The 119,200-nt window shown below is 32.8% G+C and overlaps 6 protein-coding genes across 7 annotated transcripts; 3 read left to right on the top strand and 3 right to left on the bottom strand.

Moving 5' to 3' along the window:
* Window positions 1-3,113: 3,113 nt before the first annotated feature.
* On the bottom strand, window positions 3,114-19,746 carry Etl1 (SWI/SNF-related, matrix-associated actin-dependent regulator of chromatin, subfamily a, containing DEAD/H box 1). Its single transcript, XM_068777191.1, has 15 exons — window positions 19,500-19,746; window positions 16,408-16,613; window positions 15,712-16,019; window positions 15,015-15,183; window positions 14,401-14,585; window positions 12,614-12,807; window positions 11,534-11,669; window positions 10,844-10,979; window positions 9,584-9,721; window positions 8,707-8,955; window positions 7,750-7,977; window positions 6,728-6,939; window positions 6,301-6,456; window positions 5,694-5,824; window positions 3,114-4,748 (listed from the first exon to the last, which is right to left on the bottom strand). Exons 1-15 carry the CDS (start codon window positions 19,618-19,620, stop codon window positions 4,672-4,674), a joined length of 2,646 nt encoding a protein of 881 aa, XP_068633292.1. The 5' UTR covers window positions 19,621-19,746; the 3' UTR covers window positions 3,114-4,671.
* Window positions 19,747-21,932: 2,186 nt separating this feature from the next.
* On the top strand, window positions 21,933-51,372 carry Zdhhc8 (zinc finger DHHC-type containing 8). The gene is made up of 9 exons (XM_068777135.1): window positions 21,933-22,110; window positions 24,075-24,193; window positions 27,935-28,092; window positions 28,949-29,118; window positions 29,630-29,824; window positions 30,426-30,606; window positions 36,215-36,402; window positions 38,426-38,578; window positions 48,263-51,372. The coding sequence occupies exons 1-9, from the start codon at window positions 22,019-22,021 to the stop codon at window positions 48,645-48,647; spliced, it is 1,641 nt and encodes a 546-aa protein (XP_068633236.1). The 5' UTR covers window positions 21,933-22,018; the 3' UTR covers window positions 48,648-51,372.
* A 2,791-nt stretch (window positions 51,373-54,163) lies between these two features.
* RpL27 (ribosomal protein L27) lies at window positions 54,164-56,969 on the top strand. 2 transcript variants are annotated; one of them, XM_068777039.1, is made up of 3 exons: window positions 54,164-54,225; window positions 54,569-54,798; window positions 56,742-56,969. In XM_068777039.1, exons 2-3 carry the CDS (start codon window positions 54,580-54,582, stop codon window positions 56,925-56,927), a joined length of 405 nt encoding a protein of 134 aa, XP_068633140.1. In that variant the 5' UTR covers window positions 54,164-54,225; window positions 54,569-54,579; the 3' UTR covers window positions 56,928-56,969. The 2 variants fall into 2 exon arrangements, with proteins under 2 accessions (XP_068633140.1, XP_068633141.1); XM_068777040.1 differs by lacking the exon at window positions 54,164-54,225 and adding an exon at window positions 54,324-54,403.
* Window positions 56,970-59,923: 2,954 nt separating this feature from the next.
* Window positions 59,924-67,547, bottom strand: DCTN2-p50 (dynactin subunit 2). Its single transcript, XM_068777291.1, has 9 exons — window positions 67,438-67,547; window positions 67,159-67,361; window positions 65,659-65,794; window positions 65,206-65,312; window positions 63,957-64,073; window positions 62,854-62,929; window positions 61,237-61,395; window positions 60,518-60,614; window positions 59,924-60,298 (listed from the first exon to the last, which is right to left on the bottom strand). The coding sequence occupies exons 1-9, from the start codon at window positions 67,471-67,473 to the stop codon at window positions 60,117-60,119; spliced, it is 1,113 nt and encodes a 370-aa protein (XP_068633392.1). The 5' UTR covers window positions 67,474-67,547; the 3' UTR covers window positions 59,924-60,116.
* Window positions 67,548-68,109: 562 nt separating this feature from the next.
* LOC137933206 (B-cell receptor-associated protein 31) lies at window positions 68,110-70,298 on the top strand. Its single transcript, XM_068777051.1, has one exon. It carries the CDS (start codon window positions 68,251-68,253, stop codon window positions 68,917-68,919), a length of 669 nt encoding a protein of 222 aa, XP_068633152.1. The 5' UTR covers window positions 68,110-68,250; the 3' UTR covers window positions 68,920-70,298.
* A 3,261-nt stretch (window positions 70,299-73,559) lies between these two features.
* LOC137933607 (carboxylic ester hydrolase-like) lies at window positions 73,560-100,346 on the bottom strand. The gene is made up of 11 exons (XM_068777629.1): window positions 100,118-100,346; window positions 94,359-94,455; window positions 93,173-93,358; window positions 92,267-92,452; window positions 89,803-89,993; window positions 87,328-87,496; window positions 84,744-84,928; window positions 82,875-83,025; window positions 81,673-81,793; window positions 80,403-80,594; window positions 73,560-73,680 (listed from the first exon to the last, which is right to left on the bottom strand). The coding sequence occupies exons 1-11, from the start codon at window positions 100,304-100,306 to the stop codon at window positions 73,671-73,673; spliced, it is 1,677 nt and encodes a 558-aa protein (XP_068633730.1). The 5' UTR covers window positions 100,307-100,346; the 3' UTR covers window positions 73,560-73,670.
* Between the last annotated feature and the right edge of the window lie 18,854 nt (window positions 100,347-119,200).

The raw sequence follows: 119,200 nt of genomic DNA, 5'->3' as shown, positions 1-119,200 counted from the left end.
CAAATTTTTGGGAGACCATATTCATATTAAAAACATAAACAAAAGTATATGTAAAACTTTTTACCGATCAGTACAGAGAAATGTTCGCCATGACTGACTAGAATTTAAATTCTATTACTACTTAAGGTTACGCTTTAAGTTTAAAGTTCACCGCTTCTTTACTTATAGCCCAACTGTTTATCTTACCTCATGTGAGACCAATTTCAAGTTCATTATGTTAACCTCATTGAAAGCAATAATGCACTTTTAAACATTATTTTTATAAAGTAGTAAAGAGGTGATGTTCTATTGTTCTTAATATGAATTGTTTAAACAATTGCCAAATCAAACTTATTTTAAATTGCGAACAATAAGCATACAATGAAAATGTAACGCGTAGATGAGTAAGGCATTCAATGACTGGCAATATATTTATCGAGTGCTTAAACAACTTGATCTATGTACAGGGTGATAGGTTAAAAGCTTTAGTAATGGAATTCATGTCTCATTTGTTAGCAAAAAGTTTTAAACCTTATACGCCTATTTCTAATTTTCTTCTTTTCAACCGATGGACGCCCATTGCAAGATATAGGCCACGTTTCAAACGACTTCCCGTGACTATATCTATGTCGTGGGTTTGGTATAGTGGGAGACATACCCACGTCACGTCTACCTGCTCGTTGTCGCCACTAAAAAACCTTTAAGCACTAACTGCCGTCTGTTGCACCCGTGCATTTTTTTTCCTTATTTCCCGAATTTCGAAATTTCCTTCGAATTCCGAAATTTCCGAATTCCCATATTTCCCGAAATGTGACCCATTCGCTGCCACTTCAACCGATCATTACTATCTCGCAGTAAAACTTGAAGCAAAGCCGTATTCATTGCTCTCTGGGTGATCTTGAGCCAACAGGCCCAACAAAAGCGACCATCTCTCGGATCCGTATGTCATCACTGGCAACATACGTTGGTCAGACCTTCGCCTCTAGACATTGCGATATTTCAAGGCTTCCCGAACGTTGCCCTATGTGATCTACTGTGATCTCTTTCTCGAAGTTGGACTTACCAAACTAAATGTTTTATCACAGGTATATAAAGTGCATAGATAATTAATTTCAATTTTATTTTAAAATAAATAAAATACTATTTTAACATAAGTTCTAATAACTATCTGTATATATGTCTTTATTAAATTTAAAGACATTTTATGATAATTATTAAGTAAATCAAAAACGACTTCTATATTAAACAAAGGATAGTGGTGGAATAAAATGTTTACTCTTTTACGAAAATGTTTATTGTAAATGTATATTAAGTTTTGAAGTATCAGAATGTCTTATTTACATATATGTAATAAATATCACGCACTTTGAGAAACTGTTACAATTCCATACGAAAGTACACGAACGATGGGCGAACTAGTTTACATTTTTTTTTACGTACAAAATACAAAGGCAACGAAATATTCAAACATGCAATCGATGTGCACAGATTAATTGTTTAATGGATGAATTGAGTAGAAAACAAGTCATCGCAGAAAATGTCAAATGCTCGCCTTTATATACATATATCTATTTTGCGGTGTAAAGTCAACACAAAATAACAAACCAAATGGATTAGTATAAAGAGGATTTAGCCATATTTCAGAATCGGTGTACCATATAAACATTATATTATTTTTTTAAAGCAAAGAAATAATCCACAGAACATAAAAATTATGTCAAAATAAACTTATAAATGGTTGGCTAAATTTGGACTTCTTGAATCTCGGGGTTGTCTAGACTAAATTTTTTTTTTTTTTATATTTTCGTGTTAAATTTTACTAAATAACATTCCAGATATTTCGGCGCTAGTACTTAAGTAACATAAGATGCAAATCACAATAATGCATCACATAATAATTAACTTATTCATTTTGAATAACAAAATTTTAGACAAATTAATAAAAAATTAAAATTGTAGGAAGGTTGTATTTTATCTGCGCAAAATACACGCACATTAACATACATGTGCTTCTATATAACTTAAATGCAAATATACTTAAAATTAAAATTCAATACTAACACGCCTCGATAACCCTGCGGAATGTCTACACTAAAACTCAATTTAACTACTTAAAAAAGGAATTCACCTAAAAAAATAAATAGCATTAATAACTTAAAAGAAATGAAATCACTTGGGACTGTAGCTTTGGTGGCTTCATTCAGAATTCACAAAATAAGTTGTTACATCTGTACAGGCAATGCAAGGTTGGTGACGGAAAAATAACTGTCAAATGAATTTGAGATTAAGAAATCGATTATTGGAGAACATCGATTATTTCACATTGTCTATGGTTATGTTGTTTTTCAGTAAAAATTATTTTTTGGATGCATACATTAGCAACATTATGAAATTTGGGGTTAATTTTTTGAATGTCATCGATTAGTGCTACCGACACTGACGAACCGCGCCAAAGGTGCAAGCGATAAGACAAGGAGGGTGGAGGAAGCTAATCGGCCGCTCCGTTTCGTCAGTCAATCAGGGATATAGGCAGTGCTCATGCAATTTCTCGATCCTCGCGCTTCCCTAAGCCGCAGTACAGAGATTTCGGTAGCACCATAGCAATAGTGAAACTCATTCAAACAATTTACCTGTATGAATCAAAATGCCCAGATAATATACTCGAATTTTAAAATTCGAATCAAAAAAAGGGAAATAAAAACGACGTCAAAACATTTTGAAAATTTTGATATCTTAACAAAACGAAAAGTAACGTAACCGACATAACAAAATGTATAAACTAAAGATATTTTCTAATTAACAAATAAATTTACACTAATCTGTGGGTAGATGAAAAAAATCCTAATAAATAAATCGTGAGCAGAGATCGGACAGTCATATGAATGCCCCCTCAACTTGAAGCGTTGGAAAAGGCTTTTTAATGGAAAAACACTGCAATTGGACAAGTGACATGCAATAACAATACTTGCTTATATGCAACTTCTTTACGAATCTTATTAAAGCCTACTCCATAATTTATTAGCTTCAGAATGCAGTGTATTTATCCAAACTCTGATCACCTTGGTTACATAGATATAAAAGAAGTAAAATTAAAGATTAGAATAATAGATTTTCTAATCTATTATATCCCGATACAAGCTAATACGCCAATAAGGTCCAAATTTGTAATTACATTCAAAGAAAAATAGCAGAAAAATAAGCAGTGTATAAAAATGTTTTCTTTCTTAAGTAATTTTCGAACAAAACAAATGTTGAATTTTATACATATTGTGACAAATCCTATTCATATAATGATGTTAATTAATTTTGTGTACACTAGTACTAACCTTATTTTGAATCCAGCACACCACACTTGTGCAAGTCGTCTTTTGCTAAATAACTACACATGGAAATTTTGCAAAAATTAACTGTTCCAAACACAGATTTACAGGATTGTAATTAAAAAAATATTTGAAGTGGCAATAAGTACAATGATAAATAAAATCCTTGGTCAATACATGCATGTTCAGTTAAATATTAACTATTTATTATCTGTTAGGCATATAGTAGCGACACCTAGCGAGTCCTTGGTCTTTTCAAAGGGACACTATGAATTAGCTTTATTTGTAAGGTTTCGTAACATCTTTGCGATGCAGAGGGTAGTCCAAAAACTAAGAATATATGTGTTAGAGAATTATCTGAGAATATAGGGTATACTGCGCGTAAAAACGAATAGAACCTGTTTTAATTCCTAGATGCTGCAAATTGCTTCAGTTCAAGAATCAATTGAACCCTTAGGTGACAATGTTTTGACTAATTCTGTTTTTTATTTGTCTGTGTAAAATAGTTGAATTATTTACATTGAATAATTTTCTTAAAGCTCTGGATATTTCAGATCCTGAAGAGAAAAGTCTGTTAATATCAGTGTATGCATTTTTTATTTCAATTTTCTTTTTATAATAAAAACTTCTCCCAATTTATGTTAAATTAATTTTTACTCGCTACCATTTTTTTTATAAATTTGTGCTTATTTATAGCAAATTAAACATGTTTGAATTCATTTAAACTATATTTTGGGAATTATGTACCAATTATTTAATTTTAAAATGCAATTGTATATTTAACATGCAAATACATGAGATTTCTATTAAAAATGAAAAAAAGCAAACAAAAATCTCTTTGAAAACCTATAATGAACAAATTCATTCATCCTAGAGGAAAAATTATGTAATAACGCTGAAAAATTCAGTTTCATGTTTTTAATACACACATCACCCTGAAAATTTAGCTGTTGTAAATAACATGAAAGGTTTGTAAACAAACATTTAATGAACAGATATTCAAAATGAATTTTTACAATTTATCATTCAGCCGTAGCAAATATATACTCTGTTTTCATTACTACCATATTTAAAATGTACACAAATATTTATGTTATTTACTTAACACTTGCAAAGCTGTACATCGGGTATGTTGCAGTGCGGCAGTGAAGGTCGCGCGGGAGTCGTTTCACGGGTGGCATCTCGTTGTGGGCTAACCACGCTGAGTGGCATCTCGAGCGACACCCGCATCGACACAGCACGCGAGATCTACGCGCAACAACATATTTATCACAAATAATCACTTAGTTTTGTCGCGTTAGTCATTGCGGAACTAATCGATGACGATGACGTCGGCATCGATGACCTTGGCGTCGCGGTCGGTGGGCAACAGTCATTTACTGGGCGAGGTGAGGCCAAGTGCAGCGGAGAGCAGTCTCACAACATTCTTCTGTTCGGTCGATTCATTTTCTAAAAAAAGATCACATTAATATAGTCAATACAAATAGCATCAGCATACATTATGTGATTATTATAAAAAAGTGCTGCAGTTCAGACTATAAACAACTTAAAAGACTTCACTAAGAGATGTTTTTAAAGAAATTGGTATTGTATATGGTCAATAAATATTTAATAATTTCACCAAAATCTTGTATAATATAATAATAATAGTGACAGACACATAATAAATAAAACAAATAAAAATAAACTCGTAACGCCTAAATTTCATCTTCAAAAAGTGAACAAAACCGTCACAGGTCTGAGTATATGTATATATTTAATAAAGTTTCACAAGATATCTTAGTCCTCATCTTAGTTTTAAATGTGATTCATAAGAGCATTAATCATTAGAGCATTTATATTGTTAAATAAATCTGATAATAAAATTCAAGAATTTTGGTTGATCAAAAGGCATGCAACTTGGTTTGTAGACTCATTTACATGGTTGATATAATGTAGCAACAAATAAAGCAATTGTTGAGTTTCTGGCAAGATCTTCCGAATGGTATAGTATATAAATGTAAATAATATAAATGCCAGTGGTAACTTATTACTTATAATGTTAAAATAATAGACAATTCAAACTGCATGAAAGCAACTTTAGTTGAACCAAAAAAATTACATCCCCCATAGTAAAAGCTGCTACCTGCTTGGCTGTATTTTAAATCTACTGTTTCTTATTGATTTTCTAGATTAAGTATAAAATGAACACATTCGGACATTTTAATCTCAACTACCACAAAATTGGACGAAATTAGATCTGCATCATAGTGGCATTGGTAAAACACCAACTTGTGTAATTACTTGATACAATTCTATAAAATGTTTATCCAGCATTATATTATTATATTTATGGTTTTAATTAAATATATGTGTTTTTAATTTATTGTAAAATTAATGATTAAATGTTCTCACCGTCAGCACCGGTAACATGCTTCTCCAAGTTGAGCTTCTCCTGCGCTACCTGATAGATTCCCTCCTCTATAGTGCCCAAACTGAGCAGCCGGTATATGGTCACGGGACGTGTTTGACCCATTCTATGACATCTGCAAGATAATTCAGAATTAACCTCGCACTCCTTTTCCGGTCCCGTATAGCGGTTTCGGAAGCACTATAGTCTTACACTAAATAATTAAAAAACCATGCCAACACTGGATTGTAGTGAAGCTTCAAGGATGTAATCTCCTTTGGTATATTATCTATTTTTTAGAGTAATTTCAGCAATTATTAAGTGAAAGCCGAGAAATTTTATCTGCTTTCAATAGTGAAGAATCCATCAATTCTCACTATTTTATTTCGAAAACTATTAATTCGTGGTTAGAACTCATCCCCTATGCACATTTTAATGGTTAAATCTAATTTTCGCATTTTTTTGGGGATATTGTAGAAATATAGCAGTATGGGGTTCACCAGAACCAGCTAAATTTTGATAGTGGTCTAAATTAAAAAACTCTGGAACTCTATGGTTTATAAGGAAGGGCACCTGCCTCCTTCTAAATGTAGAACTATTGATAAATATCACCTGTCCTCGGCCTGCTTGTCGTTGTAGGGGTTGAAATCGATGTCATGTATGATGACGGTGTCTGCGGCGGTCAAGTTGATACCCAGCCCGCCGGCGCGCGTCGACAGCAAGAACACGAAGATGTCCTCCGTGTTGTACTGGTCTATTAATTCTTGTCTGCCAAATATACAGACAAATTAAGTCAAAAGTGTCACTTTTAAAATACAGTCAAAGATCAATTTTAAGGTGGTAAAATGAGTATATTATATCTAATAGATTGACTGAATTAGTGTCTCAGATCACTACCAACCGGACTTGTTGTAAATCTATGAAACAGACTAATGTTTAAATGTCCCATGTCTCTAGCTGAAAAGGTGATGATCATGAATCAATGCTATAAATTCAGAAGGCACGAATGTACATATGCAACAAACAAATGTGCATTTACCTATCTGTGACGGCGGTACTGCCGTCCAACCTCAGGTAGCGGTACCGCCTGAGTGTGAGGTAGGGCTCCAGGATATCCAGCATCATTGTGAACTGGCTGAACACGAGCACGCGGTGCCCGTCCGCCTTCAGTCGCGGCAACATTTCGTCCAACTTTTGGAACTTTCCAGAGTCCAATATCAAATGATCAGGAACAGAATATGACCTTATACTCTGCAAGTCACAAAATTCTACATTATTACATTACAGAACAAATGGTAAATGATAAATACTTAGCACATTTCATCTACTAAGGTAAAAGAAAAATTTTATTACTATTTTATATTAACTATGATGTGAATTTGCATTTAACAGTTCTTACTGAAATTTTGTAGCATTGCACTATTCAATTTTTATACAATTAATAGATAATTTCAAACACAATTTCCACAGGGAAAAATTATTAAAAGACAACTCTGCATTCATGGATTCATCACGCGTATGGAGAGTACATCGCGTTGTACGAAAAAGGGCCTTTTTCGGTGCTCGGGGCTGACGACCCGTAGAGCAATGCAGTGGTGTTTACCTTTATTAACCAGACTTCTCTCCGTACCTAATTTTAAATAATCCAACTAATACTGAATTGGAAGATAGTTTCAGAAATTAATTGATGTTTTATCTTGGCGGGTATAAATCCTTCAGCAGATTTATATATTGTTAAAATAGACATGATACAATACATATATAAGAATGAAATCTGAATGACCAACCATGCACATTTTTTTTCTTATTTTGGACCAGACTCCGTTGCTGCTTAAAATGCTTTTCAAGATCTGATTATTCGAGAAGAGAGCTCCCGTGGGAGCTCTGATTCGGGTCCCTTAATACTATTGTTGCAGAGTGAGCGGCCACCAAACTTTCAGATTGCCTCAATTAACACTTCAAGGAGGGAGTAAGCTCAAGGTAGGCCCCCACAAGAAGTCTTGGGCTTGAGCTGTCACTAGTCTATTTTGCACACTACTAAGCAACCAAGCAAACACTTACATGGTATTCCAAGGTGAGCTGATGTATCTGAAAGTCTGACATGCAAAGGAGGTCTTCAAAGGCGTATTGTTCGTTCTTCTCCTTGTATCCATGTTCCCTTACGAGGCGAGAGGCTATTTTCTTCACCACAGCCTCGTCGTAATGATACCTCAGCAGTAGAGGATGATTGGCAAGCTTTCGCATATCCATCATCATAGATATACCACTCTGTTCCGTTGTCGCATGGATCTGAAATGATAATTCAATTGTATCAGAATATTTTCCAGAATATAATGTAGCTGAGAAACCTATACAGTAATACTTTCTACTATCATCATCATAACAGCTTATAGGCGCCCATTACATAGCATAAAACGCTCACAAAAATCGCCACGTTGACCGAGTGGGGGCCTACCCAGGCCTGCCCCGTCTACAGGCTCTTGGACAATTCTCGAGAACCATGAGGCCCCAAAGGCTGTCCTTATTAGACGAGTTACTTTTTTTTTACATTGAGCTACTTTAGTGGCCTTGGTTCTGGGCACTCTCATGTACATTTATATGTTTATAATGCATTAACATATTACTTGATTACATGTTTCTTATTCATATATATATTATATATAAAGTGGAAAATCCCCAAGAATTACAAAAATTTCCAAAGTTATATGTCTATGCAGTTCATAATCAATTTCTAATATTTCTGCACATTGCATACATTATGTTTATACGACTACATATATATAAGTATTATATGAAAAATGTACATGATTTAATATTAATATTGTCATTTATGCACTAACTTTAAATTTAATCCTTCTTAACTTTTTTACACTTAAATTTTCCTACACTGCAAAACAAATCCACCAAAATACAGGTGGGATAACTGTATTGTATAGTTATTTTTGTAATATTAGAAATACATTTTCTGATTGATCCTATTTAAGACAAGATAGGTTATCTGAAAATTAATATGTTTACCGTTCCATCTTTAGCCGAGAAGCCAGCAATCAAATTCTTATACAGCATGTTCTGCCTTTCAGACATTGGACATAACTCTGTGTGATTGGTTTTCTTCGGCAAGTCCTGTAACACATCCCTCTTCAACCTCCGCAGTACAAACGGCTTCATTATCCTTTTGGCCTGTGTGATCTGACTTTGCTCGAATGCCGGTACGTCGTCTTCTGGGCCATTGGTTGTGCCATTCGTCTTTTTAGTTGTTTTTGCTTTCTAAAACAAAAAAAAAAGCATAAATGCCATTAACCCTTCTATAGTCTTTACATTGTTATTTTACAACATTTACTCTATTTAAAACATATTGTCACTTTCTATGTAATTTCTGGCTTTTATGTTGACTACAAATAGCCATGGGATTGACATCATCCAGTGATCTAGGTTTCTATGATATCATTGTATTAGATTTATAATATCAAGCTAACAAGTGCTAGCGAAAAAACTGCCTGCAGGAACTTTCTGATACTGATGTAATCAATATTGATACAATAGATATATTTGCTGGAAAATTTTGCTGTTTTTTGGTGAGGTTGCATTTAGAACTCTGAAAGCTTAAGTTGAATGATGCCTTTTTTGTATGATAAATTCTTTCATTACTGTAAATCCTATGTTAATAATATTAAAAAAAAAAGAATTAATAGATATGACTGAATTTGCAGTTTGCCTTCTTTACTAGCTACTATTTAACTTATTTATTTTAAATAATTTTTTTTCTTTTCGATGAAAACACTTCTGACTATGTGATTAGTGGCTTTTAAATTAATAAAATGTTTAGTAAAAAATCAAATCGCGAAATATCTGAAACTGTGTAGAAGTAATTTTGCTTATAAAACAATCGACTTACAGCATTTTTTTGGAACAAACTCTTGAGGTCGTCAGTCTTTCCGGAAAACATGTGTGGCATCACGAAACACAGCAAGGACATTAGCTCTAACAAGTTATTTTGTAACGGCGTCCCAGTCAGAAGCAATCTGTGTTTAGACTGAAATCAAGAGTACAAATGATTATGCAACAAGTTCGTTAATATATTATTATGATATGTAGACTATAGATAGATATTTATATAGATTATAATATATTAAAATAATATATGCCCCAAATAACTACTCCTCAAATGTTACAGTGAAAAATATATAATTTCAATTAAAAGAGCAACTGTTGAGTTTCTGGTTGGCTCTTTTCAACAGGTCAGCGTCCCAAATCAATGATAGCTAACTACTTATACTGTAAATAATAGACGGTTCAAAAGCGCATGTTGATGCCTACTTGAATAAACAATTTGAATTTGAGACAAAAAAAAATTACATGTACTATAGAGTGATCACGTCATTTGCTGACTATATTTCAATTCTAATAAATTATGGTACAAAATATTTGTTGCTCAATTACATTCTACATCTAACAGTTTATTTTTTAAATTGTTTGTCGTAAAATGTAATCTACTGAGGAGAAAAATTGCTTAAAATGATTTTCTTGTTTTTCATCTCAATAACTATTAGATATATTTGATGTATTTCATTAATACTCTACTAATTTAAAATATTCTATTAAGACGTCCATTTTTATTAAATTTCAATATTTTTTATACGCCCTACATAACAACATATTTTTCCCAAATATTGATCTGCTCAAAAAATACGGTGGCGACTTTAATAAGTTACTAATGGATAAAATTGAACAAAAGGAAGAATTTTCAGGGTCTCGATGCACATGCAGGTGTTGTTTATCGTCTCATTCACATAAACAGATATATCCATCTCACTCGCTCATTTACATCACGGATTTTTTTTTCTACACTAAAGTGTAATCTTTAATAATCCAACACTTCAAGTCTATGTAAATACATGGACACATACATTTTAGTCTATGTATGATATATGATATGGAATGTCTTATTAGATTAATAACTGCACATGCTATAGCTTCTTCATCCCAAAACATATAACGTTTACGCTACTATGTACTGTTTGGGAAGATATATAAACTAGGATATAGAAACCTAGATTAACTCAAATAAGAGAAACCTACCTAACTACTACTAATCTCGAATATTGTAGCTATATGTTAGTTTACAAGCATTAAAACGTCTAGTTTTTAATTTCACCTTTATTTTAAGTAAATTGTCATATCTCTGCGTCGACATGTTCTTAAGCATGTGGGCCTCGTCGTATATAACATAATGCATGGGGGTGATGCGGAACATCTTACGCTCTTCTGGACAGCTGCTAACCATTGTGTATCTGAAATGCATAATGAACCTACATTATTTTTTTTATTTAAATTTATTATTTTAATGTAAAATACGGGTTAATCTTTTGAAAAATGATACCTTCGTAACTTTATGACTTAAGAATAGGTATATTACATAGTTAGTAGTTATTTAAGTGTCAAAATACAACACTTTAAAATATTGTAAAGATGATATATTGATGACTTATTCTTGCCGAAAGTGTAAAGCACTTCTTCAACATATTATGTCTTGTCTATATAATAATATACATGATATGTATCAGACTCGTGATGTTTGGTAGGCAAAATATTAGAATGCGAATTCGCCACCAAAGGTTAGTTTAAAAATATAAAAACAAATGTTCAGCATATTCGTTTTTTTTTAAATGACACATTGTGACCATTCAGCTTAGACACGCCCCTTGACCAGTTAAATAGTGAATTATAAAGCTGTGTTTACATTGAGCAGTTCAAGTAAACACAGAACCTTCAGATATTATTATAAAGCTTGCCCCTCTTGCTTACTCTAAGTAATTTTAACTGAATGATTTTGTGGTAAACCTACGTGGTGAGGACAACATCGATTTCATCGAGACCTCGCGCATACTCCACACGCAGCATTCGCCTCTCCTCGGGATGACCGTAGTATTTGCTGACACGAAGAGATGGACACCAGCGCGCCAACTCACCGCTCCAATTGTCTATAAATGATTTCAATCATTTTTTTTAAATACCTGAATAGAGATCAGCTAATAAGGAATATTATAAATTTCCACCCGCAAAGAGGTTGAAAGGGCGTTCATTAAGTTCACTTGGGTAATTTTTTCACATATTCATTATTGTATGGAAAAATTCTAATGAAGAAAAAAATAAAGAAAACTTCAAAGAAAGTGATAAAAAGAAAATATTTTCTTTTTATCACTTTTTTAAGAAAAGTTATACCCTAGCTGCCAAATATTTGACATAAATCAACAATGTCAAATAATATCTAATGGGCGACGCAAATGCAGAGCAATAGAATATGAATCAAAATAATAAAAGACGTATTAGTAGTAGGAGTAGTATTTTCAGCCTATAGACGCCCACTTCAAGGGCTAGGCCTTCCCCAAAGATATCTAAAGGAGATATACCATAATCACCACTATTAGCAGGCTGGTAGATGATCACAAAGTGGTACTATAGTATGCAGAGGATGCCGATCGGCTGAAAACTTCTTGAGCAGTTGCAATCTTGTTTATTTGCACAAAGTGTAAATTATATAAGACTGTCCGGGAATCGAGCCCACAGCCTATAATCGCAAGTCTCTACCGCTGTTTGCATATAAACCTTGCTGTACCTGCTGCTATTAAGGTCTCTAAAGTGTGTGTTAAATAACTTCTTAATGAATTTCAGCATAGGCTCTGCCAAAAGGCATAATATATTCCTTTTCTTCTATGTTCACAATAAAGATGTTTGGAAATTAATTCTTCTATTTTAAACCATAATGTTAATTGTTGCAGTGTTACAAACTACCGTAAACTTAATATTAAGCTGTCAATTATAGATCGTTGTAATTATCTGATGTAATATATTTTTTGGACTTAGGCTTGACTTGAGATCATATCACATTTTTCATAACTTTAATTTATTGCTGCTTGTGACTTACCTAAAGTAGAAGCAGGAACCACAATCAAATGGGTGCCTCGTGCCTGCCCCGTCTCTTTAAGGTGGGCAAGGAATGCTATAACCTGCACAGTCTTGCCCAGTCCCATCTCATCTGCAAGTATACCGGAGACACCCTGTTTGTGCAGAACACCCAGCCAGTTGAGTCCCACCAGCTGGTATGGGGCCAGTTTCAAACTGAAATTACAATTTTCTATATTTCAATAATAAGATACAAATTCAAGTAGATATCATTTACTATAGATATTTTGTTTATATTCTCTCGTGCTTCTGTGTATCATGTACACCTTTCATTGTGTACAAGATTGTTTTAGCATATGACTGCTTCTATTTTGGGTTGATAATCAAATTAATGTAAGTTTAGTTGATGTTAATAGTTAAATAAATAAATGAAAATTATAATAATAAAAACTATGTTTTGGATTTACCCAAAAGGAACACACAATGTGAATAAAATTGAACTTATATCAATAAGTTTACCACCATATCTACAAGAGCAGTTATAATCTAATGGTAAAGATTGCTTATTATTCTTAGTTTGATTCTCACCAAGTGCATACCGAGTGAATTTAAAAACTTATAAAGGTCTTTTTTACTAGCTTGTCCTGCACTAGGTCATGTCAATGACAGAAACTTATTGCAGAAGAAGGAACATTACAAAAGTAACAGCAATAACTGAGCAAACATCTTCGAGTATCATGTGTTTAACTAATATATAATAACACATTCAATCATAGGAATTGCTTGATATAAATTCCACATACATTTTCTTCAGATTATAAATTTTAAATGTACAGAAAATTACCTTAGTGGGAATAGGTAACTTATCATCATTATCATCATGACAGAGGATAGTATCAAGGAATAGACCTCTCCTAAAAATTGCCACAATGACTGGTAGGGCTTACAACACTGAATACTGGAATCCCGGACTATTTTTGTCCGTTATTAAAAACCGGTATTTATGTAATAAATACCGGTATTTTGGTATTACATTAGTTGATGAAAATTGAATTTATGCAAAATATAAATCCAATTTAAAATAATATTAATTAATTACAAGAATTTTTTACAGCTATACAAACAATTTCTTTGTATTAAAATCTATGTCAGGCACATTTATTACACAAAAGGAGCTGAGTATGGCACCATCGAGAAGCGGCGGTGTCGGCACCATAAAGTGTTTGTTTATGTTTTATGTCTACTGCCCAATGAATAAGTCTCCTTTATACAAATACATAAAGTATGTAACACAAAAATTATTGTTTAGATTAGTTTGTTTCATTTTGCAAGTCAGCTGTAGTGTTTACAAGTTAAAATTGAAGGATTGATGGTTTATGTTTTTAAGAGCATACTTTAATAAGCAAAGGACAAGTTGTTAATATTATTTCATAAATACTTTCAATTTAATTATATTTTTGGCTTATTTAATTATATAATACCATACAAGCCTATTTTATAAGAAAAATGTAACAGAATTTAATATTGGATTTCAAATATTATTTCTTATTGAGTCAATACAGCAACTGAGGTAAGAATATAACTAGAATTTTTTATATAAATATCAAATACTGGTATTAAGATTTTAGTTTCGTATTGTAAGCCCTAATGACCAGTCTTGTGCTTATGAGTCCAGTTACTTTGATGAACTTTAACATTATGATATGATGACACTTGAGATTATGTTACTGGCAGTGTTTAATTTAAATTTATATGTGCAAATCTGAAGAACATTTTAACTCTATTACTTTACGATAAATTGCACCGTACCTGGGATCCAATATACTGGGTTGTTTAAGTCTACCAGCCCCAGCTGCTACTGCTGACTCCAACTGCTGCGCCAGACCAACACACTTCTTCATCAGCCTCTGAATATTGTTTCTGGTGCTCAATAACTCCTGAGTTGCATTTAATAATTCTGTGCTCAGTAGCTTATTGCTGTTGAACTTTTCTACCTGAAATTTTTATATTAAACATATTTATTATAGCCATTTCAAAAACACAAATGCAAGTTGAACAAAATTTGTGTTAATATATTGCATCTTTTTAATCATTGTAACATTATGGACAAAGCAGAAAAAAGTCTTATAAGATGTTCTTCTCAAGTGGGTTAGACCTTGATGCCCACCAAAAAACAAACAAGTGTTACCAGTTTTCTAGTTTGAAAGTAAAATATATGGTGAAAATGGTAAATGACCATAATTATATAGTATAATGAAAAGTTCCACTTATATATACTCATATACCATATTTCTTCAATACCTTGCCTGTATATGTTCAGAAAATAACAACACAATGGTGTGAAGAATTTTTTACAGAAGATTTTTTAAAACATTTGTCTTCCTAACTACAAGATTTTTTTTAATGATGTTGTGCAATCTTACCATATCGAGCCAGCCTTTAAATGGCCTCAATGCAATGATTGCATCGGCCTTCTTCTGAGAACATCCACTAAGCAATGACAGCTCGTTCATATTACTTGTGTTAAGAAATTCAAACACTTTCCTCTTATCACCAACAAGATCATCAGTTACTTCATTGTCAGAATCATCACTGGAATAAAATTTGCAATGTTGTTTAAATCAAAATCGGCTTATTTTTTGGAGTTAGCCATTGACAGATGGCTTTGGCAGAAAATTAAAAAGTAATGTCAATTTTTTGAAATTATTGCTTTTTAAAGAAAGAATATATTTTCAAGCACTCTGTCTTGTTTTATTACTATGGCTATCCTTATCCTAATGTCCTTTACATTACTAATAATAATAGCCTGATTTTGAGAGAAAATACTCCTAAACCAAACCATATAATGTCTATGCCAAACCATATATTTTACACAAAATTATATCTACAGTCAACAACTATGACATTTAATACATTATTAATTAATTTCCTGTGGTTAGGCATTACCTGCCTTATTAGCCGTCTTTAGCTTGACGTTGATTACAACTTATCCTTAATAGTCATATAAATTTCTGTTAATACTTCTTCCAAATAAATCCGAGTTGTTTTAATATTTATTGAAGTACATTTTTTATTATTATAATAAAGTAACATTATATGACTTAAATTATTCAAACATACCTGTCATAAACTCTGTCATCTTTTCCTTTCCTAACTCCATAGTCATCATCTTCACTGCCACTGCTTCCTCTTCGCGCCCTCCCGCCTTTAGCGGCTAAAGGTTTTCTTACTACTGTGGTCGGACCACTAGTTACCCTCACAATACCCATATTACCGTTAGAGCGTGCGAAATTGCCTGAGAAGCTTGGCAGTGGACTGACATATATAGATGATGTGGGCTTATCTTCATTTTCTGGGTCGTACACCAACAGTTCATCTCTTGTGCGCTCTTCATTCCAGCCTTGTTTAACTAGTGTTTTCTTTATAAACTATAAAAGATATTTTCAGTATTCAGAAAATTTTATTTGATATGACTATTTGATGTTTTTACCAAAGGAGAGAAATTATTAAACAAAAAAGTTATATTGTTAGGATTTGAAACAAGAGACTTTTGTAAAATATGACCAGCTAATAATAATACAGTATAAAATAAGTTACTCATTTGAACTAAATGAGGCAATTACTGTACCTTTTTTATAATTATTCTCTTCTTTATGTATCAAAAAATAACTATTGAAAAAACTATTTTCTATTTATACATAATAAAAGTAACAATAGGTATTTAAAGATATCAATATACAATATCCACCAACATAAAACATTACTCTTAGAATCTATTTCTAATTTAATAAAATTTTATAATTTTTATGTACATACCATAGGAGTAATCTCGGGAAACATTTCCAGCATGTTCCGAAACCTTCTCTCCTTGACAGCTGTTGTTATCTCCACTTGGTTGCCCACTGCCCTTTTAGCTGGTGATGCTGATTCATCAGAGTCAGAATCAAGGACTCTTATGCGTTTGTACACAACTGGCCCATTTCTGTTGGCCATATTGGGGGCAGGCATTCTAATGATTGATTCTGTGAACATTATGGTAAATTAGAAAATTTTCACTAAAGAAAAATGCACTGAAATTATTCTTTTTATCAAAATTAGCACTAAATAAAAATAATTTTGTATTGATTCTAAAAAATATATTCATTTGCATATCTTTTTTTTTAGCTTTTTGTCTATATTGGTCATAACTTTTAGTCATCAGATGAAATGATGCACCTACACAGTTGTGTTCCATTAAGAAGCATATTTACCTAAGTTATTAAAGTTAGTAATGTCCTAATATGATAAAGCAATTTTTAAAACATTTCTCTAATTGTCTTGTGATGTGCAAGTAACACCACGAACAACTATTGTTTGTGATGGTCCAGAAAAAGTTGCTTTTATTAATGTATATTTAAGCATTGAAGCTGGATCCATATGCAAAGTCTTGAATGCAAAACCACCCTACTGAGACAAGAGATACCACCTCCTTGATATCTAAGCAAGGTATTTTAGAAAAATATACATTATATGATCATTAAAAATTGTATGTTAAAATTCTATTACTTGTTTGCTTATTTTACTCTTGTGTATTTTACATAATGGCAGACTTAATACCAGTTCCTGTCAATCAACTTAAAGTGGTGATGGTGTAGAAAAATAATACAAAACATATAGAACAAGCTTAAACCTGTTTTTTATATGGTGTATAGGAACCACATAAAAATCACGTAAATTAAAATAAACTTCATAGCAGCTATGAATATAGTGTTTGCAATGCTTAAAAAAGTATGACTATTTTACTTGGCAAAATATACCTTAAATGCATGCCAAATAAATACATGGACTTTCTTGTGGTAAACTGGTTAAAATTCGCTTTTGTTACTTGAAGATACTACCTTATACTTTTCTAGACTTGATTTTGTAATGACTGTTATTTCATTATATTATACTTGTAAGGTTTTCAGTAGACCTTTCACATACTATTTTTTTTTTATTAACTATATTAGTTATGTGTCAATTTGATTCAAAATTTTGAGTATGGCACCAAAACATTTTTGGGCACACTGTATGACCAATCCAGGGATGGCCAATCTGTCACTAATGAGCCGCACACACACGGCTCTGAAGGACCATTTGTCGCTCACGCTATATGTACCAGAGTTCATTTTTCATTTTTGAATAACTTAATGTGTTAACATTATTTTTTAAGAAATAAGTGCAATTAAGTAAAAGAATACTTTTATGTATGTTTTCAATGAACATAATTTCCTTAAAAAAATAATACCTTTTTGCAGAATGTATTCAATTGCAAACTTTGAAACAACTAGTATTAACAAGAGCTCAGCCACTCCTTATATATATTTGTTAGTTCAGCAATTTGCTTGTTATTTTTTTTTATATTGTCATAATAAAAATTATATAAGTATTAGATTAAAATATGACTATAATAATAATCAAACACAAATTGACTTTTCTACTAATCATCATGACTTTCAATACATATTTTGGAAATTTCAAAACAATTAATTAGTAATTTAATAATCTTTGCTCAATGTTGTTTTTAGCAAAGAAATATACGGAGGTGGCTAACACTAAACCTAAAACAAGATATGAAATCATTTAATTAAATATTAGTAATGTTTAGATAAAGGTAGACATTGAAATTCAGGATCACATAAATATTTATATCTCCTTTACTCTAAAATTTTTAAGATGTTTATTAAGGTAGAAATTGTATGTAAAAGTATAAAATTTATTGGAGATGAATGTATAGCTTATTTGCAATCAGTTAATGGTTATATAGTAAGTAAAAACATTTTCAATATTTATGTCTAAAAATTATTTATTTTTTACCATCTTCCCTGCATTTTTTGTACTGACAGATGTTATTGGCTTGTCTTATTCCAAAAAGAGAAATAAATAAATTAATATTAAATGTTTCAGAGTGATCACTTCAGGGTAATTGGAACTATAAGTAAAAACTTTAAAGATTTTTACCCCTTAAAAGCTTTTACCATATATCTAATCACTGTATATGACTAAGTAAGGTATATAAGAAGAAGTGTGGGGGAAAATACATTAACCTATTTCATAACAGCTGATGCCTAAGCAATAAATATACTTTAAATCCTACAATAACAATATCAAATTCATCTGGAGATTTTATTAATAAATAACCTCTTTTTAAAATGAGCAACATTCTAACATCAGGTAAATAGCTTGCGAAAATTCAATCTGTGTAATAATATAGAAATTAAAACTAAAATTGCTTGTACTAATTTTACGACAAAATAAAAAAATTGTCACCTTTTAACAGTTTAATGTTTCATCAAAATTCGATCTATTGGTTAATTTCTGGATGATTAAAGTATGAAGAAATTAAGTAATTAGTAAGTAATTATACATCGCCTATGAACATAATAAAGGGTAAACAAAAACTGCAGCATTTTTATGGTGAAACAGATAAATCGTGGCATTTATTAAAGTTACAATTATATTTAACAAAAAGTTGTGAAACGTATTACCTCGAAACACGTCACTACATTCTTTGTGTATTAAATTTTTCGTCAAAATATCTTGGCAGAATTAAGAAAACGGAGTAAAGATGATATAAGAAAAAGATCATAAAAAGCTGAATATGCTTCACGTGGTAAAGAACCATATTTTAATTTGAATAAAATTCGGAATAAACAAGAATGATATATGCTATATCGTTATTATGATTAACTGATTATTTTACCATCCCAGTATAAAACTATATAATCAATTTAAAGAACATTATTTATTCCCGTTGTAAACTATTATAAATAAAAAAACCTTGAATTGAAAGTAGAGTTACACGATGTCAAAAAACGTGGTCAAAGACGTTGACGGTAGTTACATTACTAGTGTTCAGTTTTTTTTTACATAAAAATTAATCTACTCACGAGAGTTGGAAGACGTTGCCGCAATAGTCACAGAACCGCTAGCTCCTGGTACGTTAGGTTTTCTTTGAAACCTATACTGTCTTAGATAACTTAACACGCTAGGGCTAGTGCTTTCAGACATCTTGTTAATAAACTTAAACGACCTCACACTGTATCAGGATGATTTTATTCAGTTTTTATGTTAACCACAATTAAACTTACGATAATTTTGTATCACATCACCGAGCACAAGCATTCAGTCAACACTGCGGCCATTTTTATGCGCGAGACTACAAGGGAAAATTGAACCAATGACAGTCAAATAATATTGACACAAAATATTTTTAACCAATAGAAGTTTGTTGAAATACTAAAAGCCTATTTTAAAAACATTCAAACATTCGTTTGAGAAAAAAGATTGTGTTTTACGACATTTTTCGTTTAATAATGATTTTGTAAAAATGTCCTCTGGAGACAAACAGCCTTATTTGAGTAATTCTTCATTTCCCCTAATATATGTATGATAATAGCCAAAAAATTTTCGTATATGATACATTTTTCTTTCAGTAATGTTTTTATCAGCATAATCTAGTTTAGATATGACTAATTTTTATTTTCATAAAAAAATAATTATTGCTATTAATTATTTGTTCGTCTCTCCTTTTTTTCCACCTCTCCCACACAAATGAAGAATAATACTAAGGGATACGAAATTATCCATCGAAAGATAGTATTTTGTGCAGACAGTTGATATGAGAAATGAGTTCTTTTACTCTCTTCGTATAAAAAAGGAAATTTACATATTTTAATTAATTGTTCACTTCCCCTAAAATAAATATATGATGTATAATTTATAACGAATCTCACATATATTAAATTCAATTTTATGAATCCGAATAACTAAATACAATTTAGTAAAAAAAAATCCTATGTTAAATAGATATGAAAATATTAGGTTTTATAAAAGCTGCAGGTGAAACTTAAATATACCATTAATTCATAAAATAAAAACAAAATAATAAACGAAGAGTTAAGTATATTTAACAAACGTGGGATCAAACATCAATTTTGAATTACAGGGGCATTGCGTTAACAATATGAACGGTAATATTAATTCCTAAATTTCTTTGCGTATACATATGATTTGTACAAAACTTGGAACCTGAAAATCCGTAGAAAAAGAATTTCATTAGTTAAATAATAAGAGGAGGTAACCAATAAATTTATTACAGTATATATAGTTTTTTCAATAAACGGGCATAAATATAATTCACAGCTGTTTATCCACTATTGTTTTATTTAGATGTATTAATAATTACAGTTTATCGACTTTCGCGACGTCTAGAATATATTTAATAGTAAATAATAATAAAAAAAACTAAGTATATATTAAATTTGTCCAAAACATTACGAAATAAACAAGTAAAAATGAATTAAGAATACCTCTATTCATTCTGCCGTGCTGCAGCTCTGATACGCTTTTCGATCTTTTATTCTCTAAAGTTGCCATTACATTACATTACATTTATTTTGATTAATTGTTAATATTGATGCAGAAATTTAATATTCGTTTACAAATAAAATTTTATAATATTATTATTAAATAATTTGTAGTATAATAATTTATTTTCTTATAATAAAATTCTTAGGCATTAAAGTTGCCAATATATATTTTACGTTTAGGTAAAACATGTACATATATTTTTGTTAAGGCAAACAGAATAAGTACAATTTTTCTTGTCCATTATTTGTTTTAGCATTATCATCTTAATATAGTTTGTTCTTTTTTACTTTATAATAAAGATAAAGTAATTTAATTGATGTAGTTACTTCTATTGTCTCATTTTCAATGGTAGCAAAGTATATATATAAGCCAACAACTACATTATTACTAAAATGTTTAATTATTGAATAAAATTGAAATATTGAAAACATTATTAGTTATAAAAATGACATCGTATGAATCATACACATCAATTTTAATTTTTTTTATAATTTTTGTAATAATATATCGATTTCATATTTCTAAAAATCAGGTTATAGCTATGAACCCGTTACAATTATTATAGGACATTATTTCTATTGGTCATCAAGGTGACCGGTCTAGAAGTTTCAAATTGACCAGAATTTCTTTACTAAATGTAATCTGTAAAATTGTAATTTTGCTCCCTTACATCGCTAATCTATAATTTGTAATATTTTTATCCTTGAAATGTGTAATTAATGTAGGAGTGGTAACATTATGTTACTAGATATTAATGATGTAAAATAATTAATAGTCATTTAATATTGAAGTATTATTATTTTAAAAAAACATAGTTTTTTCTTGTTTATTGGAATTTGATATTGTTTGTAAATAACTAGAATAAAAATATTTTTAATCAAATCTAAATAATATTTATTTGAGATAATTAAAATCTGTCAAAGTGAGGATTATTGCCACACAGTTTCTGTCTGTCACACTAATAGGCGCGGCCATGTTGGTCTGTGGTGTATAAAATCGAGATAATTTGCTTTTAGAGACTTAAAATTGGCACAATATGCCCAAATGCGACCTCAAAACCAGATATATCCCCGCGACCTTCGCTTGGACACTACTTTTGGGAACGACATCCCTGTTTTTTTATTTTCCGTAAGTATACATCATGTCGATTGGATACGAATTTACACAGGTTGACAACTTTCATATAAAAATATAGAATTGTTACTATTAATATCTTTATTCTACCTTTGCCCCATCTGGCTCTGTAAAGCTTGATTTTCTTTATATATTCTTTTTGACGACTCTAAGCAGCCATTGAAGTCATTTCAAAGCAAGATTTTTATTTACATTAGGCTGCTTAAAATTCTTGCACGATTCATTTCCTCTGTGGAACCGTATTTGTGATGCCGGTGACTAAATCGATATAAACAGAGGTACACACGTATTCGGTCATGTTCGATGGTGTATATCCTACTCGATTTTAGGGCGCGTGCAGTTGCGATCAAAATAATATTTAAATTTTTCGCGGCTCACAAGTACACACTAAAGGTCGAGCGGTGTTGAACCAGTGCGTGTTAATTTAAGTATGAATATCGATTTAGATGATTATGGTGCATCTATTGTTGCCGAAAGGTTCAGGCCTGCACTCTGACTAACTGCAGAGCCATTGTCAAATAATGCATGAATCAGAAATTACTTCTTTGTAGTCTGTGAAGGTTGCACAATATTATTTTATCATTAGGACTGTAAGTAAACTTATATAAAATAATAATATTATTGGATATATTAAAAATATCTGCCATTAATCTCAAACATTGTTTTGAAGTTAATCTCTTGCCACTAATCATGGACATCATGTTATGACATTAATGAAATTAGTGTTATTTAATCAAATCTTATTATTATATATTGTAAGATTACAGACATGGATTATATTTACCTAGTGAATAGTGATCTTTTTTATTTTGCAAAAATGAAAATTATTTTGAGCAACATTAATATTAAAAATTTATTTAATGTATTAATTAGTTTAGAATGACCTTTATTGTAGTATACAAAACTTATTATTATGGTGCTTAGATTATCAAATATTAAAATTAATGTAAACAATATTTTGCATTTTCTTTTAAATTCATCAATCTCACAGCTACTAGTCAAACAGGTTTGGTGCTTTTAGGTAGCTTTAAATTGGAATGGTATGTATTTATTGAATGACAACCAGGGTCAAGGTTACTAATTGGACTCTTTGGCCTGAATACTTTTATGAGCCTGGAAGCTCCCTCATAGATTTCTAATTTTAATATTATTATCATTTGAAAAGGATATCTTACACCCTGTCAATTGCTTTTATTATTATGATTAGAAATTTTTACTTTGATGTTACCATATGTAATCCTTCTGTAAATGACAATGAAAATTAAATACTATTGGAATTGGATACGAAATGGAATTGAAAGATAGTTATTATATATAAATTGATTGCAATTGTGTCAAATCTATGTCCAATTTCTACCATAACATATATAGTTTTTGTAAGTAATTTTCTGGGGTTAGTCCCTACTTGCTTGATGATTTATAGGACACCAGATTGACAGTAGATGCAAAAAGCTTTAGATGCAAATAAGTCTAATTATGAATGCTTCTTAGAAAATGAACAATGACACAGACAGGCAAATTCATTAATGCAGGTAGTGTGGTTAAGCCTATTGTGTTGACTTGTTATTGCTACTTGCCTACACCATAAAGTTTTATACAGACAGGCTGTTTGTACTCGTGAATGCTAGAATATTTGGACATATTTTGCAAATTGCATTATTTAATTTTTTTTTCTTTTGTGTTTAACTTGTGTTCCAGGAAATGAGTTACATTAAAAGTAATGAAACCAAACATTCTGATCTCTATGTATAACCAGATATAATGATCTACTGATAGGTAGGAGAAACTACTTTTGAACTTTAACTGTAAAAAATATGTGCAGGTTGACATCTTTCTTATGCAAGCATATGTTGATATTCATGTTAACCATATGTAACAAGTTAATACTTTAACCAATTCCGAATTCAAATGTTACATGTTTATTGTTCTTTACAATGAGCAATGTTTTTTTCTTGCAGCTGCCAGTATTACCTCCATCGACACCCATGGGTTCCTGCATACCAAGGTGTCATAACCTTTTTTGTTTTGGCCAATTTTACATTGGCCACTTTCATGGACCCGGGAGTGATACCAAAAGGTCAGTTTAATAGTTATATCTACAAAACATTAGTTGTTACATTTGATACTGGATTAATTTTATTTAAAATAATACTTTAATTAAACTCAAATTCATTAAATGTGGATGTTACATATAGATTAGTGGTAAGATGAATTAAGAGAAGTTATTGTGATTACAAGTTATACATAATAAGTTAATTCAGTTTGGATCTCTGCTCACAAAGTATTTAGCAATGCATAATTTATTTATTTATTTATTAAAGATTTCCGTGTATGACTCATCACAATATTTTTGGAACCAAAAGGCTTAGAGATTTAAAATATGGTACAAATATTCCTTTCAATGTGTAGATTTCAGCTAATAATGGATTTTACAAATTTTCATCTGAAGTAAAGTTTTTAATAATTCAAACAAACTGATGGAGGGAAAGCTAGTAAATGATAATAGTAATTGGATTAGTTAGATGTATATTCTTAACATTTTTATTACTTGTTTATTTTATTATTGATAACTGACATTGGAAGTTAATTAAATAGGTAATATTTCCTTTTTGTATCTAAAATATAACTATATATTAAAATATTTTTTTTTGCTGTTAATGAGATAGTACATAGGGGCTCTAACAATAAGCCTATAATAATTTTATACACCTTGTGTATAAAATTATTATAGGGCAATAAAACACTAAACCTTGTTTATGGGTTATTGATGTTTTTTTCATTGTCAAAAACTGCATCTACAGCTCCATTGGGTTTTGGGTGGCAGTTGCTTAGAATTAAACCTTGTTTATAGTAACTTAGTTCAAAGACACTTGGGACCCTCGGTTTTGTCCATTATGTTGTACACTGGAGGCCACCAAGACACTTAGATTTTACTACCTTAAGCAGAAGCAGTAGCAGCTCCAAGGAGATATGGTGCATAGGACCCCATTAGACCTATGTTTGTTTTCTTGGCTAAGGTTGTCATAAAAAAAGAGAGCTGTTTGTGGTATATGTGGTATTGTTTATAGTAGTGAAACAAGGTCTTTTACTCCGGACCTCATTGGCATGCTCACGGTTGTAAGATGAGCCATGGCAAGGGCTGTGTTCAAGTGTTTCTTATGAAATCGAATCTATAATAGCCTAATGGATATGCAATTTGTAGAGTCAATTTTATTAGGCCATATGCACACAAAACAGTTGACCTTTATATTTATACCCATAAGATTCTAAAGTGGAGACTATAGACTGGCAAGTGTTCATAGGATGTCCACCCATGAGGTGAACACAATACTGTGTTAAGGTCCTCGAATGACACTGGATACATGCCTCCAGAAGGTCTTATTGGAAATCTAAAGGGGTAACCTATGTCCAGTGGATGATCCTATGGTTTTAATGATGATAATAATGGTGTGTCAGTGTGTACAGTATACAGTAGTACATGTGATGTGACCTTGACATGAATTCATAGTACATTGCAATTTTTTTGTGTTTTTGGTATTATTTCTGAAAAAGTACATATCTAAATGTTATTACAGAATGTAAAGTGCCGCAAACAATGTAGGTTAATTTAATAAATTGCATGGTAGCATTTACATAATGTTGTTAAACTGACATTTTGCTACTGACTACATAGTATGTTTTTTTTATTTGATAATTAAAGGGTGATTAATTATAATTGTTAAAACTGTAAAGGCAAATTACAAATGTATAGCACATTTGTAATTAATGTATATTTTGAATGAGAGTCAAGAGTTTCAGAAAAAATAATTAAGTAAGAAAAAGCATTTTCATTAATCAATTTTATTACGTATTAAAATTAATTGTTGTTTACTATTTTCCACTGTAGAGTGTACTGCCAAAAGTTATTGGCGTGCCATATTCCTATATAAAAATGTAACATATTTCAGTGATCGCTTTACATAGAGTGATCAGAAATAGATGTCATGGCTATAATACTTTTTGCTAATATATTTTTGCTTTTTGCATAACCAATCACCCTGTGAAGTCATGTAATTGTAAACGAAAATATGTAATATTATTGTATATACTCAAACAAGCATTTAATTTAACCTTTAACTTTATAATGTATTTCGTAAATGCTTTTTTTCTGGAGTTGTTGGTGTTCTGAGAATCGGTTTTAACTTGAATCTATACTTCATATAAATTTTCAATAACTATTAAAAAAAAAGAGTCTAAAGGTAGGAAGTGGTTAAGAATCGCGGGCTACTTTTAAGGGCAGAGCATCGAAGGCGGCTTAGCTTAACTTCGATTACGTAACTTAGCTCGAAGGCTCTTTCGGGAACCTCGACGTACAATGGAGTGTCCTGGCACAAGGGTCTCCTGGTTTGGACTGGCACTCAATACGCGTTTAGCATTCGGACTCAAGGTCATCCAAGGTCTGCCTGGACTTAGTCTCTTCGTATTACCTGGCTAATATATAGTGTTCCTCGTTCTAGAACCAAAATAACAGGAGGTTATTAATGTAATAATAAAAACCTTTATACAAAACTTATGCAACAATGTTTTTTACTTATTCATGTCATCAATGTTAATTCCCACACTATTCTAGTCCATGCCGTGGGAATCGGTACGCTTAACAAGCATCCGTTGACTAATGCTTTTAGTAGTTTATGTAGAAATCCTTCTGATAATCAAATACCGCTCGTGTCCTGTTTCGACGCATTTAAAAAGAAAATCTCTCTTAATTGTATGTGGCAGCCCTATATTTAGGGTTGTCAAAATGAACTTAACCTCTGTGTTAACAGAGTCCTATATCACATTAATTATAATAGTCTAAAGTAAAAATACGATATTCCCTTTTTGTTATAGATGTATAAAAAATATTTACGATTTTGATACCAAAACCGCTGTGGTACCTTAGGAAAATGCAGTGAAGTTAGGGACGAGGAAAAAACGGCCTAAGTATTGACGGCTGACTGACAGAATGAAACGGACACTCCCCCGTCTCGCCGCGCACACGCCCAAGGCGCGGTACAGCGGTTGCGGTAGCAATTGGTGACAAAATTTTAAATTGAAAGAGTTTACTAGTTACTCTATGGAGCGTATGCCTAATGTAAGAGTGTAAAAGCGCCTCTCCTGGTAGAATATGTATAGTAGGTGGCCCCAATCGAGGGTCCAGAAGTTATTAGTCTCTCGCATTTTAATAGAGAAACTAAACTAACCCCTTGGCCTGTACGAATCATAATTCTTTCGTCGCGCGCCGTGCCATTCATCTGTTCAATCTATCTGTACCTGAACTGGCGCAAAATGTGTATTTTGAATGACATATATATTTTAGCACAACGAAAGCAATTGTTAAATAGTAAACAGTGTTTAGGTACAAACAGTAATGTAAAGACGTCTGGGTTGCAATTTTATTCATTGGGTCGGTTAACAAAAAAATATTTATTATTAAATAGTAGATAATGAATAAATAGTAATTTATAAATTAATACTTAGTTAAACCTTTGGCCTTTAACCAAGAATAAGTCTCGTGGCTTTCGTTTATGGCACAATCTTTTAACACGAGTCAGACTTGTGTTTATAGGCTTAAGGATTAATGTAACATTTAGTGATCACTGTATAGAGGGTTATTGAAAATAGGTGTGAAAGCTATCATCAATTCACCCTGAATATATATAGACAACATCTTGCAATAATATCTTTTCTGCCGCTTTATCACCTCAAACTCAGTGAAGATGTACGCCACAGGGCAAAAGCTATTTGTAGTATTTTACGGTTTTATATGTTAAAATCACTTCTCTCTTAATGGAACCAGCTCCACCTGACGAGGACCGCGAGGATGACTTCCGCGCGCCTCTGTACCGCAGCGTGGAGATCAACGGTATCACGGTCCGCATGAAGTGGTGCGTAACGTGCAAGTTCTACAGGCCGCCGCGTTGCTCGCACTGTTCCGTCTGCAACCACTGCATAGAGGTGAATATTACTTTTTAACGGCAACGGTTCTAGCCTTTTGGCCAGTGTTTGTTGCTACGGATACAAAACTATTGGCCAGTCTCACTATATGACATATAAATAGAACTATTGCAATGTATCTGATACTCACACGAGACCATTTTAGCGACAGGATGCCTACTGCTGAACATTGTCCCATAGATTTCTAGTAGGTCCAGTTCAAAGTGGCTTGGATCCAGCGTCTTCATATAAGTAATGCCAGAAATTTTTATTAAATACGGCGTTTAACGGCGGTTAACCTTGTTAGGGAGAGATCACCAGTTTACACGATTAGCAGGCGGAGCTGAAATACCGGAACAATGTACTTGTTTCAAGTCAGCATGAAATGATAGCGGTCACATCACTAAAGGGTTTTGAGTTCAAATCGGCGTTCGAATTTCGCGCGCGATAATGATTTAAAACAAAAAGTAATGTAGTCGTTGTGGCCAGTAGTACGAAGCGTTCTAATGTTGTATAATTATTATTATAATTTTTAAAATTTAAATGATTAAAAATCTGGTATTAATTTTTATTTCAACCAGCACAGGCGCTTGTTAGATTAAAATATGGACACAAAGGGTGTTAAAATGGACAGGACTACGAGGTACCAGAGCGAGAGGCAGACCTAATGCCAGATGGGCTGACGAGATCGCGGATGCGTCAGGTCACTGGTGGCTCCAAGTTGCCAAAGATAAAGAAAAAATTGGAGGAGGCTTTTACCCTGAGGGGGTTCATACAAACTTAGTACAAAATTATTAAATCTAAAATTTAACTTTACTAATTTTAAATCATTTGTATGGAATAAAATAAAGCCTTTATTAATTTGTATTTGTTGCAGACTTTCGACCACCATTGTCCGTGGGTAAACAATTGCATCGGAAGAAGAAACTATCGATTTTTTTTCTTCTTCCTCATATCTCTGTCGATACACATGCTGAGTATATTCGGGCTCAGTTTGTACTTCGTTATGAACAACAAGACCCTCACGCAGGTCGAGCCTATTGTATCGTATCCTTTTAATTGTTTTCAAAATTATATTTACCTATTGGATAATGATCTTCCGGTATGGGTAAGTTCCTCTCCTAATAGACTGTCAACAAAGTTAAGAACGCGGTATGTCGTTGGAATCGGATCATGAAACCCTGGTTATTGTTGCGATCTGTGAAGGCTTATATCCTACAAGGTGCGCATATCGCCTGATATGATGAACAAATTTTGTGTCAATATCACTACGTGTTTTTACTTTTAAAATATTACAGTGTATTAGAGAGACCGGAAAGTAATGTCGTTTCTGTCGACATATTTTTTTTGTGGTGGGGAACCCTTATTTTAGTCCTTTTGTTTCTACCTATGGCCTGCTGTACCATTTAAAACTTTAGGTATATATATATAGAAGTGTTCAGATGTTCCTTTATAAGCTAAACTGGCCCCAAAGTTTAAAATTACAATTTAAGATAAGTTTCATGTAATTAAAACATAAATTATTAGCAATAATTTAACGTTAACATTACGAAATCAGAATGGTAATAATGGGTATAATAGCGTTGTTAGCTATCCCCATATTTGGGTTGACGGGGTTCCACATGGTGCTGGTGTCGCGCGGGCGCACCACCAACGAGCAGGTGACGGGCAAGTTCACCGGCGGATACAACCCCTTCTCCAAGGGCTGCTGGTACAATTGTTGCTACACACAATTTGGACCTCAATATCCTAGGTAGGTTATATTCATTTTTGGTCCAAGCGAGAAGACATTTACGTTCAATTCATAATGAGAATTTTTATTTGTATTATATTAACTGTTTATAATTATTTATTTATCAGGTATGTCTTTCAAATGATAAAGTAAAAATAATTTCTTCAAAATTGGAACTTTTAACAGTACTTTTATTGATAGTCAACTTATTTTTTTATGTTTTTTATTTTTTATTTAATCTGCTTCGAAAGTTGTGAGGAAAAAGAAGTTGTAAACTCCACAACAACATATTTTTTAATAGTATATCAAGACAAATTTATTAAATTAATTAAATACACTATCAGATATAGGCTAAATTGAATAAAAATAAACTAGCGACATCATTGCCAAGGATTCTAGTCATTTAAATATCGTTTATTCTGTAATAAGCCTCTTACGTCAATAAACAATTTTGTAAATGATAGTTTTAGTACAGAACTTTTAAATATAACGATTGCTCGTGGTTAAAAAAAGAACAACGCGCAGTCAATTAACGATACTTGAAGATGATTAATCTCTGAATAAGATCTGTAGACGAGCTTATTTTATTTGACAGTAAACATAAGTGATAATAAAATTCCAGTCTGGTCCGCCCATCGAAGTATATCTACAAGGGCGGCAAGAAGCGACGTGACACAGGCGTGGTCGGGCAATCGGCGTCCGCCATCTCCACGATAGCGACTGACACGCACCAGGTAAAGACGTACACGGCGGACAACGGCAGCGCCCATCGAGCCGTCGGCGCCCACGCGCACTACAACAAGGTGAGAGCCAGACGCTTGCTATCACGCTGCTATGACGGAATGCGTTCTACAAATACAACCTTCAACATTACCTTCATACATAACCGCTGTGATCCAACTCGTATACTCTTTCTCAGCAGTCCCAGGGCCTAGAACAATCAATGATAGTCTATCATTATTAAGAATAAACCTAAGAGTAGAAAAAATAATTTGGAAATATCGCGACTAATAATGAATAGTGAAATAGTCGATTGCAGGTGCTGCCACCTACAAAACAGGCATACCCGACACGCTTAGACGCCGCGTCGTCTTGAGACCGAAACATGTACTTGAGTCTTTGGACTAACACCTTATGACAGACGTACAAAATATTTCACATCTATTGGAATATTCCAGTATCACAGAGGTCGCTAAATCATTCTAGATAGAAGCGTTGCTGGAGTTTCATCCGCCACTTTTTCTCGCGCTAATGCTTTCCGAAGTGGTTAATGTTGACCAGATAATGCAACCGACCAAATCGAGCTTGTCGGTCGCAATATTATGGATATTACCGACAAGAGACAGTCCAGGCCGATATCCCCTAGAGGGAGCCCTTGATACTAGTAATTACATGGAACGTCCGCCTGATCGGTTAAAGAACTTGGCGAGGCTTCCCAGGGAACTCAAAATCTGCAAATGTCACTTGGGCACAATTTAAGCCAGGTCTAAAAAAAATTATATTTTGCTACCAGATCGTTACTAGAGTAAATTATAATAATATAAGACTCTATTTTAATGTAAAGCATGTCTACATGTAGTTTGTACAACGCATTCCTTCAAAGTTCTCGTAAATAATCAAATAAATATATATAAGAACAAACTTTACTCATGGCTAAATTCTATGGGTTTCTTAAATCCAAGCATTTCTGAATTGAATATAACATTATTAAATTTACTAGGAGTTCCTGTGTACACAGTAATTAACGAGAATTTGCAGTTTGTGCAATGCAATCCTTTTGTACATAAATGTATAAATAAATTTATATTCATTTTTCAATATATACTTTTGCTTAAATTTCGTTAAAATTAAATAAGTGACTTTAACTTAAATATGTTATTACATCGGTACATACTATCAAGTTATTTTATTTATACTTATAAATACTTAAACACCTAATAAATTGATTATTAGTTAAATTTATCGAGCCTATCTAAAGTTATGTAACTCCAAATGAGCAGCAATAACTTAGTGGTTTAATACTGTGATGGGTTCTTGGGCCGCAGATTCAATCCCTGAACCCAATGCATGAAACCAAAGGTTAAATAAAACTTTTCTAGCATTTTCAACTTCCTCCATAATGTTTGTCCAACAGTCGGAAAATTAACGTGATATTAAGGAACTTCAAGTAAATTTAGAGATTTAAAAAGTTTGGAGATTAATAGGTACATTACTTATCTGTATTTTTTTCCATTATCATCAAAATCTATAGTTTAATATGCATCGCTTCATTAGAGTTTAAAATTGCTTGTAGTCATGAAATTGAATCGGTAGAGAAATCATCCAGTTGTCATGCTTGTAGAGCATACAATAACATACCTTCAATTCACAGCGAGGTTTATATTTTCTTATACTCTCTTCAATGATATTTAAAGATGTGTGAATTGAAGACATGAATGTCTGGCTCTCTATTGTTACCTTCTTAAATATATTTAGTCTATAGCAAGGGTAAAGGTTAGCTTTGTAGTGTATATATTAGTTGGTCTCTTTTCTAGAGTCTATCCAGATTTATTGGAACATTAAATGGGGTATGACAGTATCGGGTGACAGCCCTGAGTAGTTTAGCGGAAACTGTACAGGGCTGTCATCTTTTACAAAAAGTACAATTTTTTGGACTATAGATATGTATTAACATATTACAAAACAATAGCACACACAGCTGGGGTTGTATTACTTATAAATAGGTAACAACTCTGTCTAGTTCACTAACGGGTGTGACATATAATCCGATGACAGCCCTTAGTAGTTTACTAGAAACTATACAGGAATGTCACTTTCACAAAATTCAATCAAAATGAATATAATTTTGGTTTATTAAAATATAAAAAAGTGTAAAAGAATATAGCATCACAAACCTGTGTAGAACCGCGCAGTTAGGGCATATTACTTATAATCAGGTGATAGTCCTGTGTAGTTTACTATAATCTATTCAGGGCTGTCACCTGACACGTAAATTCTATTGTAAAAAGGGAGTATGAGAATATTATGTTATAAAACAGTGTAGCTCCATATAGTTACTGCCACTATACTTACATACAATCAGGTGAATAGCCCTGAGTAGTTGTATATTTCAATTGTTTGTGTTATGAAGTCTTATTAGGTATGTAAGGATGTCGTATTAACAAACAGGGCTGTATAACTTTCCAAAAGTTGACAACCCTGAGTAGTAACCATTCATTGCGTGGAAACTATTCAGGGTTGTCACCTGTTTAAAAAAATCAGTGTTTAAATTTAATCATTTTATAATTATCTTTTATTAATATTCGTTTTATTAACAATCATAATAGTAATGTTGATTCCATTTCAAGCTTTTAACGCATATATCATATAACTAATTTGTACAAACTTGGAGACACAAAATATAACTTTTTTCTCTGGCGAGCACTGTTTACTTCAATGACACGGTGATACACGGCTATGCGCTTTTCTTTTCTCTATCTTTAAGATTATATTTCTTTAACATTTATTAAGTCTTATGAAGAAAAAAAATTGTTCTTATAAAATAATAATATTCCATATGCATTAGTATACGTCATTTACCTTTGTATAAACTTGTTTATTACTAAATAATTGAACGTTTATCATACACGCTTAATTGATATAAAATATTATTTAATATAAAAGTCGATGTACATCGTATCCAGATACCAAAACTTTGTTCTATTTTCAAATATAATTAAGAAAAGCCTTAGGCGTTTTTAATATGATAGTTTAGTACGTATATATGTATATTACAATAATTTCAAATAAGACTAGGCTTATGTGGTTAATAAATACGCTAATAATAATTCACGAAAATTTGTGTAAATATTAACTTTGATTTAACTAGAGTTTATCAAAGTTACAGATGACCATAATTCTGGGTTTTGATTGTACCGATTCGCTTTTAAATCGGTACGAAAAACCCGCCAAGCAAACTCTTAATATCAAACTGATATCATTATCATCATTATTTCAACCAAAGGACTTCCATTGGTAGGCACAGGCCTCCGTGGATATCTAATAGCGCAGATTTGGAAAGCGTCCGCATTCAGCGTATTTAATGAAATAGGCCTGTCAAGCAGTCTACTGCTGGACAGGCCTTATTGAATAGGTAAGTCGTAAGTCTCAGTAGGAAGTCCACTTTCTACTGTTAAAATAATGATGATAATGAAGTTTTATTCAAGTACCAAAATAACTTCACATGTTCTTATCACCGGTAATACCACGGCGAATATCGGGAAAGTCTTTTACATATTTATTGGAATCAGGCGTTACCTTGCGGAAGTCCATCCTAAGTAAGAAAAGGACCAATTTTTAGCCACTTCCGCACATACATTAGTAGTCGTGCAACAAAGTGCACCGCCCGCCAGCCCGCTAATAAATGCTTATGCGGCAAACAATGCGAATTACACAACTGCCACCGTCAAATCACTCAACACGTGTTTCACCCCTCCACGGGGCATCTTCAGGAGTTATGTTACACAGATTAGTGCCAAACACAGAGACTTACATGTCTGAAACAATTTAACAGGTCAGTAGTTCAGTGCGTTGTTATGTAATTGTGACGTAATATCCAATGACACTAAACAAAATTGTCGACAGTCTAATACAGTGATTCTCAACGCGAAGACCACGCACGCTCCACATGTGGGCAATTTGATTGTTAAGGGGGACTCAAGTGTTCCCCACAAGGGTTCAACCCTTTCGGTTTAATATAAAAATATATATGTTACATAGGCGTAAGGATTTTAGAAAGGTAGCTCCGGGTATACCTTTTTTGTGTAGATAAAAAACGTAAATGTTTACGTGTTATTACCGTAAATAATTACACAAATCTTATTGTCCTTATAATAAACGTAGGCGTATTATAGTCGGAGAGATAATCTTTCACGTAAACCATATTAATTACTCTCTTTCATTTCTCGTCGAAACCCTTCACATCTTTATGGATAATCACGTTTATATACATAGTCTAATGGGAAACTACAGGGTGTTATTAAAAACAATATATTGTACTATTGATACTATATTAATATCGTTTTACGAACCAAAACTGCAAAAATATCTAGTAGATTTTGTCTAAATCTGGAGCCTCTAGTGCCAATTCACACGCAGTAAAGCTATAATTGCTAAAAGGCAAACAGCATTTGACAGTGACAAGAAAGTCAAAAGATCTCCCCCCCTAGATTTCCCAGGTTGGATGGAAAAGGTCCGCATCCAGCGTTTTCTGAAGGCTTCATCTCTCATTATCATCTGTCCGTCTTGTGAAGAGACGACCTCCAGGTACAAGCGTCTTTCTGTTCTGCGCAATATGCTATGCCTATTGCCACTTCAATGTACAAATTTTCTGGATTATTTCGTCTACGGATCTCCTCAATTCTTATTTCATACAGTCTTCTCCATTGGTAGTTCAAAGTCGAAGCAAGATAATAAATTCCGTACATTCTTCCTTACCTTGTTAAGTATTCGGTATTCAAGTTGCATAACAATCTGCATTAATATATTGCACGAATAATCTCTCATCTCCTTTCTTCCGGAATTCTAGACGCCCCTTGAAATCCCTACAACCAGCACTAAGCGTTTTATAACTACCTATATAATGCGAACAGTCAAGGTAGCTATAACTTGGGAGTCAAGTCAAGACTGAAAAGGTATCTTCTAGGCAAGCATGAACCTTCCTAGATCTCGTCTTTGCCTATAAAAAGTAATAAAAAATGCGCCTAAGAAAAATGAAAACACAGAATACTTATAATCTCAGTAATTTAATTGATATTATTACATTACTAGGTATTTACCTCGCATTAGTTCACGAGGAACATGCATTTATAAATTTAATTTCATTTTAATTATTAATACGTTTTTAAAAGCATATATTTTATTTGCTCTAATTGCATATTGATATCTTATAAGATAAATAAATTGTCTACCGTATTGTCGAATTATAAAACATACCACAAGGTGACTTTTAGAAATTTTTATTTTAATATAAATATTAGCAAAATACGTACCTAAATGTTTTGGATTGATTTTTTTTTTCAAATGTTACTGTTACCTTTAAAGGCGCGGCATGTTAGAAAAATAACCGTTATACGAGTAATCATTTGTTCGTGGAAATAGGTTGGGCGCACAATTACATAGAATTATTCAAAGTGGATTACACATAGAATTCTGTGGAATTTTTTAACGACTATGGGTGTTGGTGTATGGTAATGAAGTCATATCAGGCCGATATACGCCTACTGCAAGCCATAGGCCTTCCCAAAGATCGTCATGATGATGATCTTTTACGCTGCCGGAATCCTACGACTTCCATAACCTTATGTCGTCGGTCTATGGGGACCGCTGCGTTTAATGAACTCGCACGTGAGTAATTATGCGGGCGTTGCGAAGCTGTCCCCCGGGCGCGAGGAGCACGAGGGCGAGATGGAGGGGCCGGGCGCGTCGCAGAGCGCCGACTGCGAGCCCACGCCGCCGCCGCTGCAGCGCCGGGGCTCCGCTGCCAACCTGTTCCCGCCGCCAGAGCGCCAGCCGAGGCCTCACCACTACCCGCGCCTCAGCCCGCTGCCCAGGAATACCGGGTGAGTGTTACATCGCCACACAATCAGTCCACACTTGTAGAGCCATTTTAGAAGTTAGGTCAAATGAATCCTTAATTTTATTATGCTTAGTAAGAAAAAGACCAATATTTAGTCACTTCCGCACATGCAGTCGTAGTCGTGCAACAAAGTGCACCGCCCGCCAGCCCGCTGATAAATGTGCATGCGGCAAACAATGCGAATTACACAACTACCACCGTTAAATCACTCAACACGTGTCTTACCCCTCCACGGGGCATCTTCAGGAGTTATGTTACACCGATTAGTGCCAAACACAGAGAATGTCTCTGTGTATTATTCTTGTAAACAATTTCTAAGGTATGAAGGTGATTAATTTGGTCTAGAATCACGTAAGGTGCCTTTAATCGAAACTAGTCTGCATTCTTACATCACCTCAGCACTACAAGTCTTTACTTTTAAGATGCCTTTACACCAAATGAGTCCACAGTTACAACGTTCCTCTAAAATAAATTAATCCTCACTTCAGAGATGCCTCTGCACAAAATTAGTCGCTACTTTTTATACGCCTCAGCAAAAAATTAGTTCTTACTATTAAGATGCCTTTACAAGAAACGAGTTGTTAAAACTAAGGTATCTCGAAATTAAATTAATCCACACTTCTGATAGCTCTGCACCTAATTATTCTTCTCTTTTAAGATGACTTAGACACCAAATGGGTCCACAATTTTAAGATCTCTACATTATTATATATCTCTATATTCTCTACATTAAATTAATCTTCGCTTCTTAGGTGTTTTTGCATCAAATTAACCTATCCACTTAAGGTGTACACAAAACTAGTCCCCATTTCTAATATGCCTCAGCACCAAATTAGTCCACTTATCTAACGTGTCTGCATCAAATTTATCTTCCTACTCCTGTAAGTAGACTTTACACAAAACTATTTCTTACTTATATACCTCTAAGCTGATTAATCCACACTACAAAAGTTAGTCCAATTCGTCCAAAGCATTTCGTCGGTCGGTCAAGCCCTCTGTGAACATATAGACGTGTAACTAGTGTGGGCAGCTATAGTAGGTATCTTACCCAAGCAGTTCCGTAAATACCGTTAATATAAGAACCTATCTCGACCTCGTTCATCTTTCAGCTGAACTGATGCTGTAAAAGTCAAAAACTTATTTTTTTCATGACAACGCATCACGATTAGATCACACGTGGTCTCAATTATGTAACCCACGTGAATATAAACCCTCCCAGGGTTATTACACGCGGCCTTTGCACTGCCCGTGACACCAAGTCTCCGTCCAAGGTTGAGCGGATAAGCGTATATGCCCACGAGCTACCTGTTGTTTGCTTTACAAACAAAAGTATGTATATACTTTTAAACTGTAATTATGTTTCTGAGTCACGGAAGACTTTGAATTTGACTACAAATTAAAATAGTAAAATTTTAACATTACTGCAAATTAAAACACACTCACAATTTAAACTGAAAACATTTCATTTTGTTTTCTGAATAATTGGTTAGAAATATTTTGACATCAATATGAGATGTGTTTTATTCAATGTCAAATAAAGGTTTTTTTTTTATTTGAATAACAAAAGCAATAGGGGGGTTTCGATCTGCGAACAAGTAGGTATAATTAATTGACTTATTAGCCTGTTCGCTAAATTCTTATCATAAGTTCTTATTAGCCGGCATTTAGATTTTTTGTTTAAAATAAAAAATAAAAACTTTTAGTACTTTGTCTGGGCTACTTTTTAACCTGGTTAACCCAACACCTCAAGAAATCTCAGGACACATCAACAAGACCAAGATATATTGTTGTGACCTCGGGGAGGCATCCCACTGAACCAATGTGGATAGCCCTATAGAATTTACCATGCTTCCTCCATACACTGCAATCTGAGCAGCTGTCTTCTCAACGAAGCATGCCATGTATAGAGGATTGTCCGTGACACTGTAAAGAGTAGAGTAGATATGTGTTAAGAACTTAGATTTCAAAGTAATTGATATTAATTATATAATTGTGACGGTTTCCAGTCACGGCACGACGACGTCGGGCTACCGGGTGGTGATGGAGCCACTCCGCTACGAGTCCGGGGCGAATGGGGCTCGGCCCTCGCCCACCATGCAGCAGCGCATCAAGGCCCTGGGCGTACCCACGCCTCTGGCTGTCAGCAGCCCCGTCCGAAGGTATTACCCCAATGTATACATGCCCTCACAACCCACCATACATTCCTTCACGAACGAGCGTTGACTTATATAAAACTCTTTTTTATTTTAATTTACGAGTTCCTTTATTAATAAACCACTACTATTTACGAAATATATTCATTATCATTTTAAATTAAATTACGATAATAAACTTAAAAGAAGAAGAAAAAAAAACAGGAAAGCGTTGTGTGATGTATATATTTAAGTATTCATTCCAGTAATGTATACAAAGTATACATTACATATTATATAGTATATGTTGTATATATGTTAATGGTGAGATGTAAAGAAGTTATTTTTTTTTTATTTAAATGCATGTAACTTCTATCTATTTTAATTTGTGATCCAGTGGTTTCCGCTATATATATCAGCAGTCTTTAAAAATATATTATTTTAATTTTCATTGTCTCGGGTTGACTGACACAAAATGTTTTATGGTATTATGTCAGCTGTTTGCTAATAAATAATTATTTATGGTACACTAAAAAGTTGCAATATATAATACACATTATACTCAAAGGCATACACAGTATTAAAAATACTAAATACTTAATATGCAAGGAGATTAATAATTTGAATGCAAAAAGTAATGACATATTTCTAAAACTGAAAGTTTCAGTTATGTGCTTAATAGCTTTATAGGGATAAACATATAAATCATTTCCAATAAATTTATGATACACCCTATCCACAAACAAATGGTTTCTGCAATAATAAATAACGTAATTTTCAGAATAAGGATTACTACATATTAAAATGAATTATTGTTTACTACATGTCTCTGCAGATTTTGCACTGCTAGAATCCATTGAACCGTTGCATTCCAATAGAATAATAAATTAATGTAATATATTTCAGAGTGATCACTTGTTAAAGGTGATTGCAAATATTTTTGCTGTCAAATGAATTATACATTCTGCCATTTGAAGCTATTAAATCTATAACCAATGACACTGTATACAACTTCAATAAGATTTCATATGTGATCGTAATTTTCATGATCTCTTGGTGTCAGATAGTGCTTGATGGTCTTGTGTCAGAACTTTGGATCTTTCCATTCCGTGAACTCGATGAAGCTGTGAAAGCCTCTGGGATAACAGCTTAAACATCTATACAAACAATATTACTTGTGAATAAATGTTAATTTATTTATGATAAACCAATATTACTTAATATAACATCCCAATAGAATAAATCAATGAGATACAATATCTGCTATGTGTTGCGATAAACTCAAAATACCTAAGATATTTATGACAATATTTCAACTAAGATCCTATTGTGTAACGGTATTTGTTTTTAAATAAAAATGGTTTACTTATAAAAGTATATAAGAAAAGGCAAAAGAAAAGCCGGCTAAGCCTAAGCCGGTTAGTACTTTGTAACCAATATGTTGCAATAAAGTTTACTAAATGAACAATGTATATATCAGGGGTGGCCAAACTACGGTTTGCGAGCCACATGTGGCTCTTTGAACTATTATTTTTGGCTCCGATTGATTTTCGAAATATTTCGGTATTGAAATTTATAAAACCCATGTTAGCTCCTGGGAAATCAAAACAAATCACTGGTGTGAATAATAATTATTATTATTCCACTATAAAATTAGCGAAAGCCAAACACCGGTCATAACTAACCGGCATATTAAGTATTATTAGGAGTGATGTCATGTACATGTGCCGTATTTTACATGCATATTCAATTGCGGATTGCAAAAGATTTCAAATTTCGAAAATTGGTTCGCACTATCAAAGAGTTTGGCCTCTCCCCCCCCCCCCTTTATATATTATAAGTATAATAATCTCTGTATATTTTCTTCATTGATGATTACATAATTCATATTGTATTAATTTTCATCATGATTTATATTCTATTAATAGGTAATATAATTCAGCGCTCGTTCGAGAAAATTTTATCTCTTGTGAACATGTATTGAATTAGTAAAACTAGTTACCACCCACATAATCAAACCATACACAATATGCTTATGTTGTTAGCTGAGAAAGGGGAAAAATTGGCGTTTTATTTACCAAGGATTGTAATTTACAAAATTTATAGGTATTTATGTTTCATATGGCCTATTCCCATTGCATCGACTAATACCACAATTGACAAATATCCTTATCCGCAATATGCATTGCTTCATGTTTTTTATTTTTAATAAATGTTAGAGTTTTTTGATTTGCATGTAAAATTGTTTGCATCATATGTCTAGCGGTGATACGTTTTTATTTGGGAACATGTAAAGTTTTTATTTATTTTCGTCGTTGTATTGTGCTTATATGCATGCCCATATTCATGTCAGATCAATTCATAAGAGTAATATATTATAGTACTAAAGCCCGTGAAGTCTTGACCGTTTATTTAAAAAAAAAGCAGATGGCTGACTATGAAGTTTGACACATTGTGTCTTTATCAGGTAAAGGTATTAAAGCGAAACTGTCAAAATTGGCTGAATAAATAGCATCTTTAACAGCCAATCCCTTGACAGACACCAATATCTTTGAATTACAACTTACATACTAGTACAGAGATAGTCAAGCTCCTTGATTTTTTAAATTCTTGATGTATAAGTTTTAGTTGAGTTGATATATGTTTTAGTATAAAAGTTAAATTTAACACTGAAAATTTCTTGAATTAGCCAAATTAAAAGAAATACTAAAACCAAAAAAATTATCAATCATTTTAAAAAGTTACTTGAAAAATATATTCCTGCGCTTTTATGAAATTAAGATGTAAAATTTTTTGATATAAAATCTTGTACGATTTTATTTTCTGTCACAGTTTAACAGTCACATTAGAATTCGGTCATGTTTTGATTGAAATGTATTTCGTGCTAAATCTTTTATAAATTGATATTTAATTTAAGATCATAGGTCGGTGATCGATTTCCAGTGCAGCTGCGGCCTCTGCGTACTATAATACCACATTGCAAAAAATTAATATATCCCTATAGTTATCTTTGGGTAGGCCTATGCATTGCAGTAGGCAGCTATGAGCTGAAACGATAACAACTTAATTTAATTTTTGACATACTATAAAATATTTTGTTACTTGTCATATTACATAGAAAACCATCAAAAGATATAAAGAAGTCAGACTGTATTTGTAGTTCCAATCCCTAGCAGGTTCTGGTAAATGTTGCCAAATAAACCCACCACAAATAAAACATCATAGTCAACCATCGCTTCCAACAGTGTTGTAAAAATGCAATGAAAGACTTTTAGCTTTTATAACAAATGTCCGGGCTGGTCTTTCACAGACTTTGTGCTATATTATTCACTATTACATAAGATGTTAATATAAGTAAAAAATAATGATTATGGGCTTGTCAGGATTGTTCACACTGTATCTCCAAAATGATCTCATATATAGGAGATTTGGATCTAAAATTCAAAATCTGACTCGTAGGACCAAGTGTGAATTAACCAATATATTTAAGAAAAGAAGTTTGAATATTGTCAAATGGATTTTAATTTTTATTCAATGTTGTAATAAATATAAAATGTAATTTGATAAAATTCAAACTACCTTTCGAATTAATGATAATGCTAATTATAATGACACTGCATTCAACGTCAGTCTAAAATCAAAACAATAGATTCTTTCATATAAGAATTATAAATGTAAATAGATTTGTCTCTTAAAACTTCATACCGTTATCATTTCATCATTAGGTGTCCACTGCTGGACATAGACCTCCTCCCCTAGATTTCCTTTAAGATCAGTTGAAAGCACCATTCAGTGTTTTTAGACGACCTCAATAAAGAGGTTTGCTCACCTTGGGGATAGATGTCCCCCAACTGTTGTTGTCATACACTATTTTCACTGAAAAATAGGAACAACGGATAGTAATAAATAGTCATATATTCGCGAGACAGAGTCAACGTCGCTCTTTCAATCGCATTTTTATAAGAAACAAAAGAGAGATAGATAATATTTAAAGATGGGTTTACATGTGGCTCCTTTTTAAATAGTATTTTCCTAATAATAATGTATGTTTTTTTTTCATTTCCATCTCCGTTTACAATAAATTCCTGTTTTGCTTGGTGTCATAGTAATACATGCATAAAAACTCCAAGCCATAAAGTAAACAGAAACAATCTAATTAAGAAAAACTTAGCATCTTCGTGCAGATTATAAGTACATGTAAACACATCTTTAGCTGCCTATAACTTAACATTCTTAAAAAAGTATTTAAAATTAAGTTTGTCTAATACAGTAGATATAGGTTTTAATCAGAATCTAATAAAAATATATATTCTTTTGAAATAACACTTTACATATTAATATATCATGTTAAAACATATTATTAATTTTAGTTAATAAGACTGACTGGGGATGCAGTGTCCAAATGAGCCACAAATATAAGTATTAACTTCATAATTGATACTTTTTAAAAACAAAATTATAATCAAACTGTATTTTGATGTAACAGCAAACATAGCCACACTAGGCATATTCGACGGCAACTACATAACTATCGTAAGCAATGGGTTCTAAATTTCTTTACAAAAAAATGAAATCATGTTTAACTTATTTGTCTTAGAACAAGGGACCCAGTTTTTTTTTTCTCATAAACTACATCCAAAATTTAGTTGATTCCAATGGAATCTCTGCTGCTGCATGTCTAAAATATTCCCAAAACTACTAAAAAATAATAAAACTTATTAAAGCTCTGCTTACGAAATGTAAAACTTCATTTTTTTGTCTCCCCACTTCCCCTCCCGTCGCGTCACCAATAGACCCTTAGGTGTCCACCTGAACTACTTTGGAAACTAAAGTTTTAGGTCATAGAAACGAAATGTATATGACACAAACTAATTTCACAAGGTAGATTACACCCAAGCTGTTTTTTTTAATCCCAACTGTGGGCTATTTATCGTTTTATGTCAAATACTTATATTTGTGGGCACTGTTGTGTGAGCTGGGAAGTGACATAGTGAATCGTTTACCGCTTACCGTACGCGGCAGATGGACCTAACGCATATAGAGCCGACGTGTCGATGGTAAATGGCATGAAAATTGTCTGTCTGTTTGGTTTTCTGTGTTTGTCTATTGTATATATATGTAATGGAATTTCGTAAACACCACTATAAAAATTGTCAATATTTTATAATAAATTTCTTTGTAAGTATTACTTGTAATTTTCGTTCTTCGTTTCTTTACTACCCAATAGACAATACTGTCATTAACCTAATACATTCAATATAATAATATGACCGTTTTCAAATTCATCACTATAAAGTAAATTAATTTCGTAATCGATAAATACTGACCAATGCAACTGTTAAATATCAATATAAATTTGCAGCGCGTGAACTGTCAAACGCGCGAAGTTCATGGCTAACTGTCAAATGATTAAAGATAAAAATGAACAGTTATCCGTGCGAAGTTCATAGCTGTTAAATGTTGGAAGTTCGTAGCTAATTGTCAAACGCGCTAAGTTCATAGATAGCTAACTGTCAAACGCGTGAAGTTTATAGCAAACTGTTAGAAGCTGAAAGTTCATAACAAATTGTCACACGTGCGAAGTTCATAGTTAACTGTCGAGCGCGCAAAACTCACAGTAAACGTTCAAGCGCGCGAACTGTGCACGTCACGTTATGTGCACAAAGATTTAAGTCATTATATTTTGTTAAGTTACAAATTTCTTCGTTTTAAACCTTCCACTTAGTATTAGGAGACTTTTAAAAAACGATGAATGAAATTGTTAGACGATGTCATTTTTAGTGTAGTAGGAATGAATTTTTATATTAACATTAAAAATCCATGCGAAATTCCACTACAATTTTGTTTAATATCTACATATTGATTTGTTCTTGTGTGATTGCACTGTATGACTGGTTTGCAAACTATGTTATATGATTTATAATATTTTATTATTTTGCAGGAATACCCACTTTTATAACATTGCATAAAATAATAAAACTCAACGATTTTGTACTTTTATTTTTATTAAGTGCAGAACCGTTGTTATGATTTCTTTATATCTGACAATCTGTTTAAATATATGTATAATATTTATATTATTGCATGTAAAAATAAGCAAGTATGTTTGAGTTGCATTTTGGTTTTAATGGTGTTATTTAATATTGGGTGCAAGTTCTTTTTTCAAAAAACTTTAAATTTAGATTTTTATCATAAAAATTAAAACAATGGAACTTGCATTCAAAAGTGATTTTTTAATTTGCAAGCCGTAAATCAACTTAAAAAAACTAGAAATAACGTAAAGACAAAAAATATTTAAGTAATTACATTTATTGATTATAAAGACACAAAATTGTCTATAAATGATATTCTAAATCAATATTGTAATTTAATTGAAAATTGTTATTAACTAAGATTGGATGTTCGGACGCATATTAACCACAATATATGTTAGTTTCATCATCGTCATGATGTCAGCGGATAGACTCCAATTGCCAGGGTTAGGTTTCCCTCAAAGATCATCTTGATGTTGATGAGAGGTCTTGTTCTCCCCGCATGCCCACCGAATGTTGGCTTACTATGAAAAGAACTTTAACCTATAAATGCTAATGAACGAATATAACAGACTTTATACAGAGTTTGGTGACAAATTATACTTGCGTACAGATAGATTTAGAAACTTTTTGAGTTCTAATTTCTGGATCTATAGATTCATGAGGAGGGACTGAGTAGGGGTATAGGCTGACGGCCCTCATTTCGGTTTAAAAAGGTCTCTTTCTACCCATTCTCTCCTCTTAAATCAGTACCTAATAAAGTTTTAAATGATTAATAGAATCCTAATGCAAATATAAGCTGAAGATTATTCTTGACCAGTGTATATAATTCAGCGTGTCATGGAATGATTTCTGCAATAGCAATGTGTATACTGAAAACTGAATATTTTTCACATATCTATAGGCTAACATCAATTGAGGATGATTCGAGTAAAGATTTGAGCTGATGTCCGCTCTTAGCAGGTTTAAATCATTCATTCATTAAAAGATATTTCATTGTTATGCCTCGGACTATACCTATCTTCTGTTATATGTATCTTCACCGCATACAAATTCATTATCTCTAGTTTCTGTTAGATGGCGGTGCTGTTAGTCGTTTGAGGCTGTTACTAATTTTGGAGACCCACTACCTAAAATTAAAATTTTTCCCTCTACTAGTTCTGCTTGTTCTCATGGTATATGAAACTTGACTTGGATGTTATGTGGCTTATTTATGTGACTCCAGTACAATGTTTCTTGGTCCATCCCGGTGGTGACGGATCTAGTAGTTCTCGTTCCATGGTTGTTGTCCTCGTTTTGGCTGTTTAGATTTCCTTCTTTCTGGTGGCCCTCCTCTGCATGTCTAGTCAGTGTGGTGACTAGTGAAATTTCATTGGCAAGGTCTTAGTGCTTGTTCATCTCAATTATGTGGTGTTTAGGAGTCTTTTTTTTATTATAAAGTGAATGGAGTTTTTGAAGTAAACTTCATAATTTTTTATTCAGCCGAATATCCAATCTAGGTATTAAGAAATAGATTTCAATTTCGTTTGCGTTATGCTAGTGTTTTTAAGTTATTATCTTGATGAACAGATTACGTTTAGCGCTATTGTGTAAATATATGTAAATAGCATTATTGTAGCATTTACGCTATTTTTAATTTGCTGTTATTATTACAACCATTATAGTTCCAATCTCTTGACACAATAATACTTGAACAAACACAAATACTCCATTAAAAATAATTTTTAATTAGATTTATTCTGTTACATAGTGTTGCAAAAGGAAAAGTTAATGTCACAGAGCTATATTTAAAGCTGATAGAAATAATAATTTGTCATCACAATCATATTAAATTATATTTTCTTTGCGATGCTCTTAGAGGGGGTAACCATTAGTTTGCTTCCAAAAATAGGTATATTCCTTGAAAGCATTGGCAATGTATACACTTGTTTTATTTATTGGAAGGGAAAATTTCTGTCTATGGATGGTAGACATGTGAATACATATAAAATATAATTATGTTGGTTTTTATTACCGAATCAAACTTTTTAATCTATATTCTTGTAGATGATTGTACTTTGAAAAAAGTGTTTTGTGACGTTATTTTTATATATTTCAAATATATTAGTATTTAATTTGACTAATAGATAATTATTTAAAAATTTACAATGTTAATTATTCCTATATGTAATTCAGGGTTGGTTAATGCTTTAAAAGTATGAATTTATAGATGATTTGTCATCAATTAAAGTATGTAAAGTAAATAATAAAGTAAGGAAAACAGTTTTAATAATTTAGATTACAGTACCCGGTGATATATATTGCACATCGACCTTTGGAAAGAGACAGTCGGCTAATTTCGGCTTCCTAGAGCATTATCTCTGTCCCATACTACCTATGTGACGTTTTGTCAGTCGTGCGACAGAGACAATGTTCTACGAAGCCGAAATTAGCTGATTGTCTCTTTCCAAAGGTCGATGTGCAACATTTATCGCCGGGTATGGTACTGGATATTAAAATTACTTATTGTTTACTGTCCTCTCCCTTCCGCAGATTTTGTACAGTTAAAAGTTATTGGCCTGTAGCATTTTAATAAAAAAAAAAAAATTAACTTATACAGGGTTATTGGAAATAGATGTAAAAGCTTTTTGCTGACAATTGAGTTACATACTCTTTAAAGCTTTTTCACCTATAACTAATCATCCTGTATTTACTCGTAATGGTTTGATATAGTGACGGAGTAATTGTTCATCAAGATAAATGTTGTTCTGGCTTGTAGTAGTGTAGTGTATGATATTGTATGATAGTGTATGTGAAGTGGCATGTAGCGTTTGCATGCACCCTGCAAGCGCGGGCCGGCGCCCACTGCTGCGTTCAGAAGTGCTCTACCGTTAGATTCAGACCAAGTGCGTTTCAGTTCAAACGCACTGAGCTTTATGTAGTTAATCAATGAAGCTACGAACTTGGGTTCCGTTATCGCAATATAAAATAAATATTACTTTGCTCGAAGTTTAAATGTTTGGAGACTAGTTCACGGCTTCACGTATCAAGTGCATAGTGGACATTAACGGGCCTTTCATGAAATACGTCACCTGAATTTTTTTTTTAAATCTACTTCCCCCCCCCCCCTTGTGTTTGTTAAATGACGTTACGAAAGTTAGATCTCGCCTCGCTAAAAATAATGGAGTCGATTTAATTTTAAAAAGGGTTCAAGGGTTTGAGAATAACAAACATTGAAATAAAATCGCGATATAGGCAGTGAGAATATTTTTTAATCTAAATACCTTGTTAGAAAATCCGGTCATATTTATTTACATCGTAATACCGCGAAGATATTACTCATTCAAATTGATAGCGCCATCTATTGATATATATTAAAAATTCTGAGACATCTATAATTGGTAAAGAAGTATCTTAGTGGTGATTGTCATTGGACCCTCCCCCTTCCCCTCTTTTAGAGCGAACGTATTTTATGAACGGCCCTTAACAAGTTTAGTGACACCAAATGACCAACACAACGGTCACCTGCGGTAGTCGGTAGGCAGTACTCGCAGTGGGCTCCGCGCCCGCGCTCTGAACGCTGCAGCGGCGTCGCGCACCGCAGCTCCCGTCTCCTTCTGTCCGTAGGCCGTACGATAACGGCAGCCCGCGCTCGGACGAGCTCGCGCGTTTAAACCCTTGACGTGAGCGCCGCGCACAGGTCCAACCCGGGCACGCCGACGCAGCCGCGCCGCGACTTCTCCGGCCGCAGCTCGCCGCAGCGCCGCTTCCTCTCCGAGGGCGAGCTGCTGCGAGCCGAGCCGCCCCCGCACCGCCCCACCGCCGACGACATCCGCGAGCTGGCCGCCTCGCCGCAGCGCGGCTACCTGTGGCACGATCGTCCCCCGCAGCCCTCACCGCTGGCGCGCCGGCGCACACCGCCCGCCGCCCCCACGCCTCCCATCGCTCCTCACCACGTGCGACCCGCGCGACCGCTCTCCTTCGTACGCGCGCTTGAGGTGCAGGACCAACTCGAGCGAACTCCCCCCGCTCAACCTCCAGACCGCGCCTCCGTCTACGACTGCAACTACGAGATCTCCGTCTGAGTACGGACAAGCCAACGCACAACCGGCGAATAAAATAACATACTGTGTGGGTGATGGCAGTTTGTGCTACTAGTGTTCAATACGAATAATTTAAATGTTTTATATATATGTATATTTGTGAGGACCTCTGTAAATAGACACCCCCCTGTTGTGACACGTCGACACGATGCGCGAGTACATTTTGTTATGTCCGTACCAAGGAACTGTGTAACTATATAAGGCTTATATCCTCGGACTAAAGACGCGTATCTCGACACCGAGTCAGTCACATGTTGAATATAATTTATATAAGGCACCTAGACGATGTTTGAGTAAAGTGTGATGGTGACGTCGCGGAATTGACTGCAAAACCTGCCTCAATTTTGATTTAGTTGGAACCCGACCGTGGTATATATTGAGAGGTCGATATGTGATTTTTCTACTTCTATGTATGAATACATGTTCACTTAAAAGCATAAGCTTCCCCCAAAGATTGTAACAATTAACGGTCTTCTCTACTCGCATCCAAGTGACTTCTTGCTACCTTGTTATGAAAGGAAAGAAACAGACTTGAAAATGTAAACTTTAAAATCAGTTGACCTCCATGTTGATGTTAAAGGTGGAAGTAGAAAAATTTACAGCAAAGATAATTGTGCCAAATATTCTTTAGATGGAGTCTAGGTTAGAGGTATGTTCTGTCTCAGTTCCTAAATTGTTCACGGACAAATCATTTCCTCTCCCTTTCCATCGAAATATTAAAAGCATTTATGTCAATTTTTATAGATAAAGCATTTATCATTTTAACATTGACAATATTTAAAAATACAGCGAAGGAATTACCCATGAAAAAAAAAAGGAAAAAAAGTATAAAATGTATCTTGACATTCGCGATTTAATTTTACGTTATAGATAAAAATAAATTAATTTTGAAAAAAAATATGATACGATAAAAGATTTAAGGTTGTAAAAGGTATTTTTGATAATTTATTTCGTAGTGTACAAGAAAGTGGGATAGTTAGTTTGGCTAAAGGGTCAAGTTGAAATATAAAATTGGCTGGAAATTTGCAAGTAATTAAAAGCGGCCCAAGATCTCACCTTTCGAATTTGTTACCCAATCAGTCCACGATGAATGTACTTAGGAATTTTATTCTTTAGTTAAATAAACATTTGCGACGGAGTTAAACACTACATCTATATATATAAGAGTATTGAGATTGTGTACATTGTATATGAATACAGCGTATTTTAATAAAATATATCAAACCAACAAATTTGTAAATACATTAATTATTGTAGATTTTTATAGGTACGTATTGACTTTCTATATTATAATAGAATAATGACGTAGATAGGTTATATAACAATGATTTGTTAGAATATACTAATCAGTCACAGCTGTTGGATATGTTTTATTAGAGAGATATATTCCGACACTTGCTAAGCATAAGAATGTAAATATCCAGGTATATAATGTGAATTATTTAACAAGTTGTATAGATTGTGAATTAGCGGTTGTTGTGAATGTTAGTACTTGTATATTGAACTTGTTTTTGCGTATATTTATTTTCGGTGCCAGTATACACTTGATCCTTCTTGGTTTTCTCTTCAATCACTAAGAGTGATTTATTATAATGTTCACATTTGGCTAATCGCACCCGAACCTTTTGTAGCACGTACAAATTTTTTGTTATTTTAATTATATTTTCACAATTGTCTTTATAAGTCATTTGGCAGCTTGTTTAGAGAATAAAATAAAACTATGGTTGTATTTAAATATATTACCTGGACAGTAGTAAACGAGTGAAAAGAAGGCCAACAATTGTAAACTTACAAAATGATGCATTTACAAGCGGTAACTTTTTTGTGCGCAAGCAACTATTTTTAATGTTCAAATAATTGCATGAATCATTATAGAAAAATGTTTAAGTTTTATTTTTGACAAGTGTGTAAACACATCCCTGTCTGGTTGTTATTACTTAATGGTATTACTCTGTCCAGCGAATATAGCATAGTCTTCGTGCTACAAAAGTCCAAACGTGATCAAGACCTCAAACGGCCTACACGAGAGTAGTCATTGTTTTTAATTTCGAAGTGAATCTACCGCCATATTACCACACATTCCGTACTTCAAGACTTCTTTATCTACTATTCTATCGCTGCGTGTCATTTCATACGTACTTAATAGGTAACATGCCGTTCATGACAGTAATGCGAAACCCCACCATAGTAATTCATAAATTCAATTCGTTTTATCATTAAAATATCAAAGATAATTTATCATTCCATATGACCATAGATGAAAAACTAAAAAGCGTATTAACATTAACGGCTGATGAATGCTATTAGCGCATTGCACGTGTGATAATTCGGTGAAGCATTGCATAAGGCTTTATTTGCAATATGTTGTTAAATATTTCTGTAATATAAATATATAGATACAATAGATGTTATATAAAGTGTTATTTTCGTATTCAGTTAATGTCGCAGATAAGATAAGTTGTCCATAAGTGTTAAATATGTAGCATTAGTTTCGCATCACTCATAGCTCAAAGTGCGCCAGGAGTATACAGTTGTGGAGTTGGACCGTTCTGCGTCACATAGTTACCTAAGACAATGTATATATTTATAGCATCTCTTCAGAAATCGTTATTACCTACGTGTATGTGACAGTGTTTTATTTTTGTATTTTGATAAAATTTGTGTAAATAATTTTCTTATTTTATTGATATTAAACTCAATTAATCAAGGAGTGTTTGATTTTATTTTTCAACCCTTTTTGCACTGCTAGCACAGCTGGCATGAAGTTTTATTCCGGCGACTCGGAATGTCAGCAGTGCTGGCATGAAGTTTTTTTTTTGGTAATTTGAAATGTTATACAACAAAGAAAAATATCAACATCTTTTATTTGGAAACAATGGAAAAACGTTACAGAGTCTGAAATGAAAGCTTCTTTCGGTGTTATTATGAACATGAGACTTGTAAAAACACCTAGCTTGCAAGACTATCGGGCAAACAATTTTTTTTTCGAAAGTACCTTTTTTTTCAGATATGACGTGATCGATTTATGCAAATATTTTGTTCTTTACATTTAGAAATACTTCGAAGTTAAGTCACGAAAATGAGTAGAAGAATGAAGAAAACAGCTATCTAGATTTTCTTAATAAACAGCTTTTTATAACTAAATAGTTATCCAACATTTTTCATGATAAAAATATATGTCATTATAGAGTTGTCAGAAGAGAATGTGAAAAAATCTTGAGTGCAAAAGGTCAAGGGTCCAGTCATTATAAATATTGAACTGCAACTGATTAGGAACAGGAAAAACATAATGGAAAGTATTCAGAGCCATCATTTAATTTATTGATTAATTTTCTTAATAATAAACTTTAATTACTTACAAAATATTTTTTTTTCATTTCGTTTCGTTATATAAACAACTTTGATTTTATATTATTTTGATATTACGCAGTTTACTTATAACAATAAACATACATTTTATACGAACTTATTGTTCTGGCAGAAAACACTCAAAAACTTATAACATATTTTATTAACAGAATATTTATTTCTAATTTTAATTTGTATTCTTACATGTTTTATATTTGAATTTTTACCGTAATTAGAATGTAATTAGAAAAAAAATTGTTGAACGAGTCTTAACCTCTAATTTACCGTAGGACACATGTATTTTTTTCACGATTTTTGGACGCTTTTCTGAGGAACGTAGCTAGTAAAAAAAGAGTTAAATGTATTCTTAAATGCACTTTTGGTTTTTACAGGCGGCAACTGTTTGACAACCAGTATTACTTTAATTTGTGGTTTTTATGTAAAAAGAAGTGTCCTTGTAATTTTACTCTACAAATGAAACTTCATAACTTTTGTTGTTTTCCACTGAGCAACACATATGTCGATTTTTCATCTTTTTCCGAAACAAATTTTTGACCGTAGCAAATTTGCCTTCCTGGGCCCAATAGGCTCATGCTTAATCCAGCTTTGCAACCACATTTTCAGAAAAGGATTAAAAATATTCATCTTGGGTAAATTGCTTACTATATTTTAACAAGCGCGGTCGAAAGAATTTCGCATAGATGGACATATGAGCAAAGTTTAATAGTTTTTTTTTAATTTCTTTTTTAATTAACGCCTTATTTTAAAATTTGCTTTTGAGTTTTAGAAATCAATTTGAAATCAAAATGTTTGCAAAGATTTCATCACATAATATGTCGAGTTAATAATAAATAATTGGAAAGGAATTTATAAATATTATGATGAACATTTGAATTTAAACTAAAGAAAAGCTTTAATATAACACGTAAGAATCTTTACCGACCTTTGCCTTAATGAGTTGATGACTTCCATAGCTCTTGTTTAGTTATCCACGCCAACACCAGCCAAGCTTTTAAATAACGATGCCTGGTTATGATAGCTTCAAATCGAACACTTGATGCTAGGAGTCCTCTCTTCGTCGTCTACCTCCTTTCCGCCCGGAATTAGCAATCAAAATTCAAAATTCATATCCACCGTAGCCGAGTTGGGTTTTTGACGTATAATCATATAAATCTCTTAGTTTCATAACTTTAATCAAATCTTTAAAAGAAAGGAATATGTCGCTGTTACTTGAAACTTCATATTTTATCTGCCGCTTATTAACCCGCGGTTTTCACTAGCGCCAAATAACCCTTTTGAACACAGACGACGAATATCCAGTAACGACTACAATAGGACAATAACTTATGCACTGCGCGACTGTTGGATCTGTTCATAATATTATTCCCGCAGATATATAAATAGTAATGTAACGTTGACAAATATAAAAAATTGCATGGAATATTCAAGGTGTTTACTTCACACAACATTGCTTTATTTAATTAGGGTAGAGAACCACTCTCTGCTCCCAATATTCTTTAGTCCTAAAAAGGCAAGAAACTGAGGGAAAAGCTGTGCAACTAACAATACAATAAATAGTGTTACTACGGACAAAGTAGGCTCGAGTAAATTAAGTATAATTGCTCATGAGTACGAAAACATATCCATGGCCTATATTATACTTCTATATTAAGTATAGCTACATAGCTTATGCTTAATAGGCCAGGGATATGGTAAGTATCCTACAGTACTTTTCTTCGACAGGACACTTTGAGTATTTTTCTCAAGTAAAATAAAGATAACATATTAAAATATAAATATCGATGCGCTACATTCCAATGATTTTTAAAAATATACGCATTTGGGGAAAGGTAGGATAATTCGACATTTAACCAGCATAATCTCAACTTAGCAAATTTTGGTTGTAGATAAATATTGTAACGTCTGTTTATCACAGCATAAAATTATTAATAAATTGTTTATGTTTTATTATTAACCCAATAGTTTTTATTTATAAAAATTATATTTTTTTCGTGTTGGAAGTAATATAACTATTACACTATGTGTATAATAGAAAATAATATGATTTAAAAATAATATTGAAAAAATTAAAAATCGATGTAATATAACTTCTTTGCAAATCGATTTTATTTATTTAAGCATTCTATAATCTGTTAGTGTTTGTTGTCTGTGCTCGTATCTGTCTTTTTATTGTCGACAGGTATATGGGAATGTGAGTTCTACTAATTTTTTAAATATAATCTAAGAAAATCATTATGAACGAACAACTTCTTTCAGGAAATATCTAATCACGATATTATTCGTAATAGAAACAAACCAACCTGCGATTGATTTCGTCAAAACTGTAACATTTATTTTCATAGTACTATAGTAAAGTGATTGTGTATTTGGTTAGAATAATTGTTATGATTCTTTTTAAATTTGCTTTGTGGAAGTTACAAAAACTTAAAATCTCTATAAAGTGCGAATAATTTGATGTTGATGTGTTAATGTGTTCACGGGTTGTATTTATGTTTGACGTATCGAAGTTTAAGGTTAGTTCTTGTGTGTTGCAGATCCATCCAAGATGGGTAAGATTATGAAGCCGGGTAAGGTGGTGCTGGTGCTGAGCGGCCGGTACGCGGGTCGCAAAGCCATCGTAGTGAAAAACTACGATGAGGGCACGTCGGAAAAGCCGTACGGCCACGCTTACGTCGCCGGCATCGACAGATACCCTAGGAAAGTTCACAAGAGGATGGGCAAAAACAAAATACACAAACGCTCCAAGATAAAGCCTTTCGTCAAGGTAAGATTTGCATATAAATTTCCAAAAACAACTTTAACTAAATTACAACTTGTTTCACATATTATTTATTAAATTCAACTATCGAGAAATCCTACAATATTAGGGGACACTGAAGGTTCTAGAAGCAAAAGGTTAACACATTTGAAATCGTGTTTTTGTTACTTTTAACCTGTTCCAGTCAAATAGTTAATGTTGGACTTAAACCAAGATTCTAAAATGTTAGTCTTATCACAGTAGGTTATATATGTTCACTAGTTTCAGTTATCATTCTAATAAATTATTTTAGCAAACTAGTGGCATGTTTATGATTAGACTAATAGATTTCAGTAGAATGTACTACTCCTCATGGCCATTAATACATTATCTCTCTTTGTTAAATATCAGAGATATGTTTGTGTATTATTCTTATTGGACATATGTTGACAATACAATAATATTAAAGGGACCAGAAAGTAATGACATTTCTGTCAATATATTTTACAGAAAAACTGATAGATTTTTTTTAAAATTTCTATACTAAATAGCAAAAAGTTGTTGTAGCAAAAACAACAAAGGTGAATATATTTTTTAATAAGAAATAAAAACTTGTAAAAAATGTAGTCATGACAATTTAATTTGAGAAAGTGACATTACTTTTCGGTCCCACTAATATTACTCCTAAATTAGTGAAATTTGTTAAATAATCATCTGTCAATAGGAATATTTTTGAAGTTTAACATCTCCGTCCTAAAATATGTCTAAACTATACTTTATGGATTTAGGTACTTACCTAAATGTAAACAAGATTCAAATGTCAAACTTGGTAATAATACCATGTTGTTGATAACAACAATCTACAAAGTACCAAAAATCTTTAAGAAAAGAGTATGTTGTTTGACAAAATTAAGTAACACATAATAATATAATGAAGAAGCAGGTCTGCTACTGTTTCATATTTCACTGAGTAACCAATTGCCATAAGGGATTGCTAATTTTAAATATTTTTTAAGTTTTTTTATCCATTTAACTTTTTTAATGATTGATGCAAAGTCAAACCATTTTTATTTGGAAATGTGTGTCTCAGAGCAGGGCCAGTTTGGAGGTTTCTTTTCTATTGCTAAAGTGAAACCATGTACCTTTGGTCTTTATGGAATAATGGTCTTTATTATGGAATAATTTTTGTGTTAAAAAACCACAATGCAATTAAGAGTGAGATGAGTAACAACTATACTTGTTTATGCAAGTGAGGTATCTAATGCATTGCATTTAAAAAATGTATCTATTAGTATACAATTGAAAAAGGAAATATTAAAAAATTTTTGGTGGTAAAGTTAAATTGGTCTTATCTTTCCTTTATTTTTCCTTTTGAGTTTGCATTTTATTAATTTTATTTAACTCATATTTCTAGCTATAAAATAATTGTCAAAGTCCATGTTTGCAATGATTTGGATAAATTAAATAAGTCTGTTCTCAAACAAATTGTGCTGCAGTTCCTTGTTATACTTTATGTTGTTTCATGGAATGATTAATAATGGTTTTTTCGTAGTTTTTTCCCTGTCTTCTTCTGCTGGTTTTCGCAACTAAGTGGCAATATATTACTTTGTGGTTGGTCTTAATCAAACCAACCAAACTTCTTGAGAAATTTTCCCTCAGTTTCAAAATATTTTCAGTATAAAAGCGATAGTTTAGTATAATCTTCTTTTCAATTGTGTACTTGACTTTGGTATTCAATATTTTTATTGAGAGCATTTGGAAGCATACTATTTATATATATATATATATATATATATATACATATATATATATATATACAAGGTTTTTCATTCTACAACTTCCATAATTGTGAAATGAAAAAGGTTTATAAAGCTTTGGCTACATTAGATATTACTTAAGTTACATGTGTTATTGAATATTGATTGCATTGGTGCTATTTAAATTCTTATTACATTATTATTCCTTTTCAGGCCGTTAACTACAACCACTTGATGCCTACTCGCTATTCCGTAGACTTCAGCTTTGAAAAGTTAAGCACTAAGGACCTCAAGGACCCCGTGAAACGCAAGAAGCTCCGTTTTAACACGCGCGTGCGCTTCGAGGAGAGATACAAGAGCGGGAAGAACAAATGGTTCTTCCAGAAGCTTAGGTTCTAAGATGTACATTTAATACAAAAATACATTACTTATGTAATGCCACATTCGTTTTTTTTTATTTTTTGCTGTTTACCTATGAACCGAAAGGGTACTCAGATGCTGATGGATGCCTACTGCCAGACATGGGCCTCCTTAAATGTTTGCAATGATGATTGGTCTTGTGCTACCCACAAATAGTAACTTCCACTATTGTAACTAAAACAAACTAAACCTCTAAATTACCTCACAATAATGTGAAGTTTGTCGTCTCTCCTAGATATGGTTTGGTCCAGGTCTTCTTAGCCTGTTTTTTAGAAATTAAGTGCCAAAAAAACTAAATTTATTAAAATATGCAACTGAATATTTAAGCACTTTTAATTATTAATCTGTAAATGCGATGCTATGCATAACCATGTGAATTCAATCAGCACAAATGAAGTTTCGTAACAAATAGTAATTTATATCAGAGAAAGTAGGCAGTTATAATGGAAAATAACCTTGGCACATGAACACTGAGCGGCTGCGACCTCTAGAAACAATCCTTGAAATTAAATTGTAATCGTTAAATTCAGTTTAATTTTTTAATATGTTAATGTAAGGTTTTTTTTTAAAAAAATACTAGAAATCCCAATATTCTAAATTTTTATTTTATGGACCACCAACCTAGTTTTTGGTGTACAATGGGGGTGAAAAATAAGCAATACCCAAAACATTTATCAGCTACACAGTTGCTTTATTTAAAATAAATTATCTTACAAGCTGTCTGTACCACGCAATTTTCACAATTACGTTATATATAAACTCGAAAGAAAATGTGTTATAACCATTAACAGGTAAAAGCTAATTAACCATTTTAATACTTAACATATGTTTTGCAAGATCATTTTAATATCAGTTAATTTAAATTTTTTATTTTTAAGAATGAAATATCCGCCATATTAGTGATGTGCTCTACAATTTTTAACCGGTAAATAATTTAAGATGAATTAACATTTTTATAGCTTCCAACAACGTTTACTTTAGATATTTTGTTAAATACTGATTTAAAATATTTTGGGGAGGACCGGAAAGTAATGTCGCTTTCTCAAGTTAAATTTACAGAACTTCATTTTTAACAAATTTTTATTTCTAATCAACGATATATTCACCTTCGTTATTAACAACCTTTTGCCATCTAGTATACAATTTTCAATGCCGGAGCGGTAAAATTCAATCGGTTTTTTTTTTGTAAAATATGTCAACAGAAACGACATTACTTTCCGGTTCCTCAATACTATCAATATATCATCAAGAGTGGCTCTGTTTATTTATCCGCCTCACATTCAGATATTATAAATATATATCAAAGTAAAAGATTGAGAATTGGTGCACCAATTGAAGATAACATAGAATTATCATATTATTTGTAACACAGAACGTTTCGTCGCTGATTTTACAAATTGCAGTGATAATACGAAATGTATGGCAGTGAGAACTGAATATTTGCAATCATAAATTAACAAAAATGGTCTGGGAATTAACACAATTCTAAGTAATATGAACCTTTATATTACAGTGCTACCACACTCGGGATTTTAAATTAAAAATATTTTACTTCTTTTAAATGACACAGAAGATATTTCTTCCAACTTCTTGCCTTCTGTTACTTGGCAAAGTAAATAGACAACTTGGTTAAACCAACTTAGATGACATCCGTTAAGAATTTGCTATTTACAATAGAAATACAAAATTCTTAAAAACCTAGTAAGCCTCGAGCTAACTGTATTAAACTTTTAGAATAAATTTTCCATTATTGAAACATATTTTGAAACAGAAAAGGTTATTTATTTCTAGTCGCCTAGCATCACCAAAGATGCATGAATTTATTTTAGTATATCCCTTTTAAATTAAGGATAGAATATTATTTTCATAGTTACCAATTTGAGTCGAACCATAGTTTCATTTACATATACAAATCAAAAGCACGTGTTATGAAATACATAACTTTACAAAAGTTCATGGATTTCACGCCAGAAGCGTATACTATTGAAGGCCAATTTCTATGTAGACTTGTGAAGAATAAATCCATTGTCTATTATAAAACCTCTCTTCAAATTTTTCATGAAATCATTTTTAAATCACTTAAATTTTGTATCTTTTTATAATCACACGAGATATTTATTGCAACTCCACATGTTTAGCGAGTATATACTTCATTCTTTTTAATAAGTTGAATTGAAATTGCACATAAATTGAGGATAACGCATTCTTTCCAAATTGTTTTTTTCTTATTAAATTCAATAGTGATGTGAAAATAGCTGGTGTAAAACAAGAGGTTTCAAACTCGCGACCTCCAATATATATATTTAAGGTCCCGTCAATATATCCGTGGGGTTAATTTTGAAAGTGAGTGTCAAGTATTAGGATGTTAACAATAATTTAACTTTATATTTATATATATATTTTTATTCTAAAGTAGTTAAAATTAAAAATAATCTATAAACATTTATTTATTATTTTGCGGCTCACCTAAAGTTTTGTTTATTTGGTCAAAGTTAGCAATTGAGTTTGACACATTGTGTGTCAATGCTTGAGAAAAACTTACCTAGCAAGTTCGAACATCTATGACCATATATCTATTAAAGAAGATAATGGACAATAAAAAAAAGTATCTTTTAAGTATCATAGATAAAAAACTCAAAGTAAAGACCAACAGAAACCACTAAAAATTCACTCTGAATTATTTTCAACATTTTAAAAGTAATTTGAAAATTTAAAAGATCATTAGCCTGCTTTTGCTGTAGAAATATTTTTGTTATATTGGTTAGGTTTGTTATATGCACTAAGAATTTTATCATCATATGGTGATCATTGCCCTTTACCGTATATCTGGATGCTTATATATATGCTGCCAATTTATTATACTTAGTAAATTTACTAATAGGATATAACATAAAATACCATTATATTGGAAACATTCATCTGTACATAGTGATGCAGATGATTATAGAAGCAGTGCAGTATAGAAGCAGTGCAAGTTGTATATCAAGATCACTTGTACTCCTAAGTATTCTTGATACTTGCCAAAATTCACTTCCCAGTATTCATTTATTGTTATTCATAAATTAATAACTTAAACGCAACAGTCTTCATATAAATAATTTGTCTACAGAGACAGACCTTCATTAGTACATATAAAATTAAAGCACATTTCTTAAACTATCAAAATCATCAGACTGCAGCCAACTTGGTGATCCTCTCATCCAGCTTTTTGATCTCCTTCTGGAGGCAGTCCACGTTATGTGCGAACACTTCCTGGACACCTTGGAGCAGTTCCTTGTTGTTCTGGACACCACATGCAACGGTGCTTTGCAAAGTCTCTAGTTCTGTGAGAGATTTGCCAAAGTTGCTTGCTGGAAATAGAATATAACAGTCAGATAGGTAAGAAAAGCAATGCAAGACATTGTGAAGAGAAATTATTGAGATATATTAAGAAAGGCAGAGAGCGGCGTATGACAATTATAATGTTCAATGAATTATAATAAAAATGATGATGATGAAATACTTTACCATGTTAGAAGAAAACAAGAAACCCTCAAAAATAGGGGCCAAGTAAGTAGGGCCATACATACCTTGGTTATGTAGTGCTTCTAGCGCCTCCATTCGCTCCAGGATCTCAGAGTGAGATATTCCGTCGATCTGCATGAGTAGCTTGTGAAGTTCGTTAACCTGAACAGATAATTAACTATAATTTAATATTGTATATTTCTAAGCTATTAACATTGCTATATGAAAAAAGCTATTATGCTGTAACGGTATTTTAATATTTTTTATTTAATAACCTACAATTTAAAATTGGATTCCCTAAAATAATTAAAAAAAAATAAGACAAAAAGGTAAAGATATTAAAATTTTAATCAGCAGCTGTGGGCTTGCCAATGAGGTACGAATTGAGGTCTGTATAATTATTGGTTGTATCCCTTCGTTTCTATATTATTATTAACTATGAGCCGTCATAAGTAAGAAAAGGACCAATATTTAGCCACTTCCGCACATGCAGTGGTAGTCGTGCAATAAAGTGCACCGCCCGCCAGCCCGCTGATAAATGCGTATGCGACAAACAATGCCAACCACACAACCGCCACCGCCAAATTACTCAACACGTGTGTCACCCCTCCACGGGGCATCTTCCGGAGTTATGTTACACCGAATAGTGCCAAACACAGAGTGAGCTCAGTCCGTCTAAATGTTGGTCCTTTTCTTACTTAGGATGGACGTCCGCAAGGTAACGCCTGATTTCCATTAAATATGAGCCGTCATATTAACGAAGTTTTTCTCTAAGATACTTTACCTTGGCTTCCATTTCAGGGTTGCTAGGCTTGATGGCAGCTCGCAGCGTGTCGAGGTTAGCGAGTAGTGAAGCTAGACGAGCATCTGCAGCTGCCAGCTCTGCGGGGCGCAATAGTGAAGCACGGGCGGCAAGAGTCGCCGCTGCACCACACAATGTGGCCTGATAACAATATAATATCTCAAAATAATGTTTATATATGTTTTTGAAACAGCAAGAATTTTACGCATAACCGAAATGTGATCTGATATGAATTTAGTTTTGTACTTTTGTCTCCAGCGAATAAGAGCGAGACGTAAGAAGATGGGACTAAGACATAAGAAGGTAGGAACGAGATGTAAGAAGGTAGGCGTGAGATGTAAGAAGGTAGGCGTGAGATGTATGAAGGAAGGAGTGTGATGTATGAAGTTAGGAGCGAGATGTAAGAAGGTAGGAGCGAGGTGCAAGAAGGTAGGAGCGAGATGTAGGCAGGAGGTAGATCGAGGTAATTTAAAGGCACTGGATGCTGGTCTATTGGGGAGACACATGTCCAGCGGTTAATGTTCTACACTTAATAGGATAATATAGCATTTTGCTAGCACAGACTTTTCAGGTGGTTCTATGTCCTTCACTTAATAAACATGTTACACATATACAATGTTAATTAAGTAAATCTACCACACATGCCTAGTTTAGTTGGATTATACAATAATGAAAAGGAGATATGACAGTGACACCTAGACATGATTTAATGTCATTTACAAGAACTTTCAAACATGTAGTATTAATGGAATAAGTAATAATTGCTATAGTAAAAATGAATTATACACAAAATCTACATGATTAGAATGAATGATGATAATGAACAAGTATTAAGAACTATCAATGAAATAACTAGAAATAAATTTGTATACAGTGAAGATAGAAGTAAGAGGTGTGACGGCATAATATTTCTTTAACATGTTGAACGATTTAGGCGTGTTAACCTGTTAACTGTTAATGTCGAGTATACTCGTCAGAGCGAAACTGTTTTTTTATGGAATGTCGAGTAAACTCGTCGTATGGATATAAAAATTGGCATTCGTATTATTATTAAACGAATTTACTGTAATATAAAGGGCAATCTTTTAGAAATTGTACATTTTAAAAACCAACCTGCAACATTTAAACTACAAAACAACATAAATGTTTACCCTGTTTATGTCGAGTATACTGGCCTTACCTGGATAATAATTAGGCAGACAGAAAAAGATGTTCAAACCAAAATTAAACAGTTAAAGTTTAAAAGTTAGCATTGTTAAAAGGCCACCCAAGCCTACTATAAGGTTCATTAACCTTCATCTCCCTACAACACAATGGACCTGGCAAGATGAATCCATTGAATACTTAGAAGTCAAGTCTGTATTTCAACGCATGTAATACATCTCGAAACCTCTGTTCCAGCTTTTTTTAATTTTTTTGCAATGTTTTATGAAATTTTAACTAAATATTGATAAAAGTAATTTTTTCACCGTTTAATGTGCAAATTTTGTGTCTGTAGGAAATTGAACCCTCTACCTAGGATAATAAAGCACAATTCTATTTTAAAAACCGACCCGTGCTAAAAATAGATGTATTAATTAAATAAAAATATGAAAATACCTCTCCTGTTGCAGCTTGCAGTCTGCGGAATGCCTCTTCATCCCTCACTCCTGCAGCTTGCTCCAATTTATGTAACCTTAATAAAAAAACATACTGTTAAAACTGAGGAAAAACTATTATACTTTTAATACGATTAATGTTATTATACTTAAGCGGTCCTAGAGCCTTGAGGAAATTCAGTTCAGCCAAGCTGTTCTAAGTTGGCTACCGGCGTTATTGTTATACAGATCGAGGGTGTCTGTTGTTCAAACAATGATAACCGCATTTCAGTTAAATAAGTTATATAAATGAGTCCATGCCTTAACCACAAAAAAAAACGGAATCAGATGACTGTGAGAGGTTTGTTATTATTTTCAATTGTCCCTCTCTATTATGCAAAATTTAGTTTAGAACTCCCCATAAACGATCAATGACAACAAAGTAATAATAAAATTACATATAAATATAATCTAACTATATGAAATGGTTGCGAATAATGGGCATAAACACAGGAAATTCATAAACGTCACCTGAGTCAAATCATAACCAATCAATTTTACATTAAAAATAAGGAAATTTAATTGGTGATGGGTGGGGCTAATGATAAGGGGCAGTGATAAAAGAATCAAAATAGCTGGTACCCCAAGAAAGGTAACAGGAAGAGAGGCAAACCACAAAAACGGTGAGATGATGATACCAAACAAGTCGCGGCAGTGGCAAAAATACCTGTGTTCTTACTGTGGTAAAAGTGTTAATAAATAACATATAATTAATTTTGGTAGAGCAGAAGCTTGTTATTTACTTGTATGTGTTTACTTGTTTTGACCAGTTTATGTATAAGCCAGGTTTTAGTTGTGACACATTCAATATTTAACAGCAGAATGTAATTACTTGTATGTTATGTTACATACTTCTTAATACTATGTGAACAATTGGTCGATTTCATTCTTTTTCTATAACAAATATACACTCATTTACAATATTGATTATTAATAACTATTCCAAAATTCAAATTAAAAATTTAACCTTCGATTAAACAGAAGGTAGCAGATGATATTTTAAATAAAACACTCACAGATTATATAAGAAATATAAAATTGGCCAGCATAGTTAATATAAAATACCTGTGTTCTAACTGCGCTATACGTGTCGTCTGTGCGAGATTCACTTCCGGTTTCAACTTGAGATGTGCTGTGGCCAGTTCACCTTGTTTCTTTTTTCCGCTTGTCACCAAATATTCTCTGCAAAATATTTGATATCTTTAAACACACAGTCACATATATTCCACTAATATATAGAATGGCTATAAATATCAACATAAATCGGCTAAACTGAAATAAAATAACAGGGCATGTAGAGGCTAGCTTCAGAAAATTAATATGAACAATATGTCACGGATTTTAAAAAATAAATGCCATTGATTAAAGCAAATCCATATATTTATGTGTCTCATAATAATACCCTTTTTTAAAAGGAACATTGTCTTTTCCTAGACAGGCAAAAATTTACACTGCCATGGAATTTTTCTTCTTTTTGTTCCTAAGAATATCCTGAATGGGGGACCCCTCCACTGCGGAGACAATGAAAGGGTTATTCCGGATTCCTACAGGCTATAATCCATTGTCGTCTTCAACGTCTTTTGGTGAAACTATGGGAATGTATTCAAAATTATTTTCCAATCAATGTTTAACCAACCATACCATACCAACAGTGTTCAGTTATGGGATTCTATGCAGAGCTATAAAATTGTCAATGTAGTCAACTTGGATTATAATTCGATATATTAATTTTTAAAAGAGGAACAGAGGAGAGAACCACACTGCAATTGCCAACCCATTGGCTAAAACTGGCAATTGTTGTGTATCCCCTCATAGATATCTTTGAAGTAGGCGGTGAACATGAAGTGGGTGTCTATGGGATGGAACAATATTAATTTGAATATTTTGTAACAGACATATGTATATCTCTGTTATACACTGATGTAACAATCTTTTAATTAGTTTTCACTCATTATGATGAAATATATTGCTATTAATAACATTGGTTCACAAAAACAAATTGCAAGAGCTCTTTAGCTGTTCTATCTCAAGCAGAACAACAATGTATATGAAGGCATTGGCTAAATATCTATATGAAATAATTTTAAAATAACTTCCTTGAACTTTTTTCAATATCACAATTAATTTTGATGAAACATCTCCTAGCCCGGTATTATCATCAAAGTCATTTATACATAAATATAAATGAGTAGAAGGTAATTTGAGTGATTTATATGGCCCCAATGTATTATAACAATGTATGATCCCATTGCTTAATATCAACCAATGGAATCATATACGGTCTTCAAAGTTAAATAATTTAAATCAACACTACCTCAGTTTCTCAGCTTTCGGATCTATCTGCTCTCCTTCTTCTAACTTCAACTCTTCTAGAAGCTTCTTGGTTGAGTTAATTTGAGCTGCCAATTTAATATGTTCTTCCTGAAATTATGGTATAAATTTATGGTCGTTACATTTATGACTGTTGAATCACACACATTATAACTATAACATATATATATCTGTACATATATTTATATAGTAGTAGTATTATTAGGAGTGCAGTCTCATATTGATGCTATTATATCTAACTTCAACATATATAGTTTGTACTTTTGTTTAAATAATTTCAATAAATGTGATTTTGAAAAAACTTTCTTTTGCGTGTTTAAAATGCGTATTCACTTACAGCTCGAAAAAAGTTAAATTTCGAAAAATGGCTCGCACTATCCTGGCATATAGCTTTATGCCCTAGATTTGCTTCTTATATACAAATCAAAATAAATACCCTTTCACTTTCAGTTGCTTTATCTCGCTGCTCTGTGACCTGCTCCAATAACTCGGAGAATTCACAGCGGAGTCTGTTGTATCTCTCCAGGGGTGTCTCTGGCTCTCCTTCTGCTGCTAACTCCCATTCACCAGCCCTGTTAAGAAAATTACATAATGCTAGAGACTTAGACATTATTTCTGAGCATTCCATGCATTCACTGTGTGGGTACCAGATCCACTGTGTTGTAGGGGGAGAGGTCAAGTACAGTGCTCGGGTCTAATGACTCATGAAGCTAATTTAGTGAGCCCTCCTTGCAATACATTGGTGTTCACTTTCACAAACCATACTCTTCTCCCTACAAAATCTAATTTTAAATGATCATCCTGATGCAAAAATGTTCTCTTTAGACTGACTTTAATAATTCAGCAGGTTATAGAAAGATTTCTGTTATAGCAAACAGCATATTTATGTAATAGCTTATCAATCCCATCTACGAAATATGTTACCTTGAACAAGGTGAATACATAAACATTAGTGTATAACAAGAGGAATAGGATACATCAATTATCAAAGAAAAAGAAAAACACATGTATTATGCAAATGATTGTAACTTATATACACAGAGATATAAATTTACATACAAATTAAATTATATGGTGAGAAAATTATAAAAAAAAATCAATTTTATAGAAGTATACAGAGCTATCCACTAAACATTGTCTAGTTGAAATTGAGTAATAGGGCATACCTCATAAAACATTAGAAAAACCTTATTTTTAAAATCATCTGAAATTAAAAAAAGAAATTATTTTCAAATATTTTCCTTTCTTTTTATTTCTCATTATTGCTGTAACCTTTATTAAACCTTTCTGTAAGAAAACCAAAGTGCTACTTAAGCCCAAGTTTGAAAGACTGCATCTTTTCTCAAATCTTATACTAAAAATAATTACTACATTCAATTTTAACCAACAAAAAAGTCTGTGACATTATTTAGTTAAATTAATTTTCTGGCATTAGCCACTATGTTTCCTATGACCCAATTTCAGCTTGACTTCAGATATTACCATTTATGGACAACCTGCACAACAGATCTTTTTGATTATCTTCCAAAAAAAAAAAGTGTTTGTCAATTTATTTTATTAATTATTATATTGTACTATAAAAGTAGGGAAAAATGAAATTAGTTAATAGTTGCATCAAAATTCCCGCAACATTTTCTTAATAATCTATATTAAATTATTAAGAATATATGCTATATATACGCACTTCTTTTTGTATTCTTATAGAATTTTTTAACACAATATTTCTAGGAAATGTTGGCACACATAAATATGAAAAGGGATTAAAACCTGCAAATTCATTCACAGATACAACCAAACCATAAATGGTTTTAAGTACACTTTACCGCATTTCTAAATTTCGGGTAAATTTCAAACTGTAGACTAGCAGAGGATAAAGTAAAATTTAGGTTATTTAATATTAAATTAATGTTGTATTGATGTTGTTATGAAAACATACCTATAACCAATTCTTGTTTTTCTACTTAATCGGTCAGAAAAATCAACGTTTCCCGTTAAAAATTTTCCTTTAAATTTATTGAATGAATCTTTTACAGATAGATGAAGCTGTTCGATGCTGTCGTTTTCTTCTTCCTCATATGGTTCGGGTTGATCAGCCTCAGGCAGGTCACCGGTTTCGTACACATCGGGTTGATCGTAAGCCTTTACAAAAATTATTCAGCATTAATAAGGTTACAAAATCGATTTTTCCCAATGTAACTTCTATCATAACACTTACTATACCAGGGAGGTTTTCATATTTTGGGTCTGCCATAATAAATGCTAGTAGAATGTTCGTCCGTCTATTACTCACTTAACTAATAGCATTAATCGCCTTCTTTCTTTATACTAAGATGACGTCAATTTACTACCAAATAAAATGTCACATTGACGTTAACTCTCCGCTACAATTAAAACAGAATTGTTACAAAAATTAAACCAAAAAATGTTGTTTATTTAAATAAGTGTAAATACTTCGATAAAACGTTTGTTTTTTTTTTATTTAAAAATGCAACTGCTTAATTGATTCAATGATTTTCTGAAATAAATTTAGTGAAAAACGGAAAACGAATTTTCATCAGACTTCAAAAATCTGGAAGCTGTAACAATAAAATTAAAAATTAAAAATGATTATTTATTGATGGATATAATTATAGCTTCTTAATATTTACAAAAGTTTTAATAAAATAAATAAGTTAAATACATTTCTTGCATAAAGTATACAGATATAGAGATTTCTTGTTAATTTTTTCATAACAAACAATATTTTATTATTTTAACAAAACGGTTGTAATACTCACACTTCGCGTTACTGTTACACGTAGGTCTTATTAAAATTTACCAATCAAAATTATCCATGAAATAATGGTATCATTACTCATACTTTTTTTTGGTTAAGAACACGTCAGTATGTCATGTTTGACTTTGTATTCTTATGAGTCACAGATATTTTCGTATCGGTAGTTTCACAATTTTTATAAATTCTTATCATTTTAGTTTGTTTTACCCGAGCAAGGTGCACGTCGCAAAGAGTTAAATATTATAATTCAACATGAGTCTGCAGTGGACCATAATTGCGTCATTTTTGTACGCCGAAATTGCATTTGTGCTTCTTTTAACTTTGCCTATTGCAAGCCCTTCGAAATGGCAGAAGTTTTTCAAATCAAAGTTCCTAGCATATATAAGTGGACAGGCATCAATTTATTTCCTCATTTTAATTGGAGTTTTAGTACTATGCCTGCTAGATGCGATCCGTGAAATGCAAAAGTATTCGAATTTGGAGTCTTCGGATCATCAACATTTAGATGCTGAAATGCAAGGTAACATGCGATTGTTCCGCGCTCAAAGGAACTTTTATATTTCCGGGTTCGCTCTATTTCTCCTCGTCGTCATCCGTCGTCTTATTCAACTGATATCTGAATTAGCTACTGTTTTGGCTACATCTGAAGCTAATCTTCGTCAAGCACAAAGTGCCACGGTTGCTGCGAAGTCGCTTCTAGAACAACAGGGTTCAGGAGACGAAAAGAATAAGAAGGAAATTGAAGAATTAAAATCCCAAATCTCGCAACTTGAAAAGGAGTTATCAAAAGAAAAAAAAGACAAGGAAGCTGTTAAGTCTCAAGCTGAGAGTCTGAACAGAGAATATGACAGGCTTGCAGAAGAGCACAGTGTTCTACAGAAAAAAATTACTGTCGCCAGTGGAGATAAAAAAGATGAGTAAAGTTTTTTCAACCATGATTAAAGATAACACACTTATAACCTATTTATAAAAAATATTTATAAACACTATATTACTCCCAAGAATTAATATTGTTATCCACTTACCTTAGGCTTTCCTGAACAAATGCTTTAAAACATTATTAAAAAAACAAAAATTATATCTTGTCTTATCATAGTGTTTGTTGTATTTGTCTTGTGTGATTACATTTACTAAAAGGCTGAAATGTTAATTTTGTGGCAATGTCCATGCGCTTCTTATTTTTAATGTGTGTAGGTTAAGTTCTGTTTAACTATTTAAGTATCTATTTACATTATAATCTTCCAAAGTTACTTTTGTTATGAGCCAGTGTATCATATCCATTTTATATAACAAAAAGAAAAACACTAATGAGACTTTGTTCCAAAAATGGTATAAAATTATTCACTTATTTTAGTGAATTATTGTAAGAGATTGGATGAGTGATCAGTGCATAATTTGTTTCAAGTTTTATGGTTTTGGTTAAATAATTATAGATGCAGTTTCATTCACCATTCATTCATTTTAGTCACAAGACATTGTCTGGACATTGTCTTTATCATAGAATGGCAATAGGGCTAATCTAAAGCAGCCTATACTTAGGATCTCCCTATGACCAAGGTTGTCTTTTGCCACTTTGTGTCTATATGTCCTATGTTGCACCTGCCAGTCCATTTAAGAATGAGGCCCTAGCAGTCATTTGAACCGCATGCCACTTATTATTTATTATCCATTGCCACTTCAACATAAAATTTTTATGTCTTTAATATAAAATTGTTATGTCTCACATATGCATCAACTTTCTCAATAAAATAACACAGTAAATATGCATTTATATATTCAATCTCAAATAATAATGTGAATAATGCCTTTGCATTGAAAATATTGCTTACTGAGCATCTTTGTACAGCAGAAAATCATTTTATTAAAAAAGTTTATATACACAAATTATTATCTTCTATATAAAATAAAAAAGACAATTCATAGATCTAATGGATAATGATTTTTGTATGTACATAGCTTTATGCAAATTTGTTTTATAAATGGAATGTGAGACAAATGAGTTTTTGTTTTTTAGCCTTGAATACAAGGCACTAGTTAGCATTTTTTTGGCAATAGTCTATGTTTTCTCTGCTTTGGTATATTTGGTTTGATATATTCCTCTAGTGTTGACACTATTAAAATTATTTACACATGGTGGTTTGTTTACTGTAGTCAGTTGTAATGTGAAATTTATGTTACTAATGAAAAATTATCAGTTTGTGTATCCTGTTTCGTGTTTTTCATTGGATAGGTAGGGGATTAAAGGAATAAATGTTGTTTATAAAAGGATGTTAAAAATAAATTTGTATTTTTCATTCTAATTATTGTTTTAATTCTCCTAACATTGGGTTTAAAAACATTAACAGTTACTATACAGTGTTTGCAGAATAAGAAAAATTTCAGGAAACTTAAGAAGTGTTCACATGCATGTCATTTAAATAGTATCCACATCATAAATTCTCTTTTTCTGCTGGTCTTGATTGTTCCTGTTTACCTTGTTGCTGAATTTTTTAACCTGTTTTTTAACAAGCTCTTCCATTGATTTTAGGATAATGGTGACACATTCACCTAAAAGTCCAACAACAAATAGAGGACAGCATTTTGATAGTACTGATGACAATATAAAAGTATAATTTAAATAAATATGTAAATAACTACCTTCAGATATCTTAAAAAGGTTCTATGAAAATGGATCTGTTTTTTGCAATTGTTAAACACCAATCCAATCTCATGGTATAGTTGAAAGGTTGTTAAATTTGCCCAGTTGCAATTATTGATGTCTGTAATAACATGTAACATGTCTGTAATAATATGACATGTTTTTGTCCATTTAACTCTTGTTATTATAGCTTTTTACACATGATTCTCGCTAGGTTGTAGCTAGTTCCGGTAAATATGCAAAAGAATATCAATATTGTAAGAATAACATTTTTGTTAGAAATTATCTATTTTTATTTATTTTACACATATATGAGATTGAAATAATTATTTATAAGTTCCTAATGTATGATATTTTTTAACACAGTCTCCAACATGAAGAAATGTTGTTTTTCTTCCTCCAGGCAACTTATGATTTTAACATACTAAGCAGTCATTATGTTTTCCTGTAGCATCAACTTGCAAAATATGTAGTTCTCCATCTAATCCATGGTTGCACAGACTTATTAAGACTAGGGGTCACTTGGGCAAATCATGAACTGATGGCGGGCCGGCCGCCAGAAGTATAGGTAATTAAAGACAATAAAGAATTGATAATAATTTAATAAAATTGAAAAAGAATTTATTAATTTGAAGTGTGGCACTGCATAGTGCTTACAGCCTTTTTGAAAAAGTTTGTTCACGTTTATAGGTAGAACCAAATAAGCTGGCACATTTCAGAGCGTTTATACGCCACTCTTCGTACATATTTTTATCAATGCAGCGGTAAAAGTTCAGCAAGTCTCCTTCGTTGAATTTGTTGCGTAAATTTCGGTCGTTTTGAATGTCGATAATTTCTCACTGCATTGACTCTGGCGCATTTTCAACCAAAATCGTGAAAGGATTGCTGAATATGTCCAACAGAGGTTTCACTTTTTTAAACTTCGAAAATATGTCTTGAAAGGTTGAATCAAAATATTTATCTTGATTCAATCTTTAATTATATATCTTTTCTACATAACTGAAATTAATTGCAGTTTTTTTGAATTTTTCAGCCATTTTCTTATAAAGATAAATTAAAATATATCTAATAAAGTCTTTAGTATGCATAATAAATATACTTAGATATAACTTTATGCAAACTTTTCTACATGAGTTTGAATATCGTTTTGTACGAGTATCTTTGTAAAACTTATAATGTCAGCCGTTGTAATTTTGTATCACGAGAGTCGGGTTAATTAGTTTTAACGACAACAAATTTGATTTAATAAACAAAACGCAAAATATTTATAATCTTTCATGTCATTTAAATAGTTGTACCCATATTCAAAATCACATCAAAAAAAGCAAGCATTTCCTCATACGAAACGTTTTTCAAATTTTGCTAAATTGATCTGGCGCCATAATTCATCCTTTGCAATTTGCTCCTACGCATATATGTTTGCGTTATAATTTCCGTTATGAGTTCGCTAGTAATAATTTTTTTTTAAATAATCTATAAGCTCCTGAATATTTCCAAAAATTGTCGATTGATATTTGTAAAAGGAATCATAGTAGGGAGACTATCATCATTACTCTTGATTTCGATCCAATCATCGTCGGAACTATCAACATTTTCTATTTCTACATCACTTTCTTCTTTACTTGAATTAGTTATAGGCATAATTCTTCTTCTCTTAGAATTTTTAAAATCACTTTGAGAATTGTTTTCAAAACATTCACTGTCACTATCACTATCGAAATTCATAAAATTTTCTTTATTCATTTTTGGGCTCAATATATTAAAAAATAATTGGAGATATAATTGATATATAACTGGAGAGGTTAATTGCTCTGTTACCGAAATTTAACTAATAAGACAATAATGCCTGCATTGCACATAGAACGAGTTTCGACATGTTTCGTCTAGTCACTTCCTATGTGACTTACGACCGCGGCGACAAAGTACCGTTGTCACGTGAGGACTAACGACTAATTAGGGTTAAGTAACGTAAAATTTTGTTCATGTTTTAAAAAAATCATTACATTTAATCAATAACTACCTTTTATATTTTTTTTCATATTTAGAATATTTATTTTATGTACAGGATGATAAATAAATAGCACATTTTTTAGCAAAAGACTTATACACCTATTTCAATTTTATTTTATTTTTATTTATATTTTAGGCACGTATTTAGATAGAGCTTTTTCTTAATATTTTACTATTACTTTATTTATTATTTCTGAAACCATCAATATTTCATAGGATGTATCATACATTAATACGCAATAAATGAGCTAAACATTCCCTCCATTATCTTTTTCACCTATAACCAATCTCTTGTATATACCGAAGTAAAATGGGCCAATACACAGATATCATTACAAACCAACATTATTCATGCTCTATCGGATAACAAATATGTGTAATTTTATTACTAAACATTCTTATATGATTATCAACTGTAGGTAAATTTCTAGAATATTTACACAATTGAAACATGAAAAATCCTTAAAATCTTTCCTCTGATATTGAATATTTGGAATTTAAAAAATTAAATATTATTTATTATCGTCCAATATTTTCGTCTAATTATGTAAGATTAAATTTAAAAATTATCATACAATAAAGGATATATTTATCACTACTTATATGTCGGGAAATATTTGTGACTTTAATAACTTATCTTATGTAAATACCATATACTTAAGTATCAATATATTTTCACATAAAAATCAACAAGATTATTTCTTTAAACATTTGCACGGATTTCGACAGTAGAAAAGAAGTTTATGTACCCAGATCTTTATAAAGATTGTAATGTTATTAAAATTTAACTTTAAAGATTATAAATAACTTATTGGCACACAGTTGTTTCTTGAACCGCCAATGCGCTCCGAAGACTCATACACTGTTTGTCAAATATAAGAAAATTTCCCATAATTGTTGTTTTATAGAAGTTTGTTATTTAATTATTATAAAATATATAATTAAAATTAGATAATTTGGCAATGCTGACAGGGTCCACAATCTTTGAAAATGACATTATGTTGTTGAGGAATCCAGCTTCGATTCAAAATTCACTGCAACAAAAAATACAAAATTGTCTATATTTCGCCCTCTCCTAAAATTCTCGTAATATTATCAATATATAAACTAAAATTTGATATCAAAATATTAATCATGAAGTAAAGTTTTAGGAAATGATAATGATAGTGTTCCTTAACGAATGTTTATGAACATGCACTAAATAAATATTATACAACACTACAGTATTTCATCATCGAATTATCATTATTTTCGCTATAAGGCGTCCACTACTGAACATGGGTCTCCCCTATAGATGACTTACAAGTATTTATAGTAGTAAATATGAGGATACAATTCAGTAAGGTAGTGTTAAAACTATTATTATAGTTAGGCCCTTTTGTAGGTTACTTGATAAAAAGTTTTACCCCTCATAACCTCTTTATAACGACATTTTGATCTTCTGATTCTTGTTAAAGTGATTCTACGGAAACATATTATCGCAATACGTATTCGCGCTTGAAATTAAATTTACAATCATTATTATTTATTGATTATTTTACAAAAACGATGGTATTTGAAACTGTGACTTAGAATTTTGTATATACAGGGTGTCCCTGTATATCAGTTCGCTTCAAACTTTTCGCGCGTTTGACAGTTCAAGCGTTCGTATGTTTATACAGTCTTTCAACAGCTGCATTTGTATCTGTATTTAAAGGTCAAGAAATTAATACATTTATTTGACACTTAATAAAGTGATAAATAAAATGTGTTGTATTTATTTTTTTCCGTTATTCTTATATTAACTTCCGGCAGTATTAAGTCTGTTGGGGCATCTAGTAACTTTTAACCCTTTCGTTACCAGTGCCGAAGTTAGCCGTCTTCCACTGGACAGGCTGTGTGTACCAGTGCCGCATTTAGGTGGCATCCATTTGCCGTTCTTTATATTGCACTGTTGTTGAATTGATTCATTTAAAGATACAATCATGTTATTGAATGCACCTTTACTCAAAAATAATTCTTCGAAACTATAGTATGTATTTGGAAACTAAAATTTCGAATATAAAAAAGTATCATCGCAATGATTATCTACTAAGGTTGACCGAAAGAGGTTTTACTTTTAATTTATAAATCAGTAGAAATAAATCGAAGTACAAAGTGCGTTGTTTACGGTGCAAATGGCAAAAGATGGGAATCTAAATATGAACGTAAAAATTGTAATGTGGGCTTATGTGTAAATCTCTGTTTTAAGATTTGTCACACCCAAACAAATTACTAAAACAACTTTCATTTTTAATTAATATTCCAGTAAAATCTTTAAATATGTAACACAAATAAGAAAATCGCCATGCAATGCGCACACTTCGCGGCGCGGTGCCCGGCTCAGTAGCGTCACTTCGGCGGAATGTACTGCGGTAAGGAAAGGGTTAATAATGAACTGTGTCGAATTTAAAAACGATTTAAAATGGCGCTACTGTATATAATTAGTAAAAGAGTTAAAAAGCTACGTGTCCGATAAATGATGCAATTCTCTACAAAGCTGTGAAACTGATTCATTTAGAATGCTTTGTGCTGATTAACATAAATATTGATATGTTTATTTTTAACGCGGATTACTCATGAAGTGCCATTACGTCGTAACTTATTTGCCATAAGGTTATGTTGATAAGCAGCAATGTTGTTTACGAGATGATTCTAGACTAGGGGTCGGCAACCGTGGCTCGCGAACGGAAAGTGACAATTTAAATCTATTTTTAAGGTTTTCTCGCAAGATGTTAACAGGCTAGAAAAGTATATTAGTTATTTATTTTAAACATAATGTTTGCAGTTTTATGTAACTATCAATGAAATAGGAAAAAGAAAAAACAATAGAAGGTAATAAAAAATGTAAAAGACGCTCTTTATCTATTTTTAAATAAATGTAATCTTAAAAAATAGTTGTTTCATTTAAGGTATCTTTAGAAAAGATTATAGAAGATTTTAGGTACAAGCGAGTTAACTCTGATTTATTATTATTACAACTAAATTATTTTTAAGTTCGTTGTGTTAGAAGTTTGCAGAAATATACTTTTCCAATATATATAAATTGTTGTTAATAATATGTGACTATTTTGGAAGATGATATGGCATAGTGATTCATGCCTTAAATATCATTTAATTTTTTGTTAATTTAGAATATAAAACACTTAGATAAAAGCACATCGAGGAACATCGCTAGTGCACCGATGACCGTTGGTGCCGATTGGTTCTCGAGTGGCAAGCACAGACTAGAAGAAGCGGTTTGAGTAGGCTTTCCATTAGTTAATTGACTATATACCCAAGTCTCAGGATGCGTGCTGCGCAAGAGTGGAATTTGGGGGCGTCTGTCGGCTGATATAATGATAATAAAATGATAACATGCGAGTGCTATTTGTAACCCATTGGAAATTACGTTCAAATCAGGTAATGTCCTGTAAAATAAATCTGCTCGGTAGTTTTTTGGAAAGAATGCTCAGATCTTTTTAATATTTATGCTTTTTTACAGTTTTACCAGAAAATGTCAATACAGTTAAGTAAAAACATGATAAGTAATGTGCATTAAATACAACTTTATAAGGGTTTGTAGTAGAGAAATTGCACGAAACCATGTGTGTCTTCTGACTGATATTATGTATGACAGTGACTGATTTATATATGACTTGATATTATATCAGTCACAGTCAATACAAATACAAATAATATCGATTTAATAGCGGAGTAATTGAGTTATATTGTATACGTTAGGCAGAGTCAACACTGGGAATAGCACAATTTATTAAAAAAAAAAACTGTTGCTTTTAGTTCTTTTAGGAAATATATCCACATGTAAACGCATATTTACTTACAAGAAATAAAGAAATTGCTAAAAATTAGAGACGGATATAGCCCACAGAATTGGCTAATAGAAGTGGCAGTGGCCACATAGCGCACGGTATACATGGCCGCCGGGGCTATAAGGTTCTGGAGGCAAGCACAGCGGAGGACGTTCACCCTCAAAGTCATGTTGGAAATCTATGGGGGAGGCATATGTCCAGTAGAGGACGTCTTAAGTTTGAAATGATATAAAAACAGATTAATTTACATGAATAAGTAATAATTTTATTTAATTTTTTGTTTAATTGACAGGTTATTTATTTAAATCAATTCATCTCTTCGAAAAATATTGACTCTTATATCATTAAAAATCAATTATATCTGAACTGTTTATTTTTTTCACCGCAAATATAGAGTCAATATGTCAGTAGCCTATCTATGAAAGATTTAAAAATATGATACTTAATCGCGTTATGACATAACGTACTTATGGAATAGTTTTTAAAATATATAAAGATTAAAAGTAGTTCGATTACAGATAAAAATCGTGTTTTGTCATACCATATGTCAATGATAAAACGTAAGATGTACTATAATCTTAATATTACTAATCATTGCTTATCTACACATAATGAGAATGATAAATTAAATATTGTGTAAAAGTGAATTAATCATTGCGGTCAAAGATCGTGAGTATGGCAATGATAGACTTGGAGTATTGTTTTATATTTTTTTTTTTGGACCGGACTGTCTCTGCTGCCCAAATGGCAGTTACAAATCCCTCGGTTTAAGGTGGCCGGACGTAGAGGGCGCTTGATCAAAGACTTTTAAAGTAGCAAAGTTCGAGGGCTCCCGGTGGAGCTTCAGCTCTGCCGGTGCATACTACTATTTTACCGGATTGGAAGACTGCCGAGTTCTAAGATCGCTTAGGTGAATGTTCCATTTGGTGACTAGGCTGAAAAGCCCCCACGGTGACACCTAGGCTTTCTGTCAATCGTCGATAATGCCCGCTTAGTATTCCGACACAAGGGCGCCCGAGAGGACTGTAACTCAATTGGTCAAGAAATAGCGGATGAGACTTCTGCTTCTGTCTAGTATGATATGGAGTTAGCGCCCCCTGTGATATATATCTGACCTCGTTTCCAAGTTTAGTTATCTAATGGCTTCCTATATTCACATACAAAGTGTGAGCTTGACATTTGTAGTTTGAATAATAGCAACTGAATTTGGAATTGCTCATCTGTTGTGGCAGTTGGTGGGGAACTTCGCTCGTGCTACTATAGGTAGACCCTCCTCTAGGTGGAGATGATATTAGCAACTGATCGAGCCGTGGTTCAGTGCCTTCTAGCGCCCGTTGAAGGGAATACTAAATGTTCTAAAGGATACCCTAATTCAAGGTCCCTCTTGGTGCTTTTGCGTTTATTCACTTTATAAATCGTCCGCTAAAGCGATTAGCGATTTTCCAACCACGTAATATAAGATAATGACTGAAGCCATTTGTTATTACTATTTAATTTTCTTTCAATAACGACTTTCCTCGTCATCATCAGTTCTGTCATTAAAATCTATAAGTTTCTAAAAGGAAGTTTGGGAGGGGTCTGCTTCTAGCGTCTTCCGAACCTTTGTGAGCGAACGTCCTTAGCTGCGCTTGCTGGACCTTCGTCTCCACTCCAGAACCTTGCGACCATAGCAGCCATGTGTTGCGCGCTATGCGGTCTGCCCATTGCCACTTCAACTAGCCAATTCGCGAGTACCTGCGCAGGTTCAAACTCAAAGAGAGTCCCTCTTGCCTTTGTGATCCCGCGGTGGACCAGAATGTGTTGCATCTGATCATCTGCATATATGGAAGATCGAGGTTTGAATGTGTGATGGGGCTGGGGGTCGACATAAAGAGGGACATCATCTCCTCTATAATAACCGACAGCTGCGTACACCAGCGCCGTCCCATATTTTTACGATTCGCTTCATTAATAATTAAAAATGCCAACAGTAGAAATAAGACTAAATAGAAACAACCGGACTCAAAATAGTCAAAGTAGTATAAGTTATTATAAGATGTTTAGATATAATAGAAATTAAGAATATAAGTATTAAGTTCATTGCATTGTATAAATAAGGATATATAGATAGGAAATATAGATTAATAAATACATGTAAATAGCTTAAGAAAACAATTAGTGTAATATAAGTAAATGTAATTAAGAAACTTAAATGTAACAGAGCCGACGGAGGGGGGTTTTAGTCAGTAAGTGTCTGACACTGCCTGGACCCTCCATTTCCAGGCGTCCTATGTAGGATTTCCCCCTCTGTCTAGAAATTGTGAATAGAAATATAGGCTCTGACTATATTAGAGGAAATTTTATAAACGAATTAAAAAAAAACTAGCCAATTTGATAGGCTAAGTTATATTCATTCGTTTACGCCTCTCCTCATTTCTGGTGCCATTTCGTAGAAAAAAATAGCCTTGGGGTTTATCCCTCGCGAAGGCCTGTTTACCAGCTTGCCAATGATGATCTAAGAAAGAAATCACCATAGTAAGTAACATCACTGGTTAGTCACACCTTCTTCGTGCCTTCTAGCTTAGATAATATTGAGCTGTATCATCAGCGGGGAAAACTATTGTGAATAGCTCTTAAAACAAACTATGACTTTCCTTATTAACTTAGTTTCAAGAAAGAACCGGTATTATCCCGTATCTTGGATTTTTCAATTTAAAACCTGTGCCTGTATTTTGACCGCAATGAAAGTTATCCGAAAATTCACATAGGCCTTTGTTGATTTATTCTCGACACGTTTTCATAGAGCCCCGGCCATTTAAGATTAGGTTTGTCACGAAAGATTTTGCTTCTTTAGGAAGGCGTAATCCTATCTACTACATCAATATATTTTTATATAAATCTCTTTTACTGTTACGAATATGTATTTATAACCATAATTACTATCAAATACACTTTCGTGAAACTTTATTGCTTTTAAAAATTGACAGTTATCTTCTTTTACCTTCTGAATTTAATGTAGGATTTTTAGTAAAATAATCAATCATATCACGTATTTTAAACGAATACAGAAAAAATAAATTTACTAAAGTAATTTTTTTTCCTGTTGAGCAATATTTTAATAAGCGAAACGACGTAGCCGTATACAACTTGAACATGGATTCGTGTGACTTTAGTTGTCAAGGAGTAACTGTGACATATTAAAGAAGGTCCACTTAAATGTTGATACGATCCTTGAGAACTTAACATGGTGTTCCATGTTCTATTATTAAGAATGGTCTTTTCATCACGTCATAAAGCTCGATCCACTCAAGCGTGATAGGAAACGAAAGTTTCGGATTTCATCAGAACTGAAGACTGGTCGTCATCTAGCCCCGAATTTAATCTGCAGGATTGTGATTTATGATCAGATTTTAGAGAGTATAGCATGCTATTTATTCATTACAATATGTTTTTTTTTTTTAAAAAAGGATGCGTGACTCTATTGATACTGGACTAATGTTTTAAGCCCAAAGGAGACTATTTTGAATGAGCTTCATATGTTTTTTCTATTATTATATTAATTTATAAACTATCTGTGTTTACGTTGTAGACATATCTAATATAACAAACATTATAGTAACGAACGTTAATCTAAAAAAAAGATTTTTCCTTATAACAATATGAATGATTAGTCATGTACATGAAAACCCCGAAAGATGAAAAACCAATAGGAAAATGTACTGGAAAGGCATTTTAGACACCGACACCTCCAAGCCGATAACGGCGTCCAAAATTTAAGAAATTAAGCGAAAAAAAAATGGTTTGTAGGCAAAAAATAAAGCATAAAAAGGCTAAAGATTCTTTAATCAAATATAAATACATGCAATATATTAATGTATTTACAAAACATGAATACATTATTAAAAATAAAATATAATTGATAGAAAAGAATTAAAAAAATAAATTACAGCTCATCTTTCACGTATATGTTGTAGTTTTCGTTCTCTATAAAGCCGAGTCCGTTCCAGAAGTTTCGTTTTCCGAAATCGGAGCTCGTGTTCATGAAGATCTCATTTGGTGAAACGATTTCCATGTAGTTCAGTTCTGGAGATCCCGGCACTATAGTCTGCCATTGCGGCCCATTTGGAATTGTCGGCGTACTGTTGAAGTTAATACATAAATTAACAATTGTATCAGTCTCTTTTAATTTGAAATGTTTAATCCGACTTGACGGACAAAAGTATTTTAATTTTTTTAAAATGATTACATACATAAACTTAAAACTACTATTTATAAAGTATTACATATATATTAAAATGTCATCATCATTATTGCAACGGTTGGTTAGCTGAATATAGGCCTTATTGATTTACTAAAAGACACGTGGGCAAACGTTATTTAATAAATAAGATCGTGTTTTGTATAAATATTTGCGTAAAAATAAAAAAAAAGCAGAATGTCTTAATAATTAATATAAAACGTAAAGAATGTATTCAATGTTGAAAATAAATTATACTAGTAAAATAGCATGTTATAAGATGAGTTAACAAGCGAAATATGCTTTCTTAAATGCTATTTTATTTTGGTATAGCTATGCTCATAGTCCACAGGCTATATTTTAATTTTAACTATTATTTGTTTTAATTTGTAGTATATTTTATTTTAGTATGTTATGTAGTGCTATAAACTGTGTAATGTATTATTTATTTAAGTAGAAGGACACTGACGGCTTTAACATCCTTCTCCTTAAATAGCGAAATATTGTAATCAATGAAAATCATTTAATTAAATGATACGTTTAAATGAACTGGATAAGCATCAAAAATTTAACAAAGATCGAATTAAGAAAGTTATTGTTGAACTAGAATTTTGGTAAATACGATGTTGGTAGCGCGCTATTTATTTTGCAGATTGGCGTCTTGAATCCACAGTTGTTGAATGGTATCATGACGGTCACAATGGGAATGACATGTACTGACAAGAATAAAACCCCAAAATAAAAATGAAGATTAAAAACCTGATTTAAAAATTATGCTATCACATATATATCAAGTCATGTGGCTAAATAAATAACACGTCTAATATTTATTTATACGTTGATATCTTTGTTTGTTTTAAGTGTGTAAAGAGTTGCCCTGAATTAGCTCAGTGTTATCACAAATTTTTATACCATTTGCACTGGCAAGCTATACTTTCAATAGTGCCTTTTCCCTCCTTTTTATTAGATTATATCCTTACCCAGTAGAAGCATAGCTGTACAACATATCAAGAAGCGCGTTTCGCATCTGGACATCAGTTGTCGCAACCGAGCTCTTGAAGAATTCAAATATCTGCATCACGTCATCAGCATGACTCACTCCTGAGGGTAAAGAACGTATAATTAGCAATACATACTTCATTTGTCACTTATGATGGGTCTCGTAAGAAGGCTCTAGGTCACCCAGAGTGCATTGAAGAGGGCTATGATCTGAGTTTCGTTGCGAGGTCGAATTAGAAACGAGGAGGTCCCCAGAAGAACCAAGATCACCAATATAGGCTCGTGCGACCGATGGCCGTAGGGGCCGAAAGGTTCTGGAGTGACGACCAAGAGCCGGTAGATGCGGCGCGGGGAGGCCCACTAGGTGGACAGACAAAGCAGTCTTCGTGGCAATCTTCGAGGGTGGCCTGTGCCTAGCAGTAGGCGTTCATCGGCTGAAAATAAGACTTCATTTCAGCGTGTCTTTACTCCCTCTGGCTTTTGTACGAGCAGTGGCTGCTTATGTATACAGAGATACACATTGATTTAAAGAAAAACCGCAAATACAGAAACAAATTTAACTTTTGAATTAACTTTACTTTAATAATGAATGGGAGAATAAAATGACCACTCTGAAATATGTTACATTATTTTTATTTATAGAATGCCACATTCTCTTAACTTCTGGGACAGATTGAAAAAAAAAATATTTTAATATGTAGGAATCCTAATTTGGAAAATTATTTTTTCTTTATATATATGGAATAGTGTGTACCATTCATCAGTGTACAGAAAATGAGCCATTAAACCCTTTAAGGTTCTTACACTTATAACCAATCGCCCCGCATATTAATTTAAAATTGATGACCTGTCTCCTATTTTATTATTATTTAGACAGTCCTTTAATTATTATTCATCAGTTTTATTCAATTAACGTTAAGATTTTTATCTTAGCTAGCGTAATTTTATCTAAACAATCTAGTAATGTAAACATATTTATATTTGAAGAATATTATACGAATGTTACGTAAACGTATTATGTGTGCCTTAATCCAAATTAAAAAAAAAAACTATTTGTAATTAGTCTGGTTGACAGTGAAGATTGACATTCTTAGCGCCAATGGACTTTACTGTTTACCACATGTATATTTATTACATAAAAACTTGAGTATATATACGTATAAATAAAGAAATTGTGTCATACCATAATCCTCTTCGTTTTGAGCAAATAGATTGGTTAAGCTGAAGTCTGCGCGGTAGGAATACCGGTACAAATAAGTGGGCTGTCCGGTCTGAGCTGCGTGTGTCTGTGCGAGCTTGCCTACGTCGACGGCGAATAATCTGTCACCAAGAGCCTTCGAAAAAAAAACAATCCAAAATATTCAATTTGGAACCACTTATTTCTTTATTTCATATTCAAAAATGGCAACACCACTTGCCATTTAGTGTTATCTATGCTTATTAACTTTTCCTCCCACATTTATGTATGACATCGGTTGACAGTTATTTATTCAACCGAAACACCCTATGATTATAACATTTTTTATACATAACATGAAGGTTAGAAATACTTCAATTGTTTAAGTTTTTTAGGTTTTATTTTAAGCTAGCTGTTCCGACAGATATTGTATTATCAGAAGTTACAGAACTGTCGCATTCTTATAGAAAAAATTAATTAATATAGTACAATTCAGGGTTTATCACTTTAATTTATTGTTTTAATGTGAAATAAATTAATTATGAATTAATTGTGATCGATAAGTAAAAATTATTTGCAGCACTTGAACTGTCAATCGCGCGAAATTTAAAATGAACTGTCAAACGCGCGAAATTCAATGCGAGCTGTCAAATCCATATAGTTTAAATAATGATTAAATCTAATGTTTTTTTTATTTCCCGCGCAATTTTCGAAATATCTCTTTACATAAGAACCTGGTACAGAGTATTAAGACACTGGAACCAATGATATCGGTAAATTTGTTTTTTAAGTTATGGCGCGACCAAAGAAAATATGGATTAATTATTAAATATAAATATGTATAATATAATTTACATAACAAAAATTACATTAGAAGTTTTGAGAGGGACTTCAACTATTAAAAATCGGAATTGATTTTATTGTATAGCACAGTACTTTTGGCCATCAGATTATTTAAGAAAGTAAATCTAATTTGTTCAGTATTTTAGTTAACCATTCATTATTTCAGCCCATAAATGCCCACTTCAAGGCATAGGTCACCCTTAGGGGCTATACCGCTATCGGCATACTTGGCAGGCAGGTTGGCGATCTCAGTGTGGTATTATCCCAAAGGACATTGCTGTCCACCCTCTGAAAAATGGTTTGTTATCTGTGGCAATCCATTGTTTTCAATGCATAGTGAATTATATAAGATTTTATTGTCTTAGTAGTTCTTAGTTATGTATTGCGCCTTGTACCATCGGTTAGGTAAAGTCTATGCACATTGCTCTTCAGCAGTTAAAGGCGCTGGCAAAATAAGCTAGGCTAAATAAGTTCCGACCGACGCCAAAGTAATCAAAATAATCAAAATAAAAATCAAAATAATCTTTTTGTTGACTGACGGCGGACGGTCAAAGTGCAACATTACCATAATTTATGAGTCGCGCAACTGTGGGAACTCTTCACGATTTTATTCCCGCAGATGTATATAGCCATGTGACTTTGACAAATATAAGTATTCCGTAATGGAGTTACGTTAGGAATGGCCATGTGGTTAATTTTACCCAACATTCTTTCATTTCAATTAGGATAGATAAACTCTCTCTGCTAAGTGTTTGTATGCGATTAGCGGGCGAAAGTGAGTTAGCCCAACACGTTGACGAGGAAGATGATAAGTGTGATCGAAGAATGTGTATTCATATATGTAGAAAGAGTATTTACAATTTACACGACCCTAAGGCAACAGTAGCGACCTCATCATTGATGGTGTTCGAATTCAAATCGACGCTCGAATTTGAGTTCAAACGCCCAAGAATGATTTTAAATGAAAGTATTGTGGTCGTAGTGGCCAGAAATACGGTGTCTTACTAATATTAAATGTAAAAGTTTTCTCACCTGTACCAATTGTGGGAAAGTTTCTTGTCCGATCGGCTTGTTCCCGAAATATTCTTGCCTAATCTTAGCTGCGACAGACGCATGCATTTTCATAGGCAAAGTATCATTGTACTCGAATATGTTGCTGGCAAGTTGCTCCCAGCGGGAGTTAAGCTCTTCAAGTGTTGAAGGATCGAGTTGGTACGCTGAAAAACAACAGGAAGGACTTTGATAAGTTAATCATAATTTAGATTAAGTAATTATATTGCATCGGGATAAAAATTAAATGTTGTGTTTCTAACGATTGAAGAAAAATATGCAAAGATGCTATGATTAATAATGAATGCTGGCTAATGATCTTATTGCTCCAAAATTACTTTTTAAATTTATGTTTTTTGACGGAATAAGTCAAAGAATATCCTGAAATAACGAAGCATATGGGAGTATTCTGGAATCAAGATTGTCGGCGAGATTTTTATAACAACAACAACCTATTGGACATCTTGTAAACTGTTTCTATAGTGGACGTCATACGGCTGAAACATTGATGATGATGTAGGTAACAGTAAACAAGAAGATTCTCCAAAAGAAGAATGTTCAGATGATATTAATATATCATCGAGATTTTAAATAAATTGAAGACTGGAAGGCCGTTGATATAACGCGAAACGCACGCGGAACTATCACATGTATATCTATTGGTTTCATGCGATGACGAGTCGTTTAAAACTCGCCTTGATTGTGTTTATAGATCTCAGACGTTCAATGACCTTTCAATCAACCTTAAACATGAACCTTTCTTAGCTAATGGTATGTGATTGTAATGTATAGTTAGCTGTACCTGCTGACTTAGTACTGCCAGAATTTATTAACCTGGCGCGTACCAAAAAAATGTAATATTCATTTTCATCATTCAACATCATATTTCAAAATTATCACGTCATTTATTGATTAAATGTTAAATAAATCAATTGATAAAAACTGACTGATGCGGCTGTTAAATAACAATATAAATTTGTAATTTTTTTTAATTGAATCAGGCGTTACCTTGCGGAAGTCCATCCTAAGTAAGAAAAGGACCAATATTTAGCCACTTCCGCACATGCAGGACCGATTACTGCCAAACACAGAGTGCTCACTCTAGTGGCAGTTGCGTGATTGGCATTGTTTGCCGCATTGCCAGCGGGCTGGCGGGCGGTGCACTTTGTTGCACGACTACTACTGCATGTGCAGAAGTGGCTAAATATTGGTCCTTTTCTTACATTAATTTGTAGTGCAAACTGTCCCCAGACACGTCAAGTGGGATACCTTTGTCCAATTGTGGTCGTACTACTACTGAAACGATGGTTACGATTACTTATCAAACGCATGAAGTTCAAAATGAATTGTCAAATGCGCATACTTTCAATAATTATTATAAGTGTAATGGTTGAAATTACTGCGCAATTTTATTTATTAGAACTACCTACAGCCGTGTTACTCAATGAGGGAGCCACGCCCCACGGGGAGACAATTTGATTATTAAGGGATCAATTCGAGAGTGGATTCGACACGAGTTTAACACTTTCGTTTAATATATACATTATATATGTTACATAGGGTGGCGTAAGAATTTTAGGAAGGTTAAGGTAGGGCACGAAATAAAAAAGGTTGGAAAATGTTGTTATAGCTCCGGGTATACTTCTGTGTAGATAAAAAACGTAAATGTAATGAAATCGTTGAAAGTCGTTTTCAAGTTGCCGCATGACCAAGGGATTATGTTTTTTACATGTTGATAAAATAGCGCGCAGAACAACCTTGAACCTTGTTAATGAAGTCGGAAGGTGTTTCATGCAGGCCGCTTTAAACCAATCCTCTTAGAAATGTATGGTAATAACGGGGGAGGCCTATCTCCCACAATGGAAACGGTGATTAGCATGATCGTGAGATAGTTAATAGTAGAAACTTGAAAACACGTTACACACATATACATATCTATATATATATATATATATACATATATGTGTGTATATATACTATCTACAAATGCTACTTATGTAATTATAATAAAATCGTGATGATTCCGTCAGCTTGTCAAGCAACAGCTCTTGAAACTTCGGTTTGAATGCGCAACGATTCCTGATCATCCTAATATCGAGGGTGAACGCGTATTATTATGTATACTCTAAAATTTTTACGAGTAATGTAGGATGTATGACATTGTTTAGGCTACCAAATTTGGGTAGTAAAGGGACTCTATTGTTTAAGAATCTAGGGACTAGATCTGGCTGCAGTCGTTTTCAGGTCGGGCTTCGCCCCGCGTACCGCTAACATTATCTTATTTTAACGACCTCGCGTCACATACAGGTTGTGTTCTTTGTATTGTATTGTTTCTGAAGATATTAATGCTGTTAGCCCTAAGGTTTTTACAGCTTCATCGGTACTGAGTTCACGGAGCGGAAGGGTCCGTGAACTAGATACTATTTGAAATTTAGTTATCTCACTATATTCTTTTATCCATACTGTCTTGATTTTATATTTACTAGATGAGAAGGCTATAGTAATAATTATTAATAGCGAAAAATTATACCGATTTGAATATGTTATGTTCTTTACTGGTAAATACCTGCTGCTGGATACAATCCCTCCTCTGACGTCACGGAGGTGATGAGTGGTAGCTTCTGAATGCCTCCCGCCTGCACCACTCGGAATGGATACTGAGTCAGGAAAGGATACTTCGTGTTTGGAGACTCGTGAGTCGGTGTGAAAGGTGTGAACAGGCGTACCTTCCATTCCTGGACACAACCAAAAGAGATATATTTTATCACAGTGTTTGTCTAATAAAATAAAAGTACGGAAATACACAAGTTAAATCATAAATATTTGCTAAAGCTAAGAATGAATATTATAAACTGTATAGCCATTTGCCAGGATTGAAAATAGGTTTAATAGCTTTAAAGGGGTGAAAGTATAGCTCATTTACAGTCAATTAATATATTTTCTTCTTCTCAGCCGATTGACGCCCATTGCACGATGTTGAAATCTTCCAAAGTTCGTCACGACAACCGGTTTTGCGTCTAACTTAACTATATCAAAAGGTCTAAACCATTCGGCCCCAGATAGAATTTGTATTATTTATCGTTTATTATACGTGTTTGCAGATTTTGAACTATTAAAGATTACTGGCCTGTCGTATACAAACTGATTGATAATTTAGGTGTAAAATTTTTAAAGATTTTTGCTGATGTATGAGCTATACTTTCACCTCTTTAATAAATTTACTAATTATACATATATATTTTAATTATGAATAAATATTAAGTTGATTTGTCTATGGTAAACAAAATCAAGCATTGCAACGTAATAGGTAACTAGTCAAGGTTGTTACAGCTGATAACAAAAAATCGTGAGATATTTGGTTACAAAAAATAACATTTACTTTGGCCCTGAACATACTTAGTTTTAATACTACTGTGTATAAAACTATTGTAGATTCAATACAATGTAATAAAAATGCTTCTCGATAGCTAAAAAGATAAATGAGATGGAGTGGAGCAATTTGAATATTTCGTTACTGTTACGTTATTTCAGATATCTTCATCAATTTAGTCATAAGACGTCCACTGCTGGGCATAGGCCTCGCAACAGATTTCTAATAATGCCGATTGGGAGCGTTCTGGATTCACTCTACTCCGTCTAGCGAATGAGTATCTTATTCGGTGGCCATCTATCTGCGCGTATGCGGTCTGTCATCTGCCACTTGAACTTATAAATTTGATGAGCTGTGTATAGTTACTTTCGATTGTCGTTGAACCTTTTAATTAGTATTTCGGTCCCGTAGAGAAATCCCTATCTTAGCCATCGTTCATCCACTGGGAGCTTGTTAAAAAAGTTTGGTCGCAAATTGATCGTAGAATTTCCGATATTTCGAATTAATATTGACCGATCTTCTGTTTCATTATACAATTAGAGCTTTTACATCTACAGCCAATCACCCTGTATAATGTAATAGATGACAATTTATACGACATCCCCTTTATACTATAAAAATAACATTTTATTACGTAAGATCTTTAACATAAAATCCAGCACGCCCCCGTTTACCTTTGTTTTGACAAAACGGGATAGCACATTAGCGCAGTAAAAACACGAGATACGTACTTGAAACTTGAATACAGTACACACGCTAATGTGTTGTTGTAAAAACGAGCTTTCCGGTAATATAGAAATATAAATGGCTTTATTAAAACATCATATTGCAGCTTACTATTGTACTTAATGCATTATTTAATGAGCCTTGTTTTAGAATAATTTATGGTGAACATCCGTGGAACTCATGACAAGAATATTAGAGGATCCAATTTGAACTAGAATCAAGGTCTCTTATAAAAGCAAAATGTATCCTAAATCTTCGCGGGTTACAAATACACTTTAACCTGAGTAGAGCCCACAATAAACTCAATATGAGCAGTTTTTATTGTGATTACTTTAACAAATAATCTTAATGGACACGAGAGGGCATAAACTTGACCTGCTACAACCTTCTTCTTTTCTTCAGCTGATTGACGCTCACTGCAAGACCAAAAATCACCCAAAAATCGGCACAATGACGGGTCTTACGTTGCCCGCGTCCAGTTATTTCCCGTGACCTTAATTAAGTAGTCGATCTAACTAGTGGGGGGTCCTACCTACGCTGCAATAAGCTTGTAGTTCGCTATTACCTGGCTAACATTACTAAAGAAGAAGTGGTGAAAGAAACTCTAGCAACTTTTCAATCCAGGATGTTCAGGGATTGGTTACCGTCATGGATGCACAGACCGCGGCCCGCTGGTCGAATATTGGTGGCCCGCCGAAAGCAAAAATAATACTCTTGTACATTCGAAAAATATTGAATTCTACTTCAGAATAAAACCAAAAAAAATATAATTACCTATACATCTGGCGGCCGGCCCGCCATCAGTACATGATTTGCCCGAGTGGCTTCTAGTCTTAATAAGTCTGTGCAACCATGGTTACCGTGGGTATTTATAGTGGAGGCCTTTGTCTCGCAGTGGGTTTCTATCGGTTGACATGATGATAATGATGACAAAAGTCAACTTACAAACATCTCAGCTTGTCCATTAACGATTACTTCAGCTGGTCTATATTTCAAGCAGTCGGCCATCTCTCGAGTGTTGATTGTGGGGCATCCCACGATAGCTGCGAGCCTGCGTGCCTTCTGAGCTGGCTTTACAGCGTGAGTCCATGACGCAAACGCGGCGCCACTGAAAGCGATGCCCCTGTGGAAAGTATCTGAAACAATGTTGTTGTTCATAGACATCACGATTATAAATAAAGACGTGAAAGTCATTTCTATGTTAGTGATGTCCCGTCACCAAGATGCGGATTTTTCTGGCTTCAGCCAATCTGTTGTAAAATTCATCATCGAGGTTCTATTATAGGGTCTTTGGTAAAAATGCAATCTCTCACCGATAATATAAACAGGATGATAGCTTGGAAAAATAATTCTATTGTTAAGAGCACCAAATCTTCGCCATAAATATCGCCTTAATGATCGTGCAGAAATAAGGCGGGGAAAAGATGTTGAAGTAATAGTACTCGGCTCATCATTAGTCCATCTCGTGTACACAGTGACAGCGCAAGATATCACAAGGTACATCGCTAGTACAACTCACAAAGTACATCGCTAGTACAACATGGTCATACAAACCGAAAGCTTTTCGAGTGGCGACCACGGATTAGTAGACGCGGTGTGGGTACGACCACTAGATGGACCGAAAAGATAGTCAAAGTCGCCGGAAATTGCTGAATGTGGACAAATCGCCTGACTATCATTTTACTACGTTCAAAGTATTATTATGTAAAATATAAGCGACCTTTGTGAGCCCTTCCAAAGAGAATTAGAATTCACCTTGCCGGACATCACCTTATATACACAATACCGTTTACTGTCGTTATTTGATTCAACTGCGCGAGTACTTTCTTTCGTTTTAACCAGTTGTATGTGAAAGTGTCGTATATAAGGTTTAGTAGGACTCCCTACTTATCTCGTCACTAAGGAACGTAAGGTAAATAAAAACACAGTGATTACACATGTACATACATTTATAAATAGAGTTCTTTATCTACGAAGAAGAATTACTTTGTGTATTTGCCTTTCTGTGTATATTTAAACAGTTTGATTTGATATCTATGTTTATTCGGTGCACTTATAAAGAAGCAAGAAATCTTATGATATCAAAGAAAACAGGACAATATTACCAATTATTATTGCAGTTTATTGCTTGCCGTATATAAATTACATAACTTTTGTTTAAAATGGATATGTGTGAATAAAAATGTCAGTAATTCAATTTACTTTTATTTTTATGTTTGTTTGCATAGGTAAATTATTAAAGCTCTTAATAAATAAAAATAAATTTTTGGGTATTAATACAAATCACTCGACAGGCAGACCACAGACCACAGATCGAAAGTCGCTTGAACCACTGAACGAAGTGTTCGAATCTGTGGAGACTTTGTTACGCTGTCATTCAAAAGTTTCTTGTATTCACCAGGATTATATTAGTTATTCGGGCTTAACTGTAATCACGAAATATCGATTAAAAATAAATTAATTATATTGAAAAACATTCAAAAGCGAATAATGCTTAAACCTAGTAAAATTAAGTTACAAAAAAAGATAAAGACAGTTATTAACATCTTAAATTAAGGTTTTTACGGGATATGTTTACTGACTTAAAAAATAGACAAGTTAAAGTTTTGACAGCGACCTTGACACGTGAGTTGGCGCGTATATTTGATTTTGGAACGAATTAAATTTTTTTTGTTCTCCAGGAAGTAAACGAAGTGTATTGTAGGTTTTTAATAGACGCAGAACATAAAGGCGGTGAATTTGTTTTATTAACCAGCAGATAATTTCAACAATTATTTATACATGATGCTTAGTTATAACTGTGGAAAACTAATATAACAAATGCATTGTCTGTTTGTAAAATTAAAATAAATACTTTAAACACGCATGTGAACATATAATACCAAGTAGCAGATGTAATAAGGAGTAAGTTAGATTATCTTTATCCCAGAAATATGCTTGAATTAAAAAAAAACTACTAATAACTTTTCACTTCAATTTCACGCGGACAAAGTAGACTAAATATATAACAGAAGAATAAGTAAGTTACAATCGATCCAGCCAACTCAGAGGAACATACAGACAGGCCGACAGACAAAAATATTTATTTGTATATGAGATATATAAGACGTTATAAAATGTGCACAACAGATATTAAGTGTGATTTATTGCACTATTCACCTACTTCGGTAAGTATAGCTTACACTCAATTCTTTAAATGCACAGTTAAAATATATTTATTATAATAACAGTGAATAGCGCGTAATTACTGATGTAAATAAGATATGATTTGACGTTTTGTTATGATTACTTTTATGACTAATTATGTTCTTGAAGAACATTGTTCATATCCTTTTATTTAATTTATGATTACAGTGTTTTCATATTTTCTTTTCTTGCAATCCTAAATCAACATTGCGGTTACACTAACCTCTAGACATCGGTGACAAATAGTGGTAGTGCACACTAGCGCCGCCAGCGGAGCATCCTGTCAACGTAATGCTGTCAGGGTTGCCGCCAAACATCATGATATTGTTCTTTATCCACTGCAGGGCAAATGACTGGTCCTTCAAGCCGGCATTACCAGGAATCACCTCATCTCCCGTGCTCAAGAAACCTGAACAGAAACAGTAATGCTAGTGATATTCTCATGGACTCTTGAAAGACGTTATCTGCAGTAAAATCTAATTTATTTTCATACAGTACAGGCCTCTAACAAATATCGCCTCAATGGTCTTCCGCTACTCGCATCCAGCTACTTTTTGCAACTTTAACTATGTAAAAATGGGACTAATATATAGCTACTTCTGCTATATGTGCAATGAAGTGCATCGCCCGCTAGCCCGCTGATTAATGCGCATGCAGCAAACAATGCGAATTACACAACTACTACCGTTAATTCACTCAACACGTGTTTCACTTCTCCACGGGGCAGCCTCAGGAGTAATGTTACACCGACCAGTGCCAAACACCGAGTCACAACAAACCAACAAGGACTCGGTAGATGTGTGTATTAGTCTTTTTCTTACTTAGGATGGACTTCTGCAAAGTAACGCCTGAATCTATTAAAAACTGTAACTGTGTCGATGATGATCGGCAACCCACACTGGTCGAAGACCTTCGTCTACGAAAAATCTAATAAAATATTTAAGATAGTTAATCTTCGATTGTCCAGGGACAGATTTTTGATCATTACCAACGCTTAAAATTGCTGTAAAGGTTTGTTAAAGATAATTTACTTCAACAGGAATTAATATTTAAAAGATATTTGGATTGAAAGATTCATTATTCATAAGGATTTAAATATACAAGCATATTTTTGATATGCTTCCATTACCTAGAGGTCCCAGACGGTAGTTAAATGTAACGACAACTATGTCTAGATCCATCAGATGCGTTGCTCTGTATGCCGATCCAGCCCCGTACATGAAGGCTCCACCGTGGATGAATATTAACACTGGCAATAGGGCTCCAGCGTGGACCTTGGGCGTGTGGACATTGAGGTATAAGCAGTCTTCGCTACCTGTTGATAAATAAACTTTTATTATCTCCCTCAAAAGATTTACAGGAAATTTTCCCACCGTGTGGGTGGACGTTCTATGTTGCGCATGCTGGTTCGTGTCCTCCACATACAGCGCGGAACCGCCTTCATCAGTGCCGCGGTATGTGGCCTGCTCATTGTTACTTCAAATTGCCAATTCGATGGGCTATATCGATTACATTCGATCGTCTACATATGTTTATTATATATAAATGTGGGACAGATTAATAAAAACATGATGTTATATTATCTGTTATATTAGTAATCTGTATAATGATATATTTAAAAAAAATAACGAGCGAACAAATTTCACGTTGTCAGTAAGTTTTAAAAAGATAACTAATGGAATAACTTGAAAATAATGACGTAACTAGAATATCGTAATTAATTTGATTATGTTTTTTGTATAGTACAAATAAACATTGTTAAATTTCATTTAAAAGAGAATCTGTTGACTTTCTGGACAGCTCTTCTGAACAGATGGTATTCCTATCCGGTGGTAACTTACTACTTAAAATATTCGACGATTAAAATGGGCATGTAAATGTCTACTGGAATAAAGATATTTTAAATTTGAGTTTGAGTTTAAATTTGTAAATTATACAAAAACTTCCTATTATATTGTGAAGGAATTTATAATCTAAAACTTGTACGAAATCCTTGAGAAAGATTTATAAAGGGATTATTAAGCTTCGGAATGCTTTGTTCTACTACTGTATTGAGGAAATTATAAGTGACCAAAAAAATCCGTCTAAGTTTGTTGTGGACTCTTTAAGATACCTTGTAGTTTTAAGTTGAAGGATGCTAGGGGAGTTCATATCGGATTATAGTTTCGATCAAATTGGGCTCTTCCTGCATTCTTCTCACGACGTATGCAAGTGGTATTACAAATGATTCTACATGAATAATAATCTGTATACATAAATGAAATTAAAAGTACATTAATGAAATCAAAATGTAGGTAACGTCGTGTAAGTTTTACCTTCGATTTTGTCTTCAAAAGGATTGTATTGCATACATTCTGACAATGGTTTCGTGGCGTCCCACACGCCAAGCCACGGTTTTGTCTGTTGCGGCTCCTGAAATAAAAAGAATTATACGACCATTCTAGAAATATCACAAATCAGAGAAATTAATATAAATTATTACTCATGTAAACAAAACAACCACTGTGTTGTAAGTAAAAAAGATGTATGGCCCAAATTATGAGTAGAAAACGCAGTTAGTATTAAAGAGAAGCAAGTAATATCCTATATTAATTATTACAAAGTGGTCCATAGTGGTGTCTTTGAGTATAATATTTATTTGTCATCAAAAGCAGTGTTAGCATTTTTAAACAAAGCATTATAAAGATCTTGTAATTCTATCCTAAATTATTCTAAGAAACCTTTAAAGTTTTCGCATTTTAAACTACTCATTTTACATAATATTCAATGCCCTCTCCTTCATGTCTCTCATCTTCATCCAAAGGTTGTCTAGAAGAGATTGCCTCGAGCGATGAGACCGCCTTTTGTAACTCTGTATCAATTATTTTTATTTTTATAGTTATTATCTATTGTGTAAAAAAGTGTAAATAAATAATATTCAATTAAAATATTTAACTAGGTTGTAGCTACTGATATGTTGATCTTCAACAACTTTTTCAAAAATGGCGTCTATTTCACATTCTGATTATCTCCATAAACGTCACAATTTTAGTTTGCGGTTTGCGATGAACTTTCCTTTTTTTAAGTAAAATTTAAAAATGTTACGTTACATACAAAAAAGTTCATGAAATTCACTTTTCTCAACAGAAAGAAAAACACTCCTTTCTTATTTTAAAATTTAACTTTTTTAAAGTCATCAAAAAAGGCCAAATACGAATAGTACAGCCAAAGAGTTTTAATAACAAGTACATAAATACTATTTGCGAAAAAACTTTTTCCCGACCTAGTATAAGCTTAACGTTATGGTTTAGAAACAGTGCCAAGATTAAAGGAATTAAAAAAAATATATCTGAAAATTCATTTTCGTGTCACAATTTTGTTTGTTGGCAGAAAATTTTCCATATAAATTGGGTAATTGCATAAAATGGACGTACTGTTACAATTTCATTCTATTTTGTTGCATAATAATGCTTTAATGTTCGCTACACTGTAATTTAATTAGCATTTGTTATGTGATATTGTTATTACACTGTTAATTGGGAATCACTGACCCGGTGTCGCGTGGCATAATATTTACTTTATCGTTGCTACTCTTAATTACGAATTTGCGATATTGTCGCATTAATTATGCTATCCATAATTAAGTAATTGATTAAATTTGAAATATTATTTACGTCTTTTGAAATGTACGGTAGATGCGGCGCAGGTAGGTTCCCCATTAGAAGGATAGACAACAGTTATTACCGCGGGAAGTTGCTAGATGTCGGTAGCCCAAAACCGGAGATCGTTGCTAGCTTATTAATAGTCCTAGCCTTGCAGTGGTCATCGTGGCTAGCTTTGGGATAGTCCTAGCCTTGCAGTGGTCATCGTGGCTAGCTTTGGGATAGTCCTAGCCTTGCAGTGGTCATCTATCAGCCGACATGATCATTATAGTGATATGTACGATTCGGTGTTGCATTTCGAACAAAGAGCCGTTACGTCTGTTAGAATTTCAAGCTTTATTGTTAATGTAATTATTACAGAGGAGCTGTCTTTTGCCCACGTAAAAAATCATCTTTTTAAAGTGTGCGTTTAAAAAGTGTAATTGTATAAAATTTTGAAATTAAAAATGTAGATATTAATAGCAGTGTTTTATGAATAAAACACAAGGGAGATTATATACAAGGCATTGAGACTTTTTTAAATCATATTTAACATCATCACCATCATCATATCAGCGGATTGGCCCCCACTACAAGGGGCAGTTCTCACTCAAAGATCGCCACAAGTGCCGGCCTTACGTCGTCTTCGTTGTCGGCATTGCGACAACTACAGATGTATTTTATTGGACGATTAGATATAGTTGGCGGCTCTATCGTTGTTAAAGTTATCTATCATTTACTTACTAAGTTATAGGCGTAGCTACTATTAATATTTGTCTATCATTTGATTACTATAGTTGTCGGTGCATTTGGCTAAGTTATCGGCATGGCAAATACTAAAGTTATCTATCATTAGGCTAATAATGCCTCCATCACTCGACCTTTTCATACACTTGACTATAAAAATTATTGGTTTCTTGCACAAAACCCTTGATTATTTCATTAATACTCCTTCACTTTTAAAAACTCCTGGTATATCCAGGTAATGACTGACTGGCAGATTATGACTCAGTGACGGTAAGTAAGTAAATTACGATGGCCAGCCAGATCATCTGAACTCAATAAGTAAGTAACTAATAATTAAATAATAAATAATAATGAAATAAAAACAAGCTTGTTATTCTTTTTTTGAAGATAAATAAAATTCCTAACTCTTTTGTTTGCTACTATTTGCGGTTATACGATTAAGTCTAGTGCAATGTCTGATTTATCATGTAATAAATTTAAAAAGTTTATTAAACAAAATCCCGTAACAAAATCCTATAACAATATCAAGGATTCTTAAGTATAAACTTTAAAATGAATCGTTCCATTTACTGGACTAAGGATATTTGTGATAGTGATTACAAAATAAAACTCTAATATTGTTTGCAGTGTTCTTTCAGGGCGCATTTGGAGCTCCCTTAGCAATGTTTTATGTAAAAATATGACATTACCGGCAAGCTCAACTTTCCTATAGTTTTAATCAATAGGATCTCTTATAGAATTAAGATGTACACATGTAATCAATATAAATGATCCAAAGTGAAAAAATTTAATTCAACACGTGATGGATAAAATCTTTTAGTGACGTCATGTTGAGTCTACCTTAAATATCTAATAGATTCAGTCGTTACTTTTGCGGAAGTCCATCCTAAATAAGAAAGGGACTAATATACTACTTCTGCTATGTAGCAGTAGTCGTGCAATGAAGTGCACCGCCCCAATAAAAATAATGCGAATTACACAACTACCACCGCTAATTCACTCAACACGTGTTTCACCCCTCCACGGGGCATCCTCTGGAGTAATGTTACACCGACCAGTGCCAAACGTTGTTTGCCGCATGCGGGTTTATCAGCGAGCTGGCGGGCGGTGCATTGCACGACTACTGCTACATAGCGGAAATAGCTATATATTAGTCCCTTTCTTACTGAATCTACCTTATTCTGATGAAATGTCTCAGACTTAATAAGAGCAGGTGATATAAAATTGGTGGGACTATATATTTTTAAATAACTAAAAATTACATATATATAAACATTAAAATATTCTGCAGGCAATAGCATCATTCCCATGTTGTGCTATATTCTATAAGATCTTTTTACAGTGTAGTAATCCTTAGTAAATATACGTTATTTGATAATTATTTAAAAATGAAAGTTTTCTGTACATTTTATGGAGTCCTATTGTAAAGGTTACATTGCCTTTAGAAAGATTTGGTGGAGAATGTAGATATAAATATATATTTTTTTGAACTTATAGTTCATTTTCGTACACGAATGAACGACACAAACAATCAGTCTCACGTTGAACGAATCTTGGAAACCGTACACTTCATTTGTTACCTTGACTCATATTGTAGAATGGATTGTTACCAGTAATTGTGTGGATGCTAAACATGAACACCGGCGTCTCAATGTAGCGTAAATTGATAAATAAATTGCTCCAGGCATGCCTTTAGACGTTGCTACGTGACATTGTTTTGAATAAGACGGCACCTGTGATTTTATTCGTTATTTCTGATACTAATCTTTTTGCTGAGCACCTAAAATATTTTTACTCATAACGAAACGTTTGAGAACATATACACTACCCAGGTGTAGCCTATTTGTCAGTATTAAGTATAGAGTTTTTACACCTATTTCTAAACAACTTTTTATAAAGCGATCACTCTGAAATATGTTATATTAATTATTTTTTTATATAGGAGTGTCACAGGTTTTAACTTCTTGAAATACAAAGTTTGAAGAAACTAATATTAAACAATATTTAATTTTATTGTTATAATTACGTTATTAATTATAATTTTTGAAACTATTGATTTTTGTAGAGGGTATCGTCGTCGCCATTTTAGCCCATATATCCCCAATGCAAGGCATAGGTTCTAGCTAAAGATATCTATGGTGGGTTGGCGATCGTAGTTTGGTATTATAGTACGTATATAGAAGACGTAGCTGCCTTCCATATGGAAACTTATCAGGCAAAAGATTGTATCTCGGGAATCGAATCCGCGACCTACGATCAAGTCTCAATCCTCTTTCGCTGGACCATTACTTCTCGCAATATGTTAGGTGTACCATAAAGTAATTAAAAGTAAATGAGATATACATTTATACCATTGATAAAATTTTAAAGCCTTTATACCTATAACCAAACATCTTGCGTATTAGAATTTTTTTTCAGCGCTACTTTGGCTTTAGATCACATTTTTGTTACCGGTCATTCTGTGATTTGCGAGTGACAAAGTTTTGCTAGATCGGTTATATAAAATATGGCGCCAATATTTCTAAATTATCTGTTTAAAAACCGGATCATTAACTAGTTTAAATAGAAAAGCCTCACAAAACATTGAACTGTCATTTAATTGCGGTAATGTATATAATAACATAACGGTAGCCGTTTGCAAAAGAAAAACAACTAAAATCCTAATGTAATTATATTTTATAATAAATCCTACGGCTAAACAACAATGATAATGGTCAAATATATTATTGGTTAACAAATATAACAAATAAATAAAAAATGTTGATTTTTTTTTAATAACCCTAGGGTAAGACGACGCGATTTTACATTTGCGTCTTTTTTGACACAGATTAAAAAAGAAAGGTGTATAGATTGCAAATATAATTTAAAAAAAAATGATGCTAATTTGAATAGAATAAATATGTTAAATACTTTATAAAATACATGTAACATTGTAAGGAAATAAAGATTCTGTTAATATATATTATTAATCCTTTACTATTTTTACAGTGAAGGTCATGTAGGATGGCAACACTGCTTACATCTACCAAAAGGAGTGGTGAATAAAATTCCTGGAACAGTCCTTTAACATGTTACAAAATTTTAGGTACCAACAAAATATTCCTCCGACCCACATCCATTAGTTATTTGTTTTTAGTTTATCATGTTTTGTTTTAGTTTTTAGTTTATATATTTTGTTAATTTGTTATAGTTTTGTATGTATTGTCTGTGTTATTTTTGTGTGAAATAAATGTTTAAATATTCATTATTTCTCATTATTACTCATTATTATATTACTTCATTATTTATCGTAATTTTAAACGAATAAATTCAAAAAATGTATCAACTCGTGTTCGGGTATAAAAATAACCTCAATACCCGAATGTGAAATTCATTGTTACTTTTTGACGTCCGAAAATATTATGATATGTTTAAAATATACAGTGATAAATCAAAATAAAGAACCGGAATTCCTTGTTTTAGAGAATCATGTAAGATCGTCCTGATTCTTGTCTGTTGTAGACAATTATTTGTCGATATTGAAGATGAACTATTTACCTCCGTGTTATAGTTTTAAATAAGGGATATAAATGTATTTTTTTTAATATCTACCTACATTAAGTGAATCAAGAGTAAAAATTATGGATGTAAAATAATTAAAATTAATTAAAACAATTATTTCATGTGTTTTATTTTAAATGTAGATATAAGAATTGAAAAACACGTACCCTGAACCGATATTTACCAATCGGTGGACGTGCGTATGGTATACCCTCGAAGCTTGCGTATTCCCTGCCATAAGTTGAAACTTTCCAAGATCCTTGTATCACGCCATGAGCTACACGCACCACGGGATTTTGCCCATTAGCATTAATCAGTTGCAAAGCGAATAATAAAAATAATATAAATGCCTTCATTTTATCAGACTAAGTGTGACAAGATGCGTACGCGCTTGAGTTTAACTCGACACTGTCTGTTGGTTGTGCAGTACAGATGAAAGGTACCAGTGTTGTGTTAACATAGATGTTGCTTTGTTTTTATCGATATGTTTTAGTACAAATTTTATTATTTTTAAAAAATTTATTTTCTTAATTTAGTACAACAAAATTATTGTTAAAATTGTCGTAAAATTGTCTAAATAAAGTTTCTTGAGGGATATCGATTTATAGAAATTAAAAAGATTATTTATTTTGATAATTATTTAGAATGATTGCTTATAGGAATAAAAGCTATAGAGGAGTGAATTTATAGTACATCTGCTGTCAGTTAAAATATGGTATATGTTGTACAAAAATGAATGTTTTCAAAAATTATAAGGTAAAGATAATATAGTACGAAAAAGCATTTTCAAATTTCGGATTACTGCATATGACTTTTAACTGCTGGTACTGTAATAGCCTGTCGAATTCCAAATGAAAAAATAAATTATCGTAATATATTTCAGATTGATCATTTTATACAGGGTATAAAAATACACCCGTAACCAATATTCCAAAATATAAAGTAGGCCAAACTACGTCCCGCGAGTGACATGCGGCTCTTTCACAGATTATTTTTAGCTTCGATCATTTGTCTTTATAGATAGGTTTTCAATACGACCAATGTGAGTTATTTTTTTGAAAATTCTTAAAGTCAACACCGATCGAAGTGTAGGAGGATTTTAATCAAGGTATTAACTAATTAATATTTAAAATAATTATTAAATTATTTAATTAAGAAGAGCTGTCACCAATTATTAACCACATTCTAAATTTAAATTTAATACATATTTTGTTTTTTTTTTTGTAAAAGTTAAAATTTAAAAAATTGTTAAAAATACTCGTTTTGTTTTAAGATTATTATAAGACTGCATAAAAGTTAATTTTTTTAATTCAAAATAGCACAGAATGTCAATAGTTCTTCCACTCCACTGGCCTATGTAAATGAAAAAAAAAGTGTGTATGAAATCTAATTTTCATTTAAATGTAAAAATTGTTACATATTCGAATTTCGAATTGCAATCGATAACTTTACATATCGATATCGATATTTGATGCAACAGACTAAACCACAACCTCAAACAAGTCTCATTAAGTTCATCGAACGATTGGTCAAAGATATACTAAATGGTCATAAATGAATTAAATTGTGAGTCAACATTTTGTATTTATTGTTTATATAAGACGAGCGAAAGTAACGGATTGGTAAGTTGCGGTTGGTCACCACTTGGACTTTGAAGTTCTGGAGTGAAGACTGCGAACCGGCAATCTATAAGACGTCTACCCTAAAAGGAAGACGGACGCTAGATTCAGGGCCCTTTAAACTAGTCCATTTGGAAATCAATGGATGCCTATGAAATGATAATGATGATGTATATATTATTTTATTAAGACCTTAGAATATCTCATAAAAATATCTTCATTTATTTATCATAAATTTAATAAGTTTAAGTGAGATCGAAAGCCCCAAAATAATTTAAAAGTACCAGGATCCAAACTACAAAATTCATGTGCACAGCTATCAAACTACGAAAGGTTTTATTGGATTATAGTCCATACCTGTTCTGAGGGGTAACGGTTGTCTTAAAAATGAAAATCTGACAAGACAAATACAAACTCAGTAAATGTTAAAAGAGTCTTGCTGTTCAGTCTGCGGTCGGAAGGTGCTGTTGATAGAAGATAAGGAGATACTTTCTGACAATTATATGACAATGACAATGCTCATAAAGTGAAGAAAAACACGAGGAAACGTTATTCATTAAAGAATTGAATATAGAATAGGGTAACCTAATTTGGTTGAGCCGTCAATAACGTCACTCGAAACTCCATTTCAAGTGTTTAATTTTATTCTTAAATAAATATAACATATTAGTACTATTGCATGTTAAACTTTCTTGAGATTGTTTAAGATTTGTACGGAAAAAGCGTCACGAAATACGTCAATACCATCGCGTTCAGCCTCCATGCATTTACTAAAAGCAATGATTCTTAGTTTCTCTCTCTCTTTGACAATTTTATTCACACTGTAATTCGACGAATAAGTGATAGACTGATTCTAAATTTAATCAGTATTTGAGCGCAGAGATTCCGAGTAACTGCTTTGGGTATGAACACCACTCGGCCAAGGTATAGTCGAAGCAGTTTTAGTGACAATCTACCACTTTCAATACGGAATCTAGTAGACGCTTAGGACTTCCAAGAATATTACTCATGAGATTTAAAAAAAAGAAAGTAATGTTCGATACTTTTAAAATTCAATTTATTCAAGAACTTACATAAATTCATTTCGTTTTACGCAAACATTTTGATGTCAAATGAGTTGTTAAACGTTGGAGTGTTTTTTCACTGTAAATTTTAGAGCGACAAGTTCCATTTAAAACTAACGGGCCACGTTATGTTCAGAATACGAAGAATAAAATGTTAGTAACGAAAAGATAAATAAGAGAAGATAATTAGTAATGTATAAATAATAATAAGATGGAAAAATAAGATGGAATAAATATACAAGCTAGCGTTAGTCGATCGAACAGATAAACAAAAATAAGAAAGTATACAGACATAAATTGTAAAATAAAAATTAATGTAAAAATAATTTACTTTACATAAAAGGTCTCTGCCATTTAGGGGCAGAAGATTTCAGGTGACTTAATAAAAAAAAACAGACTCGTTAACAAGCAAAAACAAAATCGATTTAGCTTGTTAAGGAGTCTGATCTCCATGAACCGGCAACCCTCGACTAAATCATTAAAAACTATTGCACTGCCTCAAGGTAACTGCTTGGTGTACCTCCCAACTAGATTCTTTTTTGTAAATCGACGCCTTGCTTCAGATAATACAAAAAAGTATGTCATTCAAATTGATAAAACCTGTTAATGTTACAACATCTATGACGTTGTAGTGATTTTAGAAAATTAGTCCTCGTGAGCTTAACTTAGATTTCTGCTTTTTTCATCTGAGTTATATACATACAGGTTACTTTTGGACATATGAGTTCGCGACATACCATTTTATAGTATCGGCGACAGAGATAACGCTCTACAAAGCCGAAATTAGCCGATTGTCTCTTTCCAAAGGTCGATGTGCAATATTTATCGCCGGGTACTGTAACTTGTAGATCTTTACTAATATATTTCGCTGGTCTTCATGAATAATAAATATTCATTTAATTATTGTTAGTTTTAATTTTAAAATAAATATGTATCTTTTTAAACGTAAATGTGAAATAGTATATATAATTCTTTATAGTTAATATTTTTATAAATATATGTATCGTTATTTTTTAAATATTTGTTGATTTCATGTATTTATTTTAATGTTATGTAAATGCAGTTATCATGATGCAATTAAGTCTTTATCGTGGCACGACTTTGACATAGATGATAAGATTACTACTATCTATTTATATCAGTTTTGATATAAAACTTTTAAAGCTCCAATTAATGTTAACATGAGTTACATAATTATCTCTGCACGTGTCTCGTATGAAATAATAAAAGTGAAGAATATGTAAGAAGCATTTTAATGGATGACCATTGATATTTTCTATGTCTAAGATAATTAGAAAAAGTAATAAGGTTTAAGTTATTAGATATACACTTAATCTTGCCATATGTACAAATAAAAACATATTACATTTGAATTTGGAATCTCTCTATGTATCGGGCTATTGATAGGTACATGAAACCTCTTCTGTTTGTGACATAAAAAGATCTGTCCATTCACGTAGTGTTCGTACGAAAAAGGCTATCAAAGGAGTAAGGGTAAGAATTCGAAGAAATCATGTCCGATTTTAACTCGAGAGATGAAGATAGTACCTAGAACCATTTAAAAGATGACTTAGGACTTGCAATCTTACATAGACGCACTGTTCATTTCTTAGCATAAAATTTTAAAAAAGAATAGCTACGAGTATATAAATCAAAACAATTACTTAAGCGGTATGTAAAGGGATGTCACCCAAAAATGTTAAGAGTTGAGAATTTTTTTACCATTGAGCAATATTTTAATAAACACAATGACTGTATTTACGCTGAAAGCTCTAAAAAGCTTTCCAATTAGTCTCCAGTCTACGACGTGAGCATTATCTGACATCAATGATGGTTAGATGGAGTAGAAAGAGTAACAGCCATATTTTTGTAAAAAAGGTGTCAAAAGATATATGTAGCAATATGCTGTTGACAAGGTAGTCCTTTAACATAATGTTCAATAACCAAAAATGTTCCACTCAGCAGGAGGCTGGGTCATGAAGCTCGATCTACTAAATCTTGGTTTTTTTTATTAATTCTAATTTGTATCGCTAGTGTTTTTTTACAATGTTTATTTTTCGCTTAAACTAAACGCAGACAGTTGGGAGAGGGTTACTGCTATTTGATACGGATCTTTCTTCTCCCAGCTGCGAGGCACGACAACGTTTTATATTTTTTTACAATTTTTCTTACACAATTTTCTCTTATGGGTAAATATAGCTAAAATTTATACATATTAACAATACAATTTAGAATACTCAATTATACATTAGTTGCTACAATATTTTATTTCAAGTCGCTGCTCAAGCGCTACAGACCGTTAAATGCCTTGAGATTAAGGATAATGTGCCGGGCATACTCTTAAAAAGATTCTACTGTAGATTTTTTCTTAAGAAGGTCTGGTCAGTTGAACGGAGGTATATTAAGGTTTTCACTTAAGGTCACGTGGTTACGTCTTTTGAATGCGAATCGAGAGCAATGTCTGAGTAAGTGATCAAAAGTCTGTACTGTGGAGTAGGCAACTAAATCTTGGTTAGAAACGAATGTTCCAGTCTTCATCAGACTTGAAGATTTCCCGTCGTCTAGTCCTCCTCCATTGGATTATGATTTATGAACTGTTTAAGAGAGTAAAGCTTGCTCTAAACGTCTTGATAATTTGGAGATTCTAAATTAATCCATAAGTAGGTAGTGAATAATTTTCTCGTATAAAGAGTACGTGCTGGTATAGCTGGCTTCAACGTTTAAAGAACTCTATTGCAGCCAATGCAGACCATTTTGCATATAAGCTTTATATTTTTAATAGTTTTTCTACTGCAATTGTAATAAATGTTACGTACAATAAAAATGTTTTTTTTTGTAACAATTATCATGCAAGGACTAAGTAAATTATTTTATCTGTGACACAGATTACGGGTGATTAAAAATATGATTGCATGTATACGTGTATGTCATATAATTGGCTTAATGATTCTGCCTGTATTATATAGCTTCGTATCCTCAGTTTTGTTTCGAGTTACGATTTTAAAATATAAACAATCTTATCTATATATTTTCAACGATTTGGAGAAATAGTTTAGAAATATCTTAATTATTTTATAATTATTTAATGTAAAATTGATTCGTTTCTTAATCAGAGTATAGATTACCTTAATTAACATTTACCTTAAGAAAATATAATATTTATTTAATGTTTTTTCTAATTATAGGAATATTTTTAGTGTTACATGTGGGAAAGGCTTTTGCGTCTCTTACGAGAATACGGGTGCGGGTTTTCGAAGTGGTAGACGTGATATTAACAAGCCAATAGCGCCCAAACCGAGGTTCAGTCTCTTGGGCGATGAGCAATATTAATCACCGGATACTGTATATGGCAATGGTGTTGTTAAAGTGTAAGCAAATTACTAGACTTTGTAGAATCAGGTTACGTAATGGCCGCCAAACGCCTTTATATAATTTTTAAAGCAAGCAGAATAAATCCTATTACCAAATTATAAAAGTTCTTTGAAAATTTGACGCTAAAGGAAGTTGTCGAAAAAGTAAATTGTTATGTGATTACATATCATATTTAGTCTTAGACGAAAAACTATGCTTTTATAAATAGCACTCAACAATTATTAAATAGCATTGCTAAAAAGAGCTGCTAAATAACGACATAAAATAGCTTTATCAACAGCCGAATATTTGATCTATCGTTACTTCCGTACAATCAATTAACTGGTTTGTTTACTCTATTTCCATTGTATCTCCGGTCTATCGAATGCAGATGCAGTCAATTATCACAAACGCTTGAGTGACACTGTTCAGTCAGTAATTTCTCTGTTACATAAAACAACTAAATATGAACTCTATTTCAAACGTGTTAAGGCATGTTATAAAATGTAATGGTAGGAAATAACCATACAATTAATGTTATTTATTACAGACAGGACACTTTTAGGCAATGCTATATAGATTGACCCAAAAGCAGCGTACTGACTTCAGAAAAAATTAAACTGAAGTAATATACGCGGTTTGATAAAGATAAACATAAAATTCGTTTATTCTACATTGGAACCTTTAACAGAACTCTTACATATCGTCAACTTACTAGTTCTTTTTTAATATTTCTTTTAATTTTGACTCTATTCTGCTTCGCAATGTGTTATATTTATGGAGAAGAAGTAGGAAGAAACTCTACAACAACACATTTTTTAATAAAGTTTAACACAGATTTATAACACCCGGCGATAAATATTGCACATCGACCTTTGGAAAGAGACGATTGGCTAATTTCGGTTTCGTAGAGCGTTATCTCTGTCGCACGAAATACCAACAGTCCGGTATCTAGCAGCTGTTAAAACAAGTATCATTTGATTCTTTTGATAATTATTATTAATCCTTTGTATAAAACACACCAATTTTTTGTACGTGGTGGCTTAAGGTTGGTAAAATAAAATTAAAAAAACATGTTTACATTACTTTTACATATTTAATTGTAATGTATCATTTTAACAATACTAGGTATAATAGTATTTCTTATATACAGTTGTAATTTTATTAATTATTTACGAAATAAGGGGATTGTCTTTTTCAAAAGTCGATGTGCAATATTTGTCGCCGGGTCTTATATACATGTATACACTATCAGATATAGCCTAAATGAAATCAATATAATCAGGCGATATCACTGCTAAAGTATCATTTAAACATTCGTTAATTGAAAAACTAGCTTTTTCCGTCTATTTATTTTTATAATTGAGTTTTAAATTTTGTCAATGGTAATTTAATAATGTTGTGTGACATTATGTCATAAATCTCATTACGTTTATAATAAATGAATTAGAGTTTTTCACAGTGCCTTTTAAATACACTATGTACGTTCCCTATTTTTGTACAATTTTTGTAGAAATATGTGTACTGTAATAATTAAAACAAGCTTAAAAAAATATGTGCAATTTTAGTCTATCTATAGAGTATCTAATTGTAGGGTTTTTAAAATAATCGATACAATATAATACAATTTTTCTCATTTTACGTAACTTCGCGTAAAAAACATGAATTTTTTTTAAAGGTCATTTATTATCTTGTTAATTATCCAAAGAATGATGGAAGTAATCCTTCTATCTTTGTCTTTATCGCCGATTTTTATATCCTATAATAATTATTACAAAAACGTGTGTGATATTTATAGACATTTCAAATGCGACTATGGTTTGGTTGGAAATGACTGTAGTTCACTGTCGGGACGGGCTATCGGAAATAGCACAGCGCGAGGGAAGATCGCGTGGCAATCGCCCGCATAGCGTAGAGGTCGATCACCGGCGGTGTTTTAGTGAGTAGGATTCCTACATAGCCCTGTCCTGCTCCTAGAGGCAGGGTATCTTCAACATTCGAAGATGCAGAAGAAGTATGTCCAGATGACGTGAATTGTTTAAAATATTAAAAAAAAAAATCAATGACAAGGTTATAACACGAGTCCAAAGCTTATATATAACAATATTCTATATAGCGCAGTGGTAAACTAACGGTGAGTGCTGGGACCTGCGATCGTAACTCGATTCGAATCTCGATAGGCATAGCTCACAAACAGGTTTTCAGAGGATGAGCAGCAAAGTCTTCTGCGTACCGTAATACCACACTGCGATCGCCAACTCGCTATCCCAGCGTGGCGATTATGGTATATCCCCCTTTAGATATCTTTGGGGCAGGCCGTCTATGGGCTGTACTGACAATAAAACAATATAAACAGACGAAGGCCTGATAGCAATCATTGTTTATGATACCTAAACGGAAGCGTATCACTTATGCTAAAATATTAATTAAACATTTTGGATATTAAAACCATTTAGTTATGAACTATTACCTCGTACGGTTATTATATTATCGTAATTTAAGACGTTGAAGTTATTATATGTAATTATTATACATTTACCTAAAGTGAATTGATGGCTCTGCGAACTGAATAAGGCTTATAGTACAATATTCTTTATTTTTTAGTGGTGGGCAAGCTTTTTGGAAGACTCCAGGTCTTTAGGTTTTGGAATTGAGACCACAGGTTTAAAAACGCGGCGTATGACGTCCACCCAGGGTGGATAGAACTCTTCATTTAGGTCCTGAGAAAACGCTGAATGAAACGCTTTCCACCAATCTTTCTATAAATCCATGATGGAAGCCTATGTCCAGCCGAGGAAACTTATACGGTTGAAAGTGTTTTCGCTGTTGAAATTTCTAGCCGTGTACCGTCTAACTTACTGATGCAATATGTTTGCATTTCGTATATCTTAAGATAACTTAGGTTCTTTTATGGGATGAATACATAACTTAACATGACATTTTTGGTTTTGTCGCTTGATAATTAAAAATAGGAAGAGTCAGTGGCGTAGCTAGGGGGTGGCAAGCGGGGCGGCCGCACCAGGCACCACAAGCAGGGGGGGCACCAAAGTTAAAAATAATTTAAAAAACAAAAAAATTTTATTATTTTGAACCAAAAAAATTATATATTAACTATATTCTGTTCTGAATTTTGAAATTATTTAGACTCTTTGGGGGGGGGGGGGCACCATGCCCCAATCTGCCCCAGGCCCCAAATACCATAGCTACGCCACTGGGAAGAGTATATAAAATACATGGTCGTGTATGTAATGCAGAAATATTGTACTTTGTCTTTGAGGGTGGACCGTATATCCTAAGAAGCATTAGAGTTTTCGTTTCATGAGAAACTTGGTTTTGCATTGTCGGACAATTGACGTCGAGAAAATGTGGTGCTGGAGACAGATGCTCAGAACCCCTTGGATGGCACATCGAACCAATATTTCGACCATCAAAGAACTCAACATAAAAGAGAGGCTGTCATTGACTGTGTAAATACGAATCCTCGAGTACTTTGGACATGTCACTCGTCATGCGGACTCAAACCGAAATCAAACTGTGGACGCTCTTTAACAAGATGGACAAACCTCAAAACTGCATCTAAAAACTCAGCGAATGAATGGTCTAAAATCGCGAAACACTAAGTTATATGGCGAATTATAGCGAGGTTAGAAAACTACTTATAGATGTTCACTGCAAGGCGAAGACCTCGCACAAAAATCGTTATAATGACTAGTATTGCGCTATTCATATGTAGTGACTTCGTGAACACGATAAAAACTACAATACTATTTAAATAAAAAAAAACACACACACATACATGAATGTAAAAATTCTACAGGTCTATTTCAATCGTACTGTAAAACTTTGGCAACACGAAATTTTCCTAAAAGTAAATAATTTTACGTAAGAAAATTTCCTCGTAACGAAACAACAAGCTCCCCTAAACTTTTCCGAAGCTCGATGAAAGTAATAACATCTAATCAATTAACCTGAGCTTAGAAGTTGTAATAAAATTTATTAAATACCATCCATACGCTTTGAGTTTGCGCGGCCATATTTAATACGGTATTTTTTTTAATTTCTTACTAGTGCGTTTGCCCCAATTTTTTTTTTAATTTTATATTTGTGTTATTTAGCTCTGTGCATTATGTAATGTGAATCAGAAATGAGAAGATTCTCCAAAAAAAGTCAATGTAAGTAATTCGAAGTATTTCAACTAATTTTCATCAGGGCCGAAAGATTTTCGAAAGGCGACCAAAAGCCAGTAGACGCGGCTTTGCTGGTCTACCTAAAGGCAGCCTGTGTAGGCTGCGTGATATAGTCAAGATCGCGAAAAGTCGGTGGTTACAGACATCGGAAGACGGCATTTTGGAGATATTTTGGAGGAGCTTATGTCTTGCAGGCATCTAACAGCTGGTATGATGATTTTGACTGCAAGATGACGATATTTTTTTCTACATACATTCATCGTTCAGTTATTTATTCTTTGTCGCAGTATCACCTCACAAAGAGAGACCGCAAACGAAGTCCAGACACTACATTTTATAACGAAGCAATTTATCTTGATACTTACCTATTGGTATTTATTGTCGATAGATCTCTTGGCGTAGTGCATTCGCTGTAACAGTCTTTCATTCCCGTTGACAAATAATTTCATGAGAACAACCTTCTAGATCAAAGAGATGTTTAAAAAGGAGAATGATTTATCATAAATATTTGCTGGCTCAGTTATCTAAAGCTACTATCATATAACTGATGAGAAATGTTTTGAGCAGGTTGATCTTTATTGGTTAGTTGTTTTACCTTAAAAAAAATATCTTATAGAATGAAGACGCAAATGTGTTATTGGAAAAAAATCTGCTGAGTCAGTATAGGGTTATTATTATAATCATCATTTTAGCCGCAGGATGTTCAGCGATGGACATATGCCTTCGTTATACCTAGACGAACTTAACAAAGTCTACTTTGTGGGTGGGCGTGGTGGCGTTCAACGCTGTGCTTGCTGATCCGTGGTAAATACTCTAGCAACTTAAGTACTTAGATTATTATGAACAAAGGAAAGTAAGTATGCGTAAACAAAATTTGACTGAAAAACATACAGGAATAGTAGAAAATAATATTTTCGATATAATACACATCTCAAAGGATACAAATGAGCTTGTTGAGTAAGCAGTAAAAAAATTCAAAAGCCTCTGAAAGTATAAAAGTAATGTAAATTGTGTTAAGAAATATTATTTAAGTATATAGAACTTAAGTAAAGTTTATATTTCTTGTCGTGAAGCTTTTAGCTTTGACTTTATTTTCTTTAAGTGACAACGAAATTTATTCACGACATTTCTATTTTAGGACCTAACGATTCCTTCTAATGGAGAACTGTTATAAAACTTTATGGATAAACATTCATATGTCGTAGTAACTGTGACATCACGATAATTATTTTGGTATAAGATTATAAAATAGTATAGCATTAAAATAAAGATAAAAGCGAAATAATGCGATAATTACCTATATCTGTGATATTTGGGGAACGAGGTGAAGGAACAGAGACGATGCATGAAAGGAAATTAGTATGTAGAGGAACGCTAGAGAACTATAGAACAAAAGAAGAGGAAAGTTAGATCATATGACGAATACAAGAGGAGTAAATAAATAAAAAAGTATGTGAAAAGAATTATTAAAAGATAAACGTGATTAGCCTGTTCTAAATCCAGATGGCGGAGTACGAAAGGTCCCCAATAACAGAGGCCATAAAAAAACTTTATTATGGTAATTAAAATAACCTACCAATATAAAAGTTTCGAAGTATCTTCTTGTATTTGACTATAAGCGTAACAAAGTCTTTAGAAATCCAAATGCTCTTTCGGGTCAAGCGCCAACTCGTCTCTCTTTCTTTGTGCCATCGGTGCTTTATTTTATATATATATCATCAATACTGCAAATATTCGTTTAATCACAACAATTAACATTCAATAATCAGGGGTTAAGAAAAAAACAATTTCATCACCCTCATGTCAGCCAATAGACGCCCACTACAAGGCACATTTCTCTCCCAATGATCACAAAGGTGATCTTACATATTCTTGTATCTATTTTAACTAAAATAATTTTGTTTTACAAATCTAGCGATTATATAAAACGGTCACACCGATACGTTTATGTCCCTATCTAATCATATTATTGGATATTTAATATATTGCATAAGACAGCGTACTGTATTGACTGGTATGGTGTCTTATGTAATTAGGTTAAAGATAATCTAACACCAATGGTTTTCAACATATTATCCTAAGATTGTCAGCATTAAAATTTTTACATTATTTTGTTATTCAAAAGCATTTGTAACAACATTTGTTGATAGTTACATTATGGCAGATCCTATCCAAAAGCCAATGGATTCAGAAGTAATAAACAAATTAATGGTATTACTGTAAGAACACATGTATGCGTGTTTTCTACATAAAATACATTAAAATTATTGTTTACTCTCTGTCCCTGTAGACTTTTATTGTCGAAAGTTATTGGCCTATCGGATTCCAAAAGAAAAATTAGAATTTTCTGGGTAATCCATTTATACAGGTTGATTGGAAATACGTGTTGTGAAAAGGCTTTAAAACTTTTTGTTAACAAATGAGCTATATACTTTTTTAAGCTTTTACTTACAATTTTCCTGTAGATTTATGGTAATAATAGTTTATGAATCTATTATTAAACTTTATCTTGATCGAGTTAAATTTAAACTGAATTTAGACGAAAATAAGTCGTGAGATTTATAAATATAATAATGAAATGCATTAATGTGAATATTTTTTACTTATGTAAGAAATAATCACTAGTGCAATGTGAGATTATGAAAAGAAAGTAGAATTTGCTTCAGCGCGTTGTACCACAAGGCCGAAGCCGAACTTGACCTCTTTTTACAAAAACAAACAATCTACAGAGACAATAAATGACTAGTTCACTCAACGTCATATTTCTACAACTTCGACATACATCAAGTTTATATATGTGTTTTTCGCAGTAAAATCTTTAGTAAGCCAATACGAGAGGAACATAAATAATCAAGACCTTCTGAATATAATCTAAAAGTTTTGTGATTACTTATTTTCTTCATATCGATGTATTTTTGGATTGTAAACATGTTTATTGAAATCATCACTGCTGGTCTTTGAAGTCCTTTATACGTTTCCATTAAGACCGAATGAATCCACTGGCTTGCGGGTTTCGTGGAGGAATTCCAGAATGTCAAGGCTCCAGCGGCTATCTGTTTTGCGCGTTATGTGGCCTGCCAATAGCCAATTCAACTTGCCAATTCGCTGGGCTATACCGGTTACTACAGTTCATCTGATAAAGAATTCCCGAGCATATCTTCATTCATGGCTCTTTGAACAACCGTGAACTCGTTGAGGCCCACAGCAAAAGACCACTAGTCGAATTATGTAGAAATTATTTTCTTTTTTATTTTATCTTCACTATTATTAATTTTAATTTTGTATTTATACGAATATAACGTTATGAAACCCCTCATGGGTTACAGCTCTAAAGATTACTCAGTAATTTATATGAGTATATAGACGATAAAATAGCGCCTGGGAAATTGCTCCTCCCTTCAGCCGTCAGTACTGCCGTCGCGTTTCTCGCAGGCGCTTGTCCCGTCGCAATGCGTAGTGTATTTACGAATGATTTTAAAGAAAACTTTCGATTTTTATGAATTAATCATCTATAATTAACTCGATTTAAATAGAATAAAAATGTATTTTACTGTTTTAATAAAATTAAATCGTTATATCGTAAAATAATGTGCAAAATGTGACGAATTCATCATTTCACGCAAACAGTTGAATTGTTCGTTTTGTGAAATCGTAAGGTAAGAAGTGTTTTGTAAACAATTTTTAGATAAGTATGTGATAATATTTGGCCAGTTTTTTATTTAAGTTTTAATAAAAGCTAATCCTATCGGCCAATATTAATTAAACGAAGGACATTATAATTAATCGGATATTACTGCTTATCGTGGGACACTCATACATCTTTATTGTGCTTATCAGAATGTAAAGTACATTTTATAAAATTATTTTTGAGTATAGTATATTACATTTTTTACAGTTCGTATTTTTGTAAATTTGAGTATATATTTATAATACATTTGATGCAAAGGTAAACATTCCCTTTTTTGTGATGTTATGTATTCAACATAGTAAACGCTTGTATAGTTAACCAAAAAAGGCATTTGCTATTACATAAATTTAATCTGTAAAAATAGATATGGTAATAATAGATAAAACCACAATTTAATAGATGTTTACTCAATGAACGGAAAATTGCGATAACTTTCCGAAAGAAATATGTAAACAGTGTCATCTAAAAATAACCAAATGAATTTACAGTACCAGAGAGAGTTGTACGGGATATTAAGCTTTCTAGCAATCATAATACGGTTAATTTATCTATAATGAAGTTTCTGACGCTTTGGTCGTTATGTGATGCTGTGTAGCAGGGGTGTCAAACTTAAAATGTAACTTAGGCGAAGTAAACAATCCTTAACTTTGTTGGTTTGGTGAGCCGCCAAAAAAGTCAATGTTCATATAAAAAATATTTTTATATTACCTGGCACATTGTAATAAATATTTATAAAGATAAATTATCATGTCCAGATACTTGACATCTATTGTCTGAAATTGTCTTTTCTATTTGGGGCGAAAATTTACTGACCACACTACTCTCAGAAGTGACACGACGGAAATATTGACAGGGGCGCGAAAATGTCAATGTCGGGTTGCATGCAGCCCGCGGGTCGCGTTTTTGATACCCCTGCAGTTTAGCAATTCAATTGAGAATATATAATTCGTTTTTGCATGAATTTAAATAGCTCTAAACAATATCTTTTCTACCACGTTAATGTTTGATGTTGATGATGGTTTTTTGGCGGTCTTTTTCTGCGGTCGTCTCTTCATTTCTGAAAGATGCTACAGCCTTGAAACGCCTCGACGAAATCGCTGACAAGTTATTGTCGAATGAAAAAATCATCGATAGTATTAACCTATTATTCCTGACTTGGCTTTGATCAGAACGACTATTTTCCCTACAAACAGTAGTTTGACGAAGTCATGTGATTGTCTACAGGCAATGTGTCTGAAATAACTAAAGACTCATATGTAGAATATTATGCAGAGCATGGTTTCAACTTTAAGCTAGTCGAAACTGACTTATTTGATGGTACGGTGATATTTCTCAGCATTCCATGTGTTCACCGTGCGAGTATCGGATCCATCGCTTTGTATAGAACAGAGTTCCTCAAACTTTTTTGTGTCGTAGACCCCTTTGCCATGTTTTTCCGTGGTGGGTAGACCCCCTACTTACCTGATATTGATTTCCTGTAAATTTCTAACTGTAGTGAAGTTTAGTATTAAAAACTTAAAGTAAAAACACAAGGTAGCGAAGCTCTGAGGCTGCGACTCTCAGGTTTTTACAAGTTCAAAATGTATTACGACCACAAAGCGAATACCAACATCCTACAACTTACACAATTTTATAAACATATATAATAAATTTTATGAATTTTACTTCATAGGTACTTTTATAAATAATGTAAATGTTTTGATATTATAAGATAGTATGATGTAAGAAAATAGGTACGGTACTATCAGTGTATGTGTTGAGATCTACTATCGTGGACCCCCATTTTCATTTCATGGACCCCTAAATTTTTTTTCGCTGACGTAGACCCCTTGCAGGTGTCATAGACCCCTAGGGGTCGATATAGACCATTTTGGGAATCACTGGTATAGAAAGAGGCCGGGTAAAGTGCTTGAGTTGATGACGTGTGTAGCAGATATAAAGAAGTATTTATGTAATATATTGTCGTTGCCTTCACTGACTAGAGTCCTCTAACAACCTAACTAAATTTTAGAATTACCTTTAACAATACTTATTTTTAGAACTTAAATAAAAGTTCGCCTCAGGGTTGTAATTTTATTATCTGTGCTGCTTCACAAACTCGTTAATAATAGAGTAACAGAGGATTAGAAAATGAGATTATTTACATAATCTGTCCAATGATACATTTTGTAACCACATGTGGCTTTACGTACGGTTAAAAAAAAAATTAATTTTAAAATGCGCAATAAATATTAAAACAAGAAAACAATGGTTTTATTATAACGAACAGCGTTAGTCTTGATTAAGTTCTGAAAAATGATGTAATTTATTGTTTAATAAATAGTGATGGGCAGATTAAGGTTTTATATATACTTTAGTATCTGCTGTGGCCTCTGTCATATTTAATCTATCGAAAATCCTAAATGAACCACGGGTTCCATTAACTTGTATAATAAAAACTCATAATCAACAACGCATGTTGTGTTCATCCTATTTTAGAAATTAAACGTAATTATGTTCATTATATCTTTAGAGTTGTGAAGCAAATAAATAAGTAAAAATACATACATTGTTATGTATGAAATAGAAATTTCTCAATAAAATTTAATAGGTAACATTGTAATTGTATATAAATTTAAAAAAGGAACATTTGTAATTAACGCTTGCAAACTAAAAAAAAGTTTAAATACTTCTTGTAATGTTAACATATTTATGTAAAATGTATAACAATATTAAATAAAGTTAAGAGGCAATTTATTTTTAAAAATGAGATTTACTATTTAAATAAGTCGGAGTTAGATAAGTTTGCTTTGGGACAAGACGTATGGGGAAATTAAGTTTTTCCTTAGCATTGTTATTGAAGTTCGTTTTGCTGAAGTTACATTTATTTATTTGCTAAAGTTTTATTTATTTTGTCATCCGTAGATATTCGGTATCACAACAAACTACCTGTGCACATATTTTCCTATTTCGCGATGTAGAAATATAAAAAAATAATTATAGTAATTTATTCCTCTGTTAATATTTACCTAAGACTGTTTATATCGACTATTTGTGTATGTTATGAAAAACATGTTAGATGAGTTTAATTTTATAGAAAGTAGAATGATATTGAGCTAATCTATAGTCAAAATAATCATTTCACCGAAAGATGTTCACCGTTGGACATAGGACTGTCTTGTAGATTTCCAGTAAGGCGGTTGAAATCGGCCTTGCTTCTACGTCATCAGATGACCTTAGCAAAGTCGTCTGTCATCCGTGTGGGACGCGTCGTTTTACGCTACACTTCTCGTTCCGCCGTAACTACTTTCCTATAATGGCTGATAACAAACTTGACATTTTTTTAAGCATTTTTACAATAACCTTCATACATATAGAAAAACATTCGCAGCTTTACTATCACTAAAAATCCATCACATTATAACATATTTTTTTTTCAAGATTAAATTAAAAAGATATATAGTATATGTTATACCAGAGTCATTATACAGTGTGTTGTAATATCATACACAATAGGGCACAAAAGAGTTATAAATTTTATAAAGTCTAGATGTTTTTTGTAGTATTTATATGTACGAGGGTTTCAAACGTACCCTGATCCGAGTAGTCCAGAACAGGCTTAAAATACATACAATATAAATGGTCCAATCACAAATGAGGAGATCATCAGAAGCAAGGTGACGTTAAAGAATTGCTTGTTTAAAATGGCAGTGGGCGTTGAACCGATAGTCGTTGGGGCCGAATGGTTCGCGTGTGGCGACCACGAGCAGGTCAACGTAGCGCCGCTTAACAGGCCACCTAGCGGAGTCGCGGGAAGTATGGATGCGGGCATCGTATGACCTTCGAGCGAGGCCTAGGTCTTGCAGTAGGCTTCTACTGGCTGATATGGTGATGAAGATATACATATATGTCACGACGATGAATCGCTGTGACCAAATTAGTAAGTATAATCGAAATATAATAAAAAAGTGAATTTATTATTTAGTGAAGTACTCAGGAAGTATTTAGAACCAGGACCGACAAAAGAAATAAGCTAATACGCAATAAGTTACATACATTAGGGCTGACACGACTGGTCGGCTGCACACGACGAGTTCTTCACAATAGAACAAGACATTATTCACCGCTCCACACAATCCCTTTTGGGGTGTGGCCTATTGCTTCCTAATAGCGAACAGCGTGGGCGATCCGCGGTGGGATCCGGATCCTACCTTGGATTGCCAACACAACAACAGTACAGACAATCACGGGTGGAGCAGTTTTCTTCGTGAATGCGAGTAGCCAGTAATTTTTATTTTTGATAAGTTCTCAGTACTAATCAAGTTACAAAATAATCGATAATGAGACTTGCCCATGTGATGACTCCACAGTACAGACTTTTGATCACTTACTCAGACACTGCTCCCGATTCGCATTCAAAAGACGTAACCACGTAACCTTATGGGAAAACCTTAATATACCTCCGTTCAGCTTACCGGACCTTCTCAAGATCTAAAATCTAAAGCAGAATCTTTTGATGAGTTGGCCCGGCACATTGTCCTAAATCTCAAGGCATTTAACGGTCTGTAGCGCTTGGGCAGCGACTTGAAATAAAGTAATGTAGCAACTAATATATAACTGAGTATTCCAAATTGTATTGTTAATATGTATAAATTTTAGCTGTATTTACCCATAAGAGAAAATTGTGTAAGAAAAATTGTAAAAACTTATAAAACATTGTCGTGCCTCGCAGCTGGGAGAAGAAAGATCCTTATCAAATAGCGGCAACCCTCTCCCAACTGTCTGCGTTTAGTTAAAGCGAAAAATAAATATTGTAAAAAAACACTAGCTATATAAATTAGAATTAATAACAAAAAAAAAACACCTGAATGTAGAAATGTAAATATTGTGCAAGAACGAGTATAATAAAATGGATAATAATAATAACGATGGCACAAGGGAGAACTGTTTTGTAGATTGAAAATGTAAAGAAAAAGTTGTCGCCCTGTTAGTCGGATATACAAACATAAGAAGTTAGTCGAAGATACTCCGAAACTGTTATTAGAAATGAGTTGTAATTACTGAATATAATTATAATTGTATGATGACAGCTTAGGTGACGTCAAACTTGTTAAAAACACCACTGAAACTATTTCTATAACAAATAATACTGTGATTAAAAAGTAAGGTGAATTATCATTTAAAACTCCCAGGAATTAGGAAGGTAGATAAATTTTCTTTCCTAGGCTGATAGGACTGACTACAGCATTTGCATCTGTTTGTTAAAAGTTGGAATAACATTTGTAATAATATTATAAAAGGTGGTATTTTTTTCTTAAATGGCAACACTACTCGACCCCGTCACTCTTTTGTGACAACTTCC

Source organism: Battus philenor, unplaced genomic scaffold (genome assembly GCF_028537555.1).
Source record: "Battus philenor isolate CCGP_79_NKW_IND1 unplaced genomic scaffold, ilBatPhil1.0.hap1 SCAF_13, whole genome shotgun sequence".
NCBI lineage: Eukaryota > Metazoa > Arthropoda > Insecta > Lepidoptera > Papilionidae > Battus > Battus philenor.
The sequence above is the reverse complement of the archived record's forward strand: the minus strand, read 5'-3'. Positions and strand labels throughout refer to the sequence as shown.

What these genes read in the sequence shown, in the direction of transcription:
- Etl1 (XM_068777191.1), bottom strand. Translation starts at nt 19,620, where the DNA reads ATGTCTGAAAGCACTAGCCCTAGCGTGTTAAGTTATCTAAGACAGTAT. An exon ending in GATGACAGAGTTTATGACAG is followed by an intron (nt 15,184 to 15,711) that starts GTATGTTTGAAT and finishes ATTTTATTCCAG; the next exon opens with TGATGATTCTGACAATGAAG. An exon ending in GACAAGCAGGCCGAGGACAG is followed by an intron (nt 5,825 to 6,300) that starts GTGATATTTATC and finishes ATTATCTTGCAG; the next exon opens with ATGTCATAGAATGGGTCAAA.
- Zdhhc8 (XM_068777135.1), top strand. Translation starts at nt 22,019, where the DNA reads ATGCCCAAATGCGACCTCAAAACCAGATATATCCCCGCGACCTTCGCT. An exon ending in TCCCTGTTTTTTTATTTTCC is followed by an intron (nt 22,111 to 24,074) that starts GTAAGTATACAT and finishes TTTTTCTTGCAG; the next exon opens with CTGCCAGTATTACCTCCATC. An exon ending in CCGCTGCCCAGGAATACCGG is followed by an intron (nt 36,403 to 38,425) that starts GTGAGTGTTACA and finishes GACGGTTTCCAG; the next exon opens with TCACGGCACGACGACGTCGG.
- RpL27 (XM_068777039.1), top strand. Translation starts at nt 54,580, where the DNA reads ATGGGTAAGATTATGAAGCCGGGTAAGGTGGTGCTGGTGCTGAGCGGC. An exon ending in AGATAAAGCCTTTCGTCAAG is followed by an intron (nt 54,799 to 56,741) that starts GTAAGATTTGCA and finishes ATTCCTTTTCAG; the next exon opens with GCCGTTAACTACAACCACTT.
- DCTN2-p50 (XM_068777291.1), bottom strand. Translation starts at nt 67,473, where the DNA reads ATGGCAGACCCAAAATATGAAAACCTCCCTGGTATA. An exon ending in AAAACAAGAATTGGTTATAG is followed by an intron (nt 65,795 to 67,158) that starts GTATGTTTTCAT and finishes TTTTCTTAACAG; the next exon opens with GGCTGGTGAATGGGAGTTAG. An exon ending in CCGAAAGCTGAGAAACTGAG is followed by an intron (nt 64,074 to 65,205) that starts GTAGTGTTGATT and finishes AATATTTTGCAG; the next exon opens with AGAATATTTGGTGACAAGCG.
- LOC137933206 (XM_068777051.1), top strand. Translation starts at nt 68,251, where the DNA reads ATGAGTCTGCAGTGGACCATAATTGCGTCATTTTTGTACGCCGAAATT.
- LOC137933607 (XM_068777629.1), bottom strand. Translation starts at nt 100,306, where the DNA reads ATGAAGGCATTTATATTATTTTTATTATTCGCTTTGCAACTGATTAAT. An exon ending in TTGGTAAATATCGGTTCAGG is followed by an intron (nt 94,456 to 100,117) that starts GTACGTGTTTTT and finishes TTTTTATTTCAG; the next exon opens with GAGCCGCAACAGACAAAACC. An exon ending in ATGGACAAGCTGAGATGTTT is followed by an intron (nt 87,497 to 89,802) that starts GTAAGTTGACTT and finishes GGTTGTGTCCAG; the next exon opens with GAATGGAAGGTACGCCTGTT.